The sequence below is a fragment of the Peromyscus maniculatus genome, chromosome 19 (assembly GCF_049852395.1).
Source record: "Peromyscus maniculatus bairdii isolate BWxNUB_F1_BW_parent chromosome 19, HU_Pman_BW_mat_3.1, whole genome shotgun sequence".
In the NCBI taxonomy this organism is placed as follows: Eukaryota; Metazoa; Chordata; class Mammalia; order Rodentia; family Cricetidae; genus Peromyscus; species Peromyscus maniculatus.
Genome location: NC_134870.1, coordinates 71,328,007 through 71,472,185, shown reverse-complemented (window position 1 = coordinate 71,472,185; position 144,179 = coordinate 71,328,007). Strand labels below are relative to the sequence as shown.

The 144,179-nt window shown below is 38.4% G+C and overlaps 1 long non-coding RNA gene across 9 annotated transcripts; it reads left to right on the top strand.

The window, feature by feature from the left end:
* The first annotated feature begins 32,970 nt into the window (after positions 1-32,970).
* Positions 32,971-115,157, top strand: LOC121824091 (uncharacterized). Of its 9 annotated transcripts, none has more exons than XR_013046196.1 (8): positions 32,971-33,404; positions 39,926-40,172; positions 45,169-45,269; positions 45,918-46,056; positions 70,875-71,087; positions 102,472-102,524; positions 108,060-108,147; positions 113,964-114,168. It is a non-coding gene; the product is annotated as an uncharacterized LOC121824091 (long non-coding RNA). The 9 variants fall into 9 exon arrangements; XR_013046195.1 differs by lacking the exon at positions 39,926-40,172 and adding an exon at positions 42,416-42,525 and having other exon boundaries at positions 32,979-33,404; XR_013046194.1 differs by lacking the exon at positions 39,926-40,172 and adding an exon at positions 42,416-42,525 and having other exon boundaries at positions 32,980-33,404; positions 45,172-45,269.
* The last annotated feature ends 29,022 nt before the right edge of the window (positions 115,158-144,179 follow it).

Here is a 144,179-nt window from a genome sequence, read left to right as displayed (position 1 = left end):
TTAGATATTATGGAAAATCTTTTAGATTTTTCCAATTTTGTGGAGTACAGGTTTTGGAAGTATGACCTGATGATTCTTTGGATTTCCTTGTTGTCTATTGTTATGTTTCCCCTTTTGTTTCTGATTTTGTTAATGTGGATACTCTCTCTGCTTTTTGGTCAGTCTGGATAATGGTTTGTCTATTCTTGTTGATTTCTCAAAGAACCAGCTTTTTATTTTATTGATTCTTTGTATTGTTTTCTGTTTCTAATTTATTGATTTCAGCCTGGAGTTTGATTATTTCCTATCACCTACTCCTCCTGGGTGAATTTGATTCTTTTTGTTCTAGAGCAAACTTAACAGGTGTGCTGTTAAGTCACCAGTGTGAGATTTTTTTCAAATTCTTTATGTAGGCACTTAGTGTTATGAACTTTCCTCTCAGCACTGCTTTCATAGTGTTCCATAAGTTTGGGTATGTTGTGGATTCATTTTCACTGAATTCCAGGAAGTCTTTAATTTCTTCTTTCTTTCTTCCTTGATCCAGTGGTGATTCAGTTGAGAGTTGTTCAGTTTCCATGACTTTGTAGGCTATAGAAATAGCTTGCATTGTTTTGAACTCTAACTTTAACCATTGGTGATCTGATAAGATACAGGGGATTATTCCAAAATTTTTTTTGTATCTATTGGGATTTGCTGTCTGACTAACTATGTGGTCAATTTTAGAAAAGGTTCCACGAGGTGCTGAGAAGAAGGTATATTCTTTTGTGTTGAATGTTCTATAGCTATCTATTAAGCCCATTTGAGTCATAACATCTGTTCGTTCCCTTGTTTCCCTCAGTTTGTGTCTCCTTTATTGCCTCTATTTCAGTTTTCAAGTCTTGGACTTTTTCATTCACTTCTTTAATTGCTTTTTCTTGGCTGTCTTTAAGAGATTTATTGATTTCTTCTAATTTTTTGTTTGTCTTTTCTTCAGATTCTTTAAGGGTAGTTTTCATTTCCTCTTTAAAGGCTTCTAGCATCTTCTTAAAGTTATTTTAAAGGTCTATTTCTACTGCTTCTTCTGCTTTGGGATGTTCAGATCTTACTGGTGTGGAACCACTAGGCTCTGATGGAGCCATATTGGCCTTTATGTTGTTGACTGTATTTTTGCACTGGCGTCTACCCATCTCTTCCTCCACTCTGTGCAAGTGCTGTCTGTGTCTGAGGGAGCCCCTTTTGGTCCAATTGATGCTCTTGGTCTAATGAGAGCTCTTGGTCTAATCCGGGCTCTTGGTGCAATTAGTGCTGATGGTTCTGTGTCTCAGGGAGCAGATCTTAGTCCAACGGGCACCAGTGGGCTCTGCCTCAGGGAACAGCTATTTCCAATCGGTGTGGGGTAGGACCTGTTTTCTCTTCCTAATCGGTGCAGGATAGGCTTATGTCTCCGGTTTTCACTGGTGTCATAGGGGGCTGTTTTCTTGGTGAGGGGGTGGGGGAAGGGGCAACTAGCTGGTCCTGGGGCTCCAATGGCTTAGGGGAGTGGCATGGAATGTACCCCCGGGGCCTAGGGGTTAGGCACCTGGTCTGCCTAGTCCTGAGATGGGGCCTTACCTGTTCCCAATCAGTGCAGGGTATGCTTACATCTCCGGTTTTCACTGGTGTCACAGGGGGCTGTTTTCTTGGTGAGGGGTGGCGGGGTGGGGGGAGGGGAGAGGCAGGTAGCTGGTCCCTGGGGCTCCAATGGCTTGGGGGAGGGGCACAGGGTGTGGTCCAGGGGCCTAGGGGCTAGGGACCTGGTCTGCCCAGTCTGGAGATGGGGGCCTTACCTGTTCCCAATTGGTGCAGGGTGGGCTTATGTCTCAGTTTCTCATGCTTCTCTTTTCAAATGTGAAATTCTGGAGGACTATAAAATGACAACGGTCCCCGTCCTATTTAATCCACTATAGTCAGATTTCTAAGGAGAAGACTGAGAGTGGAATGCCATCCAACAGACTAAGTGAACGCTTGTTTTGCCTGCATAGCTCCACATACTTCCCCCATGCCTCTCCATTATGCTGTGCTAAAATTAACCTCCAGACAGTTAGAACCCCAACACTGGTATTAACTTGCTTCGCCAGCATCCTTAGCTCATTCACTAGAAGAAATGGATTAGTGAGCTACATCAAACCTTAAAACACTGTATTCTCAGTTTGGTCTTATAAGACAAATATCTGAATCAAAGGTTAAAATAAAAGAAAATATTAAGTGGGAAGCTAAATTGAGTTTGAAGAGTTATTGTGTTAATATTCACACCTGAGCTGGCATAATGGTGCATGTCTGTAATTCCATCACTTGTGAAACAGAGGCAGGAGGATTGTGAATTCAGGGATATAAGGAAAGACTCTGTCTCAAAAGACAAATTTGTTAGGTTCAAACCTGGATCAAATGGCTAACTGAGATGTGTGTTTAACATATCAAAGTGTACTGGGGGCCAGGTTTTCCCAGCATCCCTCAATCCCTACCTATTACAGGGTCCTTTTGGCTGGCATAACCAACTCCCTTCCCTAAACGTCTCAAGCCGGGGGGCTGGACTGCCCTTCCCCCAGCTGCCCTTCTTGATGTGATCCAGCCATTTTGGTTACAGAGTCCTTTGGTCTACCCTTTACTCTCCTGGTCTCCTGGCTCTCCCTTCTCCGCTCCTCCAACGCCTCAGATGGCCCATCTAAGGGTCATGTTCACTCTGGACTCTCCCAGATGACTCTACCTCCGGCTGTGTTCTTCCACAAACCTACAATAAACCTTCTGCTCTACCATGCCTAGGAGCAGTCATGCCCCCTTTTCTCTCTCTCTCTTTTTTTTTTTCATTTAACAACAACAACAAAACAAGAACAACAACAGACTTTCTGTGGTACTACTAGGTACTTTAAGACCCTGGAATATGACACCTAGGGGTTATCAAGACCGTTACTCTTGAAAACAACAACAGACATATACACCAGGATATCTCTAAGTTCTTGACAGCTATCACAATGTCCACAGACATCTGATCTGTGGAGCAGGAAAGGATTTCAGTGTTTACATTTTAAAAAGCATGCTCTTGAAGGGTTTCTTCCTCACTTGTATTAAATTTCCTTCTGACCTTGCAGAGAAGATTTGATAAGAAAAAGAAAAGAAAATTTTGTCACTGTCTTAATGTGTCACTCCAGCTTTGCTGTAGACACTAAGCAATGTCTCTTTGGGGATGCAAATACCACCCTCCAGGTTTGCTGTAGACATTAACAGCTGTCTCTTTGGGGATGCAAAGACCATCCCCCAGGTTTGCTCCTCACACAGCATCACACAGAGAACCAACTTCAGGGATGGAAAGCTTATCTCCTGACAATGGTCATACACTTTTGGCCATCTCTGCACAAATCAGAATCAATAGTGTTCCCATTTTTCTATTTCTAATCTGGGGATATAGACTTTTCTATCAGGACCTTTTGATTTTATGCAGGGATAAACAGCATTAAGGAAGCTGGGGAATTGCCCCATCAGGCTCTAAGCGTATGCTTAAATTTGTTTACCACAAACAAGCAGTAGCACATTTCAGTCATTGCTACTGCTGTCATAGCGACAAGATTGAGACTGCACCTGTTAACAGAACACCACATAAGGCAAGGACACGCAATTACAAAAGAAGAGCAATGATCATTGCGAAGCAGCCAATTGTCAGTTCAGAGAACCGTTTCCAAACCGTAGCTCCGTTTTTGGAATAGAATGGAAAACAGAACTCAATAGGCATCAGAAGCCCATTTCTCTATTTATCTGTAGTTGAGTGCAGTAAACTGCTGGAAATTCTTTACTTAACTAAGCTCTACAGTATAACCTTACAGCAGGTTTATTTGCCTCAGTCACAGGGCTTCTCAGCCTTCCTAATGCTGGGACCCTTTAATATAGTTCCTCATGTGGTGGTGACCCCCAACCATAAAATTATCTTCATTGCTACCTTCATAACTGTAATGTTGCTACTGTTATGAATTGTAGTGTAAATATCTGATATGCACCCCCTCTGAAAGGGTTGTTTGACCACCCCCCCCAGGTTGAGAACCACTGCTCAGTGGTATAAAACAGCTCATTAATGAGTAAGTTAAAATTCAAGACTGTGTGTGAAAAAAGTTTTTAAATACAAATATTAAAAGAGTTCTTAAAAGCAAGAATAGAAATTTAAATTAAATGTCTATAATTCCAAGTTCACTTTATCAAGACAAGCATGTTAAAATAAGTTCAACAGGGTTTCCATTCAAAAACCTATCCTTTTTTCCAAATACAAATAATTCAGATAGAATATGTATAAAATGAGAAACTTAGAGAAAATACACAAAATGGAATGCCAGGATTTGCTAGTGTGAGACCAAAATGAGCCATCTTAGAAATAAGACCAAAATGCTTTCACCCAAAAACTAAGGCTTAAGATTTCTCCTTCTAGGAATAGGCCAATAGTTACTGAAACAAGTCAGTCCAGATTCCAGAAACCAGGAAGTGTAAAAGTACAGAGTCACAAGGTAGTCCCGAGGTAATGACTACCAGACTATAGAATGTTCCAACCCTGGTTTCCAGGGTAACTGACCATAAAAGTGTCCCCACCTGAGGGCAGCCAATGAAAAATGGTGGTGGCTAACCGCTCCCTTAGAAGTAAGATTAAGCCATGATTTCTAGAAAGCCCCTAGAAACGAGCCAATCAGAATTGTATTTGTACTAGCACCCCTAAATGATGTAACCTTGTGATTTTTTCCCTTTAAAAACTGAGCTTGCAGACAGGTGGGCACTTCCTCCAGCCTCCACTGTTTTGGATGTATTGGACAAAGTCCCTGCCTAGGCTTGTATTGCTTTTGGATATGCAGAATTAAACCTTGCTTTTGCATTCTGGCTTGCTCGTCTTTGGTGGTCTCTCTGGGGGTCGCGATCTGGGCACAACACTAGGTGCTTTTGAAATAAGTTGTATTTAGCTTAGTCCAAAAAAAAAAAAAACCAAACAAACAGAATATTGACAAATTCAGAATATGATAGAAAAATATGCAGTGAAAATAGTAAAATATCCTCAAGGTTTCGTTCAACATTTTACATCTTGACTTTCCTTTTTTAAAAAATATTTATTCATTTATTTATTAGGTATACAGTGTTCTGCCCGCACGTGTCCCTGAAGGCCAGAAGAGGGCACCAGATCTCTATACAGGTGGTTGTGAACTGCCATGTAGTTGCTGGGAATTGAACTCAGGTCCTCTGGAAGAACAGTCAGTGCTCTTAACCTCTGAGCCATCTCTCCAGCCCATCAATTTTCCCTTTAAACATAATCTAGTTGTAGTGACACATATGAGCAATTTCCTGTATTATGCCTTGGCTTGGTCATTAGCTTTCTTGGAATTTAGTAATCAATTGCCTCAAACGCTGTTTTACATGACAGAACTTTATATTCTCCTAGGTCTCGGGACCGAAATTCAGAACTGAGGTATCTGTACAATCACGCTTCCTAGGAGGGCTCAGTTAATATTCATAACTCAGTGTACTAATGCTATGAGTCAGTTACTTCAGTACTGGTGTTAACTGCCCATCAATGTGACTGTTAATGAGGCAACTGCGATGGTCCACCCTGCCCAGGTATAATGGTTAGTGTTGCTGTTCAATTAGGGAGATGGGCCTCTGGGTATGCCTGTGGGAGTTATCTTAATTATGTTACCTGATGAGGGAAGACCTACCTAGACTGTGGATGGGACTATTGCCTAGCGAGGCATCTTGAACTACAAAGATTGGGGAAAGTGAGTTGAGTGCTGACATGTATTCATTGTTACTCATTTATTGACTGTTAATGAACAAACAGGACAAGTTCCTGCTACTGTGACCACACTATGACAATGGGCTTTCAGCTTGAGCTGCCACTTAAAAAACAACTCCTTAAATTGTTTTTATCAACATGTTTTATCACAGCAACCAGAAGAGAAATGAACACACTGTGTTTTTACAGACAGACCATGCGTGTTAACACATTTAATTAATCCCATGCAGGTTGAGTCTCAAGTTTGAGTTCCTAAAGATCACAGACTACTACTGAGTATAGAAGAAGGAAGAAAGAATTACATAGGCAATAAGATGTATGGCAGGGAAGGGAAGCTATATGTATGAAGAAGACAGAAATAAAACTATCCTGTAATAAAAACAAGAATGAGTGTTTAAGGAAAGGGATGGAGAGTCAGCTCCACGAAGCGTGAACATCAGAGTGGCTGCTAGTTACTATTTAAAGTCTGAATACATAGTCAGAGTATAATAAATAGGACTTTGAAAGATTCTGCGCTTTACTGCTGAATTTTAAGTGATGATATATTTCAAATATAGCACTCTTGCTGTTATGTAGAGAAAGGGGCGGGGATATCCTGAAAGGGAAAATCGTAGGGAAAACGTGAGTGGAGATTTGAACTCACATAGAGAGTGAGCTCACAGGACATGGCAACAGGATCCATGTGGAACATGACACAATAGTAAGAAAATTATTTTTCTTTGTGTGTGTGCCTAACACTTTGTCTTCTAAAAATACTTATGTTCTTTTGGGACCAAAATGTGTTTTATTTTTCTTTCTTTTGATCATCTGTTCATACGTTACCAATTTCATTGTTTTGGTATTTATTTATTGCCATACTCTCTTTCTTTCTAGTCTGAGTTTGGATTATCACTTTCATATACTAATTTAATGAAATAACTTCTGTAACTCAGACTCCATTCCAAAATTCTGTCATTTTTCTCATCGACTTTTTATATCTTTCACCACAAAGTCCATGTTTCTCTATATCTGAGCTTTTTGCTACCGACCATTACAGCCATCTTTTCCAAGTCAACTACAGTTCTTTCCAAGACCTAGAGGCCTTGCCCAAATAAGCTCTCAATGAAAGCCTCCAAAGGGCCTCACTCTTCTGCTATCTTAGCTCCCTTTCATTGGACCAAGTGGTCAGTATTTCCTCCTCTGCCAGGGGAAGAGAATTGCTCAGTGAATTTGAGGAATGTGATTGGGCATCTTTACTAATATTGAAATGATGAGGATATTAACCTTTATAAGAAAGTTTGCATTTTGGAAAAGAAAGTCTGAGGAGTCATGGAAAATTTTGCCAGTGATGGAACAAAGTTTTGGAGATGACAGATTGGGAATCCTTTCTACAGTGGTCATTTAACATGGGTGATGATCCATTCAACCTAGAAATAGGCAATGATGCCCTACGATGAGAGGAGATGATGGACCATCATTTTCTATCTTGATGGGTCATAAATAGGTTATCACCCAACTCTGACAGTTAATGTCTTAAATTCAATGAAGCTGATCTTCTACAATGTAGCCAAGCAGATTCATTCTTAAACTTTCCTCAACATTAAAATCCTCAGGAGTAAAATTCTTCTCATTTAAAAAAAATGAAAAGCAGAGAATAAAAAAGAAGTATTACCAGTGTGCTGGAACTCAGTGAAATGAGATGTGCAGGGTGGGACTCTTGTTAAAACCTGCTTTTCACTTCTGGGTAAGACATCAGATAAAGAGCTCACTCCTGCTGTGTAGTTTAAGAGAAGAGTGAGTAAAAGAAGGAATATACTGAGAATAGGAGATGGATCCTGGATAGGCAGCTAAGGGCAGAGACCCCATAAGCAACAGCTTCAGGAACATCCTGTGGTCCTTGGCCAAGAATTTCAGATAGGAGCTCTGGCTTCCTATCTCCTCCTAAATGAGCTCCCTTGCCTGGAGGCTGTATTTGAGGGTGTAACTGTAACTCAAGTTTAGATACCAATCCATTCTGGTGAATAGCTTTGGAATTGAATCTTCGTTATAAAAATGGGTTGCAGCTGTTCTCCAAATTTAACCCATCTCCAAAATGATATTGGGGAGAATGTTACATAGGTCTCACAGAAAATCTGGGTTTTGTTGAGGCCTATTAAAACAAAACTACTTCTTTTTGGTTTAAAAACTGATATGGAAATATAGGACATAGATATGATAGGATAAAAGGATGGATTGTTGAACCTACTTTCAAAGAGCAACTTGTTTAGAATGTTTTACATTGGTATAGATTTTAGTTTATTGATACAAATTTAAAGTTAATTTTGTTATACTGTATGTATATTTCCACTCTTGTTTAGGGTATTATGTTTGTGCAGTTCATTAAAATTGTAAGGGATAATTAAGAAATACAGATTAATAATTAGCCTTCTATGATAATCAAATTTATAGTCATGTTAAGTTTTCTAGGTATACATGGATATATTTCAATTAGGTAGGTAATCTTCAAACACTTCAAAGGTCTACAGAATATGACATTTAAAATATTTTAAGAACTTTGACTTTCTGGACATTGAGACATGTCTACTCCTCGCAACAACGATCTACTTCAGAGAAGATAATAGGCATTGAAGAAACTCACTATGGAGTTTGCTTTCTTTGTGGCAAAAGTTAGCCACTGGGCAAAAACGTGCCCTTGCTTTGACTGCTTGACAATATGTTGTATAAACTAGACATGCAGGACCCATAGGAAGGTAACCACTGAACTTGGCAAGACAAAATGGCCCTTCAGGTTCCTGCTTCACAGAAGAAACTGCCAGACATTCTACAGGACACAGAGAGAAGCAACTGATGAACTCTAGGCCTGTAGGCTAAAGAATGGATGCCCCAACATTGCAGAAGAACTTTGGATAACTGTTCAGGTAGCCAGTTGTCTCTGTCATTCTAAATTTTTGGAAGTTGCTTACAATGCTCTTCCTTTTTACTTAGGTAATATTATATCCTTCTGAGGTCTTTAATACAATTGGAGACTAGATAGTTATAATTATGGTTTTCCTTGGTTATGATAAGAGATAAGGTAGATATGAAACCTTAGACTCACAAATATAGGATAGAGAGGATATCTTCAATTTTGCCAAATACAAATAGACTATATATTGTAACTATAATTCTCGCTTGATAACTGTTTTGTTATATGTAATTTTACTGTGTTAAACTTAAAATCTTCCTTTTTGATTAGACAGAAAAGTAGAAATGCTGTGGGATAATGTCCTTGTATACTGGTTTAATAAAACGCTGATTGGCCAGTAGCCAGGCAGGAAGAATAGGTGGGGCGAGCAGACAAGGAGAATTCTGGGAAGAGGAAGGGCTGAGTCAGGAGTCTCCAATCAGTCACAGAGGAAGCAAGATGTGAAGGCAGAACTGAGAAAAGGTACTAAGCCACATGGCTAAACATAAATAAGAATTATGGATTAATTTAAGTGTAAGAGATAGTCAGTAATAAGCCTGAGCTAATGGCCACACACTTTATAAGTAATATAAGCCTCTGTGTGTTTACTTGGGTCTGAGCAGCTGCAGGACTGGATGGGACATAAAAAAACTTCCAGCTACAAAAAAAGTTTAGTGTTTTTTTAAAAAAATAGGATTCCTGGGTAGGCAGGAACAATCTCTGATTCTTGTGCCTTCCCTTGGGCTCTTATTTCCGATGTTGGGTCACTTTGTCCAACTTTGATGTGATAGTTTTGGTTTTATCCTATTATATTTAAAAAAAGAGAAATGAATTAATGAATAAAAACCTAGCCACTAGGGTAAAAGTTAACAACTGAACTGTCACACCTGTTGGAAGAGGAAAAGCTACTTTTCTCCAGCAGAGTAACACTGGGTATGTCAACCATACCAGGGCAGGCTTCATGTTTAGGAGTAGCTGACCAACACATGACTGGACTCCACAGGTGTGTGTGTGTGTGTGTGTGTGTGTGTGCGCGCACGAGTTTTAATTTTGGTTACAGTTCGATGTCTTTTTCTTCTCCTTCTCCTCCTCGTCCTCCTCTTCTTCCGTCTTCTTGGATGTGGTTTTATTTTGTTTTCTTGGTTTTGGATGGGTGGCTGTTATACTGGATTTTTGTTTCTTTTTTGAGAAAAAACTTTAAGTTAGGTGAGTAGGGAGGGGGAGAGGATATGGAAGGACTTGGGGAAGGTAAAGAATATGATCAAAATATGTTTGAATTTGAAAACTGTTTTAATTAGTAATGAATAATAGTAATAACAAATAAGAAAAAGAAGTCTAAATTCCATATGTGGTCCTGAGTGGTGACCTAACATTTCAAGTGACTCAAAACATGAGTTAATTCAGCTGAGCTTGCCAATTACCTGACAAAAAGACCATGCCTCAGGGAGGCTGATTCACCTTGAGCCAAGTTAAGGAGGTGGGAAGAATAATTATCCCTTTAATGAGATCATGCATTTTTAATTCCCAGAATAAAATTGACTGTATTCCAAGTAAAGAAAGAGGAAGACCTTTGGCAATTCCCAAAGGTGATGACAGTGCACTTGAAAGTACAGAGAGCAAGATGGGCGACACATTGAAGCCAAGCAGAACATGGCTTCCCCATGCAGCTCCCATTTGGTCATCTGTATGACTTTGAAGAGAGTGGATTATGTTATAACAAAAGATAATTTATTGTTTAAAACTTAACTAACCCTGGGGACCAAGACACAGGCAAAAGGAAACAAACAGCAAAGCAAAGCAAAACAAACCACAGATATAACCTGTCACAGTTCCAGGGAGAGAGAGTGAGCCTTAAAAGATAGCCATGGAGCGTGGAGGACCAGACACCAACAAGCTCCAAAGTGCAGGCTACAGAAGGCTCTACCTGGGCAGTGCAGTGCCTAATTCTGACCTTGGTAGGCATGACCAGATATCATCAGCTGAGAACCACACCAGAGTTTGACCATTTGGAGCCTGTAGTAAACTTGTGAATCAACTTTTAGAGCTATCTCCCTGCTCTTTATTACTATAGAACCTAAGGATTTTATTATGGATTCCTTAAGTTGAGTTATCAATACTCAGGGAATCTTAAAATTCGGAAGACAGATCCCCTACCTGTACAGATATTAGTGACGAGGTTGTTCCCCATATTACCAATTATCTTAGTTAGGGTTTTATTGCTGTGAAGAGACACCATGACCATGGCAACTCTTATAAAGGAAAACATTTAATTGGGGCTAGCTTACAGTTCAGAGGTTTAGTCAATTGTCATCATGGCAGGAAGCATGGTGGCATCCAGGCAGATGTGGTGCTGGAGAGGTATCAGAGAGTTCTACATCTTGATCTGCAGGCAGCAAGAAGAGACAATGAGCACTGGTCCTGGCTTGAACTCCAAAAATCTCAAAGCCCACTCTCAGTGACACACTTTCTCCAACAAGACCACACTTACTCCAACAAGGCCACACCTCCAATAGTGTCACTCCCTAGGAGCCTATGGGGGCCATTTTCATTCAAACCACCACACCAATGTACTTGAGAAACAGCCACAAGAGGACATTAGCCACCTGGGAGGTATGATCTGGGGACCCTCCGGAGTGTGAGAAAACCTGCCCAGGTCACTTACCATAAAGCCAAGCTTTCGACAGGAAAGGGCCCTAACATGCAAAGAAAAAAGCCACTCATGTAAAGACTACTCCAGCAGATATCAGACACTTATCCAGTACAAGCTGAATAGCTGCAAAAAGCGTAAGAACACACAAACACAAGTTCAATTGCCCCTACTCAACTACATACAATTGGCAGTCTCCAAGGCTCAAGGGCCCAGAGAGAAGCTGCTTCAGAGCTTCAGCTTTCCTTCCTAGAATGCAGCCCAGTTCCACCACTGGAAACCTTACCTGTCTGTAAGAGAAGGCCAGTTGAGACTCTGCATCCCCCATTATAAGGACTCATCATTAGAATCACTTTCATATATTCCAGGAAGTTTCCATTGCACTAAGTTTCCATACTACCCTCCAAGTGCCCCCCAATTCCAGCCATTTTTCTCTAAACTCTCCCTTTACCCCATTTCCCTCACCCCATTTGACCCCCTCCCTCCCATCTCCAGTGGCCCCCACTCTGGCTATAAAATATATTTTATTCCCTCCCCCAGGGAGATCCCAGTGTGCCCCCAAACTCCTTTCTTTACTTAACCTCTTTGGGTCATTAAATAACTATGCTTTTAATTTTATGTTCACTTCTTACATTTACCTGATCAGATTTTCAAAATTTTCCATTATTGTTATTTCTGTTTCAGAGAAATTCTTTTGTCATTTTTAAAAATTTCTTTCCCCCTTCATAATGTTCTTCTTTACTTCCCTTATTTTTGTTTTCGTGTTTCTAACCTTGCTTCTCTTCTATTCAACCCCCCTTTTGAGCTCTTCCTTCTTCTCATTCATTTACTTTTCCACATTATTCCTAATTCCAAACTTTACATCATATTACCAACCAGTTTTGCCAGATTCTGTTTTATGATCATTGGTGATATTAGTGAGATGCAATCAATTTTAAGTGTATTGCTATGTCTTGTATGGTTTGATATTGTAATAGCGGCTTTCCCTCATGTCTAAGCGATGTTATGGATTGAGCTGTCAGGAGTGGGCTACTCAATAAGAAGATTCCAAAACAAATACAGAAGACACACAAACCACAAAATACTCAGATTAGAGCACAGAAACACAAGAAACATGAAATTCAAGGGAACATGACTTCTCCCTAAATCATAAGTCCTTGTCCTTGTACTAGTTCACGTTACGTGTCAACATGACACAGCCTAGAGTCATCAGAGAAGGGAGTCTCCATGGAAGGATCGTTCAGGTCAGGTTTATCTGTGAGTGCTAATATTGATCTTTAACTGATGTACATGGGCTCCACCCACTGTAGCAGCAACTTTTCATGGGCACTCAGTCCCAGAATGTCAGCAGGCAAGACACCAAGCAGCATCCCATTATGGTTCCTAGTTCAAATTCCTGCCTAAAGTTCCTGCTCTGACTTCCCTCAATGATGGACTAGAACATGTAAGCTGAGAGGATCTCTTTACTCTATAAAGTTGTCTTGGTCAGAGTTTTTTTTTTTGCCACAGGAACAGAATGAAACTGCAACATTACTCAGCTACAGAAGTAAACATATTTAAATTAATAAAATGTTGATGAAGATTTCCAAAGTTTACTAATGAAAACTCAAAGAGGACCCAAATATGCAGAGTCGGTCTGGGACTTGGAGAGGAAAGTTAGCAATGAAAGAGGAAAATCCAGCAAAACAGATATGAAAATCAATAATATGGATTAAAAAGTCAGCAACATGGAAGAAAACTTCAACAAGAAATGAAAATGTGGAAGCAAACTCAATGAATCAAATAAAAAGTATATTATAGGTAGACTATATAATGCAGAAGAAAAAATATGGATGATAAGATGACAAAACTACCTTTAAACAACAATAAGAAAACAATAAACAGATGTGAACACAATGTACATTTTTTCAAGATTAAGATACCAATTCTAAGCATTTATTGCACAGTGGGAGCTTAGATTAACACTAGAGCCACAGAGAACTTGCTCAATGAAATGACAACATACATTTTCCTAAGACTTGAGAAAGAAAGAGGTATCCAAACACAAGATACATTTAGAGGCCCAATAGACATGTCCAGCAAAAAAACTCCTCCATGATGTGTTATAATTAACATGTCAAATATAGAAAGCAAAACAAATGTTATCAGGAAAAAATACCAACTCACCCACACAGGTAGACATCAGAATGACATTCAGATAACATTAGTTACTTTAAAAGTCAGCAAAACATAGATAAACATATCTCTAGCCCTGAATGTAAATGACTGCCAACTAAGCTTGATATAGTGAGAATATGTATTATATATCAAGAAAGGTTATATTTTAAAAATAATGAAAAACAAGGACATTTCAAGGTAAGCATAAACCAAAGCAATTTATTAATACTATGCCAGGACTACAAAGGATACTTAAAGGAATATTATATATAGGGGAAGACAAAAGACAGTTCCAATTACAAGGAAAGAAAAAAACCAATGAAAAGAATATAATAAAGGAGGGCTAGGAATTAATTCATTATATTTAACATAGCAAAACACCTTCCTAAACTAATGGGGGGGGAGAGGCAGAAAACAAGAAACAATGATCCAACCAGAGGGAAAGATTCAGGAACACTACAGGAATTAGGAAATATCTTTCAGTAACAGAGTTTATGATGAATGGCCTTAGCTTACCAATGAAGAGATGTGGAGGATTGTAATGAAAAACAAGATTCAAATGTCATGTGCTCAAGGAACATACCTCACTGGAAGAGTCCCAGAGACTGAGTTGAAAGATAGAAGTCAACCTATCAAGCAATTGGAAGTCCAAACCAGGTTATATTTCTAATCTTTTATCTATATGTAGTGATATATTGTGTACCCTAGTAAATATGCCTGAAGATCAGAGAATAGAACAAGCCACTAGATTTAACACAGAAGCCAGGCAGTGGTGGAACACACCTTTAATCCTAGCACTCGCAGACATGTCTCACTGTCCAGAAAAGTCTAAATTTTTAAAACATTTTAAGTGCCATATTCTGTAGGTTTTTGAAGTATTTGGAGATTACCTACCTAATTGAACTATGTCTATGTATACCTAGAAAACTTAACTAACATTACTATAAGTTTTATTATCATAGATGACTAATTATCAATCTGCATTTCTTAATTACACATTACTGCTGTGGGACGGTCTGTATGTCTGTATTGCTATGATTGGTCAATAAATAAAACACTGATTGGCCAGTGGCCAGGCAGGAAGTAGGTGGGACGAGGAGAGAGGAGAATTCTGGGAAGCAGAAGGCTGAGGCGGAGAGACACTGCCAGCTACAGCCATGACCAGCAGCATGTGAAGATGCCGGTAAGCCACCAGCCACGTGGCAAGGTGTAGATTTATGGAAATGGATTCATTTAAGCTATAAGAACAGTTAGCAAGAAGCCTGCCACGGCCATACAGTTTGTAAGCAATATAAGTCTCTGTGTTTACTTGGTTGGGTCTGAGCGGCTGTGGGACTGGTGGGAGACAAAGATTTGTCCTGACTGTGGGCAAGGTGGAAAACTCTAGCTACACATTACAATTTTAAATGAGTTACATAAACATAATACCTTAAACAAGAGTAGAAATATACATACAATATAACAAAGTTAACTTTAAATTTGTATCAATATACCAAAATCCATACCAATGTAAAATATTTTGAGATTAACAGTTGTTTTTTGGATTAAAGTAGATGTAATAATCTACCTTTTTTCTTTTTTCTTTTTTTTTTTGGTTTTTTGAGACAGGATTTCTCTGTGCAGTTTTGGTGCCTATCCTGGATCTCGCTCTGTAGACCAGGCTGGCCTCAAACTCACAGAGATCCACCTGCCTCTGCCTACTGAGTGCTGGAATTAAAGGCATGTGCCACCACTGCCCCACTAATCTACCTTTTTTCATCATTTCTATATCATATCCTCCTTTCTTGTTTTAGAAAGAGATTGACTATGACGGCAGGCAGTAGTTTGTGGATAATGGAAGGGATTCACTCCAAAATCCCAAGGGTTTCCACCACAATCACCTACAGGGGTTGGCTCAAGTTTCCAAAGAGCATTCCCATCTACCTCAGACACCCCAAGCATCATTGTATCTGCTAGATTATATGGTTCAAGTGGCAGCACAGCCTACAGAGCAGCCTGGACCTTGAAGAACTTTCTCCATTTCCAGGTTGCACTCAGAACTAAGAGCTTTCTGAATTGCTAGGTTAATGGGCCAGAGAAAGACACCCAAGTGAGGATGTGTAGCTGAAGTTTCCTCCAGTCCTGTCTGGCCCACAGTCAGGACAAATCTCTCTCACCCGCCAGTCCTGCAGCTGCTCAGACCCAACTGAGTAAACACACAGAGACTTATATTGCTTATAAACTGTATGGGCAGGCTTCTTGTTATCTAGTTCTTCTATCTTAAATTAACCCATTTCTATTAATCTATAACTTGCCACATGGCTGGTGGCTTACTGGTACTTTACATCCTGCTCCTCATTGTGGTGGCTGGCAGCATCTCCTGACCCAGCCTTCTACTTCCCAGAATTCTCTTCTCTGCTTGTCCCACCTATACTTCCTGCCTGGATACTGGCCAATCAGCATTTTATTTATACAGAGCGATATCCACAGCAAGGATGTGCTACATACAAAATCCAAATAGGCCTACTAAGCATTATGATTCCTTTTCTGTGGTGAGAGAAGACAGGTGCAACAACCTTTTTCTCATTTTAGAAGGAATATCTCTGCATGCCTCATACCACTGGACTTCTTGAATTTTTACTGAAGTTAGATGGCCTTTGAAATCTGCTTAGATTTATTTCCCATCCTCTGATGTACATATGCTTTACCTACAGGTTCAGAGTAGTGGCATCCTCCTGTTCACTTAGTTCAATCAGAATAATGTCATCAATGTAGTGGATCAGTGTGATACCTTGTGGGAGAGACAGATGATCAAAATCCATGGAAACTAAGTTATGATACAGGGTTGGAGAATTAACTCACCTTTGAAGTAGAATGGTAATGGTGTTCTGCTAGTCTTGCTAGCTGAAAGCAAACTGCTTCTGGTTGTCCCTATGGACAAATATTAAGACACACACACACACACACACACACACACACACACACACACACACACACACACACACTTATAAGATCAACCTCTTCATCCTGAATTTCAAGAAATGTGTTAATCTGCCCAAGTAAGGCAACCACATCTGGCATACAGCTGTAATTGGAGCTACTACTTGATTAAGTTTATGATAACTATTATTGTCCACAATACATCTGTCTTTTGCATAGGCCAAATAGGATACTTAAAAGGGGATGTGGTGGGAACCACAGTCCATATATCTTTCAAGTCTTTGATGGTAACACTAATGTCTCTAATCTTCCTAATGATACAATATTGGCATTGGCTCACTCTGTTCCCTGGTAAGGCAATTTTAATGGTTTCCATTTGGCCTTTCAGACTGTAATTGCCCTTACTCTGAAGGTCAGGGAATCCACTCTGCCAATTCTAAGTGTATGTGTTCCAATTATGCACTTGGAAACTGGAGAAATAACCACAAAATGAGCTAGTAATTCCATTGGACTTACTATGAGCTGGAATTCAAATTAATCTCCACTCATCATCTCATCTCTATAAACCCCTACTTTAACTGAAAGGCCACAATGCAGTTGGTATCTCCTGGATTCATTGTCAACTCACAGTCAGTGTCTAGCTGCCTCAGAAAGGTCTGCTTATTTCCTTTCCCCCAATGTATAGTTATCATGCTCAGAAGTTATAGGTCACTTTGGGGGAAAGAGTAGGCAAAGATTAATTGGTAAAACTTTTTGTTAGTGTATCCTGCCTCAAGGATATATGGCCTTTTTTTCATTTGAAGAGTTTTGGATCTGTAAAGTGGCTCAAGCTTGGAAATTAGTTATGGGGTCATGATTATCTTATGCTATGATTTAAGTTAGCCTTTCACTCATTTTTCTGCAACTTTTTGGCTTACACAGATTGAGCAAGAATTGATCTTCCTATGTACTTTACTTATGGAAACACTGTGTTTAATTAAGTAGTGCCAAAGGTTTGTATAAGTTGGAACACTGAATTACGCTTAGCCTGTGCTGCCCATCATAGTCACTACACCTTGCCTTGAATACTTCAGTGCTGCCAAGTGGCCTTTGCAACTTTGGGATGCAGCTAGACCACTTGCATTGAAGCCATCTCCTTGAACAGTTGCAACTACCAGTGTAAGGTCTAGCAAACAGGGGAGAGCAATGTCAGCACTCTTTAACTGTGCTGGTGTTCCTCTCTCAAAAAACACTCCTGCAGTAGTGATGAAGGGCATTTATTCTGGACCCACCCCCTCTGGAAGATTAGTTTTACGTGGCCAACCTAGAACAGTTTCCCTGAGACTTTGAATCCTTTCACCACTATTAAGCCAAAGGATTTCAAGCATCTCCGGCAACTCAACAGTAGCTGTCTTCAGCCAATCAATCAAATTGTTGGCACTTTAAATTTTGTGTGTGAATTACAACACAAACTGAGACCCTCTGACTAATGGGCTCATAGCAAGAAACTCAGCACTGGGGCTGAAGAGATGGTTCACTGATTAACACTACTTCCTGCTCTTCTAGAGAACCCAAGTCCAGTTCTCAGTATACATGTTGGGTGACTCACAACTACTCTACCTCTAGGGGATCAGATGCCTTCTTCTGGCCCGAGAGGCACACTCATGTAGTGGGTAGCCATTCCAGCTTTGATCTGGAAGTTCAAACCCCTACTGAGGCTTTGGTAACTGTCACTCCTACAAGGCGGGGCCAAGAGAGGACCCTGAAGACCTGGATGTGCCGCCTCTCTTGGTTCCTGGACCCTGGATCTGGAGGTAGATGGAGCAGAGTTCCCCAGAGAACACCGCCGGACTGTGCTACGTCTTCCCCAGACCCTGCAACCTACCTACTCCTTTATTTGTAAGTTATGCCACTAAATAAACCTCCCTTTTAACTATGTGGAGTGGCCTTAATAATTCCACCAATACACTCACACATGTTGTCCTGAGTCATCAGGAATAAGGATCCTGAAGAGCGAGGTGTTGAGTGGAAGGACTGGGGATGAGAAATAAAGAAGATGAGAGGTAGAGAAGAAAAAGGCAATCTCTAGGAAAAGGAGGTCATGCACAAGCAGATGCCTTATGCCAAGCAAGCTTATTAGGAAGTACATTATCCATAGACACTACCTGCAGGGAGAAAATGGCCGAGGTCAGCAGAGAGCTAAGTCAAACAATGTTGGCAAAGAGAACACAGGATACTTCAGACACAGCTGTCTAAGGACTGATAACTACTGCCTTGGGGGGAGATCTGGGTTCCCCAAAACTACAACCTTGACTCCTATGAGGCACTAGCTCTAGCATCAGACAGGACTTGCCAAGTCTGTCTCTGGATGAGCACTTAGAACTATATAGTTCCCTTTGTCCTTTCATCAGGGCCTTTAAGAAAGTCTTGCGTTGGTTTGGCTCCCCACAACATCACTTGTGACACACATATACACACATGAAAATTAAAAAATAAAATAAAGCCGGGCGGTGGTGGCGCACGCCTTTAATCCCAGCACTCGGGAGGCAGAGGCAGGCGGATCTCTGTGAGTTCGAGGCCAGCCTGGGCTACCAAGTGAGTTCCAGGAAAGGCGCAAAGCTACACAAAGAAACCCTGTCTCGAAAAACCAAAAAAAAAAAAAAAAAAAAAAAAAAAAAAAAAAAATAAAATAAAAAACTAAGACAGATCTAGTTTCACATTCCTTCCACCATTACTTCACGACTTAAAATCCATTCCCACTTTTTTTTTAACTTCCGTTTTTAACAATTAGAAAATTTACTATTTATGAGTGTGGCAATCTCTTTTATGGGTTATACTTAAAAAAAAACAATAACAATGTGTTTGTGTTTGTGTGTGAGTATGTGCATGTGAGTTATAGTCAGTTGTGGACCACCTCACATGGGTCCCAGAAACTGAACTCAAGCCTTTTTATAGGGTAGTATATACTCTTAACCTGAGTCATCTCTCCAGCTCCATCAGTCACACTTTTTAAATAACTTTGTGGGTCCTGCTTAGCCTTGAGTCTGGTTCTAGGCCTAGACACAAAGACCTTTAACCTTTCTAATTCATAAAAGCAAAAGTGTTAAAATATGTGTGGGAATGGGTGAACACTGAGGGACATTGTGTTTTGCTTGGCATCTCTTTCAGGGCAGGATTTTGTAGGTCCTATATACAATGCAGGACTAATGCCTTGTTGCTGGCTCTGCAGCTGGGGTCTTGCTGTCTCTGATCCCAGGGGCAGAGAGTGAGCAGATACAGAGTCAATGACACAGATTTGCAAGCATGCTCTCATTTATTAAACAAAGGGCTGAGGTATTTCTGTGTGGGTTGTTTGGCGGGCTATACTTCTGGCTACTGTGGTGTTTCTTGGTTGGCTCTGGGGCTGCATGTCATCACCATCTAGTTTGGAGTTTAAGGGTCAGGTTTTCTCTGGCCAGAGTCCTCTCTGTGCATGTCACAGCTCTTTGTTTGCTTAAGGCATGGCCCAGTGTTTTCAGCCCTACCTACCTCAATGCCTTAAGTCAAGGGCAGAATGTAAAATACTGAAGTGGGTAGGCATTGGGGTGCCTCCTCTGTTATGGGTGTGAGAACTACATCATCAAGTAAAATAATCTATCAGAATTGAGACTTCAAAGACCTCATCTCCTGTAGGATCCTTTCACACACCTTTGGATCTTATGATACAGGATTCCACTATTTCCCAATCAGTGCTCTCAATATCTCCTTATGCCCTTAGGAACTGAGACACAGACTTGAATTGTAAATCAGCCAGTTGTATAAATGAAGCCTTGGGTTTGGTTTAGGGCAACTTCATCCCTATGGCTGCTGGAAAGATTCTCTTCTAGGACACACTTAGAAACTTTTAGATTGTTTATATATATAGAGAGTAGGAAATTCATCTCTGGCCTTATTCTTTTCCTTTGTTACTTTATGTGAAAATGCTAGAAGTAATAGCTAACATCAATACATTCCTTGCTTTTCCAAAAATGTTCAAAAGTTTTATGTACAGAGTCACTAAATTCCTTGATCCTCACACAAAAAAGTAGCAAATGCATTTATCTTGATAAGTTCTTCAATCCATAGTTCACACCATGGATTTTCAGGGCTGTGCGTGCTGCCCGTGGAGTCTTCAGCAACTATAAAGTTTATCTATTTGAAAAGTCAGCTCTAGATACCACCAAAATCACTACAGAAATTTATCCTTATAATTCTGATGCTTTAAAACTACTCCTGGTACCCAAATATGTATTAGTTAATGTTCTTTAGAGGAACAGAACCAATAAAATAAATATGTAGTACAAAGGGGATTTATTATATTGGCTTATGTGGTATGGGTTAGGTAATTTAGCAATGGGTGCATATACACAGAATACATTGTAAACTTAATACCTGCCCATTCCACCAGGCTGGATACCTCAGTAGTAGTCTTAACTCATCAATGAAAGTTACTGGAGAGCTGCTGGCCTTTAGTCCATGTCAAAAGTTGATAAAACTGAGTTCAGGATGTCAGCCACAGTGACAGCATCAGGACCATTGCACTCACTAAGGAAGGCAGGCAACACTGCTTTCTCAACTCTACATCTGGACTGCCACTGGAAGGCGATGTACACTCTGGAGAAGGATTCCTTTCCCAGGTAATCCTGGGAAATTCCCAGAAAACACCCTCAGAGAGGTATGTCTCAGTTGACTCCAGATCCCATCAAGTTAAGCAGATTTTTCTATTACATACAAAGAACAATGAATTGGAAGCTGTAATAAGAATGTTTCCCTACAAAGAAAAGCCAAGGGCCCAAAGCATTTACCACTGAATTATACTGAGCTTTTAAGGAGGAATGAGCATCAACATTCCTTAGACTGAGCCACAACATAGAGAATAAAGGTGTATTGCTAAAACCACACTGTGATGCTACCATTAACCTGATACCCAAACTAGAGAAAACTGGAGCAACTTCCTCAATGAATGTAGATGAAAGCATTCTCAATAAAATACTTGAATATTGAATTCTATCATGCATTAAGACAATCATACACCATACCCAGATTAGCTCCATGCAAAGATTGTCAGTTTGGTTGAATATATACAAATAAAGCAATGTCACAAGATATCTAAATAGACATAAATATTTATGTGTAGTCAAATACAGAAAGTACAGAAATCACATGGTGATCTCAATGGAGGTCAAAGAAGCCCTTTGGTACAATTCAATATTCATTCATGATAAAAGCTTTATGGGAACTGGAAGTAGAAGGAACAAATCTCAACACACTAAAGGCTACCTGTAACAAACCTACAGCCAACATGGGGAATTCAGAGACTATTTATTCTAAAATCAGGAACACAAGTGTGTCCAATCTCTATGGTTTTATTCAATTTAGTGCTTGAAGTTTCATCTAGAGCACAAAATAAACAGAAAAAAAGAAAGAAAAAAGAAGAAAAAGACACACAAATAAGAAAGGAAGAAATCAAATTGTATCTCTCATGTTTTTATGATATGATTCTATACTTAAAAAATCCTACAGATCCCATCAGAAAACTTGTATCACATAAATATTTCTGACAAAGTAGTATGTTAAAAATAAACATTCAAGGGGCTGGAGAGATGGCTCAGAGGTTAAGAGCACTGGCTGTTCTTCCAGAGGTCACGAGTTCAATTCCCAGCAACCACATGGTGGCTCTCAACCATCCATAATGAGATCTGGTGCCTTCTTCTGACCTGCAGGTGTATATGCAGACAGAACACTGTATACAAATAATAAATAAATAAATTAAAAAAAGAAACTCCATAAAAAATAAACATTCAAAAATGAATATATAGTTTACAAACCAATAATGAACTTGCCAGAACAGAAATTATGTAAAAAAAAATCTCATTCACAATAGCTTCAAAAATACCCAATAATAAACATAACTTCCATCAGGGACTTTAAGATATTAAAGAATGAAACTGAAGAACAGACTAGAAGATTCAAAAATCTATGTTCATTTATTGAAACCATTAATGTTGGATGGCATATGGATTGTTGTATATAGCTTTTATTATATTGAGGTATGTTGCTTTTACTATGAAGGGATGCTGAACTTTGTCCAAAGCCCATTTTTCACCTATTGAGATGACAATGTGGTTTCTGTATGTAAGTCTATTTATATATTTTATAACATTGATAAGACAATCTTTATTTAACAAATCCCCATCAATAGCTCAATGACATTCTTCACAGAACTGGCAGTCTTAAAATGTCTGTGCCAGCACAGAAGACCCTGTATATCTAATACAATCCTAAGTAGAAAACAAAAGCTGGAAATGTCATTGGTACCTGACCTCAAATTATACTACACAGATGCAGTAACACTGTGTGGTACTGGCATTAAAACAGTCATGTAGACCAGTGAAGTGTAATAGGTGTCCCCGAAGAAAATACTACATAGCTACAGTCACTCCATCTTCAAAGCTGCCAACACATACATTGAAAAGAAAGGCATCCTCTTTGGAAACTGTACTGGGTATAACTGAATACCCACATGTGGAAAAATCTCTGGTGTGTGCCCTTAACAGAAATCAACTCAATATGATTGAAGACCTTAATATAAGTGTCTTAATTAGGGGTTCCATTGCTGCGATGAAACCCCATGACCAAAAGGCAAGTTGGGGAGGAAAGGGTTTATTTGGCTTACACTTCAGCATTGCTGTTCATCTCTGAAGGAAGTCAGGACAGGAACTCAAACAGGGCAGGATCCTGGAGGCAGGAGCTGATGCAGAGACAATGGAGCGGAGCTGTTTACTGGCTTGCTCACATGACTTGCTCAGCCCACCTTCTTATAGAACCCAGGACCACCAGCCCAGGGATAGTACTACCCACCATAGGCTGGGCCCTCCCCTGTTGATCACTAATTGAGAAAATGCCTTTCAGCTGGATCTCATGGAGGCATTTCCTCAACTGAGGCTCCTTCCTCTCTGATGACTCTAAATGTGTCAGGCTGACACACAACCAGCCAGTACAATAAGTGAGACCCAAAGTTTTGAAAATATACAGAAAACACTTCAAGTATAAGCAAGGGCTTTCTGAAAGAACTTTAATGACACAGGAAAAAAACCCTAAGTATTCACAAATGGGGTTGTATGTATCATAAAGATTTTGCATAGTAAAGGAAAAAAATCAGAGTGAAAACACAGCCTACAGACCTGGAGGAATTTTTGCTAGTTGTACATCAGGTTAGTATCTAGAATGTATAAAAAGAACTGAAAAAACAAACAAACAAACCCCAAAACTGGATGAAATATATAAACAAATCACCCAATTAATAACTCAGCTAATGAACCAAAAATATCAATAGAAAGTGTAGAGGTGTTCAATAAATATTTCAAAAAGTGTTCAAAGTCCTTAGTAATCAGGAAAATGCAAATTAGAGTTGCTTTGAGAATCTATCTCACCCTAGTTAGAATGACTGTTGTCAAGAGAACTAATGGTTGGGGGCTGGAGAGATGGTTCAGCAGCTAAGAACACTTGCTGCTTGTCTTAGAACTTGCTGTCAAGAGACACCATGACCAAGGCAACGCTTATTAAAAAAAAAAAAAAAACCAGTTAATTGGGGCCTAGCTCAATTTTAACCCTCAAGTTTTTTACATCCTAATCTGTAGGTATGAGAGAGAGAGAGAGAGAAGAGAGAGAGAGAGAGAGAGAGAGAGAGAGAGAGAGAGAGAGAGAGAGAGAGAGAGATAGATCTGGCATGAGCTTCTGAAACCTCAAAGTATACCCTCATTGACACATCTCCCGCAACAAAGTCATGCATCTCTTTTCTTTCTTATTATATATTTTTTATTTTTTAAAGCAATTTTAAAATTTAAATATATTTTGATTATATTCTTCCCCTCTGCCAAGTCCTTTCAGATCCTCTCCCTCTCCATACATACCTAACTTTAAATTATTTCTCAAAAACAACTCCCCCAACCAATACAACAACCCCCTAACCAAGAAAACAAAATTAAACAACCCCCTCCCCCCCCCAAAAAAAAATAAAAAGCGTACCAAACTATAACTAAATAAACACACACACACACACAAAATCTGTGGAGTCCATTATATGTTGATCAACTACTCCTGGCCATAAGTCCGGTCCTGGAGTGGTTTATATACCCAGTGTCACTTCATTGTGGAGAAAAATGAATATATAAGGCCATGTGTCTTAATCCCTCCCAAACAGTTCACCACCTGGAGATTAAGCATGCAAATGTACGAGCCTTTGGGGCAGGGTTCTCTTGCAAAGGATGTGGTTTCAGTTCCCAGGACCCATATGGCGACTTACAACCATCATAACTCCACATCCAGGGGCTCCAGTGCCCTCTTCTGCTGCTGTGTGTGACACATTCACACATGCAGTGCACATACACACACGGAGGCAAAACACTCATCCATATAAAATAAAAATAGCTGAATCTTAAAAAAAAAACAAAACAGAAAGAACAAATGACAACAAAATCTGGCAAAAATGTGTAGAGAGGAACTCCTGTTTATTGTTTGTGTATTTAAACATTGTGGAATTGGATGTGGAATTTCCTCAAGAATTTAAAAGCAGAACTTCCACGTGACCCAACCCTACCACGTCTGGGTTCATACTCAGATGACTCTAAGTCAGACTTTTGCAGACATACTTGCACATTCATACTTTCTACTTCAGTTTTTGTTTCATGTTTTCTAAAGATTTGAGAACTTCATACACGATTGCTGTATCAACGGTACTCCTGCTCCTCCTTCCTCTCTCCTCCAAATTCTCAGTGTCCCTCAGACTCTCTCCCAAATTCACGGCCTTTTAGTTTTTATTGGTGTAACATATATACATATGTGTGTATACACAACCATTTAGCATTGCTCATATGTCCGTGTGCCCAGGGGTGAAGCATTTGCTATTGAACAATCTATTTGCTCTATTCATAATAGCTGAGAAATGGAAACAGTTTAGATGTCCATTAACAAATGAATAAAATATTTGGTACTGTCTTAGGGTTTCTATTGCTGTGAAGAGACAGCATGACCACGACTACTCTTAAAAGGTAAAACATTTAATTGGGTGGCTTACATTTTCAGAGGTTTAGTCCATTATCACCATGGTGCGACATGTTGGCATGCAGGCAGACATGGTGCTGGAGATGGAGCTGAGGTTCCTACATTCTGACTTGCAGGCAACAGGAAGTGGACTCACACACTGGGAGTGGCTTGAGCATATATGAGACCTCAAAGCCTGCCTCCATATGACATACTTCCTCCAATAAGATCATACCTACTCTAAAAAGGCCACATCTCCTAATAGTGCAACTCTCTTGGGGGCTATTTTCTTTCAAACCATTACAGGTATTTTTCAAATAAAAGTAATATAAAATTCTGGCATTTGTAGGAAAAAACATGGAACTAGGTATTACAATGTCAAGTGAAGTATGTCCAGGCTCAGAAAGTGCAAATGCAACATACTTATTCACTTGTGCTACAGCTCAATTTAATTCTTCAAGGCTGTATAGCTCCAATAATTCAAATTCCATACATTTGCTTCTATCACAATAGCAGCGCAGACTGGAAATGAGGCTTGTGTCATTTTGGTCTTTAGAGGACATTGAAGAACCAAAGTCTAGCATGTTCTATCAGAAAGCAAGGTTATTTCTTCCCACACTAGAGCTTCTTCTTGTGGGTAATGCAGATTTCACTAACCACCTCTGGAACATTGATGGACACAGAGCCATCCATCTTACTCAGAACAGAAGTTCTCTCTCTATATGACATGACAATCAGTAGTCTAGGAACCAAGAGGATGAAAACAAATACAGTTCAGTGCTAACAAAATAAGTGAAGTAAGTGAACTAAAATTAAAGAAATGACATGTTGGAGATCTATTTTTTTTTTTAAGTTAAGTCTTGGTTTCTATTTTAGCCTCAGCATTTCAAATGGAATCATAATCTTTTGTATTTAGAGTTTATTTTTTTGGCAGAAAAGTACTTGTTGTTTCTAAATAAAAAGCTCCAGCATGCTTCTTTAATGTCAAAGTCTGTAAGAAAATAGCATTTGATGAATTGAAAGCTAGTCAATGAGAAACACATGGACTGCGTTTCCACGAACATCCACGTGGGTTTAATAATTAAGAAGCAAAGCTTGGCAGAGAATGTTTTGAGTTTTCATGCATTGAAAAATGTTTAATGTGCTTGAAGCTACTTACTCTGAATCTGATAAGTGCTTGAAATTACTCATCCCTAACCAAAACAACCCAAGTCAGGCTCATGCATTAAGACTGAAGCCATATGCGCCATCATCTCCAAGCAAACACTTACTAGACCTTGGGAGCTAATGGCCAAGCAAGCAGCCACCATCTGCCACCATCTGATCAATAACCACCGAAGACTGTGCAATTTTATTCACACAGGATAACTCAAAATTCCTACTATTACTATGTCTCTATTTTCTCTTAATTAAGGAATTTTTGATAAGACAGTCTCACACCCAAAACCGAAGTAAAATTCCCACAGTTATGTGATAGGGTTCTTAACACCTTGAAAGTCGGTTCAGTCTTGTCTATATGTTGCTCCATGGTAGATGAATGACAAGAAAATTATTCAAAAATACTCTCCTCAGTTTGCCCATGTTTACAAAAAGAGAGAAATCAATTAACCTTACAGCCTTACTAATCAACTAGTAACACTCTTTGTGATGTATAGTGATAGCAAAGTAGGTGAAAACAGCAAAATGAATCAGCTCTACAATTATTGTTACTTAGGAGAGGGTTGGGAGAAATAATAAATACCAACTTGAAACTATGAAATAAAGGAATAACATGCCCCATCCCAAGAAACCTGCCTCAGCTGTATTCGAAGCAATTGTTCACATGCATGTTTTCACAATAAAGAAGTGTGTGTGTGCGTGTGTGTGTGTACATACGTACACATATCTATGTGTGTATTTCCAAAGTTTTTGTATAAATGAAAACATTTTGTACAGCCTTTTAATTTTTAACTAAGAAATTAGAATTGTAATAAATTCCTACATTTGTATTTTTGTAACTATCTCATAATGTAATATATTTTGGAATTTGTTCAAACAAGATATTAAATATTTATTGAATGAGCAGATTAGTGAAATTATCTTTCTGAGCATCTAGGATATTATCCAAATTTAATTATCACAAGGAAGTCTATGATAAATATCTTTGAAAATAAATCCTTTAACTTGTCAAATGCATTCCTTCTATTATCTGAGAATTTCATACATGTGGACAATGTGTTTTGATCAAATCTACTCCCCACCTCTTCCCCTTCTAGTTCCCTCATATCCCTTCCATTACTTTTCCCTCCTCATGTACACTTTTAAAAAATTTATTTATTCTTATTTTATGTGCATTGGTGTTTTGCCTGCATGTATGGAGGATGTTGGGTCCCCTGGAACTGGAGTAACAGACAGTAGTGCCCCTGGAACTGGAGTAACAGACAGTTGTGAACTGCCATGTGGGTGCTGGGAATTGAACCCAGGTCCTCTGGAAGAGCAGTTAGTGCTCTTAACCACTGAGTCATTTCTCCAGCCCTCATGTACACTTTTTATGAATCCCAGAGGACCCCCCCCCCATTGCTGTCAGTGTATGCATGGGTGCAGGGTCATCTGCTGCAGTGTGGGCACCTATTGGGGCCATACCCTAAAAGGAAACTGACTCCCCACAGCAATCTTTGATGGCTATTCAGTTAGGGGTGGAACTGCATGAGCCCCTCCCTCATCCATACAAGCTGCTGCACCTAGGTGGCATAATTATTTAGGATCAGAACAATTCAGACCCAGAAGATTCTGTGTTTTATTTTAAGAATTCCAATTCTATTTCCTATATTGTTGGCATTATTTTATATTCTTTCTGTAATGCAGAAAGTTAAACATGCTTGGATTTAGTGCACTCTCAGACCACCTGCCTCGGCATATTGTTTCCATAATTCTCAAATGGTGATAACAATCCTACTCCACTAAATGTCTGATTGACCAATTCCAATTTTAATGGAAAACAAAACATACTATGGCTTTGAGATAAGATAAAATTCCTTAGGTCACAAAAGCATAAACCATAAGGGAAAAACATTCAGAAAAATTCTTTAAACTTCATTTCTTTTCTTTTTGATAAAGTCTTGCTAAGAACCCCTGGCTGTTCCAGAGCTCATCATGTAGAGGAGGCTAAAATGATGACCCACAGTGGACTTTACTTCCTTAACATCAATCATCAGTCAAGACAGTTCTCCACAGAGATGGCCACAGGCTGATCTGATTCTGGCAATTCTTCAAATGAAGTTCCCTCTTCCCAGATGACTCTGAGTTGTGTCAAGTTGATATTAAAAAATAGCCAGCTCAGATAACATATATAACGAACTGGTCAAAGTTGCTAGCTTTTATGGAATGTCTCCGATAGTCTAGCATTATGGAGTGTTTGCCTTTATCATCCCACGTAAACTTTAGTTTGTTGAATCCTTGTAAAAATGTATGAAGTTATTTTAGTTTTAATTATAGATACAAGGACATTGATGGTCAGAAAAATGGAGACCAGCTGCCCACGCACAGCTGCTACCAATGTATCCAGATCTAACACCCAAGCTTCAGCTTTCAGAATCAGGTTCAGAACACGCTACCCTAACCCTAACCCCAGCCCTAGCCCAACCCGAACTCCAACCTTAACCCCAGCCCTAACCTCTCATAACTCACTGCCCACTTCCTTTGGGCCAGTAGTATGCAGTTCGTCTGGCATTCTGTGTAACACCCACTGTAGTGAGAGCACAATCACACTCACGAATTCTGCTTGCTGCTGTCATCCTTTGTTGTGATGACTATTATTTCATGTTCAGATGATTTTTCCGTTTGCTGTGACTTTCTGTCTCCAGCTTTTTCTCCTCAAATATATTTCTGAATATGAGAATTATGGATATTTTCTAAATATATAATTCTTACACATGGCAGACTGATTAGAAATATAAACTGGCTAGGTGGTAGTAGCCCATACCTTAAATCCCAGCACTTGGGAGGCAGAGGCAAGCAGATCTCTGAGTTTGAGGCCAGCCTGATCTACAGAATGAGTTCCTGGACAGCCAGGGATATACAGAGAAACCCTGTCTCAAAAAAAAAAAAACACAAAAAACAAAAAACAAAACAAACAAACAAACAAACAAACAAAAAACCAAACCAACCAAACAAACAAACAAACAAACAAAAAAACCAAAATATATATGCTGGCTTACAAACTTCTGAAATGAATACTTTTCTTAATAGTCATGTAACAATGTGTGCAACTGAGTGTAAGCCAATGTCACCTTACAGTTGTGCATATCAAGTTTAATTCAAACGCCTGCAAATATTCTCCAGACAGGCCTTGAGCTTTGCTTTCTATGTGCTGTTCCTTGTTCACGCTTCAGGATCACTCTGCCTTCTTCCTTCCTCAGAACCTACCCAACTTTCAGTGATGCCCAGATGAAGTCACTGCCTCAGTGAGCCTCCCCTGACAACATTACACAAACTCAATTACTTTATCATCTTTCCTTCCTTCCTTCCTTCCTTCCTTCCTTCCTTCCTTCCTTCCTTCCTTCCTTCCTTCCTTCCTTTCTTTCTTCCTTCCTTCCTTCCTTCCTTCCTTTTGTCCTTCCTTCCTTCCTTTTGTCCTTTCTTCTTTCCTTCCTTCCTTTTGTCCTTTCTTCTTTCCTTCCCTCCTTCCCTCCCTCTTTCCTTCCTTCCTTCCTTATTTCCTTCCTTCCTTCCTTCCTTCCTTCCTTCCTTCCTTCCTTCCTTCCTTCCTTCCTTCCTTCCTTCCTTCCTTCCTTCCCTCCCTGTCTATGTCCCTCCCTCCCTCCCTCCCTCCCTCCCTCCCTCCCTTCTTTCCTTCTCCTTCCTCCTCCTCCTCCTCCTCCTCCTCCTCCTCCTCCTCCTCCTCCTCCATATTCTTCGTGTGTGTGTGTGTGCGTGTGTGTGTGTGTGTGTGTGTGTGTGTGTGTGTGTGTGTGTGTGTGTGTTTTGCTACAGTTAACTCTCATTCATTTATCTATTCACTGCTTCTATTGAATCTGTTTGTTTTTGTGCTATGGGTCATTCTCAGTGCATGCTGAAGGAAATAGAGTACCCAGTGAGAACCACATGTTTTGCTCTCAGGAAGGTTATAGTCTTTCATCTCTATTGGAGTTATTCCTCAAAGTTCCTAAAAAATTTCTTAATGTCTGGTACCTTGTTTTCTGTCTGCATCACACAGTAGGCAAAATTTATACTCAAAATTGCATATTTAAATACAGCATTCTAACGAACCAATTTTCATTCATCCCACCTTTGCATAGTCAAGTATTACATCTCTTTATTCTCATACTTAGTGGTGAAGAAGAGAAATATTTGGCAGCTACATATGAAAACTTTAAGAAGTGGGTGTTGGGGTCATTGGTGACCTCATTTGCTACATATACTTATTCTTTATGTGAGTTAAAATAACAAAGTAAAAAGAGAGAACACTACATTCATTGATATTCTTATATCGTGCTTTTTGAGTTCTTATGAAGTCCAGAAATGGCCATTCCTCCAATGGAAAATTTAATCTACCTGATGACATAGGACTTGCCAATGGCTGTATTATTAAGTTTTCCTTATTATGAAGTCAAAGGAGTAAAATAATACTCTACTCTTCCATCTCATGAAGCTATAGTTTAGGAGCAATAAAATGTCATGACTTAATATACACTAAACTGGATGGATAAGGAGTCAGCTGTGTAAAGGATATATGAGAAATCTTATTTTCATTCATGAGAAAATTAATTCTGTATAATATAATATGATGTAAAAATTATACATAAAGTTTATCCTTATGGGTTATTTCCTCTTTTTTGATAGAGTATAAAATGATTCCCGGGCTTTCTTCTACATGTGCTATGCCAAGTAGGTATGGCTTTTAGTCTGTGGCCAAATAAGATTGCTGAAGAAAATGATAATGCTTTTTTATAATGGGATGATAGCATACCCATCTGAAGTATAAAATAAATTATGATTGTCATTAGTATTGCCTCCAATGGCAGTATTAATCAATGATATATAGCACAGTATACAAAGATCTCATGGAGATTCTTGATTGTAACATTATTCTTGAAAACTTTTACTGTATCAAAACCAGATTTTATCTTCCAGCTCGTTACTATGTAAGCCTAGTGTATTAGATAGAACAACAAATCAGAGACTCTCTCTGCTCTGCAGAAGGGGCATCATTTAAAAATCAAGCCGATAGCCTCTTCTTCAAATACCTCTTCTGGATTACTCATTTTTCAGTTTTATTTCTTTGTATAGACAAACCCAAAGCTTCCTGTAAAATATTTTCATTTCTACACGAACATTTAAAGACTGAACATTGAATTAATACCTGGTCACATGAAAGTGTTATGTTTATGCAATTATGTCACATACCAAAATGTCGCCTCTGAATAACTGGATTAAGTATAGATAACCACACTGAGAGAGCATGGGATAGTAAGCAGTTAAAGGTCGTCGTGTGGCACTCCAGAGTGAGACTGAAAGAGCATCATCAAGTTCATCAAGTTCTGGATAATAACACAAACTGAAGTTGTGTTGGTTATAACTTCTAAAATTTATTTACTAAGCAAAATATTTGTCAGACAAGATGATATATGCTTACTCTCCCTCTTCTCCCACCTAATAGAAATACTTTAGAAATTCTAAAAATACACTGGTAGGAGGAATAACCACTGGGGAGAAGAGGGCTGACCAGAGCTGTAGGGCACTGAGACAATTAATATGATGAGTTCGCTGGGCTTTATTTCCTCTGTTCTCCCTGAGAGATTCTGAACTGGTTTGAAGGTGGGCATTCACAGATGGGTTTTAAGGAACATTTTCAACTGTGGTACAGCTGGATCATATGGTAGAGATCCTTAATGTATGCTCAAAGGACTGGACATTCTACTCCACAGATGCTTGCTCTACTGTGTTCATTCCAGCTCCATTTACAATAGGTAGGAAATTGAAACAAAATAAATGTCCTTCCAAGAATGAATGGATAATGAAAATGTGGCACGTAAATACAATGAAATTCTATTCAGTTGAAAAGAAAAACGAAATCATAAAAATTTTACGTAAATAGCTAGACCTAGAAAGTATCATACCTGAGTGAGATAACCCAGACCCATAAAGACAAATGCAACATTTTCACCCCATCTCTAAACCTTTACATGCGAGTACAAAAACCAGAACAACCACAGAAAACAGCGAAGTATAAAGTGACCATGGCGGGGGAGAGAAGGGGCTCTGGAAAGAGAGGCAGGAAGTAGGACAGGTACTATGAAGGGCAGAATGGGAAAACAGGCATTAGCTGTGGAGCGAGGAGGGAGGACAGCAAAGAGATACGGAGCGAGGGTGGGGACAAGGGACATTAACAACATTTCCCCAAAGCTCTAGGGAAACATTATTTAATGAACTTTCTTAAAATAAACACACAAGTTAAAAGATGCTAATTGTCTGATAATGTTTCCCAAAGAGACATTCCTGACCTTTGGGTTGTTGGCTAGGGTAACCCAAGAGACTCCCAAAGCACTGTAGGCTGTTGCTATCGCCCTTGGTTGCCTTCTAGAACTTGAAGGTAACACCTTGTTGCTGCAGAGACCACATACTTAGGACCAGGATGTGGAGGGATTGGGCTGGACTGACCTGAAAGCCTCTTCTTTGGGAACAAACCTCATAGTCTGACGATCCTATGCAAGTTGCCAAGAGAGGAAAGCAACCACTAGTCCTGTCCGTCCAGCTGTAAGGCTTACAAACTGTAACGATGACCACCAGCCCGGAAAGACGTCTGCAAAGATGAAACGTCGTGGACTTTCATAAGACCCTTCCTGGTGTGATAGAATTCATACTGTAAACCGAGCCAACTGCCGTGCCTGCTGAGGTCACGAACTCTAGACGAGGACCTTCTACTGCCGGTTTCCTCAACCAGTGTGATTTCTTTCTGACTACATTCTGAATAGTTATCTTTATACTTAAAGGTAAGTATAGTTCTGACCTCTCATAAAAAAACAAACAAACAACAAAACTTCTTTTTGCCTCTGGTGGAGACTACTACAGAAATCTACAGCCAGTCAAAATGCAAAGAACAGCTGATCATGGAATACCAACCCCCAGCTGATACATCTGTAGTGTAGCCACCATACCTAAGGCTCAGGGAACATCAGGGAAGAGGAGATGGAAAGAGATTGTAAGAGATGTAGAACCAGTGAGACGGTGTATGACTGGGAGGCTGCACCCATGAAACAGCCAAAATACGCCTTTCCTTAAGACACACATAAGGAAAATACCAGTTGAAGTACTAATGTGGATGAAAGCTGCCCTACTAGGCTTTACCCCTATAGGAAGAGCCATAGGCAATTAATGATTTCTGAGATTGGAAGAATTAGTTTTGTCCAAGAATGAGTAACCTGATAGATTGTCCATTCTGAAGTAGTCAGTCCTAAACACACTTATGTATGAACAATACTAAATAGACTTAGCAAGTTACACACACACACACACACACACACACACACACACACACACACACACACACACACACCACATATAATGATAAAGAAGAGGTCATGAATTTGAGTGGAGGGACAAAGTAGAAGTGGGAGAAGGAGGCCTGAAAATGATGCACAGCACTAATGCAGTATAACACAGTATAAACTTCTCAAAAAAATGTAAAAAATAAAATTCTACAAAAGATAAAACCCCATGAACATATTCATAGATAGCTTTTTAAAATAGGTTGTTGATTTTGTGGTGAGTACTCGATTTCAGGTATTTTACTGATAAGTTTTAAAATGACTATTTGACTGTATGGTTTCTATGACTTGCGAGACTCTCTTAATTGGTTCTGATAGTGAGTTACTTAAAGCGGTGTTGTCTGCTGATTGTTTATTTTTGAAAACAGTGTTCACCTTTGATGTGGTGACATTTGTTTTATCTTATTTTATTTTGTTATGTTTTGTTGTCATCTCTTAGAAGGCTGTTCTTTTCTAACGAGAGACAAATGTTGCTGGAGGGCTTCTCTCCAGGTTCCACCAAACCCCACAGTCCCACAATCCACATATAAAATAATCACTCAGACGCTTATAATACTTATAAACTGTATGGCCATGGCAGGCTTCTTGCTAACTGTTCTTTTATCTTAAATTAACCCATTTTTATAAATCTATACCTTGCCACGTGGCTGGTGGCTTACCGGCGTATTTACATGCTGTTTGTCCTGGCGGTGGCTGCTCTTCCTGTTTCCCCAATTCTCCTCTCTCTTTGTCCCGCCTATACTTCCTGCCTGGTCACTGGCCATCAGTATTTTATTTATATAGAGTGATATCCACAGCAGACAAAGATCTGGACTGAGGGGAGGGAGATGGGGGAGGAACTGGGAGGAGTAGGGGGAGGGGGAGAAAAAGAAAAAAATGTTTTTAATGACCATCTGCTTAAAATGTATGAACATTATTAGCTAGAAACACATGAAATTGTCAGCATTTCAAAAATCTTTATTCGTAAGAGTAAGATTTTATAGGAAAATTATTTACTATATAGCACTAAAAACATATTGTACTAGGGTATCATTGTTGATAACATAGTAGCTCCATATCAGACAGAGGAGTGCAGAAGGTAACCACAAATGCCTGTAGTGATGTCATAGCAAGTCTACCAACTCCTCACAAACTAACAGATCTGCAGATACTTTCTGTGACCCGGCTGGCAGGCGGTTGGAACAAATCTCTCTCACCCGCCATTCCTGCAGCCACTAGGACCCAAGTAAACACACAGATGCTTATATTAATTAAAACTGCTCCACCATTAGCTCAGGCTTATTATTGACTAGCTCTTATATTGGAGAAATTATTTTGGCCACTCCACATAGTTAAAAGGATATTTATTTAATGGCGTAACTCACAAATTAAGTAATGGGTAGGTCGCAGGGTCTGGGGAAGGTGTAACGCAGTCCAGCGGTGTTCTCCGGAGCTCTGCACAGTCCACCTTCACCGTTCAGCATCCTGGCACCGAGCAAGCACACAGAGAGAGCGCTGGCCCATCCAGCTCTTGGGTCCCCAGGCGCCTCCTCTGGCCCCGCCTCGTAGGCGTGACAGTTGCCAGAGTCTCAATGGGGGTTGGAACTTCCAGATCCAAGCTGGAATGGCTACCCACTACACTCTTATACTTAAATTAACCCATAATTCTTACTTAATGTTTAGTCACACGGCTTGGTACCTTTTCTCAGTTCTGGCTTCATATCTTGCTTCTTCTGTGTCTGGTTGGCAACTCCTGACTTAGACTTCCTCTTCCCAGAATTTTCTTTGTCTGTTTATCCCACCTATACTTCCTGTCTGGCTACTGGCCAATCAGCATTTTATTTATCAACCAATGAGAGCAACACACATTCACAGCATGCAGAGCACCATCACCCATCACAATTACTTAAGAGTTTTGTGTTTCAGTGCCAGGAGTGGTCTACAGACTATGCTTTGTACACATTTTATAACAAAGGCACCAAAGCCTTGCTCATTATTAAGAAGAAAAAGGAAAACAACAGCAAAATGTCCCCTCCTAATACAAAACAGGAGATTTCTAGAACATGGTACAGAACGTCTTAAAATAGAAGTAACCCTCTTTAGTATGAACATATGCATCTCTGGGCCTGTTGCATTCACAGTTTTCTTAGATTTTCTCTGAATTTGAGTCACTATGATGACTAAAAATTGAGCATACTTTAATTTAGTAAAAATGCATTTCTAGGTGATGTTTAATAGTAGCATGGTTAGAGTGGTCAGGCAGAGGGAGTCAATCAGAATGCAGCCCTCTTCTTTTAACAAGGGTAAGCATTGGCTGTTATGAGCAGTCATGTCCGACAGGTTCAGAATAAAAGTTAAATCACAGTAGATTTTGAAAATAAGTGCTCACTGCTTAAGTATGCTCTTACACATTAAAATATTTTAGGCTTTCTATCATTTCATATCTTTAAAACTATATGAAACAGCATTAGTGGCTAGATGCCACAATAAGCAAATGACTGTATATTCACATACTTTTATTTTGAAAATACATATATAAATAAATAAACAAAAAAATCTTGACAATATTTCAAAAGTAAATAAATAAAGGGGTTTCTGAACTTTTGGTTCAGACAGAGCACATTTTAGAGAATAGTCAAGTTCAAGAGATAAATGTTACTGGATCTCAGAAGGGAGGATTAGAGAAAGTATTAAGTCATAAATGCATTATAGATTGGCACCTTTCCTAGGTGGTTCAAACTGTTCCTACCAAATGCAAAGCCAGTAAATTGAATAGTGACCTTAGCATCAAACCTCGCTCAAATAGCTTCCAGTTTCACTGAAGCATCAATTATGTTGATTTGTTTATCTCCATTCTCTGTTTAGAAGGTCTACATGATGAGAGGTTTTCTTCCATGGTCTGAGATAGATCTTGACAATTCTACTCTTCAAAAGAACAGTGCTTTGAAATTCTTTCCAGCCACAAGTTTCCACTGACTATTGTCAGTCAAACTGTTTATTTCCTTCTGTTAAAGTTTGGAATCATTGTATACAATTAAGAGCTAAAGAAGGACTCTCCTCCTGTAATATAAATGATGATGATGCAATTAAAAAAGTCACTCATCTGGTTATGTACAGCCCTCTAGTTTCATTTATATACACTGGGTTTCTCCAACTACTTTGAACAAAAGATATAAGAGGTATGATCATTTTCTTCCCTGTATTACTCATAGAACCCATGCATGGTCTTAGGCACACTCCAGAATCCAAGCATGGACCTGGGCACTCTCTAGAACCCATGCACGGGCTTGGGCACACCCCAGAATCCATGAATGGGCCTGGGCACACTTTAGAACCTATGCATGAGGCTGGGCAGTGTTGACAGTAAACTGATATTCAGCAGCTTGTCTTAATGAACTTTAGTTTTTCCAGTTATATTTTTAAGATTAATTATTTAAAGAAGAGTTTATGCTGAGCTACTTGCGGCTTATTGCCCCTGTGTGCCTACTGTGAGAAGAACTATGCTTTGCAAATCAAAGCAAAGGGGACAAAAAAAGATAACCCTGTCCTCCATCATGGTACAGGGTCATGAAAGTAATCAAATATAATACATAAAAGGGCACAGAATAAAAGAAATATAGACATAGGGCTAGAGTCATTTACAAAAACACACTTCTTGTCACTTCATTTTCCTGGATAGGTCCTTAAATGAGATGGTCTGTGTACTTGTTTTTAAAAGTACAGGAGAAACTAGGGGAAATTAGACATGAAGAAATGAAAAAAAAAAGACTTTTAAGAAAAAACCTATTGATTTAATAGTTTATTCATTTCATGAACTAATTCTGTCTCTATCTTGTTATTGAGATGATGTTTATGCTGATCTCCATCAATGGCAGAAGCTCAGACATAGCAGTTATGTTCTAAAGGTCCCAGTTAGATAATGCCACTAGTTTCAAGTTGACTGTTCCTGGGGAGACATGAACAAATGTCAATTCATTCCATATAGGATGCAAATGACAGTCCAAACAAATGATTCCACAGACACCTAGCTTGTCAAACCAGTGAGGTTGTCGGGGATACTTGTAGGAGCATAGGTAAGAGATCATTTACAGAAGTGTGGAAGTCAAAGACATTGACAGACCTTTATAGTTCACACTAGCATGAATGATGACCTGTGAAAGTTTCGTTGCTGGAGGACCTTGCCCAGCTTGCTGGCAGCTTCACTACAGTCTCCTCTTCCCTAGCAACTGATCATTGTTTATATAATCTTGGGAACTTTTGCATTTTTTAAAATTTCTGAACTTCCTGAGTCTTATAGGCTCAATCTTCCTATTAATTGGAGAAAATAGATATATGACATTCACAGAAAGATAACATGGTAATTGTAGATTTTAAAAATATTATTTTGATGAGATATTTACTCAGTTTTCTAACTCAAGAATTGACTGCTTAGGTCAGATTATGTGGAAGGAATATTGATTTATACCATAATTAGAACAGCATTCATCAGTATATTGTATTTACCACACATCTACTGAAAAAGATACATTATGGTAGATAAACCAACCACAGTAGGTGGAGTTTCTCTGTCTCCTGGCAGTCAGTTCTCCAAATAACTGCACAGAAACTAATTATTAATTATAAATACTTGGCTGATAGCTTAGGCTTGTCTCCAGCCAGCTCTTACAACTTAAATTAACCTATTTCTATTCATCTATATGCTGCACGGAGGCCCTTTTACCTCATCTAGGAACTTCGCATGTTGTTTCTTCCACGTCTGGCTCACAACTCCTCCACCTCTGCCCTCCTTTTTAGTGTTCTCTCTGATCCCAAAATCCTGCTTAGCTATCAACCAGTCAGGTTTTTATTAACAATGAGAGCAATATATCTTCCCAGTATACAAAAATTTTATTCCACAACATTTCCCTTTTTTGTCAAATTAAAAGGAAATTTAACATAGTAAAAACTATATAAAACAAAAATAGTTATCAACTAAAAATTACTGTTACATTGTCCAGTCCATTTGTATTTGGCAAAATTAGAGAAAATACTCTATTATCTATCTTCTCTTAGTGAGTCTAAAGTTTTATACCTAATTCACCTTTTATCAAAACTAAGGAAAACTTTAACTATTTAGTCTTTAATTCCATCAAAGACACCAGAAGGCTGTAATGTTACCTAATGACAGGATTAACTGGCTGCCTGGACAGTCACTGAAAGTCTTTCTGTAATGTTGGGGCATCCATCTTTGGCCTCTATGTCTAGAATATCCGACAGACATTTCTGAGAAGCAGGGAATTTTGAAGGACTGCCTACCTTGTCTTGGCAAAGTTTGGCAGTCACTGTTTTTTTTTTTTGCATCCTGCTTGTCCAAATTGGACCAAAAATTGAGGCAAGGACAGTTTCTTTGCCCAAATGAGTAGCTTTTGCTGTACCATAAAGAAAGTAAACTTCATATGGAGGTTCTTTGATGCTCATCATCTCTTTGAAGTAAATTGGTACTGCCAAGAGCAGACATTTTAAATACCATTTTCTATATATCTTTTAAGTGTTTGAAGACTAGCTATCTGTTTAGCCTTGAAAACATACCTAATAGGACTACAGGCTTGATTATTATAGATGAATATTAACCTGCATTTTCAATTATACATTACATTTTTAATTGAGCTACATAACCATAATACTCCAAACAAGAGTAGAAACATACACATAGTATAGCAAAAATAACTTTAAATTTGTATCGATAAACCAAAATCCATACCAATGTAAATTATTTTGAGATTGATGATGTTTTTTGGATTAAAGTAGATTCAATAATCTAGCCTTTTATCTCATCATTTCTGTATTCTATCTCCCATATTTCCCCTTTTTTCCTTTAGAAAGAGATGTTTGAATTTAACTCTTTTGTTTAGCTTTTTTTTTCTGCCTATGAATAATAACAATATATAACCAACCCCCTTTAAATGATGACAAACATTCATAACCAATATTTTGGGATTTTTTTCTAGATGGCTTCCTGTTGTCTGGGGACACTGGCATCTTTGGGGGAACCTTGAGAAAATCAGGATAATGATTAAATACTGGCTGGAGTAGTCTATGAGGCTGGACCATTTCAGCCAGCAACCTTGAAGCTGTTCTGGGTGCAGAACTCTGAGGAAACTGTAACAGAGGTGCTCTGAGAAGTTGTATCATCTGGGTCACCCATTTTTATTGTTGTCTGGTCCCCTCACTCTGAAAATATGTGAACTTTTAAAGGTAAAATACATACATGCATCAATACAAGTATAGATTTTGCATTGTACACAAGTTAATCAAATATGATTTTTGTTTTATGTTTGAGCAAGTAAAATATACATTATATGTTTTGTAGTTATTTTAGGTTTATTTCTTTATGTCTGTAGCCAGAATTATCAGTGGGTCTTCCTTGATCAAAGCTGATCCATATCAATCTGGAATGAATCCACAGCCTCTCATTTCCTGTAGACACAAAAATATAACCTCTTTCCCAAAGTAATACATGATTTGACTTCTATTTTGAAGTCAAGTCACTTTCAAAACATATAGGTGGGTTTAGCCCAGAAGTTTCCATAATCCAGTGTGTTTTAGCAGCTGTCATTCCTTCATCAGCAATCAGAAAATTCAAAGACAACACGATAACATACAGGATCTAGACTCTCTGTGTATTTCTCATCTTTATGTGGCTTATTATTAACATTTTATTACTTTATTCCTTTTTAAAGGACTTTATTATTTTTAAACTATTTTAATCTATTACTGTATGTATCATTTCTCTTTTCACTCCTAAGCCCATGTATATTTTTAAATAGACTGTAACCCATTTAGAGGTTGTTTTCCCCCATCTGCATCTATCTTTACTGAGCATCTGTATTGTTCTTTGATTGTATGAGATGAATCTTAAACTGCTATGTCAGTTGCTGCTGATGTAGCTTGTCTTTGTGCATGGTGGTAGTACATGACAGCTTCTGACTGACTCCATCCTACAGGAAAGCTGCCAGAAGACGTGTCTCTGTACTATGGCTGGCATGAAAGTCATGAGACTAGGAAGCCATGTTGGGCTCTGTTTTTGTGTGTTTAGAACCTTTTAAAAGCTTTCTTAGGTCTTATGTGGATGTAGATGCTGGGCATTTGGGCACCATATATGGGTGGACTTTTCTTTCCTGCCTACCAGTGCCCAAATAACTGACAGGAGACTTAATATAAATTATAAATGATCAGCTCATAGCTCAGGCTTATTACTAACTAGATCTTACAACTTTAATTAATCCATTTATATTAATGTACATTCTGCCACATGGTGTTTCCTTTCTTTCACCTTGTACCTCTTGTTTCCTCTCCATGTCTGGGGTTGGCGACTCCGCTGACTCCTCTCTCCTTCTCTGTGTTCTCTTGTCCCCCAAAATCTTGCCTAGCTACCAGGCAATCAGCTTTTTATTAACAATGAGAGCAACATATCTTCACAGTGTACAAAAGGATTATTCCACAGCAAACCACAGTGCTGTATGTTAAGTTTGTCATAGAAGATATCCAGTAAAATAATTGTGGGAAACTTTTCACATAGGAAAGCCAGGGAAAACTGAAAAAGACATTTTATTTTATTATTGTTTTTAAAATTTATTATTAGAATTATATTTAGAGATAAAAAGGTTTATTTTGGCTCATAGCTTTGATGATCCATGGTCAATATATCCTATTGCTTTGGGCCTGTAATTTAATATTTGTATCACTCTAGAATTTTACTCAAATATTTAGATATAGATATAGCAATAGATACCTTCTTAAAACATATTACATATTAGGAAGGTTGATGTTTATAAAATAAGTATTAAAAGAGAATGATAATTCATAGCCCAGATTTAGTTTATAAATACAATGCATAAATGCATACACACACAGAGGGGGAGAGAGAGAGAGAGAGAGAGAGAGAGAGAGAGAGAGAGAAAGCAGGGCACATAAAAAGACAGACTCTACCAGTAGAGAGAAATTAAGAAGTTGTACCATCAAACTGAGGAGAAGTAGATCTGGGTGGTGGGGGCAGGAATGGGAAGGGAGGTGGGAGGGGAAACTGCAGTTAGGATGTTATACATGAGAGAAGAATAAATAGAAAAAAACTACCCTGCTTTTAAACAAGTTGCAGCAACAACCAAAAAGAAGTTGACCATCTTCAATATTTAAGTGAAAATTACATTGATTTACCTACACCACGTTTTCCTTGTCTGTCTATCTACAGGGAGCTGTATAATTCTCCTGTTTCCTCAGAGGTAGCAGGTTAGGAGTTGAAGTTCAACTTCAGAGACATACTGAGTTCAAGGCCAGGTTTGGTTGTCTGAGATCCTGTCTCAAAAATATATACATATATATTAAAAATGCAGGGTCACTCATATGCATTTGCAGCTAAGAATGGATCTTTGGGCTTCAAGCTTGGTCTGGCATCTTGGATCCATTTCCACTCTTTCATGCTGTCTTTCTTGAATTGTCAGCTGACTGAGAGCAAGGAAGCATTCCAGGAGGCCTCTGCAGGAGAAAAGTCTGGAGCAGACTTCTCAGTAGTGTGGTATGGATCTCCCAGTTTTACTAAAAGGCCTAAGAGGTGGGTGTGCTGGTTAGTTTTGTCACCTGGACACAAACCTGGGAAGAGGGAGCCTCAATAAAGGATTTGCTCCATCTAATCGGGCTGTGGGGGTGTTTTCCTGCCATGTGTGGTGGTGCTAGCCCTGGGAGGATTGTCCTGGGTTGTATAAGAATACAAGTTGAGCAGGCAACCTTCTTCCTCTGTGGTCTTTAGTTCCTGCCTCTAGGTTCCTGCCTTGAGTTTCTGCTCCGCGTCTCTTGATGGACTATAAACTATAAGCCAAGTGAATAAACCCTTTCCATCCCATGTCCTTTTTGGTTAGTATTTTGTCATAGCCACAGAAAACAAACTAGGACAAGTGGGTGATTATGGTGATATTTTATTTGTGCTAAAACATGATTTTATTTGTATGTTAATAAATAAAGTTGCCTGGGGATCAAAGCGAATAGCAAGCCATAGCAGAAGCTGGGTGTTGGTGGCACATACCTTTAATCCTGATCACATGACAGGCAGATCTCTGTGTGTTCAAGGATACAGCCAGCATGGAGACAGACGCCTTTAATCTCAATACCAACCATAGAGACCTAGAGGTCTGTACAGACAGGCAGTGACAAGGAGGTCATGTGGTTGGGTTTACAACCAATAAGAAGGCAGAACAGAAAGTCAATAAAAAGATAGACACACAGGAAGTAGGTCTCTTTCTGAGGAGAAGGATGGTAGCGGCAGTGAGGGGTAAGAAAGGGTTTTTAGTATCAGCTCTTAGCTACTGCTCTGACCTCTTGAGCTTTTAACTCTGCATTTGGCTCTGTGTTTCTTATTTAATAAGACTGTTACATCTACAGGTGATTTACCTAGTCATGACCTGGAAAATATAGCCAGTCACCAGCAGTTTAAAACCTGTATTTTTTTAACTTGTAAAAAGGTGTGAAGAACAGAAATTCTATATTCTTTCTGATTATAAATAATAAAAATTAATTTTACTCTTTTAAAATTCTTAAAGCAAAAGAATCACAAGCCATCATAGTATTATTTCAAATTATAAAATATATTCCACACAGAGATTTAAATACAAAACAATTACAGATGCCATTAGTATATATTCCACACAGAGATTTAAATACAAAACAATTACAGATGCCGTTAGTGAAAACATTAGTAAGGATGTCTATCATCATGTGGTAGACAATTTTCTTCCGAACTTGAACAAGAGCAAAACTGTATGGGGGGGGTTAATTGCTAAATTTGGCAAGAAAACATTAATAACCAAACAATACCAAATTAGGAATGGTATTTTTAATAGATGACCAGCACTTAAAAGTTATAAGCCACGAAGAAAAAGAACAGAAAATAACCACTCTTTTCATGGGTTTCTTCTCTTTCTGGATGAGAACGAATCACTTAACACATTCCAGCCTTTTCTGTCCATGGGCCAGCAGGCCTAACACCTTCTCCTAGTATATGAGCAACTTTACTCTCACAACGAAAATGTCTGCAGATTGCCCACTGTCCTTGTAGGTCATGCTCACCTCTGCATCTTTAGCACAAGACCCAAGTAGATGTAAGATAAAATGTTCTGGGGCCAGTTTGGAATATCTGAGTATGAACTCATAGATCAGTCTAGGTATAATATAAACCAGAACATAGGTATGATTCAATAAATAAGAAACTTATATTTGACAAATTATCATGGTAACATTAAAAATAAGATTAAAATGATAATGCTTGTAGTTGACAAATACATGGTAAATAAAAGAGCACTTTCTTATCAGTAACAAGAATAAAATCTAGGTGACTTTTCTAGAGGTCAGCATGTGAAAAAGTTTTTGTTCATTGCTGTGGGATGTTCTGTATGTCCTGTGGAAGCCCGTTCTTGGGTTCCTCGTGGCTTTACCCAGCAGGATGATTAGGACCACGGGCCTGAGTGCAGGTGTCTGAGATGGTCTCCACTTGGCTGTGCTGTGGGATGGTCTGTATGTCAAGTTGCTCTGATTGGTCAATAAATAAAACACTGATTGGCCCGTGGCTAGGCAGGAAGTATAGGCGGGACTAACAGAGAGGAGAAAAGAAAGAACAGGAAGGCAGAAGGAGTCACTGCCAGCCGCCACCCTGACAAGCAGCATGAAAAGATGCTGGTAAGCCACGAGCCACGTGGCAGGGTATAGATTTGTGCAAATGGATTAATTTAAGCTATAAGAACAGTTAGCAAGAAGCCTGCCACGGCCATACAGTTTGTAAGCAATATAAGTCTCTGTGTTTACTTGGTTGGGTCTGAGCGGCTGAGGGACTGGCGGGTGACAAAGATTTATCCTGACTGTGGGCAAGGCAGGAAAACTTGAGCTACAGTTCATAGTTTCTCATGCAGTAATTGTAGGAATAGCTATAAAGGAACTAATAATACGAGTAGAAAATTCACTATTAGGATTTACATTATATTATGTATATCCTTTTGGGCAGTTGATTGTCTTATATAATAATGAGAAACAGATGATAATTTTATGGGTTTAACCCCAGGTTATTAGTTCAATAAAATGGGACATACTAATGTAACTCAATGTTCTATTTTTAATATGAGTTTGTAAAATATATAATGACATATAATGCTTTTAGAGGAGTCTTAAAATTGTGGATGATATCATATAATGAACCAAACCTCATTATCAGCAGAAAGAACCACTTTATTGTAATGATGACTGGCTTGTGAACTGCCTGGTTTGATGGTTAAAGTATGTACGGCACAGAAGAGGAAGGCCTTCTAAACTGAAGTGAGTAGTACCAACTGGTACCATCTGTTTTTACTTTTTAAATGAGACTATTTTATATCCTTTAGGACAGCTGGTTCTCTTAGGTAAGTAAAACAATCTCTTTGAATTTTTAATTGGAACAATTGATTTGTTCAGAAAGGAAAAAAAAGAGTCATGTTTAAATAATGAGTTTAGAGTAAGTCCCGTGTGAGAGGAGGTCCCTCATGTGAGAGGAGGTCCCTCATGAGCTAAAAGCCATTTCTTTCTCAGTGAGGTCTCCGTAGGTGTGGCTGAGGACAGTCAGCTCAACACAGTCTGCATTTTTCTATAAGAAGGAAACTTCTAGAACACCCACTGAGGAAGAGAATTCACTTATTCACAGATCTGTCTATTGATCTCTTTGTCCATTTTTTTTCCCAGCCATTGGCACCTTGTTCATGATTTCTCTCCATTGGTCTAGTGATTTGTTTTCATTTTTTTTTTGACCAAGACAGTCTGTGTTCTTTAGGAAGGATTTGAAGAAATATCTTGAGCAATTCTTTGTTAAAATATACAGGTTTTCTGAACACATCTCCCTCTTCTTCTGAAAGCCCCACCCCCAAACACACATTGTAAGGGTCCCTGAGATCTGTGATTGATTTTTTTCTTCTTCTTTTGAACATGTATCAGAGGAAACACCTGGAGATTTGCACAGTTTTAACAATTTATGAGAAAGGATGTCTGACTATAAAGAGGAACGGAGCATTTTAATAAATCTTTTATCATTGTTTTCCACTGTAAACAGCAATAGATGAGACAAAAATAAAAGGTAAATGAAAAGTAATCACAATTTCTTCCTTTAAAATACTTTTGTTTACGTTTTACAGGCATTCGTATTTTTACAAGTGTTTATGTTTGAGTAATATATGGGCATGCATGAATATGTATAGCTAATATTTATTTTTAGAATCTCCATTCTCACTCATATTTGAAGATATGGCTATAAATGGCACTAAATGGAAAACAGGAAAGCACACCAAAAAATGGTTGATGGAAGACATCTGAAAGGAATTAGACACATTTTCAGGAGTACTTCTCTATTCCATCCCTGTGCCCCTGGCTAATATGTTCTTTGTACACTAAATTCCAGCTTTAGAAAAGTTGCCAGACACGCAGGACCAATGCATTGCCTCGTGTCTCCTTCACTGATCAGATGCAGCCGTAGAGAGGCTTGGGCCAAACCACTGTTATGACTGACTTTGTAAGACACTGCATGTCTGTTCGTGTTCTCTCTCTCTCTCTCTCTCTCTCTCTCTCTCTCTCTCTCTCTCTCTCTCTCTCTCTCTCTCTCTGTGAGTGTGAGGGAGAGAGAGAGAGAGAGAGAGAGAGAGAGAGAGAGAGAGAGAGAGAGAGAGAGAGAGAGAGAGAGAGAGAAAGAGAAAGAGAGGTTTACATTCTTTCTGTATGGGTAAATTGCAATAGGATGTGGAGAGAAACTACTTTGAATTTCCCAAGATAAAGAAACAACCTGGATACTGCCCTCCCATCTGGATCCACCCCGTTTCTGTCTCTCCTTAGATAATGAACAGGCTTCTATGGGCTAATAATAAAATAAAAGAAGATAAAACAAAAACTAACACATCTGAATTGGACAAAACAAACAGGTGGAAAAGAGACCAAGAGAAGGAACTATTCATTTGCACACCTGGAATCCCATTAAAAAATGCTAAACTGAAAGCCATAATATATATGCAAAAGACCTGTAGAGTAATACAAGAGAAAAAATATAAATAAAATAAAATAAAAAATAAGGTACAATTTAAAAAAAAAAGAAGAAAAAGAAAATGAAAAAAGATCCCTAACATAACATTAGCAAAGGCGGTGGTGGTGCACGCCTTTAAACCCAGCACTTGGGAGGCAGAGCCAGGCGGATCTCTGTGAGCTCCAGGCCAGCCTGGGCTACAGAGTGAGTTCCAGGAAAAGTGCAAAGCTACACAGAGAAACCTTGTCTCCAAAACCAAACCAAACCAAACCAAACCAAACCAAACCAAACCAAACCAAACCAAACCAACCCCCCAAAAAACAATAAACAAACAAACAAAACCCCAAGGGACCTCAAAAGACACCGTGGAGTTCATTTTTTGTTGGACAAGCAGCCTACTGTTAAGAGTAATTTTTCCCCCAGTGAGGCTCCCTTGGAGGAAATTAAAATTTATGTTCAAGTGGTTCTCAATTGGAGATAGTTTCTGGGTTAGGAATGGGGACATGTGTCCCCTTCTCCTTTCAGCTCTAGGACCCCATCTGGTGCAGGCCTGTGTAGGCCCTGTGCATGCTGCCTCAGTCTGTGAGTTTGTGTGTGCACTGATCATGCTAATTAAGAGGACCTTGTTTCCTTGGTGTCCTCCATCTCCTTTGGTTCTTACACTCTTTCTGCCTCCTCTTCCTCAGGGTTTTCTGAGCCTTGAGTGGAGGGATTTGATGGAGACATACTATTTAGGGCTGAGTGTTCCAAAGTCTCTTACTCTCTGCATTAATATTTGGTTATAGGTCTGTGTATTTGTTCCCATCTGCTGCAGGAGGAAGCTTCCCTGATGATGATGGATGGGCAAGACACTGATCTATGAGTATAGCAGATGTCGTTAGGAGTCATTTTATTTCTCCTTTAAAATATTCAGAACAGCATTTGGTTTTATCCTAGGCCCCTGGGCAATACAGTCTCTGGTTCTTGTTTACCCAAGCAGTGTTGGGTAGGGGTTGCATCTTGTCAATTGTGTCTTCTGTCAAATCAGACATTGGTTGGTGACCCCACAGGCTTTGTACCACTATTGCACTAGCACATTGTCCAGGCAGACAGAATTATAGATAAATGCCAAGTGGCTGGGTTGGCATTTAATGCTTCTCCTTTGGCAGTATGCAGAGTACCTCCTTGTACCGGAGACATTAGCATGTAGGAGTGAATAACCTTCCCTTTCTTACTCTCAGTTCTCCTTTATTTATATCCTGTCTTTGTTTTTCCTATCTCATATTCTCTGTCTACCATGGTTTCCTTGCTGACTATTTCAACTTTGATATATCTGAGGAAGTACATGAAATTTGGAGTAAAACATTTTTTAGCTGCATAACTTGAATTAATTCCTACAAATCTTTCTTCTTGAAATGGTACAATAATTCCAGAATGACATTTGGCTTCAGACATACCTTGGCACTAGCAGCAAGTTATCACTCTATGGGTGTGGTATCAGGTACTAGGGTGTTGGGTGTGGTATCAGGTACCAGGGTGTTGGGTGTGGTAGCAGGTACCAGGGTGTTGGATGTGATAGTAGTACCATGGTGTTGGGTGTGGTAGAGGTACCATGGTGTTGGGTGTGGTATCAGGTACCATGGTGTTGGGTGTGGTAGCAGGTACCAGGATGTTGGGTGTGGTAGCAGGTACCAGGGTATTGGATGTGGTAGCAGGTACCATGGTGTTGGGTGTGGTATCAGGTACCATGGTGTTGGGTGTGGTTGCAGTACCAGGGTGTTGGGTATGGTATCAGGTACCAGGGTGTTGGGTATGGTAGCAGGTACCAGGGTGTTGGATGTGGTAGCAGGTACCAGGGTGTTGGGTGTGGTAGCAGGTACCAGGGTGTTGGGTGTGGTAGCAGGTACCAGGGTGTTGGGTGTGGTAGCAGGTACCAGGGTGTTGGGTGTGGTAGCAGGTACCAGGGTGTTGGGTATGGTAGCAGGTACCAGGGTGTTGGGTATGGTAGCAGGTACCAGGGTGTTGGATGTGATAGTAGTACCATGGTGTTGGGTGTGGTAGCAGGTACCAGGGTGTTGGGTGTGGTAGCAGGTACCATGGTGTTGGGTATGGTAGCAGGTACCATGGTGTTGGGTATGGTAGCAGGTACCAGGGTGTTGGATGTGATAGTAGTACCATGGTGTTGGGTGTGGTAGCAGGTACCAGGGTGTTGGGTGTGGTAGCAGGTACCATGGTGTTGGGTATGGTAGCAGGTACCAGGGTGTTGGGTATGGTAGCAGGTACCAGGGTGGTAGCTGCAGTAGTGAATCCTCTAAGCTGAGAGTTTCCAGTTATTCCTCCTCTCCTTTCTGTCCCATGTTTTCATTTCCCCTTCTCTTTCTTTGTCCCAGGGATCCTGAGGGGCAAGCTGCTGAGCTCTCAGTGAAAATTTTCACCTCTCCTGTGCCCCCACGCCACACCCCTTCCATTCATATTGCTCCTTTTGAAGGTTCTTTGTTGCCAGGCTACCAAAGTCAGAAGTGGGACTGTAGAAGGGCAGGCCTCTGCTTTCACAGCCTCCTCAGGCAGAGGAGAAAGTAGGGGTGCCTCTCATCATGGTGCTAAGACTGACGGCAACAGAGAGCTCCTGGGTGAAATCCCACAGCAAACCACTCAGAAATCGATTCTCACCCAAGGCACTAGATGAGATGGCAACTCCACGGCAGAAACTCCACAGATAGAAAAGGATGGGGGGATTCTACCTTCAGGAAAATAAGAGGCAACAGAATAAACTTACCCATGAGATGTTTGACACTCTGGGTTATGGGTTCCTCAATATAAGTATAGAGTCTAAACTCATCCTTGATGTTAAGGAAGAAATTGCTAGGAAAGATTTGTTTTCTCTTGTAGTGAAGTTACAAGAACACCATTAAGTTTCATGCAAGGATTGTCTTCATAATTGACCAAAGGTGATTGATCTGCCAAGATACAGTAAGAGATCTATGAGTGTTTATTTATGATTTCCCCTAAAGATCAAGGGATGATAAGTGCCTTTTCTTCTTGAGGAATAATTCATGCCATCCAGGATGAAAATGAATCAGAAACCAGTCCAAAAACTTGCTGGTATGTAGGGACAATGCTAGGCAGCAGAATTTGAACCAGTCCCTTAGTACAGGCTAGATTTTCAACTACAATGGGAAGTTATTATTTGATTGCTCATAAGGGACACATGTATTACAGAGTGGCAATTTGGAGAAATGGAGGACAGGTTTATGAAAAGTCAGATTAACTTGACACCTACTCAACTATTCTTAATGCATAAAACTCAAGTGCCCAAACTGCAGCCCCAGGTAACTTATGGTTCCTCCTGGTGCATGAATACCACCCACGGAGACATCACCTCCAGGACAGACACTTCGGCATGACTTCAGAACTGACCCACCACTTCTCCAGGAAAGTCCTAACAAGACTAGCAAAAAGCCACCACCAGATGCGAAGAACGACTTAACCAGAAGTGGTTGCCAGGGAAGATCTCAACAGTGGTGATGCCAATGGGGCCATCGATGGTGTTAGGGAAAACCAGAGCTCTGAAATACATGATGATAGATGATTACCTGGCCAGTTCACAGAAGTGACAATGTCATGGAGGCTTTCCTGAATGGATTTGACCAGTGCTCCAAACTGGTGGTTGATATCCCCTTGGTGGAATCCTATTTAGCAAAGGGTACAGTTTGTGCCATCATTTCAGGGCTGGTGAGCATTCCGAACTATCCACCTACTGGAGAATGGCAACAATTTCTCTCTTCTTACCTTGTCTTCAGCAGTTAGTTAAGACTGGGAATGGTTAGCTAACCTACTCAACAAATAAAGTACCATGTGCAGAAAATGACCCCAGAAATTGGTCAGAATAAGGATCATATGATCAGGATTTTGGAAGGAAAAGAAGGTTGTTTTTGATTCCCACTTCTAAAGTTGAAGAAGGAACTATTGAAGCAAAATTAAGTAGAATCCACCAACTCAGTCTATATATAAATGGACCAGAGATGACATCTGGCCTGAGCTTTATGTAGATAAAGGATCTGTGAGCATCTAAATGACCAGCTTCTCACAGTATATATCTGGTGAAATAAGCCCATCCATCGATGAAATGGATTCTTCTGCCTTCCTAGACAAATTAGTTCAGGAGAAACATTGCTTCTTTCTTTTAGAGCAGAGTCAAATACATTCAGGAAAGCCTCCAAGACATTGTCACTTCTGTTAACTGGCCAGGCGATATGCAAATTACAGCCACAACTATAACTACAGTTAAGAATTTAATTAAGTTGATGAAAGAACTTCCATTTTCTTTATCTTGATTGCTTTCAGAGCACCCTCCTACCAGGAGCACTTTTACAACAGCAGCTTCCAAAAGGCTTGTTACTCCTTTTTGTTGTTTTTTGTTTTGTTTTGTTTTGTTTGCTTTTTGTTTTTTGTATTTGGTTCACTTCTATGATGTTGAAATTGTCTAAAAGAAAGCTTTTGTGGCTTGGAATTAAAACAATTTGAAATTTTCTGAGAAAGGGCAAGGCTTTGTTCCAGGTGAGTCAGTGGCAAACTTGACTGGAAATCGCTGAATACAGAGTCAGAGGAGAAGCTGATTAAAGAAGGAGCCAAAGCCTCGAGTGTGCAGAACACACCATCGCAATGACACAAGTGCACCGGACCTAGCCACCATGGAAGTTCATTTCACTGTGGTGTGCTCATGACATTTAGAGCTTTTTGATACATCAGAAAGGGTTTCTTTCTGCATGTGATTTTTTTTGTAGCGTCATGTTGTCAAAATTTTTTTCTGTCATCACATATTTTAGGAGTGTCTTCAATATTTACATAACCTATGAGCAGCATGCAAATGATGACTCTGTGAGTCTTCAAGCAGAGGTGTCCTGTTGCAAGGGTCCTCTTGGCTGTCATCGTCACAGGCTATTTTAAGTTAAAAATCAGAATGGCAAGGATGGCTACTTAGAAATGTACTTTGTTCAGTAGCAGAGGAGTTGTTTAATAGTTGATGATCCCACTTGTTGTCACAGAAAATTTCTTAACTATAGTTGATGGTCATTACTGTAATAAGCACATTGCTTGCATTGATACCTGTAGCCTATGCTGTGTTTTAATATTCTTGTGTTTGGCCAAGTTCCTAAGTCTAGGTTTTTAAATGCATGACTTTCTTGTACGAAGTTCATCAGTCTCGAGAGGCTGTCGGTGCCTTTCTATAGCACGATGTGCCGACACCACAAGCGACCCTGAAAGGACGTAGCAGGTTGCGTTTATATATTTATGCATATCAAAATAATGAAAAAATGGCTGTGAATTTTGAGGTGGGGGAAGGAGGGAGGTGTGAGAGAGGCTGGAGGGAGGAAAGGGACGAAGGAAGCAACGCAGTTATAATTTATTTAAAACACAATAAAAAAGAAAATGTGAAGAAATCAGGTGTTGTCGTACCTAATGTCGTGTCTAATTCTTCATTAATTTAAAATAGATTAATTAATTTATGTGCTCTGTACTGCATTTAGGGGTGTGTGTGTGTGTGTGTGTGTGTGTGTGTGTGTGTGTGTGTGTGTGAAATGTGGTACATATGTGGAGGTCAGAGGACAACTTAGAGGAATCTTTTTTCTCTTTCCACCTGTGAGTCTTAGGGGGCATGTTCAGGTTGTCAGGCTTGGTAGCAAGGTCCTTCCCTACTGAGCCATTTTGCTGCCTCCATTTCTTGGGTTTATATATACACAGCAATTATTATATAAAAATAAAGATTTTGCTCAGGAAACGAATCAAATTAATAGCATTACACTGGAAAAAATAAGTATTTCAGAGAACAATAATTTGAAAGGATTTTCTTTAAATCATGAGTTTATGTATCTAGATGATTTTAATTGCATGAGTCATTACCACTCACTAATAATCCATTCATTAATATTTTATTCACTACTTCCTGAAAAAGAAAAACCTTTATCCAATTAATTTAATTTATTATATTTAGTTCCTATTTTTATTAATTAGATATGCCAGATTCAAATTGCTCTGATTTCCAAGGGCAACTACAGAAGTTCTTATTTGTTTTGTCTTTTCTTGAGACAGCTGCTTCTGGCAGAGAATCTATACCCACAAGGGAGATCAGGACATCAAATACATTCACACGACTCTAGGCAGCTTCGCGTTTTAATGCTTTCTCTGCAAAGGAGAAGAAGTAGTCATAGCTGAACTGCTTCAATCAGAAGATTAATGAAATGGTTGAAGGAAATTCCATATATCATGTAGCACCCACAAACTAAGCCCTAAATACATTTACAGCTTCTTAGCACAGACTTGTTTTAACACTGTTTAGGAATGGATATTGTCTTAGTCAGGGTTTCCATTGCTGTGAAGAGACACCATGACCATGGCAACTCTTATAAAGGAAAACCTTTAATTGGGACTGGCTTACAGTTTCAGAGGTTTAGTCCATTATTGTCATAGTGGCATGCAGGCAGACAAGGTGTTGAACAAGAGGCTGAGAGTTCTACATCTGGATCCATAGGCGGCAGGAAGAGAATTGCCACACTGGCTTGAGTATGTGAGACCTCAAAGCCCACCTCCCAATGACACACTTCCTCTAACAAGGCCATCCCTACTCCAACAAAGCCACACCTCCTAATACTGCCACTCCCTATGGGCCCATGGGGGGCATTTTTATTCAGTTCACCACAGTTAGACCAAGAGATAAAGAGATGACTGTTGTGGAAAATATAGTTTGTTATAGTCACAGATCCAAAGAGAAGATGAGTACTCATTATGGCTTGAGGGGCCAAACAGAGGATCATCAGGGACAGTCACAAAATGGAGGGACCCGTGAGAAGTGCCTTTATTGTACTTTCCATGTTAAGGAACAAGCAAAGCAGGTTTAATGGTTTAAATGGATTATTTTGAGTAGCTCAAGAAATCTCCAAGGCACTATGAACCAAAGGCTGAGGGGCCTCCAGCTGGATCAGACCCTCTGAATAGGTGAGACAGTTGATTGGCTTGATCAGTTTGGGAGGCAACTAGGCAGTGGGACCAAGTCCTGTGCTCATTGCATGAGTTGGCTGTTTGAAACTTGGGACTTATGCAGGGACACTTGGCTCAGTCTGGGAGGAAGGGACTGGACCTGCCTGGACTGAGTCTACCAGGTTGATTGCAGTCCTCGGGGGAGGATTTGTCCTGGAGAAGGTGGGAATGGGGGGGTAGGCTGGGGGTAAGGGGAGGGGGTGGGAGGGGATGGGAGGGGGGAGAATAGGGGAACCCGTGGCTGATATGTAGAACTGAATGGTATTGTAAAATAAAATAAAATAAAAAGAAAGATGACAAAAAAAAAAAAGAAAAAAGAAATCTCCAAGGCATTGACAAGGTTGCTAGCTTTCTTAGCACTTGTGCCAGGGTTATGTAGGGCAGGTGTAGAGTGGTTTGAATTGTGAAAGCATCATGCTTGTCATGGTTGGAACTCTGGATTGGTGGTTTGTGTTTTTTTTTTTAATTTTTTTATTTTTGGAGACAGGGTTTTTCTGTGTAGCTTTGTGCCTTTCCTGGAACCCACTCTGTAGCCCAGGCTGACCTCGAACTCACAGAGATCCACCTGGCTCTGCCTCCCGAGTGCTGGGATTAAAGGCGTGTGCCAATGCTGCCCTGCTTGGTGGTTTGTATTTGAAAGCATATTCTTGAGAAAAGGGATGAAGAAGGGAGCAGGAGGCCATAGTCAGATGACTCATCAATGTTATCAGGTTATCAAGAACATGGCGCACCCAGAATGTTCATTCACAGTAGACTCTAAAGCAGTGACTCTCAACCTTTCTAACATTGCGACCCTTTAATACAGTTCCTCATGTTGTAGTGATCCCCAACCATAAAATTATTTCATTGCTACTCCACAACTTTAATTTTGTTACTGTTATGAATCATAACATAAATATCTGATATGTAGAATATTTGACGTGTAACCCCCAAAGGGGTTGTGGCCCACAGGGTGAGAACCCCTGCCCTAGAGCATCAAGCTAATAGAAACTAGAAATATAGGTGAAACAAAGCTTCAGTTTTACCATTGTTGAAGCTTTCTGTCATGTGAGTTTTCTTTGGGGACACATAAACATCTATTCACCTCAGATAAAGGAGTGATAACAAGTCAAAGAAATGATTCCATTAAAATCTAGTTTGGGGAGATAATAAGTTTATTGGGGTTACTTAGAAGAGGATGAGTGCCTCTGGGCAGCTGCATTGTAAAAAAGACCTGCCCCAGCATGGGTGACAACATCCCTAGAGGTCTCTGTCCCACTTATAGGAAGATCTATTATAGTGTGGTCTCCCTCAGCAACTGTTTACTGTTTATATAACCTTGGGAGGGTTCTTGAGTGATAAATTTTGTGAGTTTCTTGAGCCTTATATATTTAATTAGCTTTATAAATCTTATGAGCCTTTCTCTTCTAGGAAGAAATGTTTCAACTTGAAAAAAATAGCTACCGCACACTCTGCCTTTTCCACCAGCTCTTACACCCTGCCTTTTCTTATATAATGTTCTCTGAGCACTGGAGGTAGTGATGCACATCTCTGATTTATTTTCCATTGATGAACATTGGGCCACTATGCCATAGCAACAGTAAATTGTACTGAGAATCTTCTTCAGTTATCAGTGTCTCCAGAAAACATGGTCCACTACAAAAAAAGTTTATTGTAGCCCGGGGGCAGTGGTGGTGGTGGTGGTGGTGGTGGAGGTGCACACCTTTAAACCCAGCAACTGGGAGGCAGAGCCAGATGGATCTCTATGAGTTTGAGGCCAGCCTGGCTACAGAGTGAGTTCCAGAAAAGGCACAAAGCTACATAGAGAAATCCTGTCTTGAAAAACCAAAATTAAAAAATAAAAGTTTATTGTAGTTATGAGGCTGAGAGTAGCCAATAGTCTATGGGCATAAATATAAATGCTTGGCAGGTAGGCACACCACATTTGTTTAATAAGGTAATAGCATTGGCCTCTCTATCTGGAACTATCATAGTCTAGCTATGAGCTTTTGAGCTTTCTTACAGCTCCAGTTTATGAGTTCCTTTCTGTGGAGCAACCTTAAATCCAATAGAAAAGCAGTTGGCTGTACCAATAACAGTTGTGCCATTATTATATGAGTAAGCAAATTTGTCTTGCATGTTGGTAGTATGGTACACAGAGTTAATAACTGAGGAGAAATGTTGGCAAGAGTTCATCCACGGTAAACTATATAGCAAATTCAAGCACTGTGAAAGGCCACCTGCAGGGTGGAACTACTAGCTCAGTCCCAGTATGATTTCTCCATACCCAACAATAAAAGCTTGCAGGGTCTTAAGCAATATGGACTTGTCTTATTTTTTTGCACACCAACAACATCAGCCAGGGTTTGTAGGTTGTAGGGTTTCCCTGGTGTTACAGGCTAGCAACTAATAGAGAAGTAGCCAGCTCTATGTTGGGATGTCCAGTTAAGTGTTTTGTTTTCTAGGACTGCTTCTTTTTTTTTCTACAAATGCATGGTGACTTCTGTGATTAAATTTATCAACTCTTGTTGTAATAACCATTTGTTTTGTCTTCAATTAATGCAACACCTGTTAGATGATAAGATAGGCAAAAGTACCATTAGAGTTGGTTGTCTAGAGCCTACTTCTGAAAGTCATACACGTGTTTGTGAAATGAGTACCTTATTGGGTACCCATACATAACACAGACTGTTAAACAAGACCCTGGGTGGCTTTATCTGCTGATAGTTTACTTGGAAATGTTTCAGGAGGCCTATGTAGTATACAGACAGGTGAGATAGTACTAGTATCCTTCACTGTCAGTATAAGCCATGAATAGCCTCCCTACCCATCTCATTCAGAACAGGTCAGCTTATGCACCTTCCCTGTCAGAAGATCCATCTGCCAAGGCCATAATCAGGAAAGTCTAGGCTGTTGAAGGCTTTTCTGATAGTCTTTTCAGGTATAGTATGTTCCTCTCTTGATCATAATACTCCCATGAGTTTTTACAACTGTGCCTGTCCCTTGCACAGGCTTCACATGATTGAGCAACATGCAAAGTATCAGATTATTTCACAGAAATGTCAGCAGCTTTAACTATTTTCCAGGCTGGGATGACTCCCCTGTATCCAGATTATACATGAATTCAGTGAACAACCTCATGAGGGCAGATGGCCCATGTTTTGGTAATGGAATCTGCATCAATGAGCTATGAACTGCCATATAAATTGAAGGGCACTGCTTCCTATTTCCTTCCACATCTGTTGTGCTCATAGTGGCTGATGCAACATTTCCCCATTTTTCTTTTCCATTGAGCTAGCCGTAAAGTCAGATCTCTGAATGCAGCTCAAATGCAAGGGTCTCAGCCTATCTGGAAGTCTCTTGAGGTTTTATTTTTTTGTTCCTGTCTCACATAGCACCCCATTTTAAATGTTATTTAAGAGACGAGCTGCTTGGGAAAGATTGGATTGAATATCCCATAAACCCTCAGAATGTCTGCTACTGTTTTATGTTTATAAGCACAGAATATTATAGGATTTTCTCAATAAACTTGTCAGGTATCATATATGTCTCACTCAACTATTATACTGCCTAGAATTTTACAGCTGACTCTTGCCATTGCACATTACACAGTCTATTTCCTATCCTCGTTCCTTTAGGAACACTTACTTTTTTTTTTTTTGAAACATACTTTTCTAACAGCACAGTCTCATTGATTAGCATGATATCATCTACATAGTGAAACCTTTTCATGAGAATGGGAAGAATAACCAAGCAAGGTTTGTGGGCTACCTTTTATGACAAATAATGGGACTATGAGGATAAACTTGGAGAAGTTCTATGAAAGCCCACTGCAAACTGGCTTTGAGATTTGGCAGCTAAAAACATACTCTAAAAATACTATATTTTGAGGTTGCACAAACTTATTTTAATTTTTTTAAAATTTGTAAAGATTTGTTTTATGTTCCAGTGTGTGGTCTAACTTAGAGAAGCTTGTATGAATTGCTGAGTAGAATGTGCGATTCTTTGTTATTTGGTTAAAATACTCTGTATACATCTGTTTAATCCATTTGATGTATGATGCCATTTAATTTTGATGTTTCTCTATTTTTTGTCCTGAAAACCTGTTTGTTGGAGAAAGTAAGGTGTTGAAATCACCTGTTATTCATGATTGGTGTTAATCTGTGTCTTTAAATCCAGTGGAACATTTTTCAAAAATGAAATTCTATTCTCCAGAGTTGGTGCTTATGTTTAGGATAGTAATGTCTTTTTAGTTAACTGTTTTCTTGATTAGAATGAAGTGTCACTGTTGATCTATTCTGATTAGTTTTAGTTTGAAGTCTATTTTGTCAGATATTAGGGTAGTGTCTCCTGCTTGCTTCCTTGTAAACTTACTTTCGAGAACATCTTCCCATTTTTACCCCATCTAATCAGTGCCTATCTTTAAAACTAAGATGTTTCTTGTAGATGACAGATGGACAGCTTTTGTTTCTTAATCCATTCAGTCAGCTTGTGTCTTTTGATTGGAGAACTGAGGTCATTGATATTCAATGTCATTATTGAAATGTGTGTGTTAATTGTGATCATCAGGGTGATTTTTAATATTGTGGTTTGTGTTCTCAGGACACTTTGCATTCATTCTTTCTACAGTTTCATGGCTATTCTCCTTCCTCTCTTCAGCCAGAAATATTAATTAGTGCCTCTATTTTCTTTAGGTGTGGTTTGTTGGGTATGATTTTTAAACTGGTTAGATCATGACAAATTTCTCTTTCTCCTTCAATTATGGCAGATAGTTTTGTTGGGTATATATTAGTTGGGTATACATTAATCTAGGTTGGCTGTCATGGTCTTTTAGGACTTGGGATAGATACATTGCTGTAGGCTCTTATGACTTTCCAACTTTTCACTGAGAAATCAGATGTTATTCTGACGGATTTTCTCAATATATATGAGGTTTTTTTCCTTGCGGCTTTCACTACACACTTTTTTTCATTCTATATACTTAGTGCTGTGGGAAGTTTCTGGACTTGTCTATTTAGTATTCTGTATCTTTCTTGTATTTGTAAATATTTCTTGTATCTTTTAAGTCTTTCCTTAGTTTTTGGAAATTTCCTTCTATGGATTTGTCTATGCCATTCAATTGAGTTTCTTTCCCCTCATCTATGCTTGTACTTAGAAGGTTTAGTCCTTTCATGGTGTCCAATATTTATGTTCTTTTCCTGAGTTGTTTTAAAATGTCCATGTTCCTGGCTTATTTGGTCTAGATCCTCTGCTTCATCTTTGAGACCAGATGTTCTATTTTCTTCTTGGTTCGTTCTACTTTCCTTTGAGGTTTCTACTTAGGTTATTGGGCTTTCAAGTCTATCTCCATTTTATCTTGACTCCTCTTCAATGTTTCTATCTCTTTACTGGATTATGCTTCCATCTCCTACATTGCCCTTGTCATTTCCATCAACCGCATGTTTAGACTTATTTTGGCATTTACTCTCAATTCTTTCCCTTCAGTTTCCCTGAACCAGTTCTTTTGTGTTCATTGAACTCTTGAATTATTCAATGAAATTTATGATCGTTTTTAAATTCTGTGTCTTGTGGTTCATCTAGGTAATTACCATTGGCAAATATTTTGATAAGACTGGTAAGTTTTGGAGGGACGATACTGGCTCAATCAAAATGCAGAGCTGTGGATCCCAGTCCTACACCTAAAGCTTGGGGATCATTATGAGAGGGCTGGAAAGAATGTAAGAGCCAGGGTATCAGGGAATTTGCTGTGAAATTGTGTCTATTGGCAATGTCAGAAGCTACACCCATAATGTCTCACCAACATGATTGCCTAAACATGAGCCTAACAAGGACAACAACAACAACAACAAACAACAACAACAACAACAGAAATTCGAATGAGGACAAAAAGTCCATGAGGCCCCAACCCTGAACAAAGAGCTACAGGCAGTTAAGGCTTGTCAGGAGTTGGAGAAATAGTCTTCCATAAGTAAGAGCACAACAATTTGTTATCCAATACAAAATGCTCAACATTTAAAACATACAGACAAGTAACATAATATAGACTAAGTGGGTTGTATTTATGTATTTAGGAATATACTTATACATCAACACAAAAGGATCTAACAAAATTAATGAAAAAAGTCATGAATATGAAAGAGAGTGAGGAGAAGTATATGGGAGGACTTTGGGGAGGAAGGGTAAGTGGAAAGTGTTGTAATTATATTGTGATTTCAAAAAACAAAATACATGATTTTAAAAAAGTGGTAGCAAAATCAAATTCAGAAGGAAAAAATCCCATGACTTTTATTAGTTGACTTGTGGCTTGTGCGCGCGCGCACACACACACACACACACACACACACACACGCACATACACACACACACACGTACATACACACACACACACACACACACACACACACACACACACACACACGAACAATGTTGGCACACTGGCATATACAATAAACATTGTCTTATTAGATCTCTGTAATCCATAGCCATTCTCCAGGAGTCATCTGGATTCCTCAAAACCAAACAAAGCTGTTGAGAGGGCTAGAGTTTAGTAAATAATCTCCACCCTTCATAATTTCTTATGATTTCTGTAGACTCTCCATAGCACCCAAGAAATTTATACTGTTTGATAGCCACAGTTCCAAACTGGAGATGTGTAGACAACTTCACAGGTTCTCATTTGCCCAAACGATTGCCTTTAACTGATCTGCATTCCAGATCTAGTCAAGTTGACAACCAAAATTAACCATCACGAGCTACAATCTAGAGGGTGCTGTAATGGAATGGCTTTGAGAAGGAGTTGCCTGGATTATTCTGACTAATCCCAAAGAATGTGTCAAGAGTAATAAGAGAATCAAATATAAATTAGTCAATTAAGCTAGTTTCAATACTAGTCTAGAAGCTTACATAGTATGATAAATTTAATTCAATCTTATACTAATATGAATGACGAACCTTGCATAAAAATTATATACACATGACACATGCTTTTTTATGTTTTTTTTTCATTTATTTTACATACCTACCAGTTTCCTCTCCCTCCTCTCCTCCCATTCCTCTCACCTCCCATACACCCGCCCCCCTATCCACTCCTCCTCCATCTCTGTTCAGAAAGGGCCAGCCCTCCTATGGGCTTGAGCAAAGCATGGCATATCAAGTTGAAGTAGAGCTACGTTCCTTCCCCTGTATCAAGATTGGGTGAAGCATTCCAGCATGCAGAATAGGTTTTCGAAAGTCAGCTCAAGCGCCAGGGACAGGTCCTGATGCCACTGCTAGGAACCCTACAAGCAGACCAAGCTACACAACTGTCACCCCCATGCAGAGGACCTAGGTTGGTCCCTTTCAGGCTCCATAACATAGTTCAGAGTGTGTGAGTTCCCAGGAGCTCAGGTCAGGTGTCTCTGTGGGTTCCCCTGTCATGAACTTGGCCCCCTGGCTTGTACAATCCCTCCTCTCTCTCTTCAATAGGACTCCTGGAGCTCTGCCTAGTGCTTGGCTGTGGATCTCTACATCTGTTTCCATCAATGACTGGGTGAAAACTCTAGGATGAAAATTAGGGTAGTCACTAATCTGATTACAGGAGAGGGCCAGTTCAGGAACCTTCTCCACTATTGCTAGGAATCATCCTTATGGATTCCTGGGAGTTTCCCTGGCACCAGGTTTCTCCCTAACTCCAAAATGAACCCCCCATCAAGATATCTCTTTCATTGCTCTCCCCTTCTGGCTGGTACCCAAACTACCTAACCCAGTCTCTCATGTTGCCCTTCCCCTCCCCCAGTTTACTCAGGAGATCTTATCTATTTCCTCTTCACAGGGAAATGCATAGAGCATTCTTTAAGTAATGAAAAGTATGTGTGCTAGATGGCTGACAGATGACATAAAGGCTGAAGAATATGGAACATGGAGACAGTATGTGCTGTGAAATAATCATGTTGTACACTGTAAAGATTTGTCACTCAAGTTGGTTTAATAAAACACTGATTGGTTGGTAAACAGGCAGGAAGTATAGGTGGGACAGCCAGAGACACAGAATTATGGGAAGGAGGGCAGAGTCACAGGGAGACATCAGCCAGCTGTAGAGAAAGCAAGATGTGTAGAAAATGAGGTAACAAGCCATCAACCATATGGCAAAGCACAGATAAGAATATGGGTTAACTTAAATGTAAGAGCTAGCTAGTAGTAAGCTTTAGCCATTGGCCAAGCTTTTATAGTTAATATTAAGCCTCTGAGTGATTATTCAGGAACTGGCAGGTGGCAGAGAAAAGCCTCCATTTACAAATATGTGTGATCCTTGTATTTCAGGTAGCACCCCTTCAGCCAGGCCATTCATACTCACTTGTTACCACCACCTCACTTCCCTCTCTACTTGATCTCATTCCTTGACAGCATTTGCCAGTGTTCAAGGGCATCACACACACTGTTGGCTTGTTTTGCTCATTGTTGTTCCCTCAGATACTCAACATTCTAAGATGAAACTTGTACAAAGAAGTAGCCTTTTCTTTTTTGTTTACTGCTTTTGCCTGAATAACAAGTAGAGTGCCTATAGCTTGATAAGCTTTTAAACACTTACTCGCAATAGCAAGAAGATATACTACATAGTTCCCAAATGATGGGATACCAGGATGCTTCAAGTTTTTCTGTTCAGAATCAAGAGATTCTGCTCAGATAATCAATGTTTTCAGGCTTTATAGACCAGAGATACTTTGGTCTCTGTTAAACCCTTTCAACTTTCTGTCAGTTCTGTCCCTGTAACTCAAACACAGTAGAGGTGGTGTGTCAGCATATCAATGTAAGACACTAACAAAAATATTTACAATTATAGAAAGCAGATGGATTGGGCCTCACATGGAAGGCTGATCACTGCCACAGAGCAAGGTGAGACATTTAGGACCTGATGGCACATCCTTTGGAGTCAAGGTACTGCCTTCATGACCTGACTATTCTACAAACATCTTCAAGCTCTAGATTCTTCTTATGCAAAAATGCGATTAATAATAGACTGTATCGCATTTCAAAATTAAGTGAGATTGAGTGAAACGTACCCAATTAAGTGACTGACATACACCAAATGCTTAATAAGTTACTTTAATGAGAAATTCTTTGTTTTTTTTTTTTTTTTTTCAGAGCTACTAGGTAGCCCACCCCAACACCCACCTCATGTGAAGGGGCTGGACCTGCAGATCCAAAGCTGCAGGCTCTCCAAGACACAAGGCGACAATAGGATATCCAAAGGAGTCCCAGTGAGGGCCCAGTATCGAGGGTATAGCAGAAGCTAGAGGTCTTAAATCCATTCAATGACTCATTGCAATGAACCTACAAGTAAAGATATATGCATTAAAGGGTACGCTATGTGACTCACTGTACCACACTACAACTTCCATGCTGAGATTTTTTTAATTTGTTTATGTTTTGCTTTGAGTTTTTTTTTTTAACTTTTAAATTTTATTTTGATGGGGAGGTTAGAAAGGCAGAGGGTAGAAGTGAGGGGACAGGGAGATGAGTGGGATCGGGATACATGACGTGAAATTCACAAAGAATCAAAAAAAAAAGTAAAAAAAAACAAAGAAAAAATAAAGTTGGTTTTTTTTTGCTTTGTCTTTTGCTTTTGTTTTTGTTTTTGACACAGAGTCTCATTGTATAGCCAAGCTAGCCTACAATTCCTCATCTTTCTGCCTCTACTTTCTGAAATCTAGGGTTATAAGCCTATACTACCAAGTCTAGCTAAGAATAAATTCTTAAGAATAAGCAATTATAATCGATTTATGTGGCAAACAGTGATGCAATGAAAATAAGAACGAGGAAACAGATATGATTAAGCACTTTGGCAAGAGAAATCGACAGTTACTGGTCCCTAAAGCACGCTAATGTTAATGGCTCCTAACATCCTGGTATCATTAGTTTCTATTTGGAATACCTCCCTGCTTCACTGCTTATAAAAATTCTAATTATTCTCCAAGAAGAAGTTCTTGTTGTATTTCGAGCAGCCTTTCAAATTCTTGAACAGTTATCATATATTAAGTACAACAGAATCTCTTAAATATACTGATCTTTTCCATTTGACTATAAATTGAATATTGACATTGTTGGGTCCTATGATGTGCTGACTAGGTTTATGTCAACTTGACACAAGCTAGAGTCATTTTGGAAGGGGGAACCTCAATTAAGAAAATGCCCCACCAGATTGTCTTGTGGGCAAGCCTGTAGTGAATTTTCTTAATTGGTGATTGATGTGGGAGGGCCCAGCTCACTGTGGGTGGTTCCACTCATGGGTAGGTGGTCCTGGGTGCTAAATTCAAGCATGCTGAACAAGTCACGAGGAGAAAGCCAGCAAGTAGCCCTTCTCCATGGCCTTTGCTTCAGTTCCTTCCTCCAGATTTCTTCCCTGATTGTGTTCCTGCCCTGACTTCCTGGACTACAAGCTGTAAGATGAAACAAACTCCTTGTCTTAGTCACTGTTCTGTTGCTGTGAACCATGGCCGAGGCGATGCTTATAAAAGAAAGCATTTAATTGGGAGTGCTTCCAGTCTCAGAGGTTTAGTCCATTATCGTCATGGTGGGGAGCATGGGGGCAAATGGTTCTGGAGCAGTAGCTGAGAGCTACATCTTCATCTACAGGCCAAGGGAGAAAGAAAAGAGAGACACTAATCTTGGCGTGGGCTTTTAAAACTCAAAGCCAGTGACACACTTCCTCCAAGAAGGCCACAGCTACTCCAACAAGGCCACACCTCAGAACCCTTCTAAATTCTTTCACAGAGTCCCACTGCCTGGTGACTAAGCATTCAAATATATAAGCCTATGGGAGCAACTTTTAGTCAAACCACACTTTCTAAGTTGCTTTCAGTCATGGTCTTTATCACAGCAATAGAAACCCTAACTAAGACACACAGTTGTTACTTCTAGTCCAGGTAGCAAAGCCCTTTTGGGTTGAGTTGTAGAGAGATGTGATGATAGAGGCTGTGTGCTTCAGTTTTTAAAAACTCAAACGTTGTGTCTTCATGCACTGTAGCATCTTTGTCTTATCTCCACTGAGGTCTTTCTCTCTACTTCAAACACTCTAAATTATTGCTATCTAACTGCATCTTCTCTCTACAGGCAATATCCATTGAATAGTCTTTGCTCAAATAAAAGTGGCATTTCTTTACCATGAGCTAAATTTTCTCAGAAGTATCATTGATTTTCATATTGTGTCATTTTGCTATTATTTTCTTTTAATGGTTTTTAGTATACAAATAGGCAGTGTGGTATGCTGCCTTCAGATTGAGAAAATATAATTTGATTTTGGTTCTGACACTTTTCAACTGCATAACTTTGAGTAAAACTCATCTACTTCATTCTGTGATTGATTTAGCTATAAAAATTATTGATAACTGTCCAAATATCTGTGTTCATGGATTCAAAAATCTATGCCGAGCATGTACTATGGGATGGGTCTTATTCTGCATACCAGGGACAATAGATTGTCCAACGATTATAGAATATGTGTATGAGAAGCCTTAAATATTATGAGTACCAATGTAATTTGTGATGATCAGATATGCACCAAACAGGCTTGTTAACATAACCTCTCAGTCATAACACATTTTAATATCTCATTCATTTATATACCATGATAATGTGCTGGCTACCAGTAACATGTGTCATTTTCTTAGTGGCTATGATGTGCTTTGCTACAACATCCACATGCTTTCTCACTGTAAGGTTTCCCAGTTTATGACACATTTGGCTTAAGATTCCACAGAACTAATTGGCTCCGAGAAAGATCCAACTTCTGACCTTGACTTCATTAACATTGTGTGGTGACTGGTCAGAAACAGTCCACTCAGCCGATCTATTTCCAGGCACCCTGATATCTGTTCCCAGAACCTCCCCACCTCTCAGGAGAATGATTGGGAAATCACAGTCAAGCTTAATGCATTTCTATTTAGGGATCTAATGTCTGGCAGAAAATACCTTTATCATTTATTTAATACACAAATGGTTCTTTTTCTTGTCTGATTCCCCCAAAGCTTGGCAAACTAAATGCTGTCCATTAATCACTTCAGTGAGGTGCAGCCATCCAGTCTGTGAAAACTGCAGCGTGCTTACCTAGGCATGTGGCATAACTCAATAAAAACTTGGACACGAAATCCTTTTAAGGGCATTGATTGTGATGGGTCTTTGTTACAGGGAGAGATGATGGGGCAGAAGCAGAAAGAAGGCATTTTCCCACTAAGATAGCGACCTAAGAGGATCGGGATGGGCTTTGAAAGGAGACACGAGAGGAGAGCTGCTTGGGGCTCTTTCCTCAGTGTCAACTCATTTGAGATCTAAACATCAGCATTCACTACTACCTCATTTTTAGTGATTACAGCAGACCTTCCCTTTCTTTAGTAAACAGATTTCTCACTTCTAGTTCCCATCTACTGTGATATTCTCTAGATTTTGTGCTCTGAAGACTGGGTGTTTCTGACCTGTATTTCCCTTTGCTATGTGAACCTGCCATCTTCTCTGCATTCTTTACATGTGCATCGTCAATTCAATTTGACGTGAGATTATTTCTAGAGGTTTTTGATCATTTCTTCAGGACATAATCATTACACATATGCTTCCCTTTAAAAATATTCTAAAATATTCTTGCCTTACCATCATACTTTTAATGATAAATCTAACTCTTTTTTCTAACACTGGTAGCATTATTTTTATTTTATTCTTGATGAATAAAATACAGCCCAATCCCACTTATTTCTCAATGTCTTTCACTTAGAGTCTGTTTTGTATTTGTCTATGGTTGTCACAATAGAAGTTCAAATAGAGATTTCCATAGATTTCTGTTTCCACATTATCATTCTTCTACATACAGCTACCCAGTTTGACTAGGACCATTTGTTGAATATGCTGCCTTTTCTGGATTTTTTTAGTTTTTGATTCTTTGTAAAAAATTCTGTGGCTGTTGATGTGTAGGCCTATATTTGGTTCACAGTTCTACTTCTTTGATTAACATGCTTGTTCTTGTGCCAATAGCATGTTGTTTAAATTACTCTAGTTCGGTTGTATTATTTGAAATCTGTGTTGGTGACATCTATTTACTTATCTATTTATTATCTATCTATCTATCTGTCTATCTATCTATCATCTATCTATCTATCTATCTATCTATCTATCTATCTATCTATCTATCTATCTATCTATCTATCATCTATCTGTCTGTCTGATTTTCTATCAATTTTCTATCATCTATCTATCTACTCACCTATCTATCATCTATCTATCTATTTTTATTCCAATTTCTGAGAAGAATTGTGTTAGAACTTTGAAGGGAATTTCATTGATTCTGTAGATTGCTTTTGGTAGGATGGTTAATTCCACATTACTTAACCCACTAATCCATGAACATGGGGGGAAGGGCAGCATTTTCTTCAGTGTCTTAGAGTTTTTATTATATAAATCTTTTAATTCCTTAGTTTTATTTCAAGATTTTTTGAGGTTGTTCTGAATGGGATTCCCCCCAATTTCTTTCTTTTCATTTATATGTAGGAAGGTTACTGACTTTTCTGTATTAATTGTATGTGCTAATTTTTTGAACATGTTTATCAGATGTAGGAGTTTTTGTGGTGTCTTTAGGGTCTTTTATGTATAGGATCATATAATCTGCAAAAATCTGCAATTGATACTTTGGCTTTCCCCTTTTCTATTTATATCCCCTTTATCTCATCTCCTTTTCTTGTCTTATTGCTCTAGCTAAGGCTTTAAGTAGCATATTGAACAGGAACAGAAAGAGTGGGACATCCTTGTCTTGCTCCTGATTTTAGTGGAAATGCTTTGAGTTTTTTTTTCTTAGTATGATGCTGGATGTGACCTTGCATGTTTTCTTAAGTTTAAATATGTCTCAAGTATCCATGGTTTCTCCAAGACTTTAATCATGAAGAGCTGTTGGAATTTTTTCAAAGTCCTTTTCTGTGTCTAATCAGATGATCATGAAATTTCTGTCTTTGAGTCTATTTATGTTGTAGAATGCATTTATTGATTCCCATATGTTGAATAATACCTCTATCTTTTGGATGAAGCAAAGTTTATTGAGATAAATGACCTTATGGATTGGTTCTTGAGTTCATTTTGCAACTATTTTATTGAGAATTTTTGATTCTATGTTCATCAGCAATATTGGTCTATAATTTTCTTTTTGCAGTGTCATTTATTTATTTATTGACTATTTATTGGTATTTTACCTACATATTTATCTGTGCACTATGTGCATGGCTGATGCCTGTGGAGGCCAGAAACTGGATCTCCTGGAACTGGAGCTACAAGTAGTTGTCATCCATTATGTGGGTGCTGGGAATTAAACCTAGGTCCTCTGGAAGAACAAAATCAGAAACCATAATATATAAGCAAAATACCTGTAAAATAAAAATATAAAGGGCCTAGACAAAAGCAGTGTGAGACAAAACAATGCTAAAAAATACGATTGAGTTCCTTTTTTTGTTGGCTATCAATTGCTGGGCATAGGCCGTCCCTTAAGTGTGGTTTGAATACCAAGTAAGACTCCCTTGGAGGAAACTAATTTTTCCTTTGTGAGTGGTTATCAGTTGGAGATAATTTCTGGGTTATGGATGGAGGCTTGTGTGTATTTCCCCTCTCAGTACTGGGACCCCATCTGGCTTAGACCTGTGAAGGCCCTGTGCATAATGCCACAGTCTCTGTGATTTGATACTTGAGTTGGTTCTGCTGTGTTTAGAAGGCCTTATTTACTCCAATGTTACATTCTCACTGGTTTTTGCAATCATTCTGCCTTCTTTTCTGCAGAGTTCTCTTAGCCCTGAGGGGAGGGATTTGATGGAGACATACCATTTAGGACTGAGTGTTCCAAGGTCTCTCACTCTCTGCACATTGCTAGGTTGTGGGTCTCTGTGACCTTCTACTACAGGAGCAGACTTCTCTGATGATGGCCAAGCAAGGAACTGATCTATGAGTATAGCAGAATGTCATTAGGAGTCATTTTATTGCCACTTTTTTTTTTGGTTTTTTGAGACAGGGTCTCTCTGTGTAGTTTTGGTGCCTGTCCTGGATCTTGCTCTGTAGACTAGGCTGGCCTGGAACTCACAGAGATCCACCTGGCTCTGCCTCTCAAGTGCTGGGAATAAAGGCATGTGCCACTGCTGCTTGGCTTATTGCCACTTAAAAAAATTTTTTTTACAACAGTAGTATTTGGTTTTACCTTTGGTCATGGAGCTATCTAGTCTCAGGTTCTGGTCACCCAGGCAGAGTTGGATATAGGTTCCAGCTCATGGAGTGGGCCTTAAGTCAGATCAGATGCTGGTTGGTTACTCCTACAGACTTTGTGCCACCATTGCACTGGAGTATTTTACAGGCAGGACAGCATTGTAGATAAAGGGTTTGTTGTAGCTAGAGTTTTCCTGCCTGGCACATAGTCAGGACAAATCTCTTAACCGCCAGCCAGTCCCACAGCTGCTCGGACCCAACCAAGTAAACACACAGAGACTCATATTGCTTACAAACTGTATGGCCACAACAGGCTTCTTGTTATCTAGTTATTTTATCTTAAATTAACCCATTTCTATAAATCTATACTTTGCCACGTGGCTCATGGCTTACCGATACCTTACATCTCGATTGTCATGGTGGTGGCTGGCAACATCTCTCTGTCTCAGCCTTCCACTTCCCAGAATTCTCTTCTCTGTTTGTCCCACCTATACTTCCTGCCTGGCTACTGGCCAGTCAGTGTTTTATTTATACAAAGCAATATCCACAGCAGTTTGTGGCTGAGTTGGTGTTTACTTTTCTCCTGGTAGTGCAGAGTACATCCCTGTATCATGAACACTAGCGTCATCTAAGTTCTTTTCTTCCAGGCATATTACTCTGGGAGGATTAATTTTGGGAAGAGACATACTACCCTTCTCCCAGGTGTGTTGTTTGTGTTTTTGAGATGGGACCTCAGCGTGTGGAGATAGGTCATTGACAGTGACTTTTGGTATTGTTCTGTCCTACCTCTGTGGAGTTGGAGTTTGGATCTCTTTTTTTTTTTTTTGGTTTTTCGAGACAGGGTTTCTCTGTGTAGCTTTGCGCCTTTCCTGGAACTCACTTGGTAGCCCAGGCTGGCCTCGAACTCACAGAGATCTGCCTGGCTCTGCCTCCCGAGTGCTGGGATTAAAGGCGTGCGCCACCACCGCCCGGCGGATCTCTTTTTGATGGTACGTTCACTTGTCAGGTTTTAGATCATCTGAGTGATGCCTCAGGTTCAGTCTTGGGACACCCAGTGATGATGTGTCAATGTGATTTCAGAAATGGTTCTTGCTCAGCAAGGCACAGGTGCGGCTTCTGAGCACAGGACCAAATCCTCTGTAGAGTTGGCAAGTTCTCACTGCAGATCCTCAGAAGGCTATGGAAGGCACCACAGTTATGCAGGTGGTTCTCAGGCAGTAGGGGCTGGAGTCCGGCATGAGCGAACAATGCTACCTGTGGGTTTGCTGGGATTTACGCAGTTCTAAGATGGCCAAGGCTGGGTTCATGGAAGGGACGCATGACACTACCTAACTGCAGGGATCTCTCTGATCCTCAGGGTCAGGCTCTGTTGGGGGTGGGCAGTGCTACCTTTGGCAGATCTCTGAGTGTGTGGTCCTCAGCTGGGCAGGGTTTGGATTCCAAGTTTCATGTCTCCTGTATATAAAATACTAAACGTTTAGTATTATAGCATATATTTTTATCCTTTTTGAATTAAAATAAGTTTTATTTTTAATACTTTAGCTTGAAACAGTTTCGTATTCTCAAAAGTTGCAAAACAATATAAAGATTCACTTTATGCACTTTACTGAGTTTTCCCAAACATTAGTATCTTACCATACTCATTGTAGCTCATCATATTTTTGTCTTTACAAATATATTCTTATCTTTCCCTTAAGGTTTTATGATTGTGTAAGAGGAAAAAGTTCTTTAACATCATTTTATGGGATGTTGCATTGAGGTTTTACAACTGCTGGAGACTGTATCATCTCAGCATAGTGGATCTGAATAAAGGGTCCCCATCTCATCTGGCCATCAGGACTATAAGTTAAATGAAATTGTAGATTCTCATCAGACTTTCAAAGACTAACCTGGATGAACTGTGTGTGGTGGTGAGTTTAACTTGAAAATGAAGATGAGGCTGCCTTCCTTTATACCAAACTAGTCTACCCTTTAGTTAAACCTGATCTGTCTCTCAGTTTGGAAAGCAGGAGCTAGGGAAAGACATTAAATGAAAATGAACTCCTCTAGTCCAACACAATGAGCCTGCGCACAAACCTTAAGTTTAAAAAGTCAACTAAACAAGAAACACTATGCACACAATACCCAATGACCACTTTATAAGCAGGAGAGGCATTGGTTGTGTGTTTGCTTAAGTGTTTCTCTTTTTTACCTGTGACCTCAGAGTTACTTCAGATATGATTCTCTGTTTCACATTTATTCCATTTAAAAGAAAAATGGCAAGGTCAAACGTACTTGTAGTGAATACAGTTTTAGTTTTTAATCTTTTTAAAATGGTATTGCTTATTTGTTTGTTTAACACAAAAATGTCTCTGATTGTCAAGTAGTTTTATGTCATGCTAACGAGTGGAGTTTCCCATTAGTTTAAATAAAGCAAAACAGAATGTAACTGGGATAGTGAATCATCTCTGTGCACAGTGGTAGCAGAATGATGTGTATAATATAATTCTGCCAAAGTACCTATCCTATTCTCATTGGATGGGAAATTGAGCTATTCACAATTTGCAAAGTCTAGTAGAGCACTTAAAGCTTTAAAAAAGTGGAAAACGGGTAATCAGGATGTATTATATAAGAAAAAACTATTTTCAGTAAAAGGAAAAAATTAGTATATTGTGTAACATGAATAAATGCATATATGATATAAAACCAGATAAATATTGTGTCTTTAACATCTGTTTTTGAAATAATGGCATCAAACGTTCATCATTTGCTGTTACTTAATTAGACATTTAAAAATACTGAACTCTGAATTTTTTGTTTATAAGCACAAACATATATGATTGGTAATATTAGTCTATTGATTTGTCTTTGGATATCTGGTATTATTTGTCATTGACTGGGAAATTACATGCTATTAATCTCTGATGTATTGCACTTAAGAAAAGAATGAACAGAGCCTACAGAATATGAGAAAAATCTTTGCTCCTTGTACTTCAGTTAATATTTAGAATATATAAAGAACTTAAAGACTGAACACCCTCCCCCAAAAGCTCTCAATCAGTAAATAGGCCACCTACCTGAATATACAATTCTCAAAAGAAGAAACTTGAGTGGCTAATAAATATTTTAAAAAAGTCTTCAATATCACTAGCCATTATGGATTTGCAGATTTAAATTACTTTGAGATTTCCTCTCACTCCAGTTAGAAAGACTATCATGAAGAATAGATAGTGACAGAATCTGGTGAGGATGTGGGGAAAAGGAAAGCTTTATTCACGGTGGTGGAAGTGTCAACCAGTACAGCCATTATGGAAATCAGTGTGGAGGGTTCTCAAAAACTAAAAATAAAACTACCATATGAGCCAACCATATTCCTTCTGGGAATACACCCAAAGGACTTCTGCATATTGTGATAGAGATCCTTGCCCATCCATGTTCATCATTACTGTATTCACAGTAGGAAGGACATGAAATCAACCTAGATATTCATTAACAGATAAAAGGATAATAAGACGATAGTACATGTACACGATGAGATTTTGCTCAGTCATAAAGAAAATATAAATACAAAAATTTCAGAAAAATAAAGCTAGAATACATTATGTTTACATATGGTTTATTATTATTGTTACTGGAGGAGTGTATGTCACATGGCTCAGGTGGCGGTCAGGGACAACTATCTGGACTTAGTTCTCTTCCTTCAGCTTTGAGTGTATTTCAGGGATTGAACACAGCCCATCAAGCTGGTACAGCAAATGCCTTTACCTGCTAAGCCATCTGATGGCCCTGAAACCATTATATAAAGTGAAGTAACACAAGCTTAGAAAAACAAATACCATATGTTCTGTTTCATATGTGAATCCTAGCCTCTAACTTTTAATTATGTACATTCAGGTGGTAATAAATATAGGTAAAGGCCAGGAAAATTGAAAAGGTACATGTGTCTGGGAAAAAAATAAGAGATTCTAAGGGAGGGAGGGAAAGACACCAAAATGGAAGGGGAAAATACTGGGGAGAAGGCATGTAGTAGGGAAGAGGCCACAGGGGAATGAGGGGGAGCAGGGTGGGGAGAACTAGCCAACATGAAATATGTATGAGAACCCCATATGGAAACTTACTACTTTGCAATCTCATTAAAAAATTTGGACAGAAAATCCAAGAGGAAAACTGAGAGTGGTTACATATTAAAGTAAGTTGGCTTTGTTGAGATGAATCTGCAATGTTTAGCACAGGATGATAGAAAACGCAGGGGTAGGCCTCATCTAATGTTTCTTTAGCTCAGAACACCTTCTACATCATATTCATTTGGAAGTATTTTATTCACAATTTCTTCTTTCAAGTTTTATCTTTCCAATCTACTGTTGGTTCCACTGGTAAAAGGAATATTACTCTATTTCACTAGAGGGTCAAACAATTATGGTAGATTCCCGTCAAATAGGACATTACTAGTAGATGGATTAGATGATATTGGTGGATTGGATGATATTAAAACCACTGGGGTTGGAAGTTTTGTTTTAACAGAAGCTAAATTTTAACTCCTTGGTATATGTTAGGGCCCAGACACTAACATATATTTCTGCTAATCTTTAAGAGGTCATATCACATGACTCAAGGGAGTCAACCCCAGGAACCTTTGCTAATTGGAAGGATATCTGGAAGATTGACATGGTTATTACAATTTGAAGTGCAGAGACTCGTTTCATCCAGCTCACAATTAACTCCCTTTAATCCTTTATGGTTTAGCCATCACTGATATTTCTGGTGTGACATTTCTGAATATTCAGTTTTCATGAGTCAATTAGTTTCATAGTTTTTTTATGCCCCAGAAATTTCCACTGTCAATGAAAGATCTCCAAGGATCTTGTAAAACGTTAATTTAGTGTCTGAAACAAAAAAGAAAAAAAAATCCATTTTCAAATGTGGAATAGTTCCAGCACAGATGGACAAGTAGAAACGTGTGGCTCAGCAGACTGCAGAGAGAAAATAATTTGTTTTCTACGCTAAAGGGAAAATACACTAAAGAAAGTGTTTATCTTTGTGAAACATAATTCCCAGGGTCACGTTCATTCCCTAATACTCGCCAATCTCATAACTGACTCATCATTTGCCTTAAAGTATATGAAACACTGATTGTGTTCCATGTTATGAATAGAAATTGTGCATTTACATACAATATAAGGTTGATGCAACTAGTTTGTCTACCAAAAAATATTTTTTACATTAGGACTTTAAATCTTTGCTTGATACTTAAAAATCAGAAAATAACAATACTAAAATCTAAAGTAAGATTCTTATTTGGAAATAAAATTGTATCATAAATGTTCTGCAGTAATAAGATCATTGTTACAGTTTTGTTTTACTGGGCACGCATGTGATTTGAATAGAGTTATACAGAAAAAGAGTGAATGAAAAGAGGTTTCAAGGTAAATGGCTCAAATGTGGAAGCAGAGTTAATTTTAAATAAGGCTAAAACAAAATTTGATGGTGATCAAAAATATGAAAATGAAAACATGATGAAGATCACAACAGGTATTGGGCAAAGATTGGTAGGTGATTTTTGATGTAGCATTAAAACTAAATGCAACGCAAATTGAATAAAGAACTCTATTGATGTGCCTTATAAATGATACTGTCAATAACTAGCCAACACAATTTGCCTAGTTAAAGCCATTTATTTTAAGGGACTAAGAGCAAGGAAAAAGCAATGGACAGTGTCAACACTGCCAGTCCACATATTTACCTTTTTGGTTATTAAATCAATTCAGCCTTTTGTAAATAATTCTTCACAAAATTCTCCTGGCTAAAGATAACAGGATGTGATATCAAAATTATAAAAATATCTGTGCTGAAAATCTATTTTAAGGAATGTTTATATTTTTATTTGTTAGTTGTTATTACTATGAACTTTTAATACAAATTATTGTATTTCACAATTTTTAAGATATTTTCTTCCATTTGGCCTCAAATATGTTGCTATTACATATGATTTAATTCTTTCACTAAATTTATCGCTTAATAAATGTCCCAAATATATACAAAATAGGGAAAAGAATCATATCATCAAAGACACTGAGGTAGAAATTTTGAGATGTTGGTTACAGTTGTGTGAACTTGACAATAAGGACCTGTTTGACTCAAAGTAAAGCAATTTCAATCTTCATGACTTGCACAGGAATCTTTGTGTTTGTTAATTTTCAAAAACTGTAGATGTTGTACCGTAAGATGTGATATTTATATATCATTTACTTAATTTTGTTTTGAACATTTTTCTTTGTTTTTCAAAATAATTTTTATTCTTAAAAGTATTATATATCTATACAATGAACTATTGATACCCACATTCCCATTTCCTCCCTCCAGTTTCCCACATCCCTCCAACATGTTACTCTTGATGATTTCTCCTCCACCTCCTCCTCCTCCTCCTTATTCTCCTTCTTTCTCCTCCCCTTCCTCCTCCTTCTCTTCTCTTCCTTCTTCTTTCTCTTCTTTTTTTGATTACATACTGAGTCCAATTATTGCTGCCAATATAGAATGTGTGTGGTGTCACCATTGGAGTTGGAGAATCCAAGTGTTAACATCCTTAAGAAAGGAATGATTCTCCTTCTTCCAGAAGTTATCAGCTGATGATTATGTGCACATCTTGTGCAGGTATTCACAGTGGATATAAGTTCATGAGTACTGTAGCCATGCCAAATTTAGAACTTTGCATTTTGCATTTCACAGCACTTCCTCACCTCTTACATTCTTTTTTTTTTTTTTTTTTTTTTTTTTTGAGACAGGGTTTCTCTGTGTAACAGCCCTGGCTATCCTGGAACTCACTTTGTAGAGCAGGCTGGCCTCGAACTCACAGAGATCCACCTGCCTCTGCCTTCAGAGTGCTAGGATTAAAGGCATGAGCTACCATTGCCTGGTTCAACTCTTACATTCTTTTATCCTCCCCTTCTGCAGTGACTGCTAAGCCTTGTGAGGTGAGTTTGGTAAAAATGTCACATTTAGGGCTGAGCACACAGGCTTATCTTAGCACCTTGAATATTTATGTTCTCTGGATTTACTGTTGTCCAATCCATAAAGAAGCTTCTTTGATTAATGTTGAGAGCAACCAAGATTTATTAGAGTAAACATAAGTTTTTAGAAAGCAATTTGACAACATGACCATTCAGCAAACAACAATAGTATGTTACATGCTGGGGTATACAAGACCCCCAACCATGGGGATGATTACACTACCAGGCATGACATTATTTCCATAGAGCATGCCTCAGATCCAATCAGAAAGCAGGTAGTTTCCCTAAAACAGCAGTACCATTATTACACCACTGGACATATCTTGTTGGGCAGATTAATATTGTACTAAACAGGGTCATATGCCAGATAAGCCCATGGATGCTTTTTCATTTGCAACAGTATTCATAGCAACCTCAAGCACTGTTAACGCTGGCCAATTGGGAGGACATTTTCTGGTTCATTTGATACTGATTTCTCTAAGTCCTGTAGCCAAAGCATGTGATATCTTTAGCAAAGGCATCTTACCACGTAGTTATGGTGGATAACCAAAGGCAATGGCAATAGGCTATGCTTTTCAGAGGCCTTTGGAGTCAGCTTGATCAATGATTCATAGGGAGATATCCCATGCCTTGCACTGTAGTTCTCATTTAGTAATCCACATCTTCTGGGAGGGACATTATTCACCCAAGCAGGGCAATACAATTAGACCTTCTTTTTACTTTTGGCAAAAAGTATATTTTGAAATTGGCTTACAACTAATGGGTTTCCACAAGGCTCTTTCCATACATCCTCAGTTTTGGTTAACCAACCCACTACCGTTTCCCCTCGTTCTTTTCCTTTCTGTCTGTTGATTCTACATTTGGAGATTCTACTGTTCAAAAATGTAAATTACTTGGTTTTTACTAAACATAGATACAATATTTTAATCCTTATTATCTAAATAATAACTTCTAACAATTATTCATCTAGTGTTTCCATTATGTTGGTGTCTTAGGGTTTCTATTCCTGTGGAGAGACACCATGACCATGACAACTCTTATAAAGAAAAACATTTACTTGAGGCTGGATTACAGTTTCAGAGGTTTACTCCATTATCATCATGGTGGGAAGCATGACAGTGTACAGGCAGACATGGTGCTGGAGAGGTAGCTGAGAGTTCTGCATCTGGATTGGCAGGCAGCAGGAAGAGACTGTGACACACTGGCCAGACTTCAGCATCTGAGACCTCAAAGCCCACCCCCTAGTGACATATTTCCTCCCACAAAGCCACACCAACTCCAACAAGGCCACACCTCCTAATAGTGCCACTCCCTATGAGCCTATGGGGACCATTTTTATTCAAACCACCACAGTTGGGTATAGGGACTGGTCTCCACCTGAACTGACTTATACAGAAGGATGTGCACAGTAAGGTGCCAGCAACACATTGTTTCATATAAAAGATTTCACAATTTGTGCACTTTAGTAATGAGGGGAGCCAGAGAACCAATAACCCACGTCTAGAGCTGCATTTCAATTACAAAGCTTGTGATTTAGTGTCCAGGATGATCTTTGAACCAGATTGTCCCTTTTCTAGATAGCAGAATTTGGAGGCTTCTGATAGTCCATCATCAGGCACAAGTAGCCCAGAGCTGAATGAACATCAATTGTCAATGACCCTCTACATTTTTCATAAAATTATGTATTTTTTAAACCTTAAAGTAGATATGCCATAGTTAATGTCCAATAACTCAGCATCCAAAATAATATTCAGCATCTTTCTATAATTTTTACAGTTATTTGAACCCGGTGAAAAATTGGCAAACTGTGTTAACGCTCAATGAGTCAATACATTTGATAAGCAGGACACATTTTCCCTCAGCTACCATGTCAGACTTCATAACCTGCTAATTTTTATTTTGCTGTATTGATTAAGACTGTAACCTTGAAAGTTAAAAGTCAATTGCTAGCTTTGTGAATAAATGTATATTTATTGTATTCTCAAGCTCAGAAAATAGCATTTTCATAAGCCCAAGCAAAACAAAACCATCAGATAAATAAATAAAGCCATAAAGCTGAGAGGTAATAATATTTCACTCTATACACACCTACACATAAGACTCATATTAACCTATATCTATTATGCTAAAAACAATCAATACCACACAATGAGATAGGTCCTTTCAGCAATTAATCTGATTTCTAGTTTCATTACTGATCAGTGGCACTGTGGGATATTTGAGAGCTTCTCAATGCATTTGGTGTGATCACACATCAATGATTAGTGCCAGAGGAACCATCGCTCTGTAGAGAAAGTGCTGTAGATACCATCTGAGGTCTTTAATTTATAAAAGAGCAAAGGTACTGACTGGTTTTGTGTGTCAACTTGACATGAGCTAGAGTCATCAGAGGAAGGAGCCTTGGTTGAGGAAATGCCTAGATGAGATCAAGTTGTAAGGAATGTTCTCAATGAATGATCAATGAGAGAGGGCCGAGTCCATGGTAGGTGGTGTCATCCCTGGGCTGGTGGTCCTGAGTTCTAAAAGAAAGCAGTCTGGTCAAGCCAGTAAGCAGCACCTCCCCATGGCTTCTGATCAGCTCCTATCTCCAGATTCCTGCCCTGTTTGAGTTCCTGTCCTGACTTCCTTCAGTGATTAACAACAATGTGGAAGTGTAAGCCAAATAACCCTTTCCTCCCCAGCTTGCTTTTTGGTCATGGTGTTTCATTGCAGCAATAGAAACCCTAACTAAGACAGGCACACATTGGGGTTGTATCTGGAGTAGCTTTGAATATACACTAGAACTTCTTGGCATTTTGAAACAGAAGAAAAGCTACCAGCTAGGTTTTATGTGCTCTTTCATATAACTACATAGAGTACTGTCTTATGGTTTTAGAACATGGTGAATTCTTTTTCTTAACCTTTTTACTTTGGAAGATTATAATTCAATATTTCTCCCTTCCTTGTCCTCTCTTCAATTCGCCCACATCCCTCTTCTCTCTATTTTTCTTCAAATTCAAGGCTTTGAATTCTCTATCTGCTCATGGTATATTAAAAGAAACTTCATCAAATTAAAACTATAGGGGAAAAATCATTCTTTTTCTTTAGCCAGTTTTTTTCACTATAAAGATGGACAAGAGAACACACACACACACACACACACACACACACACACACACACACACACACACACACACACTGAACTAGAATTACCAACACCCAGTGAAAACTTCACACAGCATACTTTGGGAAACTGATTCAAACTAAGGTGTTTAGTAGCTGAGGATGGTTGACACAGGGACACTAAAAGTTATCAGTACCAACTTGTTCATACTACAGGCTATTTTATGCATCAGCTCTTCCATCTGAAAGGATCATTTTGAAATCCGCACTGACCAGGGTTCTCTTTCACCTCATCTAGTCTTTCTTTGCTATTAAAAGAGGAAAATAAACTCAACAGTATATTACTGCTTGGGAGAAAAATTAATGTTCTCTTTATTTTGTGGTTCTCTGATTCTTACAAAGCATATCTAGTTATATAAATATTTCTTATCATGCTTAAACAAAATATTATCTACTCCCTTAAATTGTCTTTATTTTTAAAAACATTCAGTATACTATTCAAATATACTAAAAATGGCTCAGCAAGTACTGATTCTAGCTACCAAGTTGGGTCCCACCTCCACATTCTGCAAGGGGAGAATGGGATCTAGAAAAATGTCCTCTGACTTTCAAATGCATGTCATGACACATATTCTATACTTCATAGAATAAATATATTATATGAATGTAATTAAAATAATTATTAGATAGTAATTACTTATTCCTTTAAAACACAGTCACCATTGTTTTAAGTGGAAATAGCTTATACCCCAGGAGAGAAATGTTATGCTTAAACATTTGTAATAAAAACAAGTGGTAGTTGGTTGCTAATGACAACCCTACATCCACACACATCACCATAAAATATAACACAATGTGTTCATAGCCCTTAGCAGCCCTTCACACTTTAGTTGCCACTATTCACTTTGGGTTTTAGCAACTTTAGTGACTAGAAACAAAGCATAGGCTGTATATTTTCTTTCAGAAACATGTAGCTTTTCCTGTGTATGAATAATAGTTTCCCATTTTACAACCATTAATAAAATATAATGAGGAAATTCAATAGCATCGAATACTAAGCCTTTCCCTTTGGCCTAGTGCTAATTTTAGGTTTGTATATTGTGTGTTGTGCTCTGTGTGTGCATGTATATGTGTGTGTATGTGTAAGTGGATATCTATCAATGATCAGTTCTAAAAATATGGTTACAGAGGGGTAGAAGTGAGAAAATTTTAGGGTATATCACTGACTAACTGTTAGTAGGCAAGAGGAAAGGATCTTAACTCTGGCCTGTGATTTTTCTATTAACAATAAAGGCAATTTGGACAACTTTATATTTATCATAAAATTCAGTATGATTGTTGCATTGTTTATGAATGAAATTAATATTAACTTTAAAGCATAGTTTTACTAACAATTAAGATAAGAATCAGACAAATAAGTAATTGAATGTTAATAATTTTATTTAGGTCATTATTTTAATGAGAATATATTAAGTCTATTTGAAAAAAATGTACTGATGATCAGTAAAGGTGGAATGAATTTGTTAACAGGAGGAAACTAACTAATACCCTCTAAAGAAAGAAAATACAATGTTTTAGGTAATTCTTTTAAGAATAAAAATCAGTTGTATTACTACAAAACAATTTGCATTATTGAGAAAAATAATTTTGGACTATCAATTATCTAAAACTTACCTTCTGTCTACAGAGTTGGCACATATTTAAGTCTTTTAATATCTGATACATTCTAGCTATGAAATGATATAGTTTTAACCCATGATCATTGAATGTTCTGAAAACAGTAAAATGATGAATACTTTTTGAAAAGGATAATAAAATGACATGATGAAAGATTAGACCTGAAATTTAAGAAACTTTGTATAAAAACTTAAAAGATATTGGTTACCAAAGTATTAATGATGCATTAGAAGACCAACTTATACAATATTATTTAAGGGTGTGTCTTAGCTACTTATCTTTTGCTGTAATAAGCCTCTATGACCAAGGGAACTTACAAATGAAAGTGTTTAATTTGGATTTACAGATGGCAGAGCTGGAAATTGTCATTTCATTTTCTATGAAGAATTATGTTGGACATAAAGACCCACTGGGATTCAAGATGGCGGAGACAAGCAGACTCAGGTAGGCCTGTGGCAGCTGCCCTAGGAGGTAGACGGGCCTGGTGGCAGTGGCTGACAGGGACATTTAGGCCCAGCGGCAGCTGGCGGAGACATTCAGGCCTAGCGGCGGCCCACAGAGGTGTACAGGCCCTGCGGCAGAGATAAGCAGACGGAGGTGGACAGGACCGGCGGCGGCGGCGGCCGACAGAGACATTCAGGCCTGGCAGGGGCCCACAGAGGTGGACAGGCCACGCGGCGGAGACAGGCGGACACAGGTTGGCGACTTGCGGAGGTGGAAGGGCCCAGTGGCAGCGGCCGACAGGGACATACAGGCCCAGCGGCAACCGGCAGAGACACACAGGCCCCGTGGCAGTTCGCAGAGGTGGATGGGCCCGGCAGCAGTGACAAGCGGAGGTAGGTAGGCCCGCGGTGGCAGCCGGCAAAGACATACAGGCCCATTGGCCGCCCGCAGAGGTAGACAGACCCAGCGGCAGCTGACAGGTACATACAGGCCCAGCGGTGGAGACAAGTGGACGCAGGTGGGCCTGTGGCGGTGGGCCACAGGGGTGGACAGGCCCGGGGATGGAGAGGGGCGGACACAGCTTGGAACGGGGACGCCCCTAGCCCCAACACCTGGGGAAGAGGCTATCTCCGTGGGTCGGAACCAGGGCGAGTCTGGACACTCCATCTGGGGACAACCCAGGGCCCAACTGCTGATCCTGTGAAACCCAACAACTTGGAGGTGTTGGTGAGACTACCCTGCTCAGCTGAAACCCATCTGGGAGAGGATTCAGATGCCTACAGTTTGAAGTCTGAAGAAACAAGATCAGCTGAGGAGTTGACAAATGAACAAAACGTGACCTGGGAACACAGAAGAAGGCGCTACCCAGTCACCAAACCAGATCACGAGAATCATAAGTATATAATTCACCGACTGAAATCAGCTGTCCCTGAAGAAACAGCCCAATAGCACCAATTTAACCAAGAAGCCCTACTAAACCAAGACCAAAAATTAGAACAAGAGAGGCACTCTCAGACACAGACACCACCTGCACCGCACAGAGGAAAAGATGAGTAGACGCCAGTGCAAAAATACAGGCAACAACATAAAGACCTATATGGCAACATCAGAACCTAGTGATTCTACACCTGCAAGACCTAAACATACCATGACAGAAGAAACAGAAGAAATCAACCCTAAAAATGACTTTAAGAAGATGATAGAGGCCCTTAAAGAAGAAATAAAACATTCCCTCAATGAGGAAATAAAAACTTTCCTTAAAGAGGAAATGAAAAACTACCTTAAAGAGGAAATAAAAACTTTCCTTAAAGAGGAAATGAAAAACTCTCTTAAAGAGGAAATAAAAACTTCCCTTAAAGAGGAAATGAAAAACTCCATTAGAGAGGAAATTAAAAACTCCCTTAAAGAAATGGAAGAAAAAACGAACAAAAAATGGGAAGAAATCAAATCAAGCCAAGAAAAAGCAATTAAACAGATGAAAGAAACATTCCAAGATCTGAAAAATGAATTTGAGACAATAAAGAAAACACATGCTGAGGGACTGCTGGAAATAGAAATCCTGACAAAACGAACAGGAACTACAGAAACGAGCATAACCAACCGATTGCAAGAGATGGAACAGAGAATCTCTGACACTGAAGACATGATAAAGAAAATAGATTCGTCAGTCAAAGAAAACACTAAAGACAAAAAAGTCATAACACAAAACGTCCAGGAAATTTGGGACACCATGAAAAGACCAAACCTAAGAATAATAGGGATAGAAGAAGGAGAAGAATACCAACTCAAAGGCACAGAAAATATATTCAACAAAATTATAGAAGAAAACTTTCCTAACCTAAAGAAAGAAATACATATGAAGATACAAGAAGCTTACAGAACACCGAATAGGCTGGATCAAAAAAAAAAGTCCCCTCGCCACATAATAATCAAAACACTAAACACACAGAACAAAGAAAAAATATTAAGAGCCGCAAAGGAAAAAGACCAAGTAACATATAAAGGTAAACCCATCAGAATAACACCAGACTACTCAATAGAGACTATGAAAGCTAGAAGATCATGGACAAATCTCATGCAGACACTAAGAGACCACGGATGCCAACCCAGACTATTATACCCAGCAAACTCTTAATCACCATAGGCGGAATAAACAAAATATTCCAGGATAAAACCAGATTTAATCAATACCTGTCTACAAACCCAGCCCTACAGAAAGCACTAGAAGGGAAAATTCAACGCAAAGAAGCTAAACACATCCATGAAAAATCAAGCAATAGATAATCCCACACCAACATACACCACAGAAGAAACAAGCTGGTGTAGCTATCCTAATATATAGAGAAAAAGGATATTTCAAAAGAGAAGAAGTCTTGTGGCAATGCCTCAGTGGTCCAGGTAACTACCAGAACTCGGAAAAGTTGGTTGAATTTGGGATTGACTGGGAGGCCAAAGATTTAAAAAGCAGAAGATTCTCTCAAGACACAAGTTGTGTGATAATAGTGTGTTTTGTGTGTGTGAATGAGAATTTGTAAATGTTGAATTCTAGGCTTCGACAATCATTGTCAGTGCAGATTAAGCTGCAAGTATTTATGCTTTAAAACTTAAATTATAAAGCTAGTTACGTCTTTCTAACAACTAGTTTTAATGTTTACGAGCATATTTTACCTACATTACCTTTTCAGGATGTTGAGAAAGATGCATCATAAGCAAAGGCTGGAGGCTGGGGGCTAGATGGTTTTGAGGAAGAGGTCTTGGTGGACTCTTTCATAAAGCAAAGGGAAGCAATGCCTTCTGGGAAATGAGCTAAGTTTTAATCTAGTCTTTAGGATTAGAAGTCAAAAACAAAAATATTAAGGAAAGGAAAACCTAATTGATCTTTGAAGTATTGTTATATGGAATTGAGTGGGGCTTTTGAGGCCTTTCTTCCAGAAAACAAGGACTTGGTTGTCAGGTCTATATTAGGCCTAAACCTTGGTGCCATGTAGTTGTACTTAAATCATTTCAATGGAAAGTGTCTTAGTGATTGGAACTTCTAGTGCAGTTTGGAGTTCTTCCATTTGAAAAATGTGATATTTGCATGGGATTGTTTGAATCTTGTTTTCTAGTCCCTCCCCATCACCACCCTCATAGTCTGAAGGTAGATTTTTCTCTTGATAAAGGAACAAAAAAGGTGAACATCTTGTTTGTAAATAGGTATCTAGTAACTAGTGGTAAACTTGAAATGGTAGAATTCTTTAAAGCCTAATTCTAGATAGCCTTAAGAAAATATATCTTAATTACTTTTGAACCTGTATTCACCTTGTTTTTTTCAAATATCTTAAGTTATATTTTCTTTTTCAGAGCTGCTTCTTATTTGGGGCTACTTTTTTTTTTTTTTTTAATTGAGGCGTAATTCATAAAAGGGTATATTGTTTTGATGAGACTTTTTACAACTGTGGCTGGATGTCTTTCTTTAGTCTTCCAAGAAGGGCCATTTTACTTTTTTAGAGTTACTTTTTAAAGTCATGAGGTCAACAACTTGGACTACTATGCATGTAAGTGCTAATGCAAATTAAAGCCCAAGTTGACCTCCAGCAGCAGTACATTCTATGTTGACAGTGAGAGAACACTTTGCCTGTTAGGATACTGTTACTCGTGGACTGAAATGCTGAAGAAACCCCTCCCCCTATTTTGTTTTTTTGCAAAAATCAAGGTATATTCTAGGGTTTCCTGGTTGACTCAACAGATAAACTGAGATGATAGTCTTAGTTCAGAAATGATCTGAATGTAGATTTACAGTCTACGTGTACAGCTGGCTAAGTGAGATCACTTTCACAGTTCTGCATGTATCCCATCGGCTCCCCATTAGTCACTGAACTCTTAAAACTGGTATTGTAACATTATTACAATGTTTTGCGCCAATTTTATAAACTTTACAGTACAATATGTGTTCCTTTTCTGAGGCAAACCAAAGGTATATTTCTCAAGGTTCTGCTGCTATCAGCAGTGTTGATGGAGGATTTTTTATACATTTGTAATAGATAGAAATAAACCAGAAAAAAAGAAGAAAAAAAAAGTGGTGGAGGAAAAGGTGAACACTGCAAGAATACTCAAAAGGGCTGGGAGTTGCAAACGCCAAGATTGGCTTTGCATAGTAAATGGAATAGAACAGCTCTGAACTATAGCTTACTTTTCCTGGTTTGGTCTGACAGAATGATTGAATGCTTTTGTAAAAAAATCAGAGCCTTAAAAACAAGGATTTGGTGAGATTGTAAAATGGTGTGCCACTTTGGCAAAACAGTCTGGTGGTTGGTCAAAATGCAAAACATTGTTACTCTGTTACTCAACAATTCTTCCCTTAGGAATATAACCTCAAACTACTGAAAATGTGCACCTATGAAACATGTACATGAAGGTTTACAGCAGTGTGTTGCTAATAGTAAAAAAGTTAAAACAACTCGAATAGTTATCAAATACTGGAGAGAAATAAAATGTGGCTTATTCATACAATAGAATATTATTAAGACATAAAAATGAATGAGAAACTGACAGATTAAATGACTTTGGTGAACCTTCATAATTTCATTTGTAGATCTTTCCATTTCTAATTTATAAATACTTTTGGGGTTATAAATTATAAATGTACTGCCTCCTGTCAACATTGTATACTTCTATTTGATGATTTCTGTGTCAAATATTATATGGAAATGTTTCCAAGTATTTTCTGTATTAACTGTGAATGCATAGAACAAAATAAATTGCCTGTGATGGAAAAATAAAAAAAAAAAAAAGAATTATGTTGAAATCTTGATGGGGATTGCATTGTATCTGTAGATAGATTGCTTTTAGTAGGATGGCCATTTTCACGATATTAATCCTACTGACCCACGATGATGGGAAGTCTTCTCATCTTCTGATATTTCCTTCAATTCCTATCTTCAATGCCTCAAAATTTTTATTATATTAGGCTTTCTCTTATTTGGTCAGAATTATCTCAGGATATTTTTTGAGACTATTATCAAAAGTGCTACTTTCCTGACTTCTTTCTTAGTCCATTTGTTATTTGTATATTAGAGGGATACTGCTTTTTGTGAGTTAATTTTGTATCGTTACTTTGCTGAAAGTGTTTATTGACTGTAGGAGTTCCCTGCTAGATTTCTTTTTAGGGTCATTTATGTCTATTATATCAGCTGCAAATAAAGATATTTTGAATTCCTTCTTTCCAATTTGTATCTCATTGATCTCCTTCAGTTCTCTTATTGCTCTAGCTGAAGCTTTAAGCACTATATTGAATAGGAATGGAAAGAGTGGACAATCTTGTCTTGTTCCTGATTTTAGTAGAACTGCTTTGAGTTTCTCTCCATTTAAGTTCATATTGACTGTGGGCTTGCTGTAAATTGCTTTTATTATGTTGAGATATGTCTCTTGTATCCTTAACCTTGCCAAGACTTTTATCATGAAGGGGTGTGGATTTGTCAAAGATCTTTTCTGCATCTAATGAGATGATCATGTGGATTTTGGTCTTTCAGTATATTTATATTGTAGATTACATTTATCAATTTACATGCTGAACAATCTCTGCATCTCTGGGATGAAGCCTACTTGATCATGGTGGATAATCTTTTCGCAGTGTTCTTGGATTTGGTTTACAAATATATTGAGAACTTTTGCATCTGTGTTTATAAGGGAAATTGGTCTGTAATTTTCTTTCTTTGTTGGGTATTTATGTGGTTTAAGCATCAGGGTAATTGTGGCCTCATTAAAAGGATTAGGCAATGTTCTTTTAGTTTCTATTTCATAGAATAATTAGAGAAATATTGACATTAACTATTCTTTGAAGATGTGGTAAAATTCTTCACTGTATCTGTCTAGCTCTGGGCTTTTTATAGTTGGTAAACTTTTATGTACTGCGTTTACTTCACCACAGGTTATGGGTCAGTTTAAATTGCTTAAGTGGTCTTGATTTAACTTTAGTAGGTTGTATATAGCAAGAAATTCACACATTTCTTTTAGATATTTCTAGCTTGGTGGAGTACAGATTTTCAAAAAGTATGTCCTTATGATTCTGTGGGTTTTCTCAGTGTCTGTTGTAATGTCCCCCCACTTTGTCTCTAATTTTATTAATTTGGATCTTCTATCTCCATCTTTTAGCTAATTTGGCTAAGGGTTTATCAATCTTATTGATTTTCCCAATGAGCCAGATATTTGTTTCACTGAGTCTTTATATTTTGTTTTTATTTCTATTTTATTGATTTCAGACATGAATTTTATTTTTTTCCTGTGTATGTTTTTATTGGGTGCCATTTCTTTTTTTCTGTTTTAGACGTTTTAGGTGTTGAATTACATTGTTAGTGGAGAGCTCTCCATTTTATTTAAATGTAGGCATTTAGTGCCCCTTAGGTGGAATCATCCTCACTGTGTCCTATAGGTCAAGATGTGTTGTAATTTCATTTTCATTTGATTCTAAAAAGTCTTGAAATTCTTAATTTCTGTCTTGACTTATTTTTCAGTCAGTATAGTTTTTATTATTTCTGTTGTTGTTAATATCCAGCTTTGATCCATGATGATCAAATAGGATACAGGGTGTTACTTCTATTTTATTACATCTCTTGCAAGTTGCTTTGTGTTCTAAATATGTGGTCAGTTTTGGAGAAATTTCCTTGAGCTGGATCTTAGGAATGTATGATGGCTGTGGGTTTTCTGGATGGTAATCTTTCTGCAGGTCTGTGGTCTACAGAGGAGTAGAGGTGGGCTAGGAAAAAAGACTGAGAAGGGCTTGAGGAAATGGCCAAGAGGATCCTGGCTACACCATGAAGTGGGGTCCCCAGGGATCTGGAGGTGTGGTGAGATGAAAGGATCCTGCAAGTAGGCTGCAAGTGTGGCTAAGAATCATCTGGAGAGACAGGGATGAGAGGGCTAGAGGGGACTTGTGTCTGAAACAGGAGTTGAATTCTCCGTGGAATGGAGTTGTGGTAGAAAGAGGGGTACCTGAAAACAAGTTGTTCCTGGGGCTGAGGCTGAGAACGGCAGGATTGTAATGGAGGATAGGATGAAGGATAGTGTCAATCACTTACATGAGTCCCGGCTAGGTAAGGCTACTAGGGGTAGTGTCATAGGTTAAAAAGTGTTTCTAGATATTGGGAGGTGACACAAAGGAATGGATTTGCCAGAAGAGATGGCTTGGAGAGTTCTTAGGGAGAGAGAAACCTGGACTTACCTCAAAGTCCAGCAGAGTCTCTGGAGAATTGAGGGTTGCGAGAGGACAGGCATCTGCAAAGACTGCAGTTCTTATTTCTTTTTGCCCTGCTTTCTCTTTTGCATTGTATATATGCAAAAGATTGATTACCAATAACCATGAGGAATCAATTTTAGACTGTCTTGAAGTCTCCCCTGAAAAGAAAATTAATCCAATGCTTTTCAATTTCGCTGTAGTCATATTCTTAGGACAATGGTAGAAAGTAGCCATAGTCTGTCTTCCTCAAAACACCACAAGGATGGAGTGGATCTCAGTTGATAATATTGTTCCTCTCTGAAGCCTCTTCATTTGGCCTTCATATTTCAAATTGCTCTCAGCAGTATTGTCTTTCAAGCTCTTAGTAGAATTGTCCACTAAACCCTGCTTATAAGATCAACTACTTTCCTAGTCCAAAGTCCCAATGTCTCCCAAATCCCTCTGAAATGCATCACGGTCTATCTTGTTATAGCAATCACCCACTCCCTGGTATCGACTTCTGACTTATTTACTTATTTATGGCTGTGATTAGACATCATGACCACGGAAACTTATAAAAGAAAGCATTAAATTTGGGGTTAACAGCTTCAGAGGGTTGGAGTCCATGATGGCAGAGTAAAGACATGGCAGCAGGAACAGCTGAGAGCTCACATCTTGATCCACAAGTTGGAGGAGTAGACGAAGACAGGGAATGACACAACTCTTTAGAAACCCCAGAATCTACCTCCAGTGACACATCTTCACCAATAAGTTCCTTCCTTCCCAAAGGAGCCACTCTAGTTTACACTTCCTCCAACAGCAAATAAGAATTTTTCTTTTCCTACCTCCATGCCAACATTTGTTGTCACTTGTACTCTTGGTGATAACCATTCTGATTTGGGTGAGATGAGATCTGAAAGTGTTTTCATCAGTATTTCCCGGGTGACTAAAGATGTTGAATGCCAGTTCAATTTTTTTTTTCCTATCTACTTGGTTTCTCCGCTGGGACTCTGCTTAGTTTTTTTTAACTCTTTTGTGTGTGTCTGTGTATTTAGTTTAGTGTTGGCAGCAGTAAGTTTGCTGCCTTAATTTTAAATGTCTTTTTTTTGTCTTGTCTCAGTTAAGTTGTTTGTGTGAAATGTGTAGATGGGTTTCGGAGGGTGGTGGGGATCAGTTTTTCTGTTTTTTTTTTTTTTCTGTTTAGAAAACAGTGTCTGGCTTGCCTACGGATACAGAGTAACCATTTTTTGACTCCTACTGTTAGAGGGGTATATAAGCCCATGTTGGTACAAATAAAGGGAGTTGCTTCCCTGACAAACTGAAACTGGGTGTCTAGAGTGTTGTTTAACCTCGGCGTCCCACGCCAGATTTCGTGCTCCAGCTGCACGGGCCGTGCCAATTGGAGGTCCCACCGAGATCTGGAAAGAGGGGTAAGCGAACGAGGTTCACCTTCACAAAGGAAGAGGGAGGATTGGATGTAACAGAGTAAAATAGGGTACGTACCATGGGTAATTCTGCAAAAGCTCAGTTGGCCACTGAGGAACAGGAATTAAGTTAAGTAAGCAAGGAACAGGAATTAAGTCAAGTAAGCAAGGAACAGGAATTAAGTCTAGCACCGCACTCACATTTGTCGATACCATAGCTGAAGCAAGTCTTTGGTTTCTGACAGGAGGAGGTTTGAATGTTCCAGATTGGGAACAAGTAAAAAGAGATTTACAAAAAATGTTGCAAGAGAAAGGCACAGATAAATTTCCTACAGCTGCATTTTCTCTATGGAGACTTGTGAAAGATGCTCTTCTGACTGATAAAGTGTAAGTGAAAGAGCAACTTTCTGAGTGCGAGCAAGCATTTGCTAATGCTCAGAAGGCGGAGATGAATGAATCTTTAAAAGAAAAAAAAAAAGAGGTCAAGGTCCCCTGTAAAGGAAAATAAGGATATTTATAAAAGTTTAGTTTTCTTTTTTTTTTAGTTCTCTGTATATTGTAGATGTTAATCCTCGGTCAGATATGTACTTGGCAAAGCTTTTCTCCCATTCTGTGGGTTGCCCCTTCCTTTGGTTGACAGTTCTTTTGCTGCATACAAGTCTTCCAGTTTATTGACACCCAACTTTCTGAATGCTGACTTGTCACTGGTACTCGAATCTATGTAGCCTACCTTCCCCATGAAACAAATGATAGGAAACTAGGCTAAGTGGTATAGTGTAACCAAAGAGCTGAATTTTGATAGAAAAAAAGATACAACTTTGCTGATATTAGTAGTGAAATACCAAACTTGATGTGAGGAAAATTTAGGTATGAATGACAATCTTGCATGATATGGATACAATAAAGTTGTCAAAAACAAAATGAAATATGGAAACTTTTTGAATATTACTTTAATATCAATTGTTACATCTATTTTCTTTATTTGCCATTATTCCTATCAGTTAAATAAAATGAATATTGACTAAAAATTCACATTAATTTTATTAGCTTCTAACCTTGTGCTCTTCAAAAAACTTGTGCCACAATTAACTTTATAGCATAAAATGATTTTCAGTTTCCCTATGGATATGCATGAAGGAGTGGATGAAAATAAATTTACTTGGAAAAGCATTTCTATATTTAGTAATTTATTTGTAGCTGCATTTAGCTCTTTGTATAGCAGTCCATATGCTAACATTTCAAGTGAAACTATCATCCAGAAGCGAAGAGAGGTTAGCAGGAGCCCTGTAATCTCAAGGAAGAGACTGACAGGAGGAGATGTGTGCATGAGGTCAAATGAAAAGGCTAAGAATGGAATAGCCTTGCCTTGACCATAGAATTTCAGGTGAATATTACTTAATTTTTATAATTGTCCTCCTCCCCCAGTACCCTGCCTGCACTAAAAGTAACTCTGAGTTATGATTTAACTCTGAGTCATAGATCATGGAAACAGCTGGCAGACTTTTCCTTACTGTTCAATGGCTTCCAAATTAGCAGATTAACAGGAAATAGAGAGCATCATTTTTATTCTAGTGAGAGTGTGTGTATATCCAAGCATATCTGGATCTGAGTTACCTACTTACAACAATAATTTTCAGCTCTACCCATTTTTATACACATTCTTAACAGCTGATAATATTTCATTGTGTAAATACACTATATTTTCCTTACATATTCACCAGCCAATAGACATCTAGGCTGTTTCCACTTACTGAATATTTTGAATAGAGCGTCAATAAACATGGGTGAGCAGGTAATACCCAGAGGAGGGTATAGAGGTCTTTAGGTGCATGCCCAAGATTGATGCATCTGGACCATGTGGTAGAGTTATTTCTATCTTTTTGAGGATTCTCCACACTGATTTCCAGAGTGTAACCATTAGTTTACACTCCTACCAGCAGAAGAAAAGGGCGGAAAGACTGTAAGAACCAGAGGTGGTGGATGACGAGAAGGAAACTGTGTTTTCCTGATAAAGCGTGGCAGTTGCACATACAAATTTGTAGTGGCTGTGGCAGCATACACAAGTCGTGTGCAAGCTCAATCCAGACGAAATCCCAGCATGGACAGGGACTGTGCTAGAAGCCTTATCTAGGTGTGGAAGTGTTGCTAACTGATAGCTGCCAAGAGAGGGAGTTTGCTTTCTTCAGAGGTGTGGCCCCTGCTCAGTCCTACATTTTCCAGTGGGTGGTCACACAGGTGTGAGTAAATAGGCACCACCTGGGGACTTGATGGGGTAAAATAATGAACAAGAGTTGGGAGGGTAAGGGATGAGCGATAGATCTAGGGGGAGGAAGCAGGAAGGATGAATATGATCAAAATACATTGTATGAAATTAATAAGATAGTTTAAATTTTTTTTAAATAAAAGTTGAATTTTATGTGTGGACAAGCAGATACATGGGGCACTAGGGGGAAGAGGGAGTTTGCCTTGACTTTGCAAATCTCTGTATGAGAAATACCATTCTTGCCAGTTCTAGGAGTGGTGAGAGCCTCCTGAAACCCATTTCCTCAGATGATATTCAAGAAAAAGTCTGGCAAACAGAGGCTTCTACAGATAATAATACACTATTTTCACCCCTTTCAGAAAACATATATAAAATGGAAAGTAGGCATTTCTCATAGGTATATATTTATATTTAATTTTAATTTTGATAATTATATACTTGAGTACACTGTATTTACATCATTTCCTCCTCTGCTCTCCCTACTTGTACCCTTCCTGTGTCTTACCCACCCCTCTTGAATTCTTTTAGAATTACTATTGTTAACTATATATATGTATATACAAAACCTACTGAGTCCAGTTAGTGTTGTCCATATAGATGGATGTTTAAGGATGGTTAATTACGACTGGGGAACCTATCAAGGGCTCGTCCCTGGAGAATAGAGTCTTCCTTGCTCAGCGGCTATTGAATGGCTTGTAGCTCTTCATTTAGGGGTGGAGTCTTGTAAAAATTTCCCCATCCATGTTGGCATGTCAACTGGTTTGGGCATTCAGGTCTTATAAAAGCAAAACTACATTGCCAATATTTCATGGGTGCAGAATCCCTGTTATGTTTAGAAGAGACTATTAGCACTCATACTTGTCTTCTGGCTCTTGCAATCTTTATACCCCCTTCCATGATGTTCCCTAAGACTTAGGTCATGTTGTTGATGTCACAATTGGGTTTGAGCATTCCATGGTGACTTGTTCTTTGCTTCTTGATAATTTCTATCTGTAGTAGCCTCCATTTTCAGAAGAAAGTTTATTTGATATGGCTGAAAGCTGCATTCATAGATGGGTATTAAGGACAACTATTTGGAAAATATTTAGAAGCTATAGTGATGTAGAAAAAAATGTCAGTAGTAGGTTCTGTTCTAGGGTCTGAGATCTCTCCAACCACAGTTTCTTTACCCATTTTACAGCACCAGGTATAAGTTGCCTCTTATAGAGTGGGTCTTAAGTCCAATTACATAACTGTTGGTTGTCTCTAAGATATAAATGCCATTATTGCACCACTGGGGATACAATACAACAATAGTTGTTATTTGTAGCTGGCAGGACTGCTGATTGTTCTCATCACTTGACATCTTGCACAGTACCTTCTAATAGTATGAGAGCTGGTCCTTGGGGAGGAAGATTATAGGTCAATACAATCATTTTTTGGATGGTTTTCATTAACTTTTTATTTATTGAACATATTTTGATTCCTTTCAGTTTTGGAAAATTACATGTCAAGCTTCTGTGAACATTCATGCATATAATTGATTTTGGCTCTACCATTTAAAAAGATTTTGTAAAAATAATAGTTATATGTCAATTATCTCACCATCATCAATATATTTTGATATATATCTATATACCAATCATATATCATTGAAATGTGTATTTCAATGTTATAGCACATTTATAATACTGTAGTCAGTACCATCTTATTCCTCCAAGTCCAGTGTTCAAAGCATATAGTGTTTTCAGTAATAGGATATTTACCTTCAAGTTTTGGAGTGCAGCCTAGGGTGATGGCAATAGGCATTATTATTTGGGGGTTCTCACCAACTCATTAGATCAATAACTTGAATGGAGAGATAATAGAAATTTTCAAAAAAGTCAAAAAACTCCTTTATTTATTCAGCAAGCACGGGGTGAAGATTCTCTAAGCATACCACTATTTTGGAATCTTGATTTTCAAAAGTGAATAAAATATACCATATGTTGATATCATGCATATACATTCTATGGTGGTGAGAAAGTATATAATAAGTTTCTAAACTCTCTGAAATCCAGGAAGTAAATAATCAGTGAGGGGATGTAGAGCAGGAGAAAAAGAATGGATGAATCCCAGGAGAATTTTGTGGCATTGGAAAAAATAGATAGAAATGACTTCAGAAAGATGAGATTTATCAAGGTTTAAATTCCATTCTAACCAAGGCAGAAACAATGGATTGAACACTACTGAGAATACTGATGACTTCAATAAGATGTTTTACTGAGTACATGGATGGTAACATTCTTATTCAATTTAAGGAGAATGGGGATTTCATTTGGTCAAGAAAGAACAGGTACAATCCAGTATGTCCATCTCACTGACTGCAATTGTAACATGGAAACAATGCATGGAGCATAAGAAGTCTGAAAAGACAGTAGGCAGTGTGCGCTGTGGCACAGAGCTGTGAACTCAGCACCATCAGGAGAATTACAATTTGATGACTAGACTAGGTCGATTTAAGAAAAAAATCATTTCTGAATTTTTGAGAGCCAATAGCAGCAGGCAGATGAAGTCTAGAATGGGTTTTCTTGGATTTGCTCTCTTTCTCCCAACACTGTCCTCTAGCTGGGACTCAACAGAATCTTAAGCTTGGAAGTGATTTTCATCTTGGACAGAAAAGGTCTAAAGCTTCTATTCTAGTCCTGACCAGTCATGGGAACATGCCCTCCTCACTCTAGGAAGTCATGGGAAACCCCTCTTACTTTCTATTCCTTTGTTTTGGGTTTCTTTTTTTTTTAATCTTTACATGCAGCATTTTCCAAGCAGCTCTGTGGAGGCAGCAATGATAACAGTTCCTGAAGGAATAAAAACTGTGAGGGAAGAAAACCTGCTGTCAGCTCAGAGCCGCTGTGACCTAATAGAGCATGCTCCTTGTGAAGAGTTCTCCTTAACTCATAGGGGAGCTGGCATTTTTTTTGTCATGGCTCCTGAGGATTTGAAGAGTCATACCCTACCCCACAGTGCAGCTTGTTTCACTCAATATTCATGCATAAATACTTACCTCATTCAAAAGCACACCCACAGAAACACACAGAATGGTGGTTGACCAAATAGCTAGGCAGCGAGTAGTCCCATCAAGATGTCATATGTTTTATTTTCTCAGAGAAGCTTTAAAATTTCAGAAATAATCAATCTTTCCAGGGTGTGTCAAAAAGCTAATTATTATTTTTCCTTTCTAAATGATATGTTGTGAGGAGGTCCAAATTATTAATTTAGCCTAAGCCTTGTGGCATCTTGGAGAGTTGACAAACTCAAGACAAATGAAGATTAACTTCATAAGCAATTAATTTTCTTTCTATTTGTAGATTGTATTTAAAGTAGAAGTATCAACAACATTTGGAAAAGACAATGGAAATATTCCATATAACGAGGTCTGAGGCATCATATTTACTTTATTTAGCATGAATATACAATACTAGCAAAGGACTATGTGACTATTTGCAAACAAATAATATTGTAAGCCTAGCAAGTGATGTATCAAGTCATATGTCAGTCTGTACTCAAAAGGAAGGTCATGGTCTTTGAAGATGATATTGACCTTGTTTTAATAACAACTTCACTTGCAAAGGCAGAGAAAAAAAATTGAACTCTTCAAAACAGGGTAAGTTATGCTTACCAACAGTTCTAAACACAGAAAAGCTACATGTCTCACTCCTGACCTATGCTTACTGTGAATAAACGAAAGTCCCAGTTCCTCAGTTACCATGTACTTGGAGACTCCATTATGTCACAGCTAAAGAAACTCTCTGTTTAAGCAGCAGAGTGAGCTAGGGGTTGTATGTGGCTTTCCAGCAAGGCCATCAGAAAGAGGGATGCTTGAAGTGTGCCAGATCATCACAGAACCAGTCTCAAGTCACACAAGATGCCAAAGCATCTCTGTAGCTTCTGTGTGCCTGAAAGCAGAGGGCAGACAGGAATGCCAGCACCCACACATGTGACATACAGTCACTCACTTCCACAAAAAGCTGGAAAGGACAGGTGCAGTTACCCACACAGTCACAGAGGTACATTTAGGTCACTCAATTCAGAGGTTCATAAAATCCACAGAAGATTGGGCCTTAGGGGAAGGTGACAACTTCCTAAAATTTTAAATTTTGGTTGATGTGCATTTTCTGAGGAATCTTATAACATCCAAGAGTCTCAGTGTAGTTGTTAGGTTAAGAATGGAGCCCACAATCAAGTGAAAGCCCTTATTTTATAGCTGTCTTGTACAGCAGATATCAACCAAGTTCTTGCTAGTGCCGAGTGACACACCCCTTCTCTGTGCTCAACACACACCATGAGCTTGTCTCTCCTACCGTCTGTCTACTCGAGCTCCAGCTCAGGGACACACCCCTTCTCTGTGCTCAACACACATCATGAGCTTGTCTCTCCTACCGTCTGTCTACTTGAGCTCCCTGCTCCTGCCCCACCACCTGCCCCACCTCTCCTCTTGACTTTCATTTTTTCCCTTAATTTTGAAACACACTTTTCCTGCTAGTTGGGACTCTTGCACACCTTCCCCCACACAGTGGAGACTGAAAATGTCAAGACTCAGCTTGGGTGCTGCTGCTCCCCACTTGATTCTGACATTTTGGTGCTCCCCACAATATCTTGGCTTTTAAAAGGAAAGGTGTCCCATTACATTATATTTCTTTCAGAAGGCAACAGACACCGCATCAGGAAAAGAAGCTGTCTCTCTTACTGGTAATCCAGACATCCAACAAGTCATCATAAAACCCTATAAGTGCTTGCATCTACGAGACTCCCAGTAATAGGATTTCATTAAATGTTTTAAAATTCCTGTAGTGACTGAATTAGATGAAATGGGCTCCTCAGTGTCTTATGATCAGATGCTCAGTTTCTTTGAGACAGACCTTTTTCTTATCTGGTGGGTATAATAGTCTGAGTTGAAGTTTGTGGTTATTCTGAACCTGGAATGTATCTTTCCAGGTCCCTCTGGCTTTAAATATTTCTGCAGAAAAGTCCATTATTCTGATAGGCTTACCTTGATAAGGGACTTCATCCTTCTCTCTTGAAGTTTGCAATACTGACCCCACCTTAAATTCAGGGACTTCAGTATTTTAGCTGTAATATGTTATGGGAGTTTCTTCCCTCATCTTGTCTATTGGTGTTATTATACTTCATGTTCCAGGGTGGGCATTTCTGTCTCTGGATTTAAGAAACTTTCTTCTTTGATTTTTATTGAAAGTATTTTCTAAGCTTTGGTGGGGGACATTATTGTACTTACTCTGTGGCAATTATTCAAAGGTTTGGTCTTTTAATGGCATCTATGAGCTTCCCAGTCCTCCATTCTTGTATATTTATTATTGGTCTTTACCATATGATCCAATTTCTTTATCTTGTCTTCTACCCCCCCCCAGTATTCTATTTTCAGCAGGATCTGTTCTGTTAGTGAGGGTTTCCACTGTGTTTTTTTTTTTTTAAATTTGACTTATTGAACCTTTTATTTCCAACTTCATTTTTTCTTCAGCAGTTCTCTTTATTATTATCTTTGTAATTTGGATTCCTACAACATGTATCTTTCCATTTTCTTGTGTTTTTCTCTATTTCTTTCTTCATAGACTTCAAGTTTTCATTTTTGTTGTCTTTCAACTTATTGGTTAGGTTTATTACTAGATATTTTATTTTCTTTCAGGCTATTGTGAATGAGTGTTCACAGGATCTCTGTATGTTTGCTGATGTTTAGCAAAGGTGTTCATTTTTATACCTTGATTCTGTATCCTGCCACACTGCTCAAAGTGTTTATTCTTCCTAGAAGTTTTCTACTAGATGTATCCTCTAAGGATAATATATCATCTGAAAATCAGGTTTTGACTTCTTTTCCTACTTATATCCTTTTAATTTCCTTCTCTTGTCTTATTGTTCCAGCTTGTGCTTTGAGTAAAATACTGAAGAATAGTGGGGCTATTGGACAGCCCTGCCTAATTTTTAATTTTAGTGGAATTCTATCAAGTTTTTATCCATTTAGGATGATATTGGCTGTGGGTTTCTTATAGATAGGTTTTTATTAGGTTGAGATAGAGAGACTGTCTAGTCACAATCACTCTAGAACTTTTATCATGAAGCCATAATGGATTTTTGTCAAAGGCTTTTTCTTAATCAGTTGAGATGATTGTGCTGGCTAATTTTATGTCAACTTGACACAAGCTGTAGTCATCTCATAGGGCTGAACCTCAATTGAGAAAATACCCCTAGAAGATCGGGCTGTAAGTAGACAAGCCCATAGGGCTTTTTCTTTTCTTTTTCTTTTTCCAGTGGAAAGTGCTGTTTATTTTATTGAATTAAACATCATCTTTGGCTGGAGCTCCACAAACGTCATTGCTTATTGTGTGTGTGAGTGATTGAAGATTACAAGGTATTTTGTAAATATGAAAACTTAAGAATTGCCCCTAATTTTCTATGTATTTTACAGGAAGATATATATTGTTGAAGCTTTAAATCCATCTGAATAACAAGAACAATAGAACTGACATTGTTATGGATGGATCTTTCATTATAAACCCTGCCGTGGACATAAGCCAGGTTGAAGGTGAATTTGTTCAAGGTCTTGGACTTTATACTCTAGAGGAGCTGAAATATTCCCCTGAAGGAGTCCTATACACCTGAGATCTGAACCAGTACAAAATGCCTTCAGTTACCGATATTCTAGAAGAATTCCATATGTCCCTGCTGACACCAACCCAAAATCCAAAAGCCATCTACACTTCTAAGGTTCCACACGTGGATTCTAAATGCTGTAACCTGTGAACCTTGGGGTTCAAGCACATAGGGCTTTTTCTAAGTTAGTGATCAAAGAGGGAAGGTTCAGTCCCTTCTGGATGAGGACACACCTGGGCTGGTGGTCCTGGGATCTATAATAAAGCAGGATGAATAAGCCATTAGGAGCAAGCCAGCAGGCAGCACTCCTCATGGTCTCTGTATCAGCTCCTCCCTCTAGGTTCTTACCTTGCTTGAGTTCCTGTCCTGACTTTCTTCAGTGATGAACAGTCATGTGGAAGCATAAACCAAATAAATCCTTTCCTCCCCAAGTTGCTTTTGATCATGGTGTTTCATCATAGCAATAGTAACCCTAACTAAGACAGTGATGATGAGATTTTTGTCTTTAAATTCATTTATGTGGTTTATTACATGTATTAACTTGTGCATGTTGAACCATCCCTTCATTTTTGGAATGAAGCCAACTGGGTCACGATGGATAGCCTTTTTGATGTATGTTTGCATTTAGTTTGAAAGTATTTTATTGAGAATTTTAGAATCTATGTTCATTGGATATATTGACCTATAGTTTTCTGTTTGTGTTGTTGTTTCTGTCCCTGGTTAGGGTACTAGAGTGACACTGGCTTTACAGAAGGAGTTGAGGAGTGCTCCTTCTGTTTCTTTTCTTTATATTAGTTGAAGAAGGATTGGCTGTAGATTATCTAAAAAAAAACAGGTGGAATTCTGTTGAGACTCCACCAGACCTGGCTTTTGTTTTTCTGGAAGGCTTTTTATTACTATTTCAGTCTTCTTTGTTGGATTTTCCTTCCTTCCTTCCTTCCTTCCTTCCTTCCTTCCTTCCTTCCTTCCTTCCTTCCTTCCTTCCTTCCTTCCTTCCTTCCTCCCTCCCTCCCTCCCTCCCTCCCTCCCTCCCTCCCTCCCTCCCTCCCTCCCTCCCTCCCTCTCTCCCTTCCTCCTTTCCTTTCTTTCTTTTTGGTGGTTTGGCTAAATCTAGAAATTTGTCCATTTTTTAAGGCTTTCCAATGTAATGGAGTACAGGTTTTTAAAAGTATTCCCTTATAATATTCTGAATGTCTTTGTTGTCTGTAGTAATATTACTCTGTTTATTTTTTATTGTTATTTTGGGTCCTCTCTTTTATTTGGTTAGTTGGGCCAAGGATCTGTCAGTCTTGTTCATCTTCTTAAAGATACAACTTTTAGATTAATTGATTCTTTGTATTGTCTTTATTTCTATTCATTAATTTTGTCTTAGATTTTCATTATATTTTGCCATCTGGGTTTGGGTTTGGTTTGTTCTTGTTTCCCCATATTTTTAAAATTACATCACTAAGTGATTTATTTGTATTCTTTCTGATTTTTTTAAATGTAGGCCCTTAATTCTATAAATTTACCTCATAGGACTGCTTTTTAATGTGTCCCAGAGATTTTGTTGTGTTTTCATTTTTATTTAGTTCCAGGAATTTTTTATTTTTTTATTTATTCTTTGACTCATCCATCATTAGTAATGGTTGTTAAATCTCCACAAATTTATATACTTACTAGAGATTTGTTTGTTCTTTATGTGAAATTTTGTTGAATTATGGCTAGACAGGATACATGAAGTTATTCAATCTTTCTGAATTTGTTAAGATTTTTTTTTTGTTGTTGTAAGATGTGGGCTAATTTAGAGAAATTTCCATGTGTATTCTTTGGTGTTTGGGTGGGATATTCTGTAGCTATCATTTAAGTCCTTTTAATGTATGATGTCATCTAATTCTGATGTTTATCTGCTACGATTTTGTCCAAACAACTCAGCTATTAGAGGAAATGGGGTACTGGAATCACCTTCTATTTGTTGGGTGATATTAATCTGTGTTTTCAGCCCAGTAGTTCACTTTTTATGATATTGAGTGAACCAAAACATTTAGAATAGTACCATCTTTTTGGGTGATTGTTCCCTTGATTAGAATGAAGCATCCTTCTTTACTTCTTCCAGTTAGATTTAATTTTGAAATCCATTTTCAGGTATCAGGAAAGTAACACCTGCTTACTTCCTGGTCTTATCTGATTGGAGCCCTTTGTCCATCTGTGCACTCTGAGGTGGTACCTATCTCTGAAGCTGTCTTTTCTTTAGACAACAGATAGAAGACTTTTGTTTTGTGGTCCATTCAGCCAGCTCATTGGGGCCATTAATATTTAAAGTTACTATCGAAAGGTAAGTGCCCATTGCAGTCATTGTGTTGTTGATTTTTGGTGTTATTGTTTATGTTCTCAGTTTTAATTTGTATTTCAGTAATTATCGCTTCCTTGGTTTCCTTTCCACAGGTTCTTGGCTATTAGAAATAATCTTCTCTTCATTTTTGGAATATTACTTCCTTATTTATTTGTTTACCTACTTGTTTATTTATAGGTGTTTGTCTGTTGGACACAAACTCTTTTTAGGCTTTTTATATCTTTGAATGTTCTTCTTTCTCCTTCAACTATGGTAGATTGTTTTATTGTATACATTAGTGTAGGTTGGCCTTCATGGTCGTTTAGGACTTGGAATACATCACTCTGGGGTCTTCTTCTTTTTTTATAGTTTCCATTGAGAAATCAGCTGCTATTTGGACAGGTTTTTCTGTATATGTGACTCATGTTTTTTTTTCTCTTGCTGCTTCTAATATTCTCTCTTTTTTTTAAAAAAATTTACTTATTATTAATTTATTTACTTATTTTACATACCAAGCACAGTCCCCCCCCCCCCCGCCCCGACTCCCCTCCCAGCCCCTCCTTCCCTTCAACACCTTCCATCCACCTCCATGCCCCTCACCCAACTCTTCCTCAATCTCTATTCAGAAACAGGCAGATCTCACATGAATTTCAACAAAACATAGCATATCAAGTTGTAATAAGTCTAAGCACCTTGCCTTGTATTAAGGTGGGTCAACCCAGCATGAGCAATAGGATCCAAAAAAGCAGAAGACTCAGAGACAGCCCCTGCTCCACTGTTAGGAGTCCCACATGAAGACCAAGCTACACAACTGCCACATATATGCAGAGGGCCTTGGTCAGTCCCACACAGGCTCCCTGGTTGTTGGTTCAGTCTCTGTGATATTTCATGAACCTAGCTTAGTTGGTTCTGTGGGTTTTGTGGGGGATGTTCTTTACCCTTCTGGCTCTTACAGCTCTTCCTCCCTCTCTTCAGCAGGATTCCTCTGCACACTTAGTGTTTTAACAATGCTATTTCATGGGGAGTTTCCCTTGTGGTCTTGTCAATTCAGTGATCTGTAGACTTCTTATATTTGTATAGGTATGTCTTTTATTAGTTTGGGGAAGTTTTTGTGTGTGTGATCTTGTTGAAGATGTGGATTATGCCATTGTTCTGGGATTATTCTCTTAAAAAATACCTATAATTAAAAAATGGGTCTTTTCACAATGTCTTATATTTTGTGCATATTCCTTTCCTCTGTCTTCATTTTTTTCATATGTTTCTCTTATGTCATCTAGATACTATATCTTGGAGTCCTCATACTATACCTTCATCTTCATTCATTCTACAGGTAAGCACCCTTCATGGGTGGATATTGCTTTCTCTGAAAGACATAGGTCATAAAATAAAAATCTCAGTGCCAGGACACTTCCTTATTGGTTAGGGAGGCTCCAGAGGATCCCCCCCACAAATATAGCTTCTTGCTATTGGCCTTGGTTGCCCACTAAAACTAAATAGTAAGACCCAATTGTTGAGGACACAATATGCTATGGCTGCAAGACATAGACAAATTAAACTGGATCTGAGCTGAAAACCCCCTCTCTGATGGCTGTGAGGGAGAAAAGTCAGCAGTGCTATTACCTGGCTGTGAACACTGCACACTGCAGTACTGACTTGTCGGGCATAATGTACCCACTGCTACAACAGTGACGTGAAGGTTATAGAGGAGCCAACTGTATTCTAATTGGATTTGAGGACTGCACCACAAGATGAAACCCATGTCTAGTACTCTCAATCTAGTTAAAAGCCCATGCATGGCTCAGGGTATCTTAGGTCCTAGGGAGTGAGTCTGTTACTTTTGTTTTGTTAAACTGACATGCTGTCAAACTGCATTCTAAACATTTATGTTTGCATTCATAGATTAGTGACACTCTCAACTTTGGTCAGAAAATCTTTTTTGTGCAGTGGGAAACTCTTAATACAATGATTCATAATTGGCCAAAGTGTTGAGACAAAAGTGCCTGTGAGTTTTCAGTTCTAAATGGGACATTGATAACAATCCCTGGCATCATACTCAAGGAACATTGCAAAAAAGAGTAAGAAAGAATGTGTGATGGCTGATCTTGGTTTTCAACTTGACTACATATGTTATTAACTAAAACCCAAGCAGCTGGGCATGCTTATGATGAATTTTCTTGACTGGATCCTTTGAGGTAAGATGACCCACTCTAAATCTGGGCCATACCTTCTGGTGGCAGCCTACATAAAAGGACATTGATGAAGGAATGTTGGAAAATATTATTTTAAGGCGTGTTACTTTTGTAGATGTTGCATTTGTTTAACTCTGTGAAGCTGTGATACTGTGCCTGTCTAAAACACCTGCTGTTCTAATAAAGAACCGAGCAACCAATAGCAAGGCAGGAGAAAGGATAGTTGGGACTGACAGGTAGAGAATATATAGAAGGAGAAATCTGGGAGGAAAGAAGAAGGAATGAGAGAGGAAGGAGGAGGACACTAGGGGCCAGCCACCATCCATACCCAGCTCAACAGCCAGACACAGAGTAAGAAGGAAAGAAAAGACATACAGGAATAGAGAAAGATAAAAGCCCCAGGGCTAAAGCCAGATGGGATAATTTAAGTAAAGTTGGCTAGAAACAAGTCAAGCTAAGGCTGGGCATTTATAATTAAGAATAAGCCTCCATATATGTATTTATTTGGGAGCTTGGTGTTGGGCCCTCCAAAAGAGCAAAAACTACCAACTTCAAAGGAAACTTGCTTTTTGTCTGCTTGGCCTCATTTTTTTTTTTTTCCTGGGAAATTCATCTATCCTGTCTCTGAGTCATGCTTTTGCTATATTAGAACTTGATTCTTTGGGATTCCAATTTAGACTGAAGACTAGCAGTTCTCTAGAACTTCCTTTGGACACCAGTACCAGATGGGAACTGCTAAGGTATCCAGTCTTATGGACCGAACAACTACCAGGTCATTGGCCCTTCTGCCAGGAGACATCCATTGTTGAATTATTCAGACTACAGCCTGTAACCCCACTTTAATAACTCTTTTTTAAATATATATATGGAATGTGGTGGTTTGAATGGGAATGGCCCCCATAGGTTTGGATATTTGAATACTTAACCCTAGTTGATGAAACTGTTTGGGAAGGATTAGGAGGTATAGCCTTGTTGGAGGAGCTGTATCACTGGGGGTGGGCCATAAGGTTAAAAAGACTTGAGCTATTTCTGGTTTCACTCCCTGTCTCATGATGTGAGCTCTCAGCTATTGTTCTATGCCTGCCTGCCTGCCTGATGCTCTGCTACAACTTTCTGAAGCTATAAGGCCCAAACACATGCTTTCTTCTATAAGTTGCCTTGGTCATTGTATCTTATCACAGCAATAGAAAATTAACTAAGGTAGAATATAAGATCAGAGGTTGAGGAAGAGTGATGTGAAATGCTGTCTTCTAGAAATGACATGGCCGATGCCCTCACAAATTCACTGCAGTTAAGGACACCTACGCAAGTCCTGTATAAGATCAAGGCCACAAGGTCAGCCAACATTCCAGCATACAGTACTTATTGCACTCAGTGAGGAGTGAGGGGAATGTGGAGGTGAGGAGGGGATATGTTTTAGGGACATGTCTGGAGGAGCTAGAGGGGGAAGTTTGAAGTGGATAGGATTAAGATTATAAAAGAATAAATAAAATATACTTAAAAATTATAACATGAATATATCACTTTACATTCTGATTGACAATATATGAATGTCTCTCTCAATATTGAATTCATCTTTTTAGAGTCATCCTAATGGGCACACGTCATTCATATTTGTGTCTATTTTTCAACAACTTGACAAGCACCTATAAACATGATATGAAACAGAAATAGATCAATGGTTAAAATAACTGTCATTCATAAACATCCACTTAAATTTTTTTGTTTAAAATTATCTTATTAAAGTTATTTTTGTCTTCTATTTTTGTTATCTATCAGTATCTTTCTTGTAAATACCAGAGTTAAATAAAACACTTTATTAATTCTTGCAGGTCTTTTTTAAATTGTGCATCATGGGTTATACAGAGTCACATATATTGACTCTTAATAAGAATTATTTTAATGTGCTTTGATTTCATCTGCATATTTTTCTCATTTCCCCCTTTGTTTTTGATTTCAGGCACAATTTTCTGCTTTCTCTCAAATCATAGGCTTTTCAGATAGACATGAAAAGCAAAATCAGACAAAAAGCAATAATCCTTTTCTTAGAACCGAGTGAAACATTAATGTGAGAACACTCTGGAAACTCAAGAGTGGCTTCCTTCATAAATCTCCTTACACAAATCAAACATGGAAATTCTCCATAAAAGAATGTAAAGATAGACTCTCCAGTTTATATGGCATCTATTAAATGAAAGATAATTTATATTAGGTATATACTATTTCTAAATCTTCTAATGTTTATGAAGAGAGAATTTTCATTGTGTAATGAAGTAAAACCCAGGGAACTTAATACTTCTAAAGTCACACACCTAGGGCTGGAGAGATGGTCAGTGGTTAAGAATGCTTGCTATTACCCTGGAACACCAGAATTTGGTTCTTAGTACTTACACTGTGGCTCACAAGTTAACTCCAGCTAGAGTGGATCCAGATGAATTCCTCTGGACTCTTTAGGCACAGACATAGTGCGCACGCGTGTGCGTGTGCACACACGCACAGACACACACACACACACACACGAGAGAGAGAGAGAGAGAGAGAGAGAGAGAGAGAGTCTGTGTATGTTTCACATTAATAAAAATAAATTTATAAAGTAATACATCTAAAAAATAAAACAAAGATACATTCCAACATGCATTTTATTACAGAGACCATACTTTTAATTTCTTCATCTTAATATTCAGATAATATTCAGTAGTGATCAGTTAATATCATTTCCCTTTTTTGTCCATTATACTGTGTGAATGTGTATAGAATGCTTTCATTTAAAAAATATTTTGCTGCAACAAGCACAAGCTGTTCTAGCAGAGAACATGACCTGTTCAAGACAGACATTGGGAGGAACATCAACATCTTTCCACAATGTCAAAATGATTGGAAAGACCAAAAAGAGATGTATTTTATAGTCCAGAAAATGGTGCAGTGGGTTTTTAAATGTATTGTCAGAAAACAGAACATCAAAGGGAATGAGAATATATTTATGTCTTTTACAATAGACCCAAAGCCAACTGAGACCAATGAAGACTATCGCCTACACAGGACAAGAACAGTGCATTTATGTCCTCATGGCATGTGACTCAACACCAGGGCTCAGTGGCAGGTGCCTTCATCCAGGATTAAACAAATGTGACTGTACTAGTGACTTCAGTTTCTACTTGTGGGAAGCAGTAGCTTGAGTGTGAAACATTTTCACTTTGAACAGTGCACTATAGCCTGTAATTGACAGAGGCTTTTACAGTAAACCCTCCATGGTATTACTATAAATGATGACCTCGATACTCGCATGCCCCACCAGTGTATTAGCCGACATTCCAGCAAAAGCAGACGCATCTGTTTAAGATTCTTACCCAGTCAGTTGTATTTGATTAATGTTCTTGAGTGAGGCCAGATATTGTCAGGCTTTTAGCTAACTCTGTCAAATCTCTATAAATACAATAACTTATCTAATTGTAGCAAGGTTTAGAGGACTTGTAAAAACTTTATTATTTACACAAGCCAAATTTTTGTACTTGTTATGCAGAAATCATTAAACAATTGCATCATTTCTAGAATATTCCAAATCAAATCATACTGAAAATCCTTACCATATGCCCATTTTCACAGGGCAAGGCTTTTAGTTAGCATACAGAAAAAGAGAAACAAACAAAACCCCACATCTGTGTTTGTTTATTGCAAGTATAAATAGTTGACGTGAGGGGAAGAAGCCTCAACTGTACGTGAAGCAGTTTTCTCAGCACCCTGTTGCTTGAGATAAACTTTATGGAACTCTGTAGTGTGAACACATATGAACAACACAAGAATGAGAAGAATGAGTAATTTTTTAAGAGGTTGTTTATTTGAAAAGTTAATGGGGAATGTTCTCTTCAGGAAGAAATTATATTTGTGTTTTATTGGGTAACTAATGTTCTAAAATGCACTCCAGTAGTTTGATTTTCTGCCATCATATTTTTAATTGGAGTCTGCAGAAACAAGTTCAACAGATTTTTAGAAATTATAAAAATATGAGGAGACCGCATATCTGTAAGAAGAATCTTTTGTTTTTTTTAAAATAAGTATATCTTGTACAGAATTATTTCTTACTAGCTCATCAGGTCTTCTTTTTCTTTACATTTTTTACTTTTTCTTTGCAAATTGTTGTTCAACTATGATAAATGGTTAAATAACAGCAAAATGTAGATGAGATTATGATAAAGCTTGCTTTGAAAGCTTGTTAGCTAACCTATTATGATTTCATTTCAGCAAGTAATTGGGTGGGCAATGATGCAGGGGCTGAGGCCTCCTCTGCCATAAGTCTAAGTGGAGTGTGTGTGAGTGTGAGTGTGTGTGTGTGTGTGTGTGTGTGTGTGTGTGAGAGAGAGAGAGAGAGAGAGAGAGAGAGAGAGAGAGAGAGAGAGAGAGAGAGAGAGAGAGAGAGAGAGAGATGTGGTACACAAGGGCTAGTTGGAAATTCTGAATGTGGAAACCACACTTTGGATATATAGGTATATCAGACTCAGTTCAAATTAGAATCCTTACAACTGAAATGGCAGAATCTAAGGTTTACTTTTTATACCATGTTTAACAATGTTGATGGATACCATGGTATTTCTAATCTATAAACTGTAATTGACATGGGAAAAATGCTTGTTTTAGTCAACAGAGTCCAAAATAAAGCTTTTTGTCTTTTGTTTTCACAGGAGACTTTGCTCAGTGTATAGTGCCTCCAGTTTACACTGTATTGCCTATGAAGCTGCATCTGGCATCTTCTTCGTATACGTTAAAGAGGTAACTCAGCTTCATTATTTTCCTTTTGATGAAAATGATGCTTAAAATCTTGAGTATTTGTGAGAAGTCAAGAAGAGTGTTGCTGGCTAAGCTGTGTCTACCTTGTGCATATGCTTTTATTTGTCTGTCCTTTTGATCATCAAGAAAATGGTTGTGATGGGAATAGATACATGGAAAACCACAGAGAGACATCTGGGATGTTAATAGATACACAGAAGAAAGTTTCTCTAAATTAATGCTTGAATCTAAGTCAGTTTGTTGCTTACATGTGTTTATTTCCATACACAAAATAATAAATTAAAACTTCCTTAAATATTCCCACATGGTTAGCATGGTTGGCACCAGAAGACAAACTTGAATTGTATTTCTTTCTCTCCTCAGCTTGTTGGCTTTGGGTAAGCTAATTTTGTTCCCGTGTCCCAGTTTCTGCTTCTGTAAGGTGAAACAGTCCTAAGGAATAATTTCTAACTCTCTCTGAAATTGAACATTTTGTGATTTTTCTTTTAAGTATGTGTTGCGTAGAATCATGCTTTAGCTCACATAAAGCACATTTCAGCCACAATCAAGTATTAACCACAGCTGAATCTATTCGATTACATGTTTGTAATTACTGTGCTCTCTGCACCTCCTTGACGTCCCATGGCTAAGATGTGCTAAACCACCAGCTCGTTAATCCTGGATCAAAGTCTTAACTTCAAAACAAACATGTTTGATCATAAACAAACATCCATAACACAATATTCAAATTTTACTGAATTCTGAATTAATGGAAGATGAATATTTTGTCACATGTCAGTAAGAGACTCTCTTTGTGAAAGGTTCTTAGATGGACTATTGCACAACCCCAGGACAATAGGATGTATTCCTTCAGAGTACCATTTAGCATCGGGGTTCATCTTTTTAAAAAGTGAAAACAACCAGGTTTGCTAAACTTTTGTTATTTTACATTATTCAAGTGGGTGTTAGACTAGAAGTCTGCAATCCAAACTCTGATTTGAAGTAATTATTTAAACTTTTTCAAGGCATGCAACACTCCTGTGCTCTAATCCTCCATACTAAATGAGCATGTAACATTGAGATTTTACAGGGGCACATGATATCCCATAGCAGTAACCTTTACACTTCTTTTTTTATGTAAAAAGTTAAAATGTTTTCTCCTCTAATGATTTGCCCAACTCCTTAAGGCAAAAACCATACAGATGAAGACTTGATATCTCACTACAGTAACAATAGGAATGGCCGTGTATCTATTAGTACATATGTGGATGTTCCCAGGAAAAGAGATTATCCCAAAAAACAAATGCAAGGAAAAGAATCAAAACTCCTGAAAATCATTTGTGTAATTGTTAGCTATAGAAAGCTGAGTCAGTGTTGCTTCTACATTATTAAGAAATAAAACCATCTTGGCACTTTTTTTTTTATTAAACCCAGAGCTTTCCATTTATATAAATAGGAGGAAGGATCTTTTCTTTTTGCAATAAGTTTGTTCTGTTATGGAACATTTATTCTTTTCTATCTATGGTCCTAACTACAACCTGAACTTTGTGCTAATGATTTCAGCTACAGGCTCAGATTCATTTATTTCTCCATTTTCCAAATCATTAAAATTAGGTCCCTTTCCTGAAGGTTTTCCAGCAAAGAGAAACCCAGTTCTCTTTAATTAAATCCAGTGGCCTGAAACACCAAAGAGATGTAAACTCAGGGGATTCCAACAGGAAAAGGCTGCTAGATCAAAGGAAATGCTCACATGGTAACAAGATCCGAACATGAGTTAGAATAATCCCTGGAGAAAAAGCAAATGAACAAATGTAAAGTCCTACAACCTTCCCTGCAAAATGAGACTGTAGTGTTGACTGTATACAGGACTTGGAGAAAGACGTACTTCACCTTTTTGAGCTCAAGTGTTCTCATCTGCACTGTGGGATGATGATACCCAGATCCTGGGTTGTTCTTTTAATTTAATAAAATATTGGAATGAAGAAAGAACCCCATTTAACTTTTGGTCAGTGTCAAAGGTTCAATATCTATCAGTCTTTTTGGGTATATGATCCACAACTAAATAGTACCATATTCATATTTCAAATAAAGAAAATGAAATGGAAGGAAGGTGAAAAAAATCACTGGATGTCCAGTTTTACACAGGTAATCAACACAAGTGAAAATCACTATTTAAATGTACTATGTGTCTGTGATGCCCCAAGAAAGCACATTATTCACAATAATCTTTGGTTTCTTCTACAAGACTCTTAATAAATATTACTTGAATTCCTTAAAAAATTTCTAAGGCAAGCTAGAGCAAATCATTCAAAAAATCTCAACTTGCCATCATGTGTAGGTACCTCAGAACTGTAGCAACTACATCAACTACCTATTTATTGATACAGTACCTGAATGAAAGAAAAAATTTTGAGGCTAACAGTTCTAATTTCATACCCTGGCTTAACTAAACTGGCTCATTGGGCCTCTTGGCACATATACTATTGGCTTAATATCTATTTTCTCATATATTCAAAGACAATTCTAAAGCCTCACCATATATTTGCTCTGACATTTAAGTGAAGGTATTTGACTTAGGCTAACAATACTTTTTTATTTAATTTGTCAGCTAAAATCTCTTTAAATGGTAGAATGAATGCATTTTTATTGTTTGATAATTTGGTACATACACTTTTTATTCCCAACTTCATATTCATGCTCTCTCTGTCTTTCTCTGGCAAAAAACCCACTGGGTTCTTTTAGTGCTGCTTATGTGTGCATGATGTAGGAACACCTATTGGTGCTTGGGTACCTAATAGTCCCCTCATCCTTGAAGAATACTCATTTCCCCACCCTAAGCTCCCATAAATTGCCAATAGCTTCTCAGCGAGGGCTGGGACCTCAAGAATAAATACATTTTAAAGACAATAATGGTAGGAGAAATAGAAATGTATATTAAATTGACGAACTCGGCAAGGAATTTCTAAAATTGAGGCAAAAGATCTCATTAGCTGCACAGAGTAATAGGACTAGAAACTATCATTTCTCCAATGCCAGTCAGAAGACTACAGGAATGACAAAGAATATCTATTTGGAGAAATCAGATGGATGTGATTAATGTGTGGACAAAGTAAATATACCTCTGAAAGAGGTACTTATAATAGTTTAATGAAATGAAAGACCAAAAGAAGCTGGAGAACAAATAAAATGTCATTGTATAAGACCAACAATAAAATTCATAAATAGAAATGAGCACAATGGAAAAATAAGATAATACATATGCATTTGTGGTTACTCCTGAACTGGGAGCATGAATATGTAAAGATCAGAAAATGGAGTCACCTGCTTTCAAGCTGTGTAGACACTTTCATGCAGCTTTTAAGGTGACAGGCAACACAAACAATTTTATAATAAAATAAAGTATTTCTACAGGTCACATCTCTAGTTACTTGGACGAATTTAAAAGCTCACTTTCTTTACTACTTAGGATAGGTATATGAAAAAATATAGATCTCAAATCTCAAAAACGTGTATGGAAGCATGTGAGCATCTATACACGCATAGAAGTAGATGTGGTACTATGTGCACAGAGGACCAGCAGGAAGAGGAAAGGAAGAGGAAAGGAAGAGGAAGAGAGGATGGTGGAGGTGAATAAGAGCAAAGTACATTGTGTAGATGTACAGAATGTTGTAATAAAACCTACCATTTTGTAATGAATGTATGCTGATAGAAAGTTATACTTCATAGTAGTGTAGCTGAAGTTTTCTCTGGTCCTGCCCATCCCCACAGACCACATAGCTGCTTATAAAATAATCACTCAGAAGATTATATTAATTAAAACTGCTTGGCCATTAGCTCAGGCCTACCACTGACTAGCTCTTACATTTAAACTAACCCATAATTCTTATTAATGTTTAGACACATGGCTTGGACCTTTTCTCAGTTCTGTCTTCACATCTTGCTTCCACTGTGTCTGGCAGCTCTCCTGACTCAGCCTTCCTGTTCCTAGAATTCTCCTCTCTGCTTGTCCCACCTATACTATTCTTCCTGCCTAGTTACTGGCCAATCAGCGTTTTATTTATCAACCAAATCAGAGCAACACACACTCAAAGCATACAGAACGACATTCCCATCATAGTAGAAAAAGCCCATAGATGGCATGTCATAGACTCTACATTCTAGACTTTAGAGTGCTTGCCTGTATGAAGCCTGCACATGATAGAGACTCTCCATGTTACAGCTTGGATGGGTGAAGAATACATGGAGTCCTATCTGTAGCTGAGGAGTTACTGGTAATTAATGAGAGTTGGGGCAGAGGGAGTCATTCTTTCCAGTAGTAAAGGTGCACATGATCTAGAAAACAGCTACATACCCACACGCATGCAAGCAGCTTATGAACTGAGCTATATTTTAAAGATATTATGTAATTATATTAAAATCCCTAAAAATAAAAAAAAACCTTTAAAAAGGCATGGAAATAGGAGGAGATTGTATTGAGAAGTTCCCAAAGGCAGTGGGAGGGCTGTAAGAAAGAAAGATAGTGGATCATAAATAAAAAGGAAAAATTTCCACCCTTTAAAAAATAGTTTGTATGAGCATCAATGTCCTGTTCTTGTTCCAATTGAAGGTGTTTTACAAGTACCATGTGTTTAAGTTATTAACTTCTTTTGTCAATTGCATACCTGAGGATATTAACAAGTAATTTCCACAATACATGTTTTGTTTTATTGAATATATATATATACACACACACACACACAATACGTGTGTGTGTATATGTGTGTGTGTGTGTGTGTGTAGTATCTATACCACATACTCTTGTTGATATGATACACAAATCATGAATTCACCAAGAATTTTGGCTCCAAAAAATTCAGAAGTCCATTATATTGCCAATATTGCAATTTTATTCCTGTTGATTTCATTTTCTATCTTCAGACAATTGTCAATTCTTTCCTTCAGACAGTTTTTATATATCCATATGGTCAGTATTTATTTGCTATAATTTCTGCATGCTATAAGCATAGTATTTTAGAAATCATGTGCTAAAACAAGGTAACATCTATACTTAGAAGACAACTTAACAGCACACTTGAAAGCTCTAGAACAAGAAGAAGCAAAGTCACCCAGGAAGAATAGATGCCAGGAAATAATCAAATTGAGAGCTGAAATCAATAAAATAGAAACAAAGAGAACAATACAAAAAATTAATGAAACAAAGAGTTGGTTCTTTGAGAAAATCAACCAGATAGACAAGCCCTTACCCAAACTAACCCTTTCCACTAGATAAAAAGTCATGTGTTTTGGGCTGGCGAGACAGCTTGCTCAGTGGTCCAAAGCACTTGTTCTTGCAGTGAGGCAGCGATCTATTCCCAGAACTGACATGGTGCCTTTCAACCATCCAATAAATTCAGTTCTGAAGCATCTAACATTCTATTCTGAACTCTGTGGGCATCAGGCAAGCCCATGGTGCATATGTGTAGAAATACATGAGGGCAAAACACTCACACACATAAATCTAAAAACATTTTTTTTTTAAAAAAAAAACTGATCACTTAGGTTAGAATAAAATAAAATGAAAAACAGCCTTTGCTGTGAAGGCTATCTATAACAATCTTATCCACGTGTTTATAAAATACATACTGAGTTTCATGTACTGTATTCGTTAATTTTTGCCAACTTGACACAAACTAGATTCACCTGGGAAGGAGCCTCTATCAGATTGGCCTGTGGATATTAACTGAGAATTAAGTTGGAGTTTGATAGCTCTAGGAGACTAATAGGTGGATCAAATACTAACCACAAATGTTAAGACCATCTCTACTTATGCTTTTTTTCAGCAAAAGCCAGCTTCCTGTGGATTTCACTCTTCAACTTGTCAGTGTCCAGACCCTCTGATCTCCGTAACTGCCTCTCTGATTATCCCCTCAGTCAGGGGCTTTGGTTGGCCAAACTGAAGCTCCCAGTGCTCTGTATGTTCCCTCATCTCAGGCTCCAGAGTACCTCAGTTTTTAATAATAGATTGTCTGTCTAGGTGGTACCATACATTGCCCTTTGAGTCATACAGTGTGACAAAATAGGATTTCTCTCTACTGCTGACCTGTCCTCTAGAGGAACCACAAGAACTTACAATGGGGTTTATGGGTTTTGAAAACTGCTTGCAGAGACAGCTGACCCCAGCTCGTGGGAGCTCACAGACTCTAGACTGACAGCTAGGGAACCAAACTAGGAACCAAAATAGGCCCTATGCATGTGGGTAACAGTTGTGTAGCTTGGTTTGTTTGTGGGGCTTTTAGCAGTGGGACCAGGATCTGTCCCTGGCACATGAGATGGCTTTTTGGAACCTATTCCCTATGATGGGATGCCTTGCTCAGCCTTGATGCAGGGGGGCGGAGCTTGGTCCTGCTTAAACTTGATATGACATGATTTGTTGACTTCCATGGGAGGTCTTTCCCTTTCTAGGGAGTGGATGAGGGGTGGGTAGAAAGGAGATGAGGCGGAGGAGAGGAGGGAGGGGAAACTGTGGTTGGCATCTAAAATAAATAAAACATTTTAATAAAAAAAATTGTGTGCTTGTCCTGAGGCAAGACTTCTAAGCATTAACTTGGCTTACCTTCTGGAAGTGGCTTCTCTATCTTCCTGCCAGCCACATAACTGCACGGGCAAGGTTGTGCTTGGCCTGTTTCTTTGTCAAGAGTAGTTGTTTCTGATTTTTTTCTGATACTTTCCCGCTAATTCATGGGTATCTAAAGCCTTTATTCTGTTTCTTTCTTTGAAGTAAAGTGCATTTTACTCTTCTAAGCACAGTATGAATAGTAAGAATATAACTTTCTCTTCCACCAGCTCACACAGAAACACCTTCTAGCTTGCCATCTTACCTGGAAATCTGGATCATGCAAATGTTATCAGAAGATTAAATAAACTGTTTTGAAATGTACCACAAAACCATCTGATGAACCCTCTATTAATGATAAAAATATTAGACACTAGCCTGGCAATGGTGGTGCATGCCTTTAATCCCAGCACTTGGGAGGCAGAGGCAGGTGAATCTCTGTTGTAGAATATTATTTTAAAGTATGTTACTTTTGTTTATGTTGCATTTGTTTAGCTCTGTGAACCTGTGTTACTTTGCCTGTCTAAAACACCCGACTGGTCTAATAAAGAACCAAATGGCCAATAGCAAGGCAGGAGGGGGAGCTGGCAGGCAGAGAGAATATATAGGAGAACTTTGGGAGGAGAAGAAGAGAAGAGATGGAGGAGTGAAGATCTAGGAGCCAGAGAAGGAGAAGGACTCCAGGGCCCAGCCACCCAGCTACACAGCAAGCCATGGAATAAGAGTAAAATTTACAGAAGAGAATGGGAAATGCCCAGAGGCAAAAGGTAGATGGGATAATTTAAGTTAAGAAAAGCTGGCTAGAAACTAAGCCAAGCTAAGGCCGGGCATTCATAAGTAATATTAAGCCTCTGTGTGTGAATTTATTTGGGAGCTGGGTGATAGGTCCCCCACAACAGTAAAAAAATAACCAACAACATATCTCTGTGAGTTTGAGGCCAGCCTCATCTACAAAGATTGTTCTAGGACAGCCAGGGCTACACAAATAAGCCCTGTCTTGAAAAACAAGATAAGACAAAATAAAAATGTTAGATACTAGGTAAAAAAAAAAAACAATTCCAAACATTTCTAAAAGATGCCTATTAGCTATCTAAATACAAAATTATTTTGGTAAAAATTCAAAACATCCAGGAATGTCTAAGTACTGCCATCTGAAGCCTTAACTAATTATTCTTTATCAATAAAAAATCAAGGGTTAGATATTGGGGTAAAAACCTGGAAGATCAGAGAAGCAGAGCAGCCATCAGTGACTTCTTGCCTCTTCCATTCCTTCATTGTTACTACTTCTTGTCTCCTATCTGTCTACAGTCCTCCAAACCTCTATGGGTTAATTTTCAGCTTGTGGTTAACTCTGCCCTATGACTCCAAGCAAGCTTTATTTTTCAGAACACAATCAAAACATCACATTACATTTCCCCCTTTTTGTCAAAATAATAAGTGAAGGTTCTAACTATCATAGTAAAACTATATACAAAAGTACAGTGACTATATACAAATATATACAGATAAGAATTACATTAACAATGTCCAGCCCATTTGCATTTGGCAATGTCAGAGAAAGTATTCCATTATCTATCCTATCTTGGTGACTTCAAAGTTTTGTACCTAATTCACTTTCTATCCTAACTTGCATTACCAATGCAAAACTATCTTTTTATGTCTCTCAACCTTATACACTTTACACCTCTTTTGTGCGTTTCTTTTCTGAATTTGGTAACAAGGAAAACTATAACTATAGATATCTAGTCTTCAACTTCATCAGAGACCTGAGAAGGATATAATATTACCTGAATAAACAGGATATACAGAGAAAACAACTTCCAAAACTAAGAAATGACAGAAAGAGCTGGCTGCCTGAACAGTCACCCAAGGTTCCTCCATAATGTTGGGACATCCATCTTTGGTCTGCAGGCCTAGAACATCTGACAGACTTTTCTGTGAGGCAGGATTTTTGAAGGACTATCCTACCTTGTGTTGGCAAAATTTGGCAGTCACTTTCTTTTGTGTCCTCCTTGTCCAATTTGGACAGCACACTGTCAGCAATTGAGAGAAGGGCAGTTTCTTGCCTAGTGGATAACTTTTGCCATAAAGAAAGTAAACTCTATATGGAGTTTTTTTGATGCCCATCATCATCTCTGAAATAGATTGGTGCTGCCAGGAACAGATATGTCTCATTGTCATAAAAACCTTATGTTCTTAAAACATCTTAAATGCATATTCTGTAGATCTCTGAAGTGTTTGAAGACCATCTATCTAAAATACATCTGTTTGACCTTGATAACATACCTAACATGACTATAAGTTTGGTTGTGACAGCTGACTATTAACCTGCATTTCTTTATCTGTTATCCTAAATAGTTTGTAATAATAACTTTCAAGGACTAGAAATTTACACTATGTTGTTAAATGAGCTGTATAGGTATAATATCTTGAACAAGAGCAGAAATATATGTACAGTAGGTTCTAACAAAAATAACATTAAATTTGTATCAATACACAAAAATATCTTTAAAAAAGTAGAAACATATATATATGTATATATATTATAACAAAATAACCTCAAATTTGTATAAATATACAAAAATCCATATCAATATAAAATATTTAAAAATAGCAGTTGCTTTTTTGGTTTAAAAGTAGATTCGATAATTTATCCTTTTATCCTGTCATTCCTATATCCCCCTTTTTTCTTTTCAGAACAAGATCTCTGAATCTAATCTCCTTTGTTCAGCTTTTTTCCTGTCCATTACCAATAACAACTTGTAACCAACCCCCTAAACAATGACAAATGTCCATAACCCATTGAAGGACCAAAAACCACCCACCTCAACCTCCTGGGAATGTGGGTGTTGCATTCTTAAAATTACTTCCTGTTGCCGGGCGTTGGTGGCGCACGCCTTTAATCCCAGCACTCGGGAGGCAGAGCCAGGCGGATCTCTCTGAGTTCGAGGCCAGCCTGGGCTACCAAGTGAGCTCCAGGAAAGGCGCAAAGCTACACAGAGAAACCCTGTCTCGGAAAAACCAAAAAAAAAAAAAATTACTTCCTGTTGTCTGCAGGCAATGGCATCTTTAGGGGACTCTGAAAAATTTTGGGATAATTGTAAAGTAGTAGGAGTGCTAGCTTTATTATTTGGTGTCCAGTCTCTGTGTAATAGGAAAGTGCAGGGCTTATCTCAAATCCTGGCTAGAGTAGTATGTGAGGCTGGACCACCTCAGCTAGCCACCTTGAAATTAACCTGAATTGTTTGTTGTCCAAATCTGATCTTTGGGTGGTGTTTGTCAGCTTAGTGGTATTACCACAATCCAGGTGGAATCGTCCTTGTGGGGCCCCATCCTCCTTTTGGGACTTCAAAGGTCACTGTTAGGCATAGTCATGGTTCATTGCAGAAAACTTAAACATTTTAAATGCCATATGCAGCAGATCTCGAAGAGGTTAAAGGATGATAATTTGCTATGTACATCCAGAATACAAAAACTTAATTCCTAGTTACTTGATAGAGACTGAAACCCCAAATCATGTACAGGAAGCTAGATGGAGCCTTTTTATAGAATCAGTTAGTACTCTATATGACCATTAATATCATGACAAAAAGTTATAAAATAAATTTATATATATAAAATAAATTTTTAGATAATATTTATATCTTAAGAAAAGTTTCAAGGAGTCAAAATAGAACCAAATAATTATGAGATTAGTGGCAATAGAATAGTCCCTTAATTTTGGTTTTTCTTCTGTCCCATCATATTAGGTGGCTCTTCTGACATGAGACAGATTTTGGATTTTCCTTTAACAAGCATGCTTGGATTAGAGAAGAAGAGAGTCATGCTCCAACTTTAAAGCCAGCTTTAATTTCTAATTGATCTGGAACTACAGAAAGACCATTTGTATTATGTGTCTGTAGAGAACAGCAAAAACAAACATTTGGGAAGATTTATGAAATTTTATCCTGCTAGAAATGTGATATTATACCAATAGGCTAATTTACTCTTTATCTTGGGACATTTTCTCTGGATGATTTGTCCTTTTTCTTCAGATGTCTCATTTGTCCAGTGTCTTCAGATTCCTTAGCTGGATTTCTTCATTCTCCTAGAAAGACAAAAAACAAAACCCTGCCTCAACCTTAACTTTGAGGAGGTTCTCTTTGGGCAAGTTATATCTGATCAAATGAAAAGCATCTGTTAGTCTTATAAGTTAGTTTAGATTGAATGGCCACGCTGTTTGATGAAGTATCACCTCTTTTAATCAAGAGATCTCTCTTGTTCGAATCTAATTTTTATCAATTTTGATGGTATCTATAGCTTCTTTTCTCCTGAAAAAACAAAAGCAAAACCTCTTCCTCAATGTAACACAATATTCTGGTTTCCATTCTGAGGTCAGCACATTCTTAAAGTATACAGGCTGATTTAATTCAGCAGTTTTTTTCTGTTATCCAATATCTCTCTGCAGCTGTATTTCCTTTCTAATTAGTATTTAGAAAATTTAAATTTAATAAAGCATTGTTCAATCTATCTCTGGGTTCTTTATTACCCATTTTTGTTTATTAAGCATATGTTTTAGAGTTCAGTTATATCTTTCTATAACTGCTTGCCCTGTAGAATTGTGTGGAATACTTGTAATATGCTTTATGTTGTAATATGCAAAAAAAACCTGTTTAATTTTCTAGAGATATATGCTGGAGCATTGTTAGTCTTAATTTGTACAGGTATCCACACAATGGCCATAACTTCTGAAAAATGTGTAATTAGAGAATCAGCCTTTTGAAAACTCAAAGCAGTTGTTCACTGAAATCCTGAATATGTATCTATTGTATGTTGTACAAATTTTATTTTTCCAAACTCTGCAAAATGAAATGCATTCATTTGCCAAATTTTATTTCTTTGAGTACCCTTTGGACTACTTCCTACAGGTAGTGGAGTTTGGTTATACAAAGAACAAGTAGGACATTTCCTTATAATTTCTTTGGCTTGTTGCCAAGTGATGGAAAATATTCTTTTAAACCTTTGCTATTAACATAGTGTTTCTTATGAAATTCTGAGGCTTCTAGCACATTTCCTACTAATAGTTGATCAATTTCATCATTACCTTGTGCTAGAGGGCCTGGTAAACCCATATGGGATAATGTGTTACATATAAGGGATGATTTCTATTTCTGATTATTTCTTATAATTGTTTAAATAACAAAGTCAATTCTGAATCATCTGGAATAAATTTAGCAGTTTCAATATATAAAACAACTCTTTTAGCATATTGAGAATTAGTAACTATATTAAAAGGTTCTGGAAAATCTAATAATACCATGAGAATAACATATAATTCTGACTTTTGAACAGAATTATAGGGCTTTGAGCCACTTTACTTAAATTTCCTGATTTGTAACCTGCCTTTCCTGATTTATTTGCATCAGTAGGGGGCTGATATTGTATTGAGAATGTAGGGGCTCCAGATATTTGTGCTTCCTTTACAATGTGAAGAAGGACCCAATTGGTTCTTTTTATAAATTGATGTCTCTTGCTTTTCGGATATTTGTTGTTAATTTCTCCCAAAAATTTACTGTGATCTCCTTGCCAATGTTCATTTCCTGCCTATAAAGATGAAATTTCAGCATTAGTAAAAGATATTACAATTTCTGTTGGGCCTATTCCTGCTAATTGACAGGTCTCAATTTTCCTTTTAGAAACAACTCAGAAACCTTTTCTACATAGGGCTTTTATTTTTTGCTCTGTTTGTGTGGCAAAAATATCCATTCCAAAATATTACCTTCTCTCTGCATTAGAATTCCTGTAGGGGAATGTGTAGAAGGCAAAATAACCAGAAAAAATTCATGCTCTTTATTCAAATGATTCACATGTGCATCCTGTAATTTTTTTTTCTAGCAAAACCAATTCTCTCTCAGCTTCAGCTGATACTTTTCTTGAACTATTTAAGACCTTATCACCTTGTAAGGTTTAAAATAAATTACTTAGTTCTTGAGTTGTCAATCCAGTTGTGGGCTGTAGCCAGTTAATATCTTCCAACAGTTTTTGAAAATAATTAAGAGTTCATAATTGATCTCTTTTGATTTGAACTTTTTGTGGTGGATTTTTTTGTAAACCTATCTTATATCCTAGGTAATTAATAAAATCTCATTTTTGTATTTTTTTCAGAAGAAATTTGTAATCCCTAACAAGGCAAAATTTTCTTTATTTCTTCAAAGATTTTCTCTAAGGTATCTGTACTTGAATCAGCTAGTAAGATATCATCCATATAATGGTAAGTTATAGATTGAGGAAACTGATTATAGATAATTTCCCATGGCTGTTGTACAAAATATTGACACAAGGTCGAGCTTTTTAACATTCCTTGTGGAAGAACTTTCCACTGATCTTTTAACAGGCTGGGAATTATAAGTAGGCACTGTGAAGGCAAATTTTTCTCTATCCTGTTCTTGCAAAGGTGTAGTCAAAAAATAATCTTTTAAATCAATCACTGTAATAGAGAATCCTTTAGGTAATAGAGAAGGCAAAGGAATTCCAGACTGTAATAAGCCAATTGGCTGAATCACCTTATTAATTGCTCTTAGATCTGTTACCATTCTCCATTTTCCAGATTTCCTTTAATAACAAATAGAGGAGAATTTCAAGGACTGGTCAATTATTCAATATGTTGAGCATTTAGCTGCTCCTGTACCAACTGTGATAAGGCCTATAATTTTTCTAATGTCAAACACCATTGTTCCATCTAGACAGGTTTGTCAGTTAACCATTTTAAAGGTAGGACTGTTGGTACCAGCAGCTGTTGTTCTCTGTTTATATACAACCCGAATGGAGAGTGATTGTTCTTTATAATACCTTTTAATATTTTTCTCAGGAACATATGTTAGTTTATGGTTTGTTTCTGAGACTGGAGGAATGTCAATCTGGGTATTCCATTGCTATAACAAATCATGTCCTCATAAGTTTATTGCTATATTAGCCACATATGACTTTAATCTTCCTCTCTGTCTTTCTGGACCTATATATTTGACCCATCTTGCACTTTGTTTACTTGAAATAAAGTTACAATCCCTAAAAGCTGAACATTTACCTCCTGAAGAAGCCAAATTTGGATGCCAAGGTTCTGGTGCAATTATTGTTATATCTGCCCCTATGTCTACTAAACCCTCAATTACAATGCCATTTACTCATATTTTTAACTTTGGTTTTTGATCATTTATAGAAGTTTGCCAAAATATTTGCTTTATGTTTTCTCCTGAAAATTTTGTTTTATCTTCTAAAGCTGTTCTATTATCCAGAGCAGTGTGGTTTTGTTTTGTTTTGTTTTACAATAGGCATTAGGTCTGTTTTTTTTTTCTTTTTACTCTTTTGGGAGGCCTGCCACCCAGCTCCCAAATAAATCACACATGGAGACTTTTTCTTAATTATAGATGTCCAGCCATAGCTTGGCTTGTTTCTTGCCAACTTTTCTTAACTTTAAATTATCCCATATATCTTTTACTTTTGAGCTTCTACCTTTCTCTTACTTCATTATATCTTACATTCACTCTTACTCTGTGGCTGTCTGTGTGGCTGTGTGTCTGGTTCCTAGCATCCTCCTGTCTCTCCTTTTCTTGTTCTTTCTTCTTTCCTTTCATATTTTACCTTCTACATATTCTCTCTGCCTGTCAGCCCCACCTATCCTTTCTCCTTTCTCACTCTTGGCTGTTCAGCTCTTTATTAGAAACATCAGGTGGTATACAGGCACAGTAACACAGCTTCACAAAGCCTCCAAAGGCATTTCCTGATGGCAAAGGGTTACCTTGTCTGTCCCCTGTTGATCTACATTCATTGGTTCAGTGTTGGCCTTTGCTGCACTTTCTGCATAATTTAGAAGGCAGGGGTCTTTTGCTTGGATTATCGCTAGAAAAAACATTGTTTCTAGGGATGCCCTGCCTACAATCCCCTTTTAGATGACCTTGTTTACTACAATTAAAACATCTGGCATTTTTATTTTTATTCAAGCCTCTGGAAATCACCTCTGCTATCCAAGCATCAACATGGTTATGAGATTCAATATTGACTGCATCTCAGATCCATTCCTCTATGGATGCTGATCTTGCCTTTAAAGGCCTAATTATCCATTTGCATTGTTAATTTACATTTTCAAAAGCCAAAGATTTAATTAGTATTTGTCTAGCTTCTGGATGTGGTATCATTTAGTTTTCAGCTGAAGTCAATCTTTGTAAAAAATTAGGGAAGTTTTCTTTAGGACCCTGTGTTACTTTAGTAAATGACTCAGTTATCTTTCCAACTTCTTCAACTCTGTCCCAAGCATTCTAAGTTGCTTGGGCATAGAGCCAAAGTGTGTTAATCATATATAGACTGTCTTTGTACATCAGCAACTTCCAAGAAGTTGGTCTTGGGATGTTTCAATACCTTTAGCCCTACTTTGTTGTTCAATGGTCCTAGCCTCATCTTTCTACCAGGCCTTCTATTGTAATTTAGGACCAGGTTCCAATACTGCTGTAACCAAGTCTTCCCAGTCTTGTTGGATAATACTGTTATTAGTTGCTCATCTGCCTCACAAAAGGTGAATGTATACCACATGAGACTATCATTTCCTTAAATCTCCTCAAATCTAACATTTCTATAGGAACCCAGTGAGCTCTTTCATAGCCTTGGGGATACCTGTCATTTGGCAGTTGTTCCTATAAGGTGACTGGACACATTAAGGTTGTTTTTTTTTTAATAACCTTGGGGTATTTCTCTCTAATTTCATAATGTAATGGTGAAGTTGGTTCTCCTTTAAGTCCTCTGTCTGTGTTTGAATATCTCTATTATCTGTTTTAATAAGTTTTTCTAAGGCTTGTATCTTGTCAGTCAAAATTGCACTATTTTCTTTAGTAATGAGTTGTAGGGCTTACATATTATCAGTAGTAACCTTTCTAAGGCCTGTATCCTATGAATAGCAAGTTTTTCTAAGGTTTGTATCTTATTAGTCAATTTATTATATTTGGCAAAGTATAAAATATGTATTAGTAGACTGATAATCACTACAACCAATATTATATTAATCCCAGCTTCATTTAATTGTTCTGTTTTCAAGCCATCCATTGTGGAACCATACAGAGACCTAACTCCCTCCATCATAATATTGTTTCTCATTTTTAACACAGGAAAAAAGTCCACCTCTTTTCTTTTTTTAAAAAAGCCAATTCCCCTCTTTTTTTTTTTTTTTTCGAGACAGGGTCTCTCTGTGTAGCTTTGTGCCTTTCCTGGGACTCACTTGGTAGGCCAGACTGGCCTCGAACTCACAGAGATCCGCCTGGCTCTGCCTCCCGAGTGCTGGGATTAAAGGCGTGCGCCACCTCCGCCGCCGTCGCCACCACCACCCGGCCCAATTCCCCTCTTTAAGAGTTCCCAATTGTCTCACCAAATCTGCTGACAATGACAGTGAAGTGTGAGGCTGGCTGTTGCTGTGTAGCACAGTTGGGCAGAGAACACAGTTGGGCAGAGAACACAGTTGGGCAGAGAACACAGTCAGTGCACAGCCTGGCTGAGGGCAGCTTCAGCTGCTTGGATGTAGCTGTGAGCTGAGAGTGTGTGGTGGTTGCAATAACAATCGAAGCCTGAGTGGATGTCAAGATGACTACCTAGTGTGGCAGCAGGCCCAGGAAGTGGTCCAAGCCCAAAACACAAGAGGAGAGGGACCCAGCTGTCTGAAAAACAGACACAGGGAATCATGCAGAAGCATGTGTGGCAGGAGCTGCCTGAAGGCAGAGCCAGGCGGTCATGGGCCAGTAAGTCCTGCAGTGTTTGGAGCCCAGGCACCTGTGGAGTTTGGGTGGCAGCCAGAGACTGTTGCAGAGAGTCTGCAACAGGAAAACCCCAGACTTACTCAGCGGGCTTGGAGGAAGAAATAAAAAGTCAGTTGGCGTGGTGGCTCTGGCAGGTGCAGCCATAGCTGCAAAGCCAGGGGCAAGTGGTTATCTTGTGAATTTGTGACCCATGTTGGATGCCAGGTGAATCCTTAACTAAATATTCTTTAATCAATAAAAAACAAGAGTCATATATCGGGGTAAGAACCTGGAAGATCAGAGAAGCAGGGAAACAGCCACCAGTGACTTCCTACCTCTTCCGTTCCTTCCTCCAAAAAGGCTGAGATCCTCTCTCAGCCCCACCTTACTACCTCCTGACTCCTATCTGTCCACAGTCCTCCAAATCTCTATGGTTAATTTTGGTCATCTAGTGGCTAGCTCCACCCTCTGACTCCAAGCAAGCTCTACTTTTCAGAACACAATCAAAACATTGCACAACAGCCATCACTGCTAGAATTTATTCTTTAATATTATAATTAAATTTTTTTTCATACAGTATATTTTGATTATATTTTCTCCTCTCCCAAATCCTCCTAGGTCTTTCCTACCTCCCTACCACCTAATTTCATGGTTCTCTCTCTCTCTCTCTATGTATGTATGTATGTATGTGTGTGTATATATATATGCATACACATATACATGTGCATATGTGTGTGCAAAAATAAAAAACCAATAATTTAGGACTCATTTTCAATAGAGAAGTTGTGTTTAAAGCTGTCACATAACTAACAAAAGCAAATCAAATAACCACACAAAAGAAATATCCAAAGATGACTGAATTTTGGATTATATACTAGCATATAAACAAAATATCTCAATGGATCATCAATATAGTAAAAAATGTTCAATATAAAATATAATGATATCGACAAATATTTATGTAATTATTAACACGGCAAGGAATAGCCTAAGTGTCTAGGCATTAACACACACACACACACACACACACACACACACACACACACACACACACACAGGAGAGTTGTTTGTGTTCTTACCCAACTTTACTGAGGAGGAAACATGAACATATTGGCAGTCAGGAAAGTTTGGACCCCAGGCGGTAAGAATGTAGAGAATGTGTACTTAATCATACTCAGTTTTGTCGACGCATAAAATACAACAAAATAGACAATAAAATTGTAACATGATCTAAACACAATGGCAAAATAAATCATTAAACATTACTAGCTAAACCTCAGAAAAAATTCAGGAATAGCTAGAAGAAGAAAATAACCTAAGGCAGATGAAAAATCATGAATGGTGTGTTTTCGTTCCAGGGAAGAAATTTTCATGAATAAAGCTCTGCTAATTAAATCCAGGAAAGAGTATGTAATTGATGTTAGAATAAATATGTAAATCAAAGGAACAATGGAATATTCAGAAACATAATTACACATATGCTACATTTCAGATAAAATGAACATTTTATATCAAAGGAAAAAACAATATTCCTGGAATAATTATTGTAAAGATAAATATTCATACTCATATTTTTATGATCTACATACACATATAAACTATAGATAGATTGGCTGGCTAAAATAAGTATAAATAAATTTAGAAGAAAATATGAAATAATATTTTAATCACATTTACAAAGAAGTCTATCTTGACCAAAACATGAATCCAAAAGGCATAAAATTAAGCTGTGTTGATTAATTTTTTGTCAACATGACACAGGCAGTGTCACCAGGGAAGAGAAAGTTTCAACTGGGAAAATACCTCCATCATATTGGCCTGTGGGTAAGCCTGTGGAGCATTTTCTTGGGTAATGATTGATGTGGGAGTTCCCAGCTGGCTGGGAGGGGTGCCCCTTGTAGGCAGGTGGTTCTGTAGGAAAGCAGGCTGAGCAAGCTATGAGAAGCAAGCAAGTAATACTCCTCCACACCCTCTGCATCAGCTCTTGCCTAAACTTCCCTTCATGATGGACGATGGGCTGCAAAATGAAAGAAACTATTTATTCCCCAAGGTGTTCTTGGTCAGTATTTTATCACAACAATGGAAAGCATACTAGGACTTGAGCCAAACATCTATAAATATGGTGTTATATATTAAGACATTTTTGTGCAAGACACACTAAAAACAAGCTCCACAAAGTGTAAAAGGAAACTTTATGTGAGAAAAAAGTTGAAAAAAATATATGACAGTGCTGAGCAGACAGATCACCTGGATACCACAGTGCTGAGCAGACAGATCACCTGATACAAGGGTACTGAGCAGACAGATCACCTAGTATATAACAGTACTGAGCAGAAAGATCACCTAGTATAACAGTACTGATCAGAAAGATCACCTAGTAGAACGGTGCTGAGCAGACAGATCACCTGGATACAACCGTACTGAGTAGACAGATCACCTCTGTACAGTCTCTTCCTTTTTATTTTTACAAGATCTGAGACAGTTAAAAGAGGACTTTCAAAACTTTTCAGAAGATCCTGATAAGTATACCAAAGTCTTCAATGGACTCAGCCAATCTTTTGGCTAGACTGGAAAGATGTATGGAAAGATGTAATGTTACTCTTCAGGCAGACCTTGACCTCCACTAGAAAGAATTCAGTGTTACAAGCTGCTATGCCGTATGAGGAGCAGATACAAAAATGAATGTAAATGGAAACCTCATAGCAGGTGAAGCACAAGTCCAATTGGAAAACTAGTTCTCAACAAGGAGACAAGCAATCCTCCAGGGTGATCCCTTCTGGGACTCCAGGGGTGCAACTCCCCCCTCCAAGGACTGGACACCCAGATACTTCCTGTATTCTGTCTTATGATTCAGAGAACTTGCTCTATGACTTTAAAACATTCTAAATTGTATTAGGTTACTCAGGGATCTGGTGAGAAACCATTACACTTTAAGTCTAAAAAGAATAAAAACTTTCATTAAATACTTGAACAGTTTTTCTCTCTCTGTAGTTTAATCCTGATAGATCAATTTATAATGTACTCTGTCCCATACACCCGCTGTAAACTGCAAAAGATCTCTTTAGACTTTGAGCCTACCCTAGACAACCACCTAAAAGCTGCTGAGACCTCTGTAATCTAGACCAGAAAGAGATTAAGAAGAAAAGATGAACAAATTGGACCGCAAATGATGGTCCTTGTGGCTATACTGTGGGAAGTTAACTAAGTCCACAGGAGAAAGAAGAACTCAGTCAGATATTACAGTGACATTTGGTGTATACCATGGGTCCCTCCTCATTTTGCTAAATCATTATCCTTAATTCAGCAGACTGATTTGCAGGTGAGTGGATCTTGAAGCCAAGATAAGTTGCGTAGCCCCAGCAAAGCCCAGTAGTCTGTAGAGCTAACCTTTGGCCCTGGCTACCCTTAGGATGGTTGGAAGATGTACCCTAGGATTTATTTGAATGCAGGGAAGAAACATACAAACTCAAGATTGACCTGCCAATCTACTTGGGTCATGACATCAGTGGACCTAATATGTTTTCCAGTAGTACGATTATCTAAAAATCATGTATAGATGTAGAAGACATCATTGGATGTATTGAAACTCTCATTGAATATACTCAAAAAAGTTTAAATGATACATCCTAGAGGACTTCCTTTCTTAATTCTGAAGTGCAAGTGAAAAGAAAGGTATTTATACAAAATTGCATGACATTAGAGAGCCTCACAAGGGCCAAGGATGACATCTGTGCTGTTATCAAGATTGAATGCTATGTATATACTCCTATTAATTCTGCTAACATCTCATCTGCTTACCAAGATCCATAAAACAGACTGCAACCATTTCAGAAACCACCATACCATTTGGTAAGTAGCTCTGGAGATGGACTCCTGGATATTCATGATGAAGAGGATTATGCCTATTGTAATCTTTGTCATAATTCTAGTAACTTTTAAGCTTCATATACTCTTTTAACCTTATCTCCCCTTATTTACAGTCGGTCCACATTCTAAAGGTCCTGTGACATTCTAACTCCATCTGCCTTTCGTCCTTTTGATGACCCTCCAAAGCTAGAAACTCTCTGAGTGGGAACCTGAAGAACCCAGCTGCACCCTTCCCTGCTTGCTGTTAATGTTTCTCTCCCACATCTCTATCCAGGAGACAAAGATTCTCTTCCCTTGCTATACCTTGCAGTTAGTTATACAAACAGGCCTACTGAAAGACTTTTGAGGTCTTTTTGATAGATCCACATCTGATGCCACCACTCAGTTTAAAGAAGCTGAATCAGTCTTTGCCACAATTCTCTCATGGCAGTTAGAATTACCTCTTCAGAGAGCACAATGATAGGAACAGGCAATTTTAGGGTGAAAAGTTTTTTTTTTTTTGGTTTGGCCTCTCAGCAGCCTTATTCTTGCCAGAGGTCAGAGATGTCAAGAGTGTTTAAATTGAGGTGTCTTCAGTTCTGCCGTGGTCAGAGGCCAGGGATTCCAGAAAAGCGATCTGACTTTCCTTATCCTTTTCCTCCCAAAGAAGCACTCATTTCCTGGAGCACACTGTGGTGCTTCTGGAAACAAGAGGCATCCAAATACTTGGGATGGGAAAAGAACTAAGATGCTTGCTGCGCCCCGCCCCCATTCCTCTATCTATGAGTCACTCAAGACTGCGAACCTCTACTCTTGCAGTCTTTCCCTGTCTATAGAGCTCGGCCTTTCTTCTTCTTCCTCTTCTTTTTTCTTTTTCCTCCTCCTCCTCTTCTTCTTCTCCTCCTCCTCCGTCTCCTCCTCCTCCTTTTCTCTCTCTCATAGAATCATAAGTAATTTATTTTAGTTTTTAAGTGGTTAGTACATAAAGAAAACTAAGAAGGAATGGTTATTGAATTTTCAGTTTGGTTATATAGTGAAATTTATAGAGTCTTGGTTCATAAAATGAAATCTGTCCAATTTTTATGACTCAACCCACCCAATGCTCTCATGTATCAGCTTAGTCCACTTTGTATTGTTCTAACAAGGTCCCTAAGACTGAGTCCTTTGTTAGAAGTTTATTTTGGTTCATCACTCTGGAGGTTTGGAAGTCTGAAAGCATGGTCCTGGTAAGAGTCATATCCTGCTTCACCTCCCATGGGAAGTAGCCAGCAGGCATGTGTGAGAGATCTTTCTTCTTTCTCTTAACCTCCCTGAAACAAAACCCTTCTTCCTAAAACTTGCTCTATGTGGGCCATGAGTTAAATTCTTCAAATTTGTAAGACAAGAATCTGAATACAACTGATTCAATGAAGGTTTTATATTGCCATGAGCATTCAACACTGTAACTTCTGAGTTAAAAAGCCAGCCAAAGACCAGGAAGGGCTTGTCACTCTCAAAGACAACTTAATATTCATGTATCATAGCTTCTCAAGAAAATGCCACAAATGCAACTAATTAGAGTTAGCTACATATGTGAAAACAAAACTCTTAATTTCTTTTTTTTGTTGTTGTTGTTGTTCAATTTTCTCTGAAAAGCTATTGTACCTCAAGGTTGAACTTGGGGGTTGACCAGATGGCTCAATAGGTAAAGGCACTTAGGAAAAAGCCTGATGATCTGATTTTCATCCTTGGAACTTCTGGGGTGGAGGGAGAGAACTGAGACTCAGAAGTAATCTTCTGGCCTCCACATGCATGCTATAACATATGTGTGTGTGTGCGAGTGTGCGTGCGTGCATGCATGCGCAAGCACGCACACACGTACAAAAAGAAAAAAGATCATATTTGAAGTAGGTTTTCCCTAAATAAATAAATAATAAAAGCATATGCTTTTATTTAAGGTGTTATGTGAGAGACTTTTCCTGGGAGGATGCAACACAGCCATTTACTCACCCAGCAAGGGAACCCATGCTAAAGAAAAGTAATGATTGTGCCTAAGTCCAACTTAGTGAACCAATGGGCTTTTATTTGGGTTACTAACAAGTATGAAAGGGGTGGGGTATACTTACAGGAATAGAGACTACTCAAAAACAGCTGCATTATCCCAAAGCCTACCCAGCCAGGCAATGGCTCACACAAGCTGTATCTCTGGAGCTCTCTGCACAACCCGAAAGGTTGCTTGACAGGTCCACGAACTCTCCTCTCTGCAGCTCAGCAGGTTGGCTGGTTGTCTTCTTCCCTAGAAGTTGTTTACTTCTTCTGTAAATCTTGGCAGAATTCTTCAAGAATCCTGCAAATTTCAGCTTGCCAGCATGTGACATTTGTTCCCTTTCTGAATCTCACAAGCCTCCCCCTCCCTCACTCTTGGGTGGTATGTGTCAATTCAGTGGAAGCCCCCATTCCACAACTTATAGGGCAAGAATTCCCATGAAAGAAGTCAGAAGAAAACACAAAGCCATTAATTCTCAAAATACTGTAAGTGTAAAGCTCATCTAAATTCCGATCTTTTTGGAGCCTCCTTCCACCATGTCTCAATAGGTAGACCCTTTTATCTTTTATGATTCTTGTGCAAATAGTAACTGTGATGATTTGCGCCTACAGAGGAAACTGGGATGCACTCTGCATACTGGTTGTTTTTATAACATTTTTTAGGATAGGAAAATTAAGAAAATGGATTTCTATACTTTTCAAATAATACAAGGTCAAAATACCATGTAGTCACTATACATCAAAGGTAGGTGAATTTAACACGGGAACTACTGTGAAAATTGTTTCTTATGACCTTTGTTCTCTGTTCTTGCACCTGGGTAACATCCCTCCCTTTGACAGCACGGTGAAATGCCTCCAAAATAGTTTTTTTCCTTTAGCTGCAATAGAACAAAGAATATATTTTTGTTGATTGTTTATCATTCTTGTGGAAGAGGAGGCAGAAAGATGTAAGAGGCAGAGGAGGTAGATGACTATACAGAAAGAGTGTTTTCTGGACACAGCAGGGCAGCTACCTATGTCAATCTACGGCAGCTGAAGTAGCATGCACAAGACTTGTACCAACTCAGAGCAGAAAAAATTCCAGCATGAAAAGGAGAAGTGGAGACAGAGACTCCCTTCTAGCTAAGAAGTTATTGACAATTGGTAGTTCTTAGGAGAGGGAGAGTCAATTTTCTTTAAGGGTGCTTGACTCAATGGGTTGAGCATCCTCTAGTGAAGTCCACACATCTGATAGTATATGGACAGCACAAACTGTATTTGATGGGTTAATAAAATAAGAAACTCACAGGTAGGTGGATATGGAAGGAATGTGAGAATATGATCAAAACGAATTGTATAAACAATTTCAAAGAACTAATAAAAGTGAGAAAAAATTACTTTCTATTGCTCCCTTAATTTGTAAAATCAGTTTATGCCAAAATGGTTGATTTTATCTTTAAAAAGTAAAAAGACTGGACAAGCATTCATGAAAAAATAATTAGAAATAAGTTCTTCAGTAGAGGGATGTAGCTAGAGTTTTCCTGCCTTGCCCATAGTCAGGACAAATTTTTGTCACCCGCCAGTCCCACAGCCTCTCAGACCCAACCAAGTAAACACAGAGACTTATATTGCTTACAAACTGTATGGCCGTGGCAGGCTTCTTGCTGACTGTTCTTATATCTTAAATTAACCCATTTCTACAAATCTATACCTTGCCGCGTGGCTCATGGCTTACCAGCATCTTTACATGCTGCTTGTCCTGGTGGTGGCTGGCAGTGACTCCTTCCGCCTTCCTGTTCTTTCTTTTCTCCTCTCTGTTAGTCCCATCTATACTTCCTGCCTAGCCACTGGCCAATCAGTATTTTATTTATTGACCAATCAGAGCAACACATTTGCCATACAGAACATCCCACAGCAGAGGGAGGCACATGAGAAAGCTGAAAGAAGGTAAGCAGACATAAGCACACCCTGTTTGGGGGGAACTGACTACAAGGAGCTTGCTAAAGGCACTTTGATAGTTCTCATAAGGTTTTGTTTCAGTGACTGCTGGTGAGTCTCAGTCCTTGCACATACTAGCCAAGTGCTGCACAACTGAGCTGCATCCTCTGCCTTAGCACTGGGTGCTACTTTATTGCAGTGGGAAATCTACTGTTATTCTTGTTTTCATATCTTCACAATGTGCCCATTTCTTTCTGGTTGCTTTTTTTTCCATACTGCAGAAGTTTAATTATTTGTGCTAAAGTTTTTTTTTTTTAATTTTTAAATTCATTTTACATACCAACCAGAGAACCCCCCTCTCTGACCCACCCTTCATCCCCTCCTCCAACAGGGTAAATTCTCCTATGGGGGGGCAGCTAAACCTGGTACATTCAGTTCCTCCCTACTTCATCAGGGCTGAGCAAGGTATCTGACCATAGGTATTGGGATCCAGAAAGCCAGCTCATGCACCAGGGATACATCCTGATCACACTGCCAGGGGGCCCCCAAACAGACCCATTTACACAACTGTCTCTTGTATGCAGGGTCCAGTCCCGTGCAGGTTCCACAGCTATTAGTCCACATCTGACAGAGGACTGATTTCCAAAATATATAAAGATCTCAAGAAACTAGACAGCAAAATACCAAACAATTCAATTAAAAAATGGGCTACAGAGCTAAACAGAATTCTCAACAGAAAAATCTCAAATGGCTGAAAGACATTTAAGAAATTGCTCAGCATCCTTAGTCATCAGGGAAATAAATCAAAATGAATCTGAGATACCATTTTACACCTGTCAGAATAGCTAAGATAAAAAAACACTGATGACAGCTTATGTTGGAGAGGATGTGGAACAAGGGGAACATGCCTCCACTGTTGGTGGGAGTGCAAACTTTTACAGCCACTTTGGAAACTAGTATGGCAGTTTCTCAGAAAATTGGGAATCAATCTTCCTCAAGACCAAGCTATACCACTTTTGGGCATATACCCAAGGGGTGCTCAATCATACCACAAGGATACTTGCTCACCTGTGTTCATAGCAGTATTATTTGTAATAGCCAGAACCTGGAAGCAACCTCAATGTCCCTCAACCAAAGAATGGATTAAGAAAATGTGGTACATATACACAATGGTGTATTACTCAGCTGCAAAAAAAAAATGACATCATGAAATTTGCAGGCAAATGGATGGAACTAGAAAATATCATCCTGAGTGAGGTAACCCAGACTCAGGAAGACAAACATGGTATGTACTCGCTCATAAGTGGATAGTAGATGTAAAGCAGAGAATAACTAGACTACAACCCATAGCTCCAGAGAAGCTAGGAAACAAGGAGGCCCCTAAGAGGGATGTATGGATCACCTTGTGAAGGGGAAACAAAGGAGATCCTATTGGTGAAATTATTAAGGCCACTCCACATAGTTAAAAGAGAGGTTTATTTTGTGGGGTAACTTACAAGTGAAGGGATAGTTTACAGAGTCTGGGGAAGGCATGGCAGTCTGGCAGTGTTCTCTGGAGAACTCTGGCATCTAGGGTCCAGGAACTAAGAGAGCCCGTGCATCTGGATCTCGGGTCTTCAGGGTCCTCTCTTGGCCCCTCCTTGTAGGCATGACAGTTACCAAAGCCTCAATGGGGGTTGGAACTTCCACATCAAGGCTGGAATGGTTACTCACTACAAAATTCCAATGAGTAAACTGGGGACATGTGGTGGGGCAATAGAGAGTAGGGGGTGGGGAATGAGAACATGAGGGAATAGAATGGCCGAGCTGGGGGAGGGACGGAATGGGGGAGCAATGAAAGAGATATCTTGATAGAGGGAGATATTATGGGGTAAGAGAGAAACCCCGTGTTAGGGAAATTTCCAGGAATCTACAAGGATGACCCCAGCTTAGACTACTAGCAATAGTGATGAGGGTACCTGAACTGGCCTACCCTGGTAATCACATTGGTGAATACTCTGTCATCATAGAGCCTTCATCCAGTAACTGATGGAAGCAGATGCAGAGATCCACAGCTAAGAACCAGGCTGAGCTCCAGGAGTCCAGTTGAAGAGAGGGAAGAGAGATTATATGAGCAAAGGGGGGGGGGGCAAGATCATGATGAGGAAATCTACAGAGACAACTGAACCGAGCTCAAAGGAACTCATACATTTTAGACAGACAGCTCTGGTTGTTTTTAATACATCACTTCTAAAAAAGAATTTCAGTATCTGCTACTCTGAATTTCTTCTAGAATTTATTTGCAAGGATTGTTGAAGTTTTTGAATCTGTAGACTTTTATTTATTTATTTATTTATTTATTTATTTATTTATTTATTTATTTATTTATTTGTTTTTATCAATTTTGGAAAGTCTGTGGCCTCTATTTTCTTCTGTTCTTTCCTTAATAATCTTTTGGAAAGTCAATTGTATATATATCAGGCTACATTATTTCAACATGCACTCATGCATTGGGTTTATTTTGTCTTTAAACATTTTGTAGATTTTATTTTGAATAGTTTCTACTTCTGGACCTTGAAAATCAATAATTCTCCCCTGCAAACTGGCATTTGCTGTTAATGACACTCAGTGTAAATCTTTAAATTTGGTGTATAATTTCCCTCTCTAGAAATCAATTTGGAAATTTATACCCTCCCTCATTTTACTTAACAGGTTCAATCTTTTTTTCTATGCTCAGAGGTCATCCTCAGAAACATTTGAGGTTAGCTGAATATAGGAAGGAGGTCATGGCCCAGAAATGGCATTAGAGAAGTAGTTCTCAACCTGTGGGTCATGATCCCATTAACAAATCTCTATCTCCAAAATATTTACATTATGATTACATTATATTACATTTCATAGTAGTAGTCAAGTTACAGATATGAAGTAGCAACTAATATAATCTTATGCTTAGGGTCACCACAACATGAGGAACTATATTAAAGGGTCACAGCATTAGGAAGGTTGAGAACCATGGCCTTAGAGGATGCTCTTTCTACCCCTGAGTCTTTATCTAGTACTTGCCACTCACAGAAATTTTCTTCCAGCTTCCTTAGATTTGCTACTATTGTATAACTTCAAGAGTTAGGATAAGTCTAGTTGCAAAGACCTAAAAAAAAAGGTCTGATATTTTATTGTAATGTTCTCTGTCCTCAACACAAGCTAGGTGAGGGAAAAATCTGGCCAAAGAAAATCTCAAGCTCGAATACTATCTTACAGCTGGACCTACTTTGTAGAAATTAAGATAAATCATCTAAGTCATCTAAAATGCCTTATGTACAGAGTTTAATTGCTCTCTATCAGGATAGGCAAAAAATAAAAAATAAAAATAAAAATAATCTAAGCCCCGAATGGCACACGGGGAGTAAAGCTTCCTGTGTCTGCAGCACTCTCCCCGAGGTAACTGCCTGAACCCCAGGAACAATTAGAATCTGTGTTTATTTTCAACAGTAGACCCCTAGCCATAAAAAACACTAGAAAGCCACTCTGGAGACTCCCAAAACAGCTCTGGACAACTCATGCCCACTGGCCACATCCAAGTCTGTTTCCTATCTTGATTCTCTATTTCTTATGAGGACTTCCCAAAACAACAATTTTCTGTCCCATGTTTTTAACAGGTTCCTGTCTTCTTCTTGCTGCCTTCCCAAATGGAGAAAATTTCTTTGTGTTATACAACAGCTAAAGTTTAAAGAGTATGTTCTTAAATACTGGTGTAACTGATCTCCTGGACATTCAATGGTCATACTTACAGGCCCATTTAATAGTCAGAGGGAATAAAAGGAGTATTATTTTTCTCCTTTGACTTACAGTTAACTAAGTTCCAGGAGGTGTGGGACATCTTCAGAATGTTCTTGTAGCCTGGTGAGCCATCTGTTCTCTTGTTCAGGGAGGACATGGAGACATCACCAGAATGGACTCTAACCAGTGTCCATCCTTTCCTTTTAATCAATTCCACCACCAAGTTCTTTCTTCAAATCATTGTTTGTGTCTTACCACACTCTAAATGTATAACCACACGTATTTCTTGTGGACAATCCAAGTGATCACACCTCTCAGACAGGCTGGAAAGGATGACTTTCCTAAGGCAAATACAGTCATGACTTTACTGGCTCTAGTTCTTGCAAAAGTTATTGATTGCCATAATCATGATATTCTTATTTAAATCTTGCATTTGGATCTTATAAAATTTCTTTCTCCTAGGTTATACAATGATTCCAGCCAACTCCTAAAACTGGCAATCCAAAACTTCCTCTACAACCAATAAACAAACTAGGGAGAGTCTTCTATTCCCCCTTAGGTAGGGTCTGCTCTATCGTTAGCACAGAAGTAGTTACAGAAGACAAATTTTCACTGTCATCTGAACTCCAAAAAGCATTTTGAGACCACAGCCCTCAGAGAGGAACTGAGGCAGGAAAAGAGTGAAGAAGGAAATTCCATGGGGTACCATGCAGATGTCAGCAGGGAGAGGACTGGAAACTCTTAGTCCATCTGAGCTTCATTCGTCCAAGAGGGAATGCTCAGAAAAGCTTGTGTTACAGTAACTTGGGAGAGGTGGGTACTCTGTTATTGATCCATAAATGGTCAGTTCACTGGGGACCCAACCTCCACTCTTCACTCTCTTCTTGAAACTAGTCACATAGGAGGCATAGCATACCTTCAGGTTCCTCTGCATCTCCTTTTTAATGAACAATCTCCTTCTCTCTAACTGTCAGTGCATCTCCATAGAATTCATTACAAAGAGGAAGAGATCTCATCTATTTCCCCTTCCAAGGGTAATCCATGTGTCCCTTTTAGGGTTCTCCTTGTTAGCTAGCTTCTCTGGAGTTGTGGGTTGTAGTGTGGTTATCCTTTACTTTACATCTAGTATCCACTTATGAGTGAGTACATACCATGTTTGTCCTTCTGGTTCTGGGTTACCTCACTCAAGATGATATTTTCTAGTTCCATCCTATGAAGGGATACCTCGTACAGTCTTGAGGCAGGGTGAGGGGCTCAGACCTGCCTCTACTAAATGTACCTCCCCATTGGAAGCCTTACATTCTTGTAGGAGGGAATGGGGGATGGGTTGGGAGGGGGAGGCTGGAGGGGCGAAGGAGGGAAGAGAGGGATCTTTGATTGATATGTAAAATGAATAAATTTTTTTTACAAAAACAAAGAGGAAGAGGATCTAGAAACTTCAGCATCACTCCCTATACTAGCATTCATTCCTGTAACACACTGAGCTCAGTCTAGACACATTAAGGCAACTCTTAATATTATTGATTGAGCTGCATAACTGATTCATTTTCTAGATCTACACCCATTCTTGTCAGTTAAAAATATGCAGTTAGAGCTACATGCATAATAAAATGTTCAAAATTAAGTATGGGAAAATTAGCTGTCAAATTTATTGATTAATAGGTTTCAAACTCTTGTTCCCTGGCTACATCTGTCTACTACTTGTCTACTATGAAAGTTTTTTGAGATACAGCTCTAACAGTGACTGTGGTTTTCTGTGGCTCCTTGCACACTTTAATAGCAAGTTTCAGTGACTGGCACACATCAAGTATGGATCACAATATTTGCTATCTGACACTTTAAAAAATAAGTTTGTTTTCCTCTAGAAAAGATTATGGGCATTGTGAACTATGTTTAAATTCATTTTTTAATGAACTATGTGATTCTTAAATGTCAAAACTAATCATTCTTATAAAAACTTACCATCATTCTTATCTCATTTAAAAAAAGATCATCAGGCCCAGGCAAGTCAGAAAACCAGTTGAGCAAAATTATATAACAAAAAATGTTCAGTTCTTTAAAACAAAACAAAACAAAACAAAACAAAAAACCAAACAAGTGGTGGCATGTTGGCTTTTTGTAAATTAAATTTTTATTTATTGATATATTAACAATGGCTTTTGTCCAAAATAAAACTTTAATAATTCTTATTCTAATATTGAAATCAACCCAAAGTTTATAAAGCTAGGAAAATAGGGAATAAAGCTATTTCATACCCTCAAAAATATGCAAAGATAGATCAGAATATATGTTATAACATAGCATGTATATATTAATTTCATATGACTCCATGAAACTATTACTCCATCTAGTAGAGTTTATTTTAGATAGCATATTATATTTTTTTATAATTATAACAAAAATATAATTCTGTTTCAGAGGGCATGATTACTTTTTCATTTTCTTATTTATTAAGCACAGTTTTCTTATCATCATTAGTGAGAAATTATAGCATGGCAGAAAATTAATTAATGTTCACTCATTTATGCCTCTAAGAATCAGGCCCTGTGTGGGTAAATTTACAAACATGATGTAATGTAATTAGATGAATGATCTTTTTTATTTATTTATTTATTTATTTATTTATTTATTTATTTATTTATTTATTTATTTTATATCCAGGCCGAAGTTTCCCCTTCCTCCTCTCTTCCAAGTCCCTCTCCCATCCCCCCTCTATTCCCACCACCCATCTACTCCTCCCTTGTTTCTGTTTAGGAATGGACAGGTCTCCCATGAATATCAACAAAACATGGCATATCAAGTTGCAGGAAGACTAAGCACCTTCCCATGTAATAAGGCTGGACAAGGCAACTCAGTATGAGGAGTAGGGTCCCCAAAACCTATAAAAGAGTCAAAGACAGCTGCTGTTCCCACTGTTAGGAATTCCACAAGAGGACCAAGCTACACAGCTGCAACATACATGCAGAGTGCTGAGGCCAGTCCCATGCAGGCTCCCTGCTTGTGGAACAACCTTGCAAGGCAATTTGAATTTCTTTCAGCATTTGCGTGTTTAGGAAAGGTTACAATTTGGAAATTAAACCAGAACCATGGACATATATCTTATGTTTTCTGCACCATATTCATTAACCTATCTTATACTGACTTTGGCTTAACAGTATATGTGATATGCAAATGTTTCTGAAATCTCCCACTTTTATGTTCAAGTAACTCAAAGATCAGGAGCCATTTCCAAAACATGATCAAGATGAACAGTAAATGTGTATAACTGATAATCTAACAATGATAATTCAAAATGCGCTATTCTCTAAAGTAAGTGAATTATTTTTAGTTCACTTAATAATAAAAAATAGTCATGGAACTCTGCTCTGGCATGGCACTATTGGTGAGAGTTTAATAATGGAAGTAACAGGTGCCATCCTTGTTCTTGTTAAAGTTTTATATTGAAATTTTGAGAGTACTCACAGAGCCTTGAGTCTCTTTTATAGTTACATCATCTCATAAATTACAAAGTCCTTTCTTTAGTCTTCATCTCATTTGTATGAAATAAATCTCGTTACTTCAAAAATCGAATAGTGTGCTGAGCTTTGTACATTACGGATTTAAGCAGCGCACCAATAGTTTGCGATTGGAAATGCTGAGATCAAAGTATTAAGTCTTTGATGGGAGAGCAATGCTTCATTCACTGTATTACAATACCTTCTCCTTTTAATGAATACAGCCCTGCCATCCAGCATGTATCCCATGAAGACTTTTCCAAGCCTAAGTCTTCCTGCCGTCATATCCTACCTTTGCTGTGTTTGATTGGGCTATGTGGTGAATTTTCATATTCTCATAATCCAAACCCATTTTCTTGGATGAAAATAATTTCCATCATCTTTGCTTTTATCCATGAAAATGGCAGGAAAGCAAGTACAGTATAACATATCCTAAAATAGTGTTCAAATTAGTGCTGTCTTGTTTCAAGAAGGGGAAACATTATTTAGTTATAATCTCTCTGTTTCTAATGCATTTCACAGCTTCACAATGGACTTAGGTGTGAGCTCAACGGTAGGCACCTCCAATTAAATTCATATCACTTCCTTTGCTCTCTGTATGTGGACATTTGGTTAGCACTTTTACTTATCTGCTAACACTGTGTGACCTGTTTTATACTGCACAAAGTACTCACAACTTACAAAGACACAATCAGTAACATTGCCTCTCATTTCCCATACAACATGTGAAAGACACTGATGGCTAACTTTGTCTTACTACAGTCATGTGACATATATATATATATATATATATATATATATATATATATATATATATATATATATATATCACTCATGACCCTGAAGTTGTTACAGTTGATCAGGAGAAATGTTGAACTAAAGTTACTAAATACCAGAAAATACTGTTATAGAGATACTTTTCCTTTTTGACATAACCCTGTAGGTCTGAAGATCTATTAGATTTTAAAAATGGATATTATATAGCAATCTCAAAAGTTATCAGTATCATTTAATTCTAAGAGTCATTTATATGGACACACATTTGTAACATGAATTGCTAAATGGTCTTATTAATAGAAAACCTGGAGCCGGATATTGGATGAAAGCTGAAAGATCAGAGAAGCAGAGCAAGCCAGACGCAAGTTCTTACCTCTATGAAATAGTCTAAAAAGAGAGAGTTTCTGTTTCCTCTTGCCTTCTATAACTTTCTGTGTTCTGCCACATTATTTCCTGGGATTAAAGGTGTGTGTCACCACTGCCTGGTTCTGTTTCTCTCATGTAGCCCAGTGTGGCCTTGAACTCACAGAGATGGATCTCTGCCTCCCGTGTGATTGGAATAAAGGTGTGTGCCATCACTACCTGATCTCTATGTCTAATTTAGTGGCTGGCACTGTCTTCTGATCCCTGGGCAATCTTTACTGGGGTACATAACATATCACTACACACATACTTAAACAATTCTTTGAAATCTTTTACCTTGTGTAGTTATCAGTAATGATTTAAAAATCTCTTTATCCAAAAGGATGCAACAGCCATATGAATACTGTTAGATGATTTGCTGAGTCAGCTTACACTGACTTTAAGTCAAGGACTGCAATGGTTCTTCAGCTCCAAGTAAAAGTCAATGTTCTTAGTAGGACTTAGAAAACAATCCCCTTTAGGGCCTGGCTTCCTCCTCCTCCTCCTCCTCCTCCTCCTCCTCCTCCTCCTCCTCCTCCTCCTCTTTCTTTTCCTCCTCCTCTTCCTTCTTCTTTTTCATGTTATTTTAGCCAATATGGAGTGTTCCTTATACTTTTCTTCCCTCTTGATTTCTGTGCTGTTATTTTTTTTAAATTTTAAGTTTCATGAGTGTACACAGTGGATGTTAGCTAATTTCACCCCATTACCTTCCTTCTCTCCTCCTCCTCAATCTTTCACTGAAACCCTTTTCCAAAAAGCCCTCTCTCCTGCTCCAATGTCTTCTTCTTTGTGTAGCCCCTGAATTCATTTAGAGCTGCTTGCCCAATTGTGGGAGGGAGGTTATTTGCTGGAGCATGGCCAACTTCTCAGTAGCTACACCACTGAAGAAAATGCCATCTCCTATGCTCACAACCATTAGTTGCCAGCAGTCCCCTAGGGAGGGTTCGACTCCCTCTCTCATGATGAAATATGGATGAGCAGGCCCAATCTTGTGTGGATGACCACAGCTAGAGTCAGCTTATGAACGTAAATCATGTCCAGAAGATAGCTTTTTGCTGGACACAGTCCTATCTTCTGGCTTTCACATTCCTTCTGTCCTTTCTTCCACAATGTTCACTGAGCCTTGAAGCAGGTGACACTGATGTCCCATTGAGGGCTGCGTGCTCCACCATCACTTATCCATATACTTTGGCCAACTGTGTACTTCTGTGCTAACCCTCACCAGGTGCGGTAAGACATTTCTATGATGAAGTCTCAGCACGGCTGAAAAAGATGCTTTTTGTTTTGTTTGTTTACCTTTGAAATTGCCAATGAAAATAAAATAAAATTTGAAGACTAAAGCAAGATTATTTAAACAATTAAAAGAGTGAATTCTTGTTCATTTTTCTTTATGCCTTTGTCTGTCTGTCTCTCTATGTCTCTGTCTTTATCTCTCTTGCCCTCTCTCTTCTTTCTTTCTGGTTTGTTTAATTTGGAGAGTTAAACCCAGGGCTTTATCTACTGGTATGTAACACTCTACAAAAATAGATGCTTTCTTTTGTTTTACTTTTTACTTTGAAACATGGCCTTCCTAAGTTACCCAGGCTGGCCCGAGGCACGTTCTGCAGCCCAAACATGTCTTGAATTTACCATCCTCCTGTTTCAGCCTCCCAAGTAAGTATAAAAGACCTGGACCTGTAATTCAATGAAATACAAAGCTGGGTCACTTCCTAGAACAAAAGCCACATACAAGGAATCTTTCAAAGAGTATAACATACAATTTAAAAAACCCTTTCTGATTAATACCTTCTCACTAGGATTTTATTCTCAGTCAACTTGATTTTTTTAAATCAACATTAGACTGTTTTCCTATACTAAATTCTCTGCCTAGTATCTTCCATAGGGCTTTTTATTTTACACGGCTATATTGTCTTTACCTATTTAGGTTGCTACAATCAAAATACCATTCTGTAAGAAGTATACTGACAACATTATTTGCCCCAACTCTAGAGTCTGGGAAGCCTGAGATCAGTGAAATTGTCAACGAAAATAACACAAAATTTAAGAATAAAACAAAAATATACAAACACAGCTTATATGAGTGAATTTTTTTCTGTAAGATTCTATAGTCTGCTTTCTGATTCATAGATAGCCTTTATTTTGCCATGTCCTTACATGCTAGAAGTAAGGTATCTCTTTGGATGTATTTTAAAAGACCCCTAATTCCAGTGCTCTGTGTTAGTTTCACAACCTAATGATCATTTGCTATGGTTTGAATTTTCCATCAACAATCATGGTTAAAGTTAACTGCCACTGTAAATTATTAATAGTTACAGCATTTAAGAAGTGCTAAGGTCATGAGGTTCTGCCCTCATGAATATATTCATTTACTTATGGATTCATGTGTCATTGTAGGAGTTAATACATTATGAAAGTGAGCGCTCTATTGCTTGTGTGTTCTGCCTAACCATAGGATAGCCATGTGAAGACACAGGAGGTAGGCTTGCACCGGATGACAAGCAGATTCCGGAACAGTGCTCATGAATGTCAAGAACCATAATCTAAAAAACAAAAACAAAAACAAAAATGACAAAAAACCTACCTCTTTTCTTTATCACCTATGATTTTATTCTATACCACTTATAGAGTAAATGGAAACAATAGACATAGGAAATACTCCAACACATTTCTATAAATTTCCCTCCTGTTAATACTAGCATGTTGGAAGTTGGGATTCAGCATGAATTCTTCATCACAAATATTCAGGCCATAACTTTCACTCAGTAGAAGCTCAGGCTCCTTATTTTCTTCAATCATTGCCCTTTCTAATTCCAGAAAAATATTAGTAATTTTTCTATATTCTGGTTCTAGTGATCTCTCATGCTTATTTTGGACTGCTTATTGAATAAACCATATTTTGGTACTAATATTTCATTTACCCTAATGAAACAGAGTTTTTTGACATTTAATATTTTAGCTATATTTGAAGTTACTGTTATTTATTCCATGACTTGATATAGTGTATTAAAATATCATTGATTCTTTGTTCTGGTTTATATGCTCTTTCACATATAGCATAATGTCTTTTATGTGGTTAGGAAATGTATGTGGTTGGATTTCAGCCCACTGCAATGATAACAATGCATTGGCTTTACACAGTAAGGATGTTCACATAAAATAACTGGCTAAAGTGATGGAAAGCACAGTTCAGTTGGCCATCCATCCTCTCTGAGTCCTTTTGCAAGATAAATGTCTGACCAGGAAACGACTGAGAAATGTTGCCTATCATTCACAAAGGCAAACCGTTATTCTTTTCAAATATAAACAGCTAAACGAAAGCTAATTTCAGCATTTCATGAATTATTGTTTGATGGCTACTCTAGTGTTTGTGTATAAACTAATAACAGGTGACTTTTTTTCCAGAGTCAAGAAGGTATGGGATATTTTAGAAAAGCAACTTTAACAAGTTCACAAATAATCACATAGCTGGGCACT